General features: G+C 40.9%; 14 protein-coding genes across 21 annotated transcripts; 9 read left to right on the top strand and 5 right to left on the bottom strand.

Annotated features, from left to right (window-relative positions):
- The first annotated feature begins 1,746 nt into the window (after nucleotides 1-1,746).
- Nucleotides 1,747-12,298, top strand: pex5 (peroxisomal biogenesis factor 5). Of its 2 annotated transcripts, XM_070911430.1 has the most exons (16): nucleotides 1,747-1,853; nucleotides 3,889-4,045; nucleotides 4,214-4,252; nucleotides 4,461-4,578; nucleotides 4,709-4,855; nucleotides 5,075-5,159; nucleotides 5,639-5,729; nucleotides 6,040-6,162; nucleotides 7,668-7,751; nucleotides 8,071-8,190; nucleotides 8,418-8,561; nucleotides 8,749-8,819; nucleotides 9,334-9,555; nucleotides 9,690-9,855; nucleotides 9,956-10,113; nucleotides 11,111-12,298. In XM_070911430.1, the coding sequence occupies exons 2-16, from the start codon at nucleotides 3,932-3,934 to the stop codon at nucleotides 11,355-11,357; spliced, it is 1,929 nt and encodes a 642-aa protein (XP_070767531.1). In that variant the 5' UTR covers nucleotides 1,747-1,853; nucleotides 3,889-3,931; the 3' UTR covers nucleotides 11,358-12,298. The 2 variants fall into 2 exon arrangements, with proteins under 2 accessions (XP_070767531.1, XP_070767532.1); XM_070911431.1 differs by lacking the exon at nucleotides 6,040-6,162.
- Nucleotides 12,299-13,381: 1,083 nt separating this feature from the next.
- On the top strand, nucleotides 13,382-15,997 carry cdca3 (cell division cycle associated 3). Its single transcript, XM_070911439.1, has 6 exons — nucleotides 13,382-13,435; nucleotides 14,025-14,175; nucleotides 14,267-14,387; nucleotides 14,478-15,416; nucleotides 15,519-15,586; nucleotides 15,778-15,997. Exons 2-6 carry the CDS (start codon nucleotides 14,044-14,046, stop codon nucleotides 15,868-15,870), a joined length of 1,353 nt encoding a protein of 450 aa, XP_070767540.1. The 5' UTR covers nucleotides 13,382-13,435; nucleotides 14,025-14,043; the 3' UTR covers nucleotides 15,871-15,997.
- Nucleotides 15,998-17,763: 1,766 nt separating this feature from the next.
- On the bottom strand, nucleotides 17,764-20,400 carry gnb3a (guanine nucleotide binding protein (G protein), beta polypeptide 3a). 2 transcript variants are annotated; one of them, XM_070911443.1, is made up of 8 exons: nucleotides 20,344-20,400; nucleotides 19,982-20,127; nucleotides 19,635-19,698; nucleotides 18,838-19,000; nucleotides 18,651-18,717; nucleotides 18,347-18,548; nucleotides 18,032-18,248; nucleotides 17,764-17,870 (listed from the first exon to the last, which is right to left on the bottom strand). In XM_070911443.1, exons 1-8 carry the CDS (start codon nucleotides 20,398-20,400, stop codon nucleotides 17,764-17,766), a joined length of 1,023 nt encoding a protein of 340 aa, XP_070767544.1. The 2 variants fall into 2 exon arrangements, with proteins under 2 accessions (XP_070767544.1, XP_070767543.1); XM_070911442.1 differs by having other exon boundaries at nucleotides 19,635-19,708; nucleotides 19,983-20,127.
- A 5,989-nt stretch (nucleotides 20,401-26,389) lies between these two features.
- Nucleotides 26,390-32,966, bottom strand: p3h3 (prolyl 3-hydroxylase 3). Its single transcript, XM_070911436.1, has 16 exons — nucleotides 32,657-32,966; nucleotides 31,815-31,999; nucleotides 31,422-31,580; nucleotides 30,463-30,655; nucleotides 30,243-30,374; nucleotides 29,946-30,088; nucleotides 29,758-29,847; nucleotides 29,628-29,680; nucleotides 29,455-29,534; nucleotides 29,236-29,363; nucleotides 29,056-29,151; nucleotides 28,747-28,897; nucleotides 28,453-28,570; nucleotides 28,171-28,246; nucleotides 27,905-28,045; nucleotides 26,390-27,083 (listed from the first exon to the last, which is right to left on the bottom strand). The coding sequence occupies exons 1-16, from the start codon at nucleotides 32,949-32,951 to the stop codon at nucleotides 26,919-26,921; spliced, it is 2,205 nt and encodes a 734-aa protein (XP_070767537.1). The 5' UTR covers nucleotides 32,952-32,966; the 3' UTR covers nucleotides 26,390-26,918.
- A 631-nt stretch (nucleotides 32,967-33,597) lies between these two features.
- usp5 (ubiquitin specific peptidase 5 (isopeptidase T)) lies at nucleotides 33,598-46,625 on the top strand. 5 transcript variants are annotated; one of them, XM_070911425.1, is made up of 20 exons: nucleotides 33,598-33,820; nucleotides 34,406-34,534; nucleotides 34,667-34,730; nucleotides 34,838-34,965; nucleotides 35,299-35,444; nucleotides 35,831-36,015; nucleotides 36,882-36,976; nucleotides 37,967-38,160; nucleotides 38,419-38,490; nucleotides 39,365-39,452; nucleotides 39,603-39,728; nucleotides 39,807-39,960; nucleotides 40,790-40,952; nucleotides 41,048-41,136; nucleotides 42,572-42,757; nucleotides 43,154-43,297; nucleotides 43,395-43,537; nucleotides 44,626-44,776; nucleotides 45,008-45,092; nucleotides 45,725-46,625. In XM_070911425.1, the coding sequence occupies exons 1-20, from the start codon at nucleotides 33,713-33,715 to the stop codon at nucleotides 45,816-45,818; spliced, it is 2,544 nt and encodes an 847-aa protein (XP_070767526.1). In that variant the 5' UTR covers nucleotides 33,598-33,712; the 3' UTR covers nucleotides 45,819-46,625. The 5 variants fall into 5 exon arrangements, with proteins under 5 accessions (XP_070767526.1, XP_070767528.1, XP_070767527.1 ...); XM_070911427.1 differs by having other exon boundaries at nucleotides 39,807-39,983; nucleotides 40,801-40,952; nucleotides 42,572-42,700; XM_070911426.1 differs by having other exon boundaries at nucleotides 34,664-34,730; nucleotides 42,572-42,700.
- A 411-nt stretch (nucleotides 46,626-47,036) lies between these two features.
- LOC139289807 (T-cell surface glycoprotein CD4-like) lies at nucleotides 47,037-51,131 on the top strand. The gene is made up of 9 exons (XM_070911445.1): nucleotides 47,037-47,104; nucleotides 48,146-48,187; nucleotides 48,535-48,693; nucleotides 48,791-48,931; nucleotides 49,415-49,651; nucleotides 49,755-49,829; nucleotides 49,961-50,103; nucleotides 50,235-50,302; nucleotides 50,517-51,131. The coding sequence occupies exons 2-9, from the start codon at nucleotides 48,160-48,162 to the stop codon at nucleotides 50,599-50,601; spliced, it is 936 nt and encodes a 311-aa protein (XP_070767546.1). The 5' UTR covers nucleotides 47,037-47,104; nucleotides 48,146-48,159; the 3' UTR covers nucleotides 50,602-51,131.
- Nucleotides 51,132-51,897: 766 nt separating this feature from the next.
- On the top strand, nucleotides 51,898-68,031 carry cd4-1 (CD4-1 molecule). Its single transcript, XM_070911437.1, is given in 12 exon segments — nucleotides 51,898-51,938; nucleotides 60,237-60,309; nucleotides 60,311-60,351; nucleotides 64,039-64,109; nucleotides 64,205-64,378; nucleotides 64,462-64,605; nucleotides 65,134-65,364; nucleotides 65,459-65,842; nucleotides 67,118-67,375; nucleotides 67,525-67,625; nucleotides 67,748-67,791; nucleotides 68,001-68,031. Coding segments are annotated over 12 exon segments (1,593 nt in total).
- A 766-nt stretch (nucleotides 68,032-68,797) lies between these two features.
- Nucleotides 68,798-70,852, bottom strand: LOC139289813 (C-type lectin domain family 4 member E-like). Its single transcript, XM_070911450.1, has 5 exons — nucleotides 70,828-70,852; nucleotides 70,546-70,740; nucleotides 70,236-70,387; nucleotides 70,020-70,141; nucleotides 68,798-68,980 (listed from the first exon to the last, which is right to left on the bottom strand). The coding sequence occupies exons 1-5, from the start codon at nucleotides 70,850-70,852 to the stop codon at nucleotides 68,818-68,820; spliced, it is 657 nt and encodes a 218-aa protein (XP_070767551.1). The 3' UTR covers nucleotides 68,798-68,817.
- Nucleotides 70,853-72,291: 1,439 nt separating this feature from the next.
- Nucleotides 72,292-77,687, top strand: cldc1 (C-type lectin domain containing 1). Its single transcript, XM_070911449.1, has 6 exons — nucleotides 72,292-72,382; nucleotides 73,472-73,582; nucleotides 75,627-75,758; nucleotides 75,861-76,012; nucleotides 77,033-77,154; nucleotides 77,525-77,687. The coding sequence occupies exons 1-6, from the start codon at nucleotides 72,292-72,294 to the stop codon at nucleotides 77,685-77,687; spliced, it is 771 nt and encodes a 256-aa protein (XP_070767550.1).
- A 1,174-nt stretch (nucleotides 77,688-78,861) lies between these two features.
- cops7a (COP9 constitutive photomorphogenic homolog subunit 7A) lies at nucleotides 78,862-89,955 on the top strand. Its single transcript, XM_070911446.1, has 8 exons — nucleotides 78,862-78,912; nucleotides 82,941-83,063; nucleotides 84,858-84,933; nucleotides 85,707-85,795; nucleotides 86,617-86,819; nucleotides 86,920-87,025; nucleotides 87,822-87,991; nucleotides 89,333-89,955. The coding sequence occupies exons 2-8, from the start codon at nucleotides 82,941-82,943 to the stop codon at nucleotides 89,370-89,372; spliced, it is 807 nt and encodes a 268-aa protein (XP_070767547.1). The 5' UTR covers nucleotides 78,862-78,912; the 3' UTR covers nucleotides 89,373-89,955.
- Nucleotides 89,956-93,536: 3,581 nt separating this feature from the next.
- pianp (PILR alpha associated neural protein) lies at nucleotides 93,537-97,766 on the bottom strand. Its single transcript, XM_070911815.1, has 4 exons — nucleotides 97,756-97,766; nucleotides 97,153-97,556; nucleotides 96,656-96,734; nucleotides 93,537-93,687 (listed from the first exon to the last, which is right to left on the bottom strand). The coding sequence occupies exons 1-4, from the start codon at nucleotides 97,764-97,766 to the stop codon at nucleotides 93,537-93,539; spliced, it is 645 nt and encodes a 214-aa protein (XP_070767916.1).
- Nucleotides 97,767-98,901: 1,135 nt separating this feature from the next.
- LOC139289797 (uncharacterized) lies at nucleotides 98,902-105,902 on the bottom strand. Its single transcript, XM_070911435.1, has 13 exons — nucleotides 105,641-105,902; nucleotides 104,140-104,258; nucleotides 103,451-103,692; nucleotides 102,997-103,120; nucleotides 102,599-102,720; nucleotides 101,975-102,061; nucleotides 101,681-101,770; nucleotides 101,240-101,328; nucleotides 100,336-100,558; nucleotides 100,055-100,177; nucleotides 99,748-99,913; nucleotides 99,441-99,529; nucleotides 98,902-99,275 (listed from the first exon to the last, which is right to left on the bottom strand). Exons 1-13 carry the CDS (start codon nucleotides 105,728-105,730, stop codon nucleotides 99,172-99,174), a joined length of 1,668 nt encoding a protein of 555 aa, XP_070767536.1. The 5' UTR covers nucleotides 105,731-105,902; the 3' UTR covers nucleotides 98,902-99,171.
- Nucleotides 105,903-107,876: 1,974 nt separating this feature from the next.
- Nucleotides 107,877-115,750, top strand: znf384b (zinc finger protein 384 b). 2 transcript variants are annotated; one of them, XM_070911433.1, is made up of 11 exons: nucleotides 107,877-107,889; nucleotides 110,071-110,138; nucleotides 110,290-110,512; nucleotides 111,092-111,205; nucleotides 112,081-112,226; nucleotides 112,313-112,404; nucleotides 113,161-113,385; nucleotides 114,582-114,749; nucleotides 114,878-114,956; nucleotides 115,070-115,228; nucleotides 115,373-115,750. In XM_070911433.1, the coding sequence occupies exons 2-11, from the start codon at nucleotides 110,073-110,075 to the stop codon at nucleotides 115,748-115,750; spliced, it is 1,650 nt and encodes a 549-aa protein (XP_070767534.1). In that variant the 5' UTR covers nucleotides 107,877-107,889; nucleotides 110,071-110,072. The 2 variants fall into 2 exon arrangements, with proteins under 2 accessions (XP_070767534.1, XP_070767533.1); XM_070911432.1 differs by having other exon boundaries at nucleotides 115,070-115,750.
- Nucleotides 115,751-117,573: 1,823 nt separating this feature from the next.
- Nucleotides 117,574-126,090, top strand: gnl1 (guanine nucleotide binding protein-like 1). Its single transcript, XM_070912469.1, has 12 exons — nucleotides 117,574-117,661; nucleotides 118,847-118,985; nucleotides 119,658-119,794; nucleotides 119,916-120,067; nucleotides 121,416-121,487; nucleotides 122,129-122,321; nucleotides 122,538-122,636; nucleotides 122,775-122,957; nucleotides 123,415-123,593; nucleotides 123,913-124,099; nucleotides 124,990-125,130; nucleotides 125,242-126,090. The coding sequence occupies exons 1-12, from the start codon at nucleotides 117,574-117,576 to the stop codon at nucleotides 125,505-125,507; spliced, it is 1,836 nt and encodes a 611-aa protein (XP_070768570.1). The 3' UTR covers nucleotides 125,508-126,090.
- The last annotated feature ends 293 nt before the right edge of the window (nucleotides 126,091-126,383 follow it).

The following is a 126,383-nucleotide window of genomic DNA, read 5'->3' as shown; positions in this document are numbered from 1 at the left end:
TTTTTTTTTTTTTAACTCCATGCAATATCTTTGGTTCAATGAATGTACAACCGTGTGCTTCTCCTCACCCCCGCCCCCCCCCTCCCGCCCCACCTGCCTCTTTCCTTCACCTCTCCCTCTGTGTCTCTTGCTGTCTGTCTGTGTAGCCTATCAATGTGCAGTGCTAAACCTGTCAGTAAAAAAAAAGCCTGTCGTTTTTGAGTGTGATGTTAAGAAGGAATAAACATTGCATTGATTAATAACTTATATTATTACTATGTTACTATTGGAACATTACCTGTAATTATTGATACAATGATGACATGGATTATGCTGACTAATTGTTATTGAGAACTGTCAGAAATCATTACAAAATTCATAATAAAAACACTATATGACGTCTCCACGGGAGAGCTTTCTTGTTAGAGTGGGGTTCTCACTGAAATAACGCTGCAATGTTGTGAAACAGTATTTTAAAAGTGAGGTCATGTATGAAAAGCAGCCTAGAAGAAGCACTTTTTTTTTTTAAATGACATACCACATTACAACCATACTGTCTATGACAACATACACATACAGTATATGGAGTACCAAGCAACTAAGTACATTTACTCACTTACTACAGCTAAGTAAAACTTTACCTGAGTATTTCCATGTTATGCTATTTTATACATCTACTTACATTTCAGTAGTCAATAGTGTACTTTCTACTCGACTACATTTATCTGACAGCAGTTTCTTTTCATTTTAAGATACAAAACATAACATTCTTTTAAAATATATAACATATAAACTCCACCTCCAGTATAGTAGCTACAATATTATAAAAAATACTACTATAAGTAAAAACACTGCACTCACAAAATTAACTTAATTAAAAGTACAGTATTAGCAGCAGTGTGTACTTAAAGTATCAAAACTAAAATCATTCATTATGCAGAATGGTCTACAGGAACTATATATTACTACACTTAATCATTGATGCATATGCATCAAGTAAGAAGTGTTGCAGCTGGTCGAGGGGAAGCTAATTTTAACAACCTTTTATATTGTTGTTTTCATTCATGACATTGCATCACATAACAGTTGTAAGGTAAGGTAACTTAGTAAAGTACAAATACCTCAAGATTGTACTTAGGTACAGTAGTTGAATAAAAGTGTACTATAATACTGTAAATTGATAGATGCAATTACGCATGAGTAGCTGCTCCCTACATTTTATACATTCTTTTTGTACATCTTTTGTACAAAGTACATTTTTCTGATGTTACTTCCATACTTTTGTTGAGGTAAACATTTGCAGGTAAACATTTTGCATGCAGACCTTTTACTTTATACTTAATTTCTTTTCTTTTTTTTTTTTACAGCGCTGGATTGCTGCTTTTACTAAAAGTATCTGAATACTCCTTCCAAAGCATAAAGTATAGAAATTCTACATCTTAATGCGATTTGTTTTTCTTCGATAATGGTGTCTGCACCTGGCACGCTCCTGATTTGCTGGACTTTGATCACCTGCACGATATTTTTTTTTTTACGCAAAACCTCTCAACTGTAGGTGAATTCACTCTGCGTCCGTTTGACTAACTTACGTTCTATTTGTTTTCAAGCGCGGACCTCTTCTTACGTAATCCTTTGAGAATACGAAACCATCGTAACGTTACGAGACACTCCAAGCGATCGGTGAGGGGTTTTGTGGGTCATGGAGGAGGAAGGTAAATAAAAGAGGAGCGCTAATAACACACCGCGGCTGGTTTCAGACGGTTACCGGAAGGTTTGACGCTGCGGCAGCTTTTGTTCTGATACGGTTGTAAAATCAGGCGGACAGGACCGGAGAGGAGGGACTGTCGCTTCGGCTTCAGCAGCAGCTCTCGGCGGTGAGATGAACATCATGCTACCCGTCTATTGGTGCTTCTCTGGTTTCATACAACAGGAATGATCTCTGCACTGGCCCTACGGTAGCTAGCTAGTACCTTTAGCTAACGCTAGCTACACCCGCTATTGTTGAAAGCCAAACGGGTCGTAAACTCTTGAAATCTTCCTCGTTTGTCTTGCTATGTAATGAGCAGCATGTTGGCTACGTAAGAAGAGATACGTTGAGTAACGTTTACCAAGCTAATGTTGCTGTTTCTTGCTGAACCCGCAGTTATCTTCGGACATAACAGTGCTATCAGTGTGCACTCACTGCTTTGACACATGACAGCAGTTTGAAAACCTGTGGGAGAGCACCTGAATGCTGGCAGGTTAAATATTTTTCTATGACTGAAGTCATTTTCACAATAAAAGTGGAATATGTGTGACTGTGCAGGATACAAACACAACCTTCTTCCACAGTAAATGTACCCAGTAGGTTTGTGCTGTGTAACAGTTAAATGAAGTAAACAGGTGTCACAGTGGCCTGTCTGTGATAGTGTGTGTATTAATATCTTTGTCTAATCCTCTTACTTTGACCCTAATCATCATACAGCAGCTGTGTGAATCAGTAGGAATAAAATATCCTTAAATCTATTGTCTAGACCATAAGAGCGATGCTCCTGTCCACCTGTAGACTCGTGTAATATTTTTAGGTGGTGCTTTTAGGTGGTGAACACTACTTTAGTTGAATAGAGTCGAGTGGCGTAGACGGGGAATTAAATTTCTATTCCTGACAGTTCATTATGGAAATTGTAACCATTACGCATCCCTCCAGGGGGGTTAGAGAAGTTGAGTAGGCCAGCATGTACAACAGTTTGTCAGCTGTTCATCCCAGGGCCGGGATATAGGTCAGTGAGTTGAGCTGCAGAGTTTCCTCATGGACTAAATGAAGATGACAGCAGTTCAATTATTTTGCAGTATTTGCATTTAGTTACTAAATCGGTATCATAAGGATTTTTCTTTTGTTATTGTTTTGCTTTTGGAGGAGCAGGTGAGTGATCATCAGATAAGTGAGGACCAAATAGGACCTATTTCAATATAGTATTGATGCTGTGACATCTGGGTATCCTTTCAAATCTAGTCCTGACACGATACCCAGAGTGTTGTTACCGATACCAAGATGTCATTTGTTCAGGACCTTACTTGGAAATATAAACACGTTATTCTACAAAACCCTTAATTTAATTTAACAAATTAAGCCAAATTTCTCAAATGGTAAATGTTGTCTCAACAAAAGTGCTCAAGAATCTTGCCTGAATAATATTGAAATTGGCAACATTTTAATTTAAATTAGGAAATATTTCATCAAAGAATAAGTTAAGAAGATGACCAGACTTTTGATAGCAGCTTTTTGATTTTGGTGCTATGGACATATTTCGTGGGTTGTACCAAATACCCTGTATGATACTAATTATAGTCTGTGATTCTGGAAATAACAATATGGTGATATATCTTTAAATGTTGTCTTTTTTCTCGTCTTAAAAACTGCAAAGCAGTTACAAGCTAAAATCCTCTAAAACTGAACTAACCAGACCAGCTGAGTGAAATATGCAGTGAATGCCTGTGCCTGCCGGGCCATCATACCCACATTATTAATGGTTCACTCTAAGCCAGGAAATGACACGGAAAACAGCAGATGGAGCTTGAATTTGGTTACGTGACATGAGACTATCTGTGCAGTGTGGATACCCTCAAGATTTCACCTTGCTTGGCCTGTCAGCCCTTAAAGGGGTAAGAAAGAAATGTTTTTAGGGGTGTTTGAGATGAACTGCTGTCATCTTCATTTGGGAATTAAACCTAATACTGTGCAGTTTACCTTTTTGGATTTTCTTGAATTTATCACACAAGTGAGTGATCCAATGCTGTTCTTCAGTGTGAATGTGAATACTCTGATGCCTAAAAAATATGATGCCATTAACTTTCTTGAGCACTGACTGAATTTTGTGCAACTGTAGAAAACAACAAAATGAGTAATGCATCTATTTATTCTCTTCTCAGTTCTCAGGTGGTCTGATTGGGTTTGCCTCGTCCTTGTGTTGCCATGGCGATGCGGGATTTGGTGGAGGCAGAATGTGGGGGAGCCAATCCCCTCATGAAGTTGACCAGTCACATGACCAAGGAAGGGGGGGCATGGCGGCACCGCTCAACACCTACAGTGAGTAATGTGTAGATGTCCATTAGTAGTTCAAATAGCTGAATTTATCAGCTAAATAATTTCCTACAAAGTGTATGTTTTTTTTATTCTTATCATGAATGTTCTGCTTGACAACAGACGTGGCACTAGTTGTTCTGTTACCTCGTTTTTCCTTGTTTTATTTCTCAGATTCCCCCCACTGCCATTGAAATTGCAACTGAGGAAGAGGTCAGTGCTTATGTTCCTTTCCATATTCAGCATATTGTGTTGACTTTAATACTATAAAATGTTAAATAACAGCCCCTCACGCTAAAGCATTTTCAGGTGTGTAGCTTTGTGTATACAGGGTGAAATTTCTTAATGTAGTCTCTAAAAAGTAGAATAATCTTTATTAGCTGTTTACATGTTACATCACATGTTTTTATTTTTGCTCCAGCTGGTGAATGAGTTCCTTCAGGCGCCCCCACGACCCCCACACACATTTGACATGGGTCAGCTGTTGGAGGAAATGCAACAGATTGACCAGCAGAGCTACAGACAAGCTCCACAGAGAGGTACACTTCATTATTATTATTTTTTCTCATGTAATTTACATACCAGTTTCAGGTTCTTTTCTTTAGTGTTTGTTTGCCTTGGACTTAAGTCTGCGCAGAATTTTAAGCACCACATATTTCCATGTCACAGCTCCAGATGTGGCAGCGTTGGCCCTCTCTGGTGACTGGGCGGCCGAGTTCCTCTCTGGTCCTGACTCCGCCTCCGCACCGGGGCTCACTGCTCTCGGTGATGCAGCAGATGCTGATTGGACGAGAGAATTTATTGCTGAGGCTGCAGGTCGCTTGAGTTTGTTATAGTTGCTCTTTCTTTCAAAGCGTGTGTTTCACTCTGCTTGATGTGCACTTCATCTTTCTGGAGTCTTTCAGTCATATGTCATCAATTTTTACTGACATCAGAGCAAACTTGCATTGGATAAATCCTTTTATTTTTGCACAGTATGTAATTTTTACAATATGCCTACCTGCTGTGTTTTTGACTTTTCTTGCTCTGCTCCAGATCCTGGACGCTGGGCCGAGGAGTATCTGGAGCAATCGGAGGAGAAGTTGTGGCTGGGAGACCTGGGAGACAAGGAGAATGAATGGTTAGAACAAGGGATGGGGGGCATGAATGGAGAGCATTGAAAGTATGCAGATGCAAAATGGTTTATTTATGTGGCTACGTCATTCACATTGCAATAAGACACTTGTGGGGGGAGTAAGAGAGAATAGGAGCACAGGTAGAAAAACGATTGCAGATTCGAATGCATTTCTGAACCTTGATAATGTTCTCGTCTTCTCGTTGAATGGATGCGTCCGTTGAATTTAAATTTTTCAAACTTTTGTCCTTGTCGAGCCTTGTCTGACGATGTTGAGCTCGTCCAAAGAAAAGCTCTGTCAATGAGCAGCCGATGTATAGAATATCGGCACTTGTACAGTCACTTGTACAACAATGCAAAGTACTGCCTTCAGTTTGAATTGACTTGTTCCAGCCTACATATGAAGAATAAAATAGAACTAGTTCTCCTTATCGTATAACTCCTAACTCCTCCATATTAACAGTTTTTTGTTGTTAATCTGTCAGGACAAAGGAGTATCAACCAGGAGAGGAGCTGAGGCAGACAGCCAATGAGCTCGTCTCAAAGGTTGATGACCCCAAGTTACAAAACACAGAGGTGAGCCGTGACTTACTCTATACCTGACAGCAAATGGATCCTTTTTATACCATGTGTCATTCCTTTTTTTACATATCTATCACCATATCCTTTCTCTTTTTCTGTAACATTTTTCTTTAACAAGTAGTTCTTTGGGAGCATTGGTAATGTTGATGACTTAATTGTGGTTTTTCAAAGTTATTATCTTAGTTTGGAAAGAAAGTTGTTGGTTTGGAAAGAAACTAGCCATATATTAGTATAAACCTGACCAATTAGTAATGGTTATGGTAAAAATTATTTTTTGTTGTCATTTTTTTCCATTGTTGTGTAGTTCCTGCAATTCATTAGGCAGATTGGCGAGGGCAGTGTGACAGTGGAGAGCAGAACAGACAAACAGCTCACAGATAAAGCTCAGGCCGAGGAGGCTCAGAACTGGGCCTCCAACCTCAACCAGGTACGAGTCACTGCCCACTGAGGAGGGGATGTTGCAACTGGGAATACATCGGGGAAGCACATTGGTTCACATTTGCACAGTATAGGCTATGCCTTGTGACTCATCACCACAGTATCTGATGCAGAGTAATATTTTCCACAAATGTAACCAAAAGCAGCCACTACACTCCCTGTAATATGAAGCTCAAGGCTGTGCAGCATTGCTGATGGAATTTGTTCAGCAAAGAGAAGAGGACTCTTATTATCTGCATCTCCTCTTATGCATCTAGTTATATATTATTCTCATGCATTTATATATATATTTATACAATCAAGATTATTCCCATCTTGACTCAGCTTTCTTCAGTTTTTGATTTTACTGGGGTTGTAAATGATTACTTTGACTATTGAGTTCTGGCAGAAAAAGACTGATGCCAGATTTTTGGGGATTTTAACTAGATTTCCCCCTGAAATCTCGATTCTATAGAAGCCCATTTCTGCCAAGAAAAGAAAAAATAGATCAAAAGTTAGATATGAAAAAAATATGAAATACTTAGTAAATCAAAATAAAGAGATAAAAACTCAAAATGATGAGATAATAAGACGACATTGTAACTCATAATTTAAAACTATGAGATGTTACGTCAAATTTCAGTAATTTGACTTATTATTTCATAAGTTTATTTCATGGTTTTCTTACTATCTCATGATTTTGACTTACTTTCTCTACTTCATCTATTTTCTTTTTATTATCCTGGTGGCAATGGGCTCCCACATTATAATGTGCATGTGTAGCTCTCAGTCCTGTTTCTGATGAATATCTGTTCACCATGGCTCCATTGTACTTAATTGCCCTCTAACTTTGACTTGTACTTTTCCCATTTTTTTTGACCTGCCTTCGAACTCTCGGCTTGCCATTCCCTCAATTAATAACCACCATTCATCTACTCCTCCTACTACTTAAAATTACTCCTACTCTGCCCACCCCTCCAAAAACCGCTCCCTCCTTCTCAAAACATTGCCCCATTCCCCACCACCACCCCTCCTCGCCTCCTGCCATAGTTCCTGACGGAGACAGGGGGAGGGAGTCTTCCCCTGGAACCCCAAGAGAGGAATGAGAAGATTGAGAAAGTTAAAGCTAAACAAGCAGAGCAGTGGGCCAAGGTCGTCAGGCAGGTAGGACCTCTGTGGTCTTGGCAGCAATAGGCGATTTGTAGCTGCAGTTACTGCTATATTTAAGTTGTGCTGTGCTGTACAGAGTTTTGTCCTGCACATAAACACTAAGATACATTCAGCATTTAATTATTTTGCTGCTGTTGAAAAACCTGGACTTAATTAGGAAGAAATGTAAGAAAGGAGTAGGAGAAAATTAGCCTTTTCTTTGTTGTTTCTTCTTTCATCTTTTCCTCTTTTCCATTCACTTCCCTCTATATTTTTCCTGTTTTAATGTCCCCATCCTCAACTCTGATAACAACTTTCAAAGCCAGCACATGCTGACTCAAGTAAACCACTGTCATTACTCTTAAGGTGTCAGAGGAGTCGGCTGAAGCCTGGGTAGATCAGTTCACCGCATCAGGACCGGATTTCCAAGAAGCTAAAGCAGCAGTGGAGGTGAGATGAGAATCAATGAGCTAAAGCTAAAGTGCTGTATATTAATTGGGAGCGGTGATAACATAGAGGTTAAAACATGCTGTGTCCTGGAAGATTGAGGTTTTGAAAATGGAAACTGAATAGGCAGGGACACTTGCGCCCTTGATAAAGTAACTTAATCCTGTTTGAGAAAAAAAACAAACTGCTGTCTACAAAACACCATCAATACACTCTCATCTGTCCATTAAAAAAAAGTAAAGGTCAAAAATGTCTATAATACAGGATGATGTATGATGTGAGGAGACTGTGAAGTAATGATGTGTATCTGTCATTTTGTCAGAGTGATGTGGATTTCTGGGAGAAGCTGCAGCAGGAGTGGGAGGAGATGGCAAAGAGGGATGCAGAGAGCCATCCATGGCTGTCTGACTTCGATCAGCTACTCAGCAGTTCTTATGACAAGGTAGCTGTCAACCTGCTCCAAACAGGCATCTGCTGAGAAGTACTATCTTTTTACATGTTTGAGGATTTCAGCATTTTTGCACATAAATCTCTACTTGATGTCTAAAGGGACATGACATATAATATGTTACTGCTTTTCAAGTACCTGATTCTACATGGTCCTCTGTTAGAACAGGACACATATACATACCCTGAGCATCCTTCATGTTTTCCTTGTGTGTGTCCTAGGGGTATCAGTTTGAAGAGGACAACCCCTACTTATCCCACCCGGACCCTTTGTCAGAGGGAGTGAAGAGGATGGAGGCAGGGGACATTCCGGGTGCCGTACGGTTCTTTGAAAGTGCTGTACAGAGAGAACCAGACAACCAGCTGGTGAGACTCTTTCAGCTTGTGGTTTCATTTTTTCAGTCTCCCAATTCTTTGATCACCCTCTTATTAATAATTGTAAAACAGTCCAAAAAGTCTCCTTACTTGCAGTTGTACTCATGTTTGTTTCCCCACATAAAGGCAGTTGTAATGATGCTGTGCTGTGTGTCTATTTCTTTTCATTAAATTGCAGGCTTGGCAATATCTGGGAACCTGTCAGGCAGAGAATGAGCAAGAATTTGCCGCCATCAGCGCCCTCCACAGGTCAGAATTCAGAATTGCGTAATGCTAGTATAAACAGTCACTTCAGATACAAAACAGTGTATTAAAAAGTTTTAGAAAATTAAGAACAGCTCTTATATTGATAGACAAGTAGTGTCACCTGTTTTGTTTGTAAATGTACAAAGAATATCTATATTGGAATTAGTCCTGATTCACTTGTTTGTAGCTTAATAATGAGCTCAGTGACTGTAGGCTCAAGCTGCTTTTCTACTGCCTCTTTTGAGTAAACATCCATGACAAAATTCAAGTAGTTACATAAAAAGCTAAATGAGTCAATCATGGAAATGGATTCCAGTGTGTATAGTGATCTTCCAGGTCAGGTTTCCTCCTTCCATGGGTTCAGCTAAAGATCTAATACCAAAATTTAAGTGTAAAGTTTGACACCATTAATCAACATTTGCTATCTCAATTAATAGCATGTCATTTTTTTAACGACAACATAATGTTGTTCTGTTTGTCTTTTTTCCTCTTCCCATTGTCTCTCTTCTTTCACTAGATGTATAGAGCTGAAGAATGACAACCTGACTGCTCTGATGGCGTTGGCTGTCAGTTTCACTAATGAATCGCTGCACAGGCAGGCCTGTGAGACTCTTCGTGATTGGCTAAAGCACAATCCAAAATACCGTTCTGTGTGGGAGCAGAATGAACGTGAACGCCAAAAGGAAGGTGCCAGAGAAAGGGAGAAAGAGAGGGAGAGGTTCGGGTCACTGCTGCCAGAGTGAGTATCGCACACATGTAGTTTGAAACAGAACATACAGATCCAGCATCCAGTGATTCTAAAAGGTTTGTAACATCAACTTCTTCTTTTGTCTCTCTGTCTTTTTGCCCTTTTCTTTTTGTTTTCCTGCACAGATCTTTGTTTACCGATGTCCAGTCCCTGTTCCTGCATGCAGCTAACTCTGACCCCGCCCAGGTGGACCCCCAGCTGCAGTGTGGTCTGGGAGTTCTCTTCAACCTCAGCGGGGAGTACGACAAGGCAGTAGACTGTTTCAGCGCTGCTCTCTCTGTCACACCACAGGTTAGTGTAGAAGCCAGTGCTGAGATCCTAATGTCTGTCTTCACACTGCATGCTCTGTCTGTTTCTGAGCTCTCCCTTTTTTTTCTTTTGTCTCCATCAGGACTACCTGCTGTGGAATAAATTGGGTGCCACACTCGCCAATGGAAGCCGCTCAGAGGAGGCAGTGGCCGCCTACAGGAGAGCCCTGGAACTGCAGCCCGGTTTTGTCCGCAGTCGCTACAACCTGGGAATCAGCTGTGTCAACCTGGGAGCACACAGGTGAGGGAGGAAATCTTTGGTTTGTTGAGGTGTATTTTCTTTGGAGAGACAAAAGTGTCAAAAAATATTAACCACGTTTGGTTACCACATTTACGTTAACTGCTTACTGTTAAATTAGATTAGAGACATTTAGACAGACATTTCTGTAATAATTATATATTTACTGTGTGCCCCAGCAAAATAAAAAATAAATGGAAGGTTGATCCAAACATGAGCTAATATAAATCTATGTGTAAAATGGGGGAAATGAACATCAAGTATGCCCAATGCAAGTTGTCAAACTAAAGGTTTTGAAGTGGGTTTGATTGTTTGATAAAAGATGGAGTTGTTTCGATCAAGCATTTCTTTGTACAGGCTGTAAAGAAAAAATCACTATACTGTCATGTTTGTCTTGTGTTAGTTTCAAATTCAATACCAGCAAATTATCTTTGTACCTGTGTTACTTTTAATTTGACTTGATTGTGCTTTCCCAATGCAATGTAATTGCTTTTACTTCCACTAGATGGCAACAGCAGTTTTGCAAAATACACTCAGTTGCCAGTTTATTAGGAACACATAGCTAAAAGCAGTGCTGTTTAATACAAGAGCAATAAATCACAACACAATAAATGTTACCTTTTTATCAAGGTTGTAATGTTCAGTAATGGTAATTTTAGGGGCTACAGTTTGTGGTGTACTTGAATTGTGTTGCATTATACTTGGTGGTGTTATAATAGCTGTGGTGTTTCTAATATTTTGTCCACCCCATTTATACAGAAACTAGATTTTTTTTTAAAAAGACATCGGCTCTGTGAGCGAAATATTTTAATACATTTTTTGTATTTATTGCATATTATATTACTGCAAGTATTATCTTATTGGGGTCAAAGTAATTAGGAAAATCTGTGTTCATTTATTTTGATTAATATCAGAAACTCATATAAATGTAGTCACGGTTAATCTAGTTAAAATGACCTCTTGTTCATCCTGCCCTGCTTTATTTCTCCTTTATCCTCAGAGAGGCAGTGGAGCACTTCCTCGAAGCTCTATCTCTACAGCGCCAGGCCGCCGGGGACGGAGCAAGAGCTGCAAGGGGGCCTGGAGGTGCTGCAGCCACCATGATGTCTGACAACATCTGGTCCACACTGCGCATGGCTCTCAGCATGATGGGAGAGAGCTCCCTGTACGCTGCTGCTGACCGCCGGGACTTGGATGTGTTGCTGGCTCACTTCTGCCAGAGAGAGGTGGACGGTGGGACTGAATGAAGACCAGCCGGAGAGGGGCTTATTGAGTGTGAGTGTGTTTTGCTGGGAGGTAAATGTTTGGGTGACTGAATGAAGCGGAGAAGAATCGGAGTGGTAACGGTTTCAGAGAGATGGAGGAGGAAGACACTGTGAACTGTCCACCATCCCAGAGACATCATTGTGGTCATATGCGCTTAAATGACTTCTATCAGACATTGCAGTATTAGTCTATACCTGGAAGACGCAGCCAGCAGTAATACAGTCACGTCACTGTATTTTACATGTTTGATGGTCCTCACATTCCCTCCTACTCTGTTGATCTGGAGAACTGGGTTTAATGAAATGTTTGTTGATTTTAAATTAGTTCTCAATGAAGAAAGTAAGTGATGAAGAATGAGTGAATCCTTTCTGTATTCATTAAGCAGCATTGTTGACGGATGTGTTTATCATGACACTCAATGCTCTCACAGTCTTTCTTTCTCTTGTAGGTTGAACTGTCTACTCACTACGGTTATGTTGATTAAAAGGTACAATGTTGCTGTGGCATTGAAAAGAGTTCTGCTTTTTATCAAAAGAGAAGGATTAGGCCGGTCCAGAGTACAAACACTAACCGGAAGTGCTACAGCGGCTTGTTTTTCTTTTTTTCTTTTTTTACTTAATTGATTACTAAAAAATTAAATTATCAGCCAGGATAATGAACTGACAACCAGCGGGACTGTTACTGTTATGATAAGGTGTGTGTATAGTGTGTGTGTGTGTGTTTTGGGTTGGGTGGGGGCTATTAATCGTGCATCAGATAATTGTAATATCATTGAGAATGATTTCTCTGGGCTCCTCCCTGTCTTGCTCTTTTTCATATCGCTCTTGTAAAACAATTTGCTTCATTGTAAAATTATGCTATATGCCATATTGTGTATTGTAACATAATTGTTGCACTATAATTGTTTTCAGGCTAGTTAAATCCTGACTGCAATGTTTAATATAATATTCAGCAATAAAGCTTTGATTCCAAACATCTGTTGGTGATTTGTTTTTTCTGAATCAGTGAACAAAATGGCTTGGCTGCAGTGAAAGTATGCAGAGCTGAAAAGACAGTTATTTAACAAATCTGATAACAAATAACAGATGGCGGTATGAATTTCCCAGTTGGAAACGTTTGCACTAAGAATGTAAATCAAAATTATTTTCTGCTATGAATAATGAAAAGTGTAATGAAAAAGTAATATTGGAGTTCTAATTACAGCTGTTTTACAGAGTTTTGACTTAAAAATAAAGAGAATAAACCTGTTTAATTAAATTCTTTTTAGTCAGTATGGTAATTGAAATACGGAGCATGGAGTGTGCCATCAGATCATTTGTACAAACCATCTTTAAATTTAAGTCATCATAAAATGTAAACTGTAAATCCTGGAAATAGGAAACAAATTAATTGTCAGATGAAATACAATACATAAGTAAACAGTAAAGCAAAAAACAGTAAACGCATTTTTAAAAATAATTGCATTTTAAAATTCTGTTATTCTATCCTTTAAAAACAATTATTAATTGGCCATTTTAATCAGCTTTTTTGTACCTACTTTATTATTGCATCACTTTATGCAAATGTAATTAATTAAAATATTTTATGATTATAACTAAACATTGTGCAGTGAAAGCCTATAATTACTGGGTAGAATTAAAATTAAAATTATGCATTTCCACAGATAATGTAGCATTTAATGATATATTCCTGTGCTTGTGATGTCTCTGATATTAGTCAGTTTGATTCGGGAGAGTCATGTTTCAGGGGGATTGCTCCAATGTAACAGTTCATTTTTCTCACCCGACGTGAAAAACAAAGCATGCATTTATTTCAACTTTCAAATGTACTATCAGCAGAATACCACGCCCAGTTCTAGAACGCCGTGCTTTAAGCCAATCAGCGCCGAGGAGACGTGCAGGACGCGCAATCTGATTGGTTCATTTAAAAATAACATGCACGCAACCCCGCCATTTAAATGTTTTAAAAGTCGTGTGCTTCCCCTGTTTATTTCAAGTGTGGAATAAGTGAAGAGAGGTTTAGCTGCAGGCCTGATCGACTGTCTTCGTCTCGTTATAAGGTAAGCCTGTGAAATTATTTGAAACTGCACACTAACGTTAACTTAAAGTAGTCTGCACCTTGTCGACCTAATTTCGGTCAACGTTTACTGTCACAATGCTATACGATACACAACGATATTGCCTGATTCAAAGAATGAAATGGGGAAACTTCACGCTAACTGACCTTGCCGTAGCTAAGCTAGCTTGTTGTTAACTTGCTAGCCAGTATTTTCATTTTCAGCTGTATAAACTGTGTTTTCTTTTCTTTATCGTTATATAGAGGTAGTAAAGCAAGTATGTAAACAAGCTGCGTTAACTTGAACTCGTGTTATGTACTAATGTTATACGAGGTTAAATTAATTTGAATGTTAGTTCTGTACCATAATGGTACTCATTTAGCTAGGTAACTTAACGTTAGATAATTCAAAAATGAGATGGAAATCTTGCTTTTGTTTTAACTTGTTTATACGTTACTGCATACATTGTGTGATAGTAACTCTAGTGTTTTGTTACCATATTTGTTCTATATTTTTGGGGTTCTTGTGTTACTTATTATTTTGCTCTGGTAGAAAACTGTATTCTATTCTGTTCTATTTACCTGTGAGCCAGTTAAACTTAAGTAAGCATCATGGGATCCAGTGAGAGCAAGATGGGTGTGTCTGCACCAATAAAACCAGAACCAGCCATCAAAAACAGTCGAGTCAGTCATCTGATCGATCCACGCTCTCCTTCAACCGGAATCGACCGAACACCCATTCAGGTAGGTTACCTGGCTGACTTACTACCAGATACACTGTAAGCAGGCAGGGGCTACATTTAAAAACAAATTAACCATACTATATGTTTCCTAGGTCGGTGGACTTGTGTCCAAATTTGTTGCTGAGGTGAAAAGTGAGTGTCCACTGGCATTCACTGATCCCCGCTCACCTTCTGTCGGCGTTAATCGCACCCCCGCCAGAGAAGTCATGAGAGGTAACTATTTGGTAAAGAATAACTTTCAGCTTGGGTTTTCTCACCTGCAAAATGCCCTGTTAGACAATGTTCTTCCATTTGCTCCTACAGCGACAGTTGGGTCCTTTGCTCGTCGCCTGGGCATGCTTTTCCACAATGAGATTGAAGGCAAAGTCCCTGAAGCCCCTCAGAAACTTTTCAGTGATGCCGTGGAGGAGGAGGCCTTTAAGACTGAAGAGCTGGCTTCCACTGAGCCCCTACTGAGTACGCAGACCTCCCATGACTTCGGCTCCCTGGCTGAGCACGCCAACCTCTTGGCCACCCCTGTTCTACCCCCTCTCCAAAGTCTGGGTGAATCTAGCCCCTTTGTGCTTCTTGAGAAGCCGCAAGTGGAGGTGGAGATAGAAACTGAGGCAGACTTCAGCCTGGAGGAGGCTGAAGAAGCAAGAGAGTCTCCTCTTCACAAGAGACTGAGCATGAGTCTGATAACTTGTCATGAGGGAGCAACCTCGTCACAGATCTTTGCTGAGGTGCACCGTGACCGTACTTCAGCCCCAGTCCCTAATGTGGAAGTGGAGCCTCTTAAGGATGGTGTGGATCACTCTTATGCCCTTCCTTCTATCACTGTTGAACCAGAGTCTTCTGTTGAGCCCTCCCTACCCACTGATTCAGATGATTCCCCAGCTCAGGTGTCCCCTGCACAGCCAGAGGAAGCGGAACAAATGTTATCTTCTGAGGAAACAAAGGAGCTTGTGAAAGAATCATCTTTGTCTCCTGCATCCGCTTCACCAGAGCCACCGGTTGTCCCCACCCCAGAGCAGCCACAGCTCTGCACTGGCATCCGCTGTCCCACCTTTGACTCAAAGAGCCCCAGTCAGGTGGTGTTCAAGCCGCAGTGGTTGGGTAAAGGTTTTGGTGCAACTGGGCTAAGAGCTAAAGGAGTGCAGGGGCACGGGGGAAAAGGAGGCTCCTCTCCTCTTGCTGTTCGTGTGGCCGTGAAGAAAGTAACCAATGAAAACAAGGGACAGTCTGGAAAACTGAAGCAGAAAGGTATGTGTGTGTGTTTTGTTTTTTTTCCCCCGCCTTGTTATCTATGATACTTGTTGTGATGATGACAACATGTTGTTGCATGATGTTTCCTTTCTTTTCAAGGTACTGAAGGACGCTCCCCGCTGCAGATCCTTAAGGAAACCAACTCACCCAGGGACCAACGTCCTCAGGTATGGTATACACGCATGCACTCACTGCTAGTGACACTTACTCTCCTTATTTAGTGAAACTTAATTTGAACCTATAATTGAGTTGTTGTTGTTGTTGAGTTTTTTTTAAAAGGTGATGTTGAGTAATTGAGTGAGTTCCACCTCAGAAAGTAAATCAACTGCTGATCTAATGTGTCCTCCTCACTTCCCAGATGAAGCTGAAGGTGTCCACCCCAGATAAGCAGAGGCTTGGACAGATGGACCGCAGAGTGCTGGCAGTGTCTCTGGATAAGGAGAACCGATGATTCACTGCAGCAACGTGTACAGAATCCTGCCACTTTTATCTCTTAAAACCAGCTTTTATGTGTACAGCTTTCTTAAACTGATTTTTGTCCTGTGTATATTATTTTAACTGCCGCTTCATGCAGTTTTCTATCCTGTTTTGTTCTCTTGTAAATATAAATAAAATTATTTGCATTCATACCTCAGCTTTAAATATTTGTATTGGTTGTAAACTAGTTTTGCTATTGTTTCTTTGTTGTTTTTTTCCCCGAAACTTTCTTTTTAACTTAATTTCCCCCAACACCTAAATTGTAAAATTTCTAGTCTTTTTGTCTGTACAAACAGAATAAAAACTCAGCACTAAATATTTTTTCATTTTGTTAAAAAAAAAACAAAAAAAAAAACGTATTTCCTGCAACTGCCATTTGAATCTCACCACTGGCTTTGACACTATTGTTTCTGCCTCTTGTTCCCCATTTTTAGTTGACAACTTGTAATGAAGTTCCAGTAGTAAACACTAGAGGGAGCCTGTAAATGAACCATGATAATTTAGATGTATCCATAGAAAGACATCATGTTTGTATGATTTTACCCAAACCGCTACATTCCTTCATGGACTAAAAGTACTGAAGATTTTTTCACAGTGAAAATAAATTTGAGTTGTAAACTGCTCCATAAATAAAAGTAGTGCTTGAGCAATGTTAATGATATACTTTATGCCTCACTTCATATTCAGTATTTCTAAACAAAATTATAGCTATAGTCAGCATGTCAGAAATGAACACTAAAGACTTGTTACGTGTAATGCAGAATCCCGTATTTATTAGACAGTCTTAAGAAAGGTAGTATTGCTTTACTTTGCACGGTGTGTATCCAGTGTTGGAAAAGAGGCAGTCCAAATTCTAGTCAGAATTTAGAGATTTTTTTTTCTGTATGTACATAAACTGTCCTTCAAGTTTATCATGTACCATGCAGAGGAAAAGGTAAGCGGTCATATACAGATTAAGATGTATTGCTCATATGCACACGATAGACGTTATCATCCATATAACACTCATACAAAAGGTCCTCCTGTCCTGAGACAAATGGGTCATCTTTTTTTGTAAGCGCTTAGTGAACCATGAAAACCATTTTATTATCCCATCTGTCAGTTAAACAGTTTAACCAAAGCACTTTTCAGGTCTAGCTACCCAGGGGGGTTAGGCCAAATGATGAGACCCCAAATCCTGGTATAAATTGTCCATCAATCACATACAAAACAACTCAAACACTAATGTAGACATCTGCAAACTATAACTCCATTTTAATTAAAATAAGAAAATGAAAAGAAAGTAAAAGTAAGCATCTAGGGAATCTACCAAAACTAAGAACAAACGACAGTCTGAAACAAAAAACTCAAATGCTCATTATTCATATGACATAACTTGTGCTTTGATATAAAACACAGCATGTTAGTATAGCTAGTGTGAGCCTACACAGGCTGTAACTTGACACGTATTCAATTCTATCCCATCCAGTGTGCTACCATTTCCATTTGGCAACTGTTCTCATTGGGTGATCTCTCAATTGCTGCGATAAATGTGCATAAGTTATCGATTTGAACCGCAATATAATGAACTATTATAAGAGGAATGATCTTTTCTGAGACCCCCACCCCTTGTCCCACCCTAAATCCCCCCATAACGTGAGAAGAAATGTGAGAGCGCGATGTGACTGAGAGAGGAGAAAATCTTCACATTACAATCCCTCTCCGACATTAGATAGGACTTGGCACAATTGAAATACCCTCTTCTCACCCTATGCGGCTCCTCGTCCCACATCCCTCCCTCAAAATCCAATTTCTTTTTTTTATCTTCTTCACTTTCTCCCAGGCAGATGTTAACTGCTCTCTTTCTGCTCGCTGGTGAGGAACAGCCTCAGTTCCATATCTTGAGGAAGCTGTCCCAGGATCCTGTGCAGCATGCCATCCCATCTGAGGACACTCCGATACAGCTCACTCTGTTGTCATGACCAGCCAGCACTCCTGGACCACGGCACGGAAGAAAAAACATGAGGTAAGCTGACCAAGTATCATTAAAATTACTCCATCCCATATTAGGAGTTAAACACTGGAGGTTTTAGATGCTTTAAAGTCAGTTGCTAAATTCACTTTATCATCTCATCTCATTTTCCACCTGTACTCACCCACTCTCTCAGATTTAAGTGCGTCCCAGATGTTGACGTTGAAGTCGTCGTAGCCAGCCAGTAACAGGCGTCCAGACAGGGACGGGGCCAGGGAGGTCACCCCGCACATGATGCTGGAGTCCTGGTAAGTGATGAGCTCCTGGTCGGCTCGCAGGTCGTACAGCTTACAGGTGGCATCATCCGACCCTGTTATCACTGCGTTACCATTGGGGAAGAACTGAAAGAAAGAGAAGGGATTAGAACCTAGGCCTTCTTTGAGCAAAAAAAGTCAGAGCTCTGATGCAGAAGTGGGGTGGAAATCCTCCTCATTCTCACCCCAATTGCGTTGATGTCACTCTCATGGCCTCCGAAGGTCTGTCTGCAGGCAGCCTCCCTGATGTCCCACAGCTTGGCTGTGAAGTCACAAGCCCCTGAGATGAAAAACTTGAAGTCTGGGGACACAGCCAGGGACATGCAGTCTCCCTGGTGTCCAGCAAAGACGGTCTTTTGGGTCCCTGTCTCAATGTCCCATAGTACGCTAGACGGAGACGGACCAAAGACAATATTTATTTCTGTTTTAACTACAGAGAGGAAAACATAAACATACTTTGTAGTTCAGTATATCATACTATATCATTACCAAGTGCAGTCTCCAGAGCTGGTGATGATCTCAGTGTCACTGAGGAAACGACAGCAGGACAGGTAACCTAGGCAACCGAGGAAATACCATATGAGGAACCTCAAGACATAGTGTAAGTGAATAAAAGAAAATCCAAGGAGGACTCAGTGACTTCAAGAGATTACATTTCCAAGCTGTGTCGTCGTACCTGTGTGTGCCGCCAGCTCACGCATGACCTTGACGTTCCCGTCCTTGCCCTTGAGGTTGTAGATGGAGCACATGTTGTCCAGACCGCCACAAGCCACTAGGTTCCCCGATGGTGCGTAGGCACAAGTCATCACCCAGGATGACTTGAGAGGGATGGCATTCACCTGGTGACACACAGAAGACAGGTGAAACTCTTGTCTTCAACCACTATTTTCCGTCAAAGTTAGAAAAATGTTGGTTATATAACATTAGAGATTTCTGTTTTTCAGTTTTTTCTCCGTGTGGGTGGGACCATGGATGTATATGGAGAACTGGATACACTATTTATTCCCATGAAAGCTGCTCAGTGATGCATGAAGCCAAGACTTCCAGGTATAAAATTATGTTATTAATGTACCTTAAAAAAAAAAGATCTGCTGTTTTACAGGTATCTCTTTCACAATTCAAGTCTATGGGAAATAATTATTTGTGGGTTGTTTGGTCCCTGTCAATCAAATCAACACCCACACAGTCCTGAAGAAGCAGATTAATATAATTTGAGCGTTAAATTCTAAATAAATAATACTTAAAGATGTCTTTTTAAACTTTAGTTCTTTATTGTTTAGTGATTAATATTTCATTCTTAAGATCTGACTTTTTTTAGGGGCTTTAAGAAGTGAGGTGACGTGTACATGTGTATTTTTGTGTATTTTTCAGTTCTAGCTGTAAAAGCCAATTCATGGCTTCATATGGTGTACATTTGCCCTCATCTACCATTACTGTAATCATGATACACCTCTTCTTTGCTCTCTCTCTTACCTTGTTGGTTGTAATGCTGTCCCACACTATGAGCTTTCCATCTTGTGAGGCACTGACACACAGCCTGGTGGTGTAACAATGATAGTGATTAAAAAACAAAGAATGAGACAGAGAAAGAAGGAGACATGTAAGCTGTAAGTGTCAGCTGAAACATTACATGTTCCTATTAATTCATCCAGTTAGAAGTCAAGTCTACAAATCTAATTTACCAATCAGAATCCCCTCTTGCATTTATTGGCTCTCCTCTCTAATTCTGTGCTAAATTGAATAGAAACCTATCAGATCTTGGCTGTGAAATACAACAGCAGGTGTTCTTTCAATTTGTGTACAATATACTGTGCATTTACGTGGAGTCAGCGCCCCAGTGCATAGCGTAGATCTTGGCAAGGTGACCCCTTAGTGTTTTCCTGGTCTTCAACTGGACACGACCCACCACGGTGATCCCAGCTGCTGCGTCTTGCAGTGTGGTGTCCTGCACCGCCTTACGAGCTGCCTGGGGAGCAGACACAAACACAGGTAGTCAGGTTACTGAGTACAAGCCGGTATCCATTTAAGATGTGGTTTTGAATCATAACAGATATTTGGGGAGGGGGAACACATTTACGATGTCTTCAGGTCATAGTGAAAAAGCCAAAGTAAAGCCACATAATTTCAAATACAGCTATTGTTTTCTTAGTTTATCAAAGATGATATGGATGGATCTACTGACAGTGATCTGGTCTTTGAGATTGTCCGCCTCCTTTCGCAATTCCTCCATTTCACCCATGGCGATGGTTGTTCGGCACTGTCACCAATGGAGACAGGGAGAGATGGCAGGAAAGCTGATAATCCTGAAATGAAGAAGAAGAAGAAGAAGAAGAAGAAGAAGAAGAAGAAGAAGAAGGGAAGAGAAGTGGGGAGACAACAAAAACAGAATTTAGTTACCAAGACATAATTCAAGAAAATAGATGTCATTCGTACATTTATTCTCCAGTAACAGCGATCCCTGCACAAATACTTCATCCTGGAATTTTACCTGCACCTACCTGAGCGATTTCTAATCCTCCCTAGCTCCAGTTTCCAAGTACGTGCTATTTTGCAAGTCAAACTGGCCCTCGTCTACTTTGCAAACTTTCATAAACTCGCAGGAGAAACCCACAGAACACACCTTTGCAAGCATTCATATACGCGTGCACACACACACACACACACACACACACACACAAACATGCAGACTGTATGAATATTCATACATGACATGTATTTGTTCTTCAGAAGATGTGACACTTGTTGAGAGCACACATCCTCACCCTGAATGTACACACAAACCAGTATGTCCTGTAATAATGTCATCAGTGTATCAGCTCTCACTCCTCAACAAATTCACAACAGTCTTGTGCCATTTAACACTCCAGTGAGCTCTCACCTAATGTTGATGGCTATTGAATTTGGTAATGTCGTGATTAAATGAGCAATGTTTAGCAGTGAATCAATCACCTAATGGACAAACTCATACAGTGTGATAAATGTAATCAAGGCACAAGTGAAAAGGCAGAGTCACGATCTCGAGCTGATTTCACAGAAACAGAGCAGTTCAAAGAGACACGACACATGACCCTAACTTCATAGTAAAGCAGCACAATATAACCAACAACAACAGCAACACCCTTCTCCTTCTGCTGTACATGTGCAGATACTACAAATTACTTTTCTTTCTTGCGAAGAACCAATTGTCATGATGCTATTTCCTTTATCTTACCTTGAAAACTGACAGGAGGGAATACTTTCGTTGATCTTATCGTATGCGTCCCTGCAGCAATCTCTCTCTCGCTCTCTCTTTCACTATTTGAATGAGTGTCCCTGTCAAAACACATGACCAAGTGTGGATTTGCCTCTAATTTGTTTGAAGTGCAAAGGAGAGGAAGGGAGTGAAGGAGGGAGTGACTCTGTAAAAGAAAGAGATTTGCTTTAATTGGTCTCTATCCTTTATCCATCTACAATGCTTAAAGTGAATGGAAGATGGCCTGAAACGTGTTAAAATGATATTAGAGTGCTGATCTATGGCCTTGATAGTAGTGCAGCGCTCCAAACACCTCAGTGGCTACAGTATGGGTGTCGTGCCTTAAATTGCTGATGACTACATTGTCCCTGAAGTTGGTAACAGGGGATTTTAGGCATTTGTTCCAGATGGAAAATTGCTTTGATAATGAGTGTTGTCATGAATGCTTGAGTGTTTTAGTCGTGCTATTACCCTTTTGCCATTCTGTTCCTGTGACCCTGCCATTGTTCCATGTGATTAAATGACTGCTAGGGGTTGCTGGGTGGTGAAGTGCATTAACACAGCCAGAGAGAAGAGGGGGCGGGGGGGATGGAGGATAAGAGGCGAGGCAGGAGAGTGAGTTTTAAATCCTACTGGCTGAGATTTTAAGGGAAGCCTTTTGAATCAAATCTGCTCTCATCCGATTACTGACTGCTCTTTGCATCTGGATAAGAGATGGAGAAAGGGATGGGGGGGGGGGGGGGGCAGATAGTGGGATGAGAATGAGGGAGGGGGCAGATGGAGGAGGTGGAACGGGACGCAGAGAGAGTTGTGAGAATGGGAGCCTGTGAACGGTGGAGGGTTTTCGGTGGGACTGGGCCTGTGAACTTGAGTCTGACCAGTGACTGTGGTGCTCTGCAGTTTGCACCTTTACCTCAGCGGAGAGCTCCTGACCGGTTACAACTGTCTTGCATTCGTGGTCCAACTTTTGTATTGTAGCTCCTTCTGTTTCCTGTATTCCTCAAAGCCATTTAACACTAAACTACAGCAACATACTGTGTCTGTACTAGAGAGGGCAATATGACGATATAAACTGTGAAACGTAATACATTTCTAAATACATTTATACTGCGATAGCTAACCGTTTTGTATCTCTGGGTGGATAAGGCTGTTGTGGGCAATGTTATAAATCAACGACCAGAACTGATTTATGGTAATATTGGATTTTTATGTGATTTTTGCATTCAATTTGATAATCTACGTTTTTGTCAGCTATTTAAATCACTGGATTAGCCAGAAACAGACATACCTGTCTTGTTATTTTAACCATCATCAGTTTCTCAATAGAGAACCCTCTATTTTCACATATATTTTATGTCAATATAAAATTACATATACTGTAATAGAGGATTTTGGCCCAAGCGTAGTCTAAACTAACAAGCCCATTTCTCTCTTCTGTCAACATAAAACGTTACCACTTTGAATCAACCACGCATGATACATCCACATAAACACCTTAACAGTTTTATCATGCAGATTACATCTGACTGTATTAAGAATCAGACTGCAAAAGGAATTTGTTTTTTATCAGATTATCAGTCCACACGACGAAACCAGCATTGTATGCTGATCCCATGTAAATCCCTCAGTAGTGTGTGCCATAAACACAAGATAAAACAATGTAAGTGCATTAAATGTGTGACAATATCAAGTTGAATGGTGTGATTTTGATACGTAGATATTTCTTCGTACATACTGTAAGATCACAATAAGATGCTGTAAGCGTGCTGCACCTTTTAACTCAGGAACGAACATCTTTTTGTATTTAAGGATATATCGTCATGACAGTCAGTCAAAAAAATCCTTCAAGCTTCAGGATTTTGGCAAATAATTGTCGATGTTTGTGATAAATGTTTTCTCAGCCTTTAACTCATTTTTTTTATCAGACTCATTGAGTCTGAGCAGCTTGACACAACTTCACAACTACCAAGAACAAAATATGTAAACAGCAACATATGACCATCCACTCACCAATTAGGAGACTCCTCTCAAGGTGTTTTGGTAGATCTAGAATCAGTCTTCCTCCAGCGGTCTCCCTCTGGTCGTTGTCATAAGTTCAGCCCGCCTGTTACCACACTTCCGCTCATTCACTTTTGGTATCACACACAGTGAGATATTCCTCCGTCACTCACTCTCTCCACTGCTCCTATGAGGAACAGATGAGGATTGGAGGGATGAAGGGAGATCAGTGATGAGGGGATAAACCCTGGGATGGACAGAAAGAGGGGTGGGGGGGTGGGGGGTGAGACAGAAAGGGAGAGGAGACAGTGGGGGAAACCAAACAAGGTGCAGAGCGTGGTTATGGGGTCATAAGACATGAGCTGGGGTGAGTCCGAATCAAAAACTAAGAGATGGAAATCATGGAGGGGAGGGGAAAGAAATAGAGGACCTGGGAACATGGCTTTTTATGGTGCTGGGGTAGTCTTTTAAAGATCTATGACTGGCAGGAGGGTTTGTGTTTTGTAAACCCGAGGTGAAGCTAATATTAGTCAGTTTATGGACAGAGAGGGAGAATGGCAGAGCAGAGATCAGACAGGGTACAGTGGTGATAAGGAGAATAACTGCAGGGTCCAGGAGAGAGGTCTTTCTGGTTCATTTTTACTATGCAAACAGTACCTCCAGGCATGGACATGTACTTACAGTGTACAGGCTAGGTGCTACTTTAACTGTCTATTGCACTACAGTCTCTGTCCTTTTTGTTCTGAGTGTCAAAACTATTTTCTTTGACATTTTCGACCTAATGTCACTCCCTGTTTGGCCCTAATTCCCTTACAGGACCTTAGTACAAAACAAACCCCTAAACTCCGAGGTCCCTCTTTCAATTTTCACCCTTGCCCGTTAGGGAGTGTGCACCTCACTGCTGTTGCACATTATCTAACAGTAAATCACCTGTATTAGCTATGAAAGAGCACAGCTTACACTCCCTATCATGAGATAGCACTGTCAGGCCAAAGGGAGTACAGTGACTACATTTCACCCAAAAGGCCTGGGATAAAGCTCCTTGAATCAGCTGCTGCAGTGGCCTTTAGTAAGATTCTGAAAGCCCTTCTTCACTGGTAAGTTTGACTTGCCTTTCATGGAATCCCGACTGCTTTAATAAAGGATGTGCCCATCCACTTCTCCCTAAAGCTTTTACATTGGTCCTTTGACAGTCAGGAGAGTGAGTCAGCAGCTATATTATCTTATTGTATAATGTCTAGAATACGTAGTAGTTTAGTAAGTAATGGAAAGTTTCATACAAGGATCAAGTATCACATTATTATTTTTTGTGAAAACCCTTTAGGCATCTTTGTGACTCTTTACACAGAGTGGACTTCTGTTTATGTGTTTGCTCACTTACATACACACACACACACACACACACACACACTACAATAGGCTTGTGTTGTGTGGGTGTTGCCTACCTGGGTTTATTCTATGTTTCAGTTCTATAGTTTAAAAGTGTTGACCTTTGCTCACTCAAGCTCGGTGACGACAGAAGCAGACTGACTGAGCTGGCTGAGCTGACCCTGGATTTGGTAAAAATGGAGTTGGGGCACTGCGAGCTGTGAGATGGAGCGTAAAAACTGAGAGAAAACCAAAACGAGGAAAAAAGGGATTTGTTTGCAGCCGCACAGACACAGGCCAGGATAAAGACAGAGAGAGAGTGTTATTTTGGGTTACTATTTAAAGACCAATGATGTCTTGATCTTGCATTATCCCTATCATAACAGCTTTTATTTTACTATTTGTAGCTTAGATTCTAACTAGCATTGCTTTAGTTCCTCTGGCATATGAAGTTCGTACCAACATTAACTCACTGTCAGGAGAGTAGATTTTGTTTTTCAGTCTATAAAGCCCAGCAAGGGTCACTGAACCTTTAACCTTGTTTTGAATAAATGGGCTAAGTGGGTGGAGTGGGGAGGGGCGACTGGATTAAATGACATATCAGTCAGTCACAAACAACTATTGTGACATGAAAGTAGGATAGATTCATGAATTTTGATTCTACTGAATCTCATGTTGTGATTAAATCTAAAAGTGATGCAAAGCATCATACAGGAAGGCCAGAAATCATCAGCAGACACCCGATGAGTTGTTTGGGCCACTTGGGAAGTGCAACATAAGGGGTAAGCGATCATGTCAGCTACTCACTACACACAGCACTCAGTTATAATGACAACAGGATGCTGTGATTTCAGTTTTATAACTACGCTGTTAGGCCTTACATAATGTCTGCTAATCATATAAAATGTGGAAAGATGACATCACACTGCTGTAAATTTCATGCTTTTCTGCCAAGTGTGTAATTAGAACAGTAGACAGCCAGGGTGCTTAGTGTGAGGATATCTAAGATGTGTTATAGAGACATAACACCTACTTAAGAGAAGATTAATGCAGACTTTTAGGGTACTGAATGGTTTCAGCGTGTGAGGGAGGGAAAAGGTTAAAACCAAGGCTCCATTAAACAGGCCTGCCGACCCAATTCTTCGGCGGCGGGGGATTATAACACAGGGGGGAGTGAGAGTGTTAATATGGGCCATAAACAGTACTTGACTCAGTACCTAATGCACTGGACGAAAGCAGAGGAGGGGGCTGAAAGGAGGCACTGGGTGTAATGGGAAGGATAACTTGGAAGTGGTCGAGTGTCACTCGGCTGGTCGTGAATGATTAAATCATCTCTCGCTGGATTACTATTCCATATTCTAAATGGGAGATTTTTTAAGCTTCATAAACAAATGCACTCATTTATGAGGGATTAACAGTAATCTCTCTATTTCTATCCTTTTTTCCCCCTGTGCACCTCTCTCTCTGTGTCCCTCTTCTCCCTCTTACTGCCTCGAACTGTAGTTTCTGATGTGCTGCGCTAATGTAACTACTTTCACAGTTTCCTACTGCTGTCTAATCACATATCTTATCACATGCTTCTACTCTTAACAGACTGGAACAGACTGAGTAAAGTATTAACTCTCTAGTTTTTATTTTTAATCAGCAGGCAGCCACAGAGGGTGTGAGATAATCACTTAATAGATTACACAGCCTTGCTTTAACTTTTCTCCCCCTTTTTGTCCTCTCTTTGTCTCTAATGCTCTTATAGTCCTTCACTTGTGTGGATCTGGTATGTAGCACTCATGCGACATTGGTAAAGACATGTATTTCTTATTTTAATCTCTTCATTTTTAAAGGGAGTGATATCGGCCATTAAAGCTGCTACAACAAAAGTACAGATTGACATTAGAGAGAGAAAATGACAGTGTTTCCCTCACTTACCTTCATCACACACAGTATAAATACAGTATATACAAACATGCAAGCAGCTTTACATAAAAAGGCAGCAAGATGAGAGTGAATGTGTGGGTAAACAAAATCATACTGTGGCAGACTGAGAAGACATAAAAACAGAGAAGTGTTCATGGTTGGTGTAATGCTCTTGTTATGGGGTGGTGGACACAGATGAAAATGTATTCCAGTTAGGGGGGTTCAGTCTGTCGGGTTTGTTCTGGCTCTCACAGCTCATCTCTGCCCCCCGTCACCCTGCCTCTCCCTCTGCTCCTCTCCTTCGGTGCTTGGCTCCGAGCGTTGCGAGCAGCGCTGCCCTCCGTCTCCTCCTCGTCCTTTTTCACCACACTCTGTCCATCTGCAGCCCACATGGCCTCCGCCTCCTCTCGCTCCTGAGGGAGAGAAGTGTAGTGTAGATATTGATTTCCAGAGGCCATTATGACAAAAAGCAAGTTTGGAAGTGACGGATTACATTTGTTCCTGTTATTTTAATTTATATCCTTGTATTTCTGGATAAATATTCTGAAACCAGTTATTTCCATTTTCTTTTTCCTTCTGTGGTAAGTGGTATTAGTGAGGAGCAAAAAGTAGTTATCCTCTATTCAGCTTTTGCTAAACAGTAGCCATTGGGGCCACCTGTGACAACTGCAGGGTAATGGTACAAGTAGACTAACAAAGTGAGCAAACTTACTCAGTAATGTCAGTTACATAGGAATATCTACCTAAACTTAGCTAACATTAGCCACCATAAGCTACTGATCATACCAGCAAAATATCTACTGAACTAAGCACGGGTGTGTTTTATTGCTTGTGAATTACACATTTCATTTTTAAGAAGAAGAATGTGAGACTACGGCTCTTCTTCCACCGCAGGCTGAGGAGGCTCAACATGGACTCCGGGATACGCTGAATTTCATTGCCAACGACTATAACTAACTTCACTACAATTATTGTGCATATGACAAATAAAGAACTTGAACTTGAATGATTCATCTTTCTCCAAACGGATATATAATAAACCTAAAGGAAACTGGCATGGTATGATCTCAGGCATTGTGAATGCCAAAACATTAAGGCAGCCACCAGATTTGCATTGTACTCCAGCTGGTCTTATTATCCAACACCGGTGTCACGACATCAGAAACCACATGACTGCGGGAGGCAGGTCTGCCCTGAGGAGGAAGTCAGCGCTGTGTGTCGTCACAATGCTCACCATGTCCCTGTAGAGCTTCTCCTTTGTGAACCAGAGGGCCAGCGCGCACCGCCGGCCACTGGTCACTGCAGTAACACCATGTGGATTTACTGGACCCGACGAGAAACCCACCAGTCGACCGCAGCTGGGTTTTACTTGAGCCTGGAGACGTGGAAAAGGACGGAAAAGGTCACCAGGTCTAACAAATATTCTGAAGCAGGTTTAAAAAATCACTAAATGAAGTGACCTGAGATAGTACCTGGGACAAAGGTTAAAAAGTGACTTACTGTTACTGTCTTGGCATCCCTGTTAGTGAAGAACAACTCTCCACCATCAAAGTTGTCATTCAGGTAGAGAATGGCACTGTGAGAGAAATAGGTCATTCAGTAATGAAAATAACCTGAATTAAATCAAATTCTCAATATTTCTAAACATATTTTTTGACTTGATCTTAAAATATGTATAATATAATTCCATTTTGTTGATATACTGTAGTTTTACATGGTTTTACTAATACAATTTCTCTTTTGGGCTGCTGTGTTTTCCTGATTAAGATGATTTTTGTGTACCTGAGGTCTCTGTGTATGAATGCTGGCGGTTCCCTCCAACAGTGCTTGGTCTCTGGCTCAAGGAGACAGTTGTCAACATGGACAGGGTGAGACAGGTCCAGCCTGCCCTCCTGGTCGCCTAAGGGCAGAGAAAATCAAACAATCTTACTTACCAAAAGAACACATTTAAGTTCACAGTATAAAAGTCAGAACTCAGAAAGACTGCAGATGTAGTTCCACATGGCCAGCCCTTTTCCATTTCATTCAGCAAGTAATAATCTCCCTCAAGAGAGAAACGGATAATGTTGGTATTACCTGCGATAGCACTGCGGCAGACCAGGTGTGTGAAAGAGACGAAGAGTCCTGAGGGGCTCCTGAAGTAGGAGTGCAGCAGGACTCTCACTCTCTCCCCCAGCTCATGTAACAGCCTGGCATCTGATTGGTTCACCAGGCCATCCTGAGCCAACTGCGAAGGTAGTTAAAAAACAAACTGTGTTCAAGCACGAGATCACCAAAATAACATGATGCTTGGTTCTTTAATTAATTCACATTTTGAGAGCAGGTTATTCTGGTTCACTCAAAAACACGTCATGTTTCTGCTTCCATTGTCTCCTGTTCGCCCACCTTTACAGCCCTGAGGACAGTCAGGCCCTCAAACGTCTCATGAGGCGTGTGCGGAGACCGTCTTCCCCGGTATCCATCTCCAGCAGATGCTGCAGCCTGTCAGAGACGACATGAGACGGTTGGTGAGAGTGTTGCTGTTTCTATCTGAGAATACCTGACTCTTTAACAAGCTGGACTTACTGCTGCTAACTGCAGCACTCTGTCACACTCCTTCTCAGTCATGACTCCGTCGAGTACTACGCGATTGGTCCCGTTCAGAACCACATCATCCATGGTGATGGTCACACCCACCTGAGGGACGGAACCACCTGGAGAGAGGACAAATAAGAAAGGATGAGAGAGGAAACTGGTAAATTCTAAACTGCTACAGACTGAAACAAGAGGCTGAACTGATCTTACCTGCAAAAAATCCACTGTCATCCACTTCCTCCCACTGCTCTCCCTCTTTCATTTTCTCATTAATTTTCTCTTTTTCAGCTCTGAAAGTGAAACACAAAAAATACTGAGTTGACTTCACATGAACGTTTACTAAAGCTCTTGGCCCCGAATGGATTTCCTTCAGTCTTTCTCACCTCCAGGTATTCCTCAGTGATTCGGGTACAACATCTTCTGGAGTCCAAAAATCCTAAATGGAAAGCAATCATTACATTTGTGGATGTAATTTTGTAGATCAAAATATCGTATATTTGCCTCAGTACTTACTGGGTCGATGAAACTGAAGTCAAGGTTCTCCATACCAAAATACAGAAGCTTCTTCTCCTGCAAAGAGCGACTGATGTATCTGACAATCTCCTGTATGACAAATACACACAAACATGTAGTCAGCATGCTCAGAAATTTGTCTGTGATTGAAATCTGAACTTGGATGATTACCATCATAGTAGTGATACCTGAGCAGGCTGTGTGCCCTGTGACTCTGTGTCTCCTCCTAGTGTCTCATAGTAGAGCTGCAGGTTGTCTAAGGAGTCCTTGTCAGAGGGATAAAACAGGAGAAGAGAGCGAAGTGTTTGCACTGCTCCACTAATATCACCAGCTGTGGGGAAGCAGGGTTACAAAATAAGAAACTAAGTGGCACTTAAGGGTTTAAAGTGGGTGTGGTATGATACTGAGGTAAAAAAAATTCAGAGGATGGTATCATAACATTGAATGATCTTGAATAATCTTTAGTTTGACCTCCGACCCCTGACCTTTAAACTGTGCAATATGGAAATGCTCCAGCTGTGAGGGCAGGAAGTCCTCCTGAGCAGAAATCCTTCCAGGTCTTGTGGCTATCTCAGTCACACAGGACTGCCGGCACGAGAGGAGGGAGAGGGAAAGAGCTGGACGGAAAAGAAAAACAGTGACAATGGGTACTTTCTGTTCTCTTTCTGTAGAGAAGTCAAGCTTCAGAGTTGTTTTTTTTCTTACCCGCAGCCTTCTCGTACACGCCGTCAACACTGTCCACTCCCCTGTCCTGGGGCAGCCGCTGGGAGGCCACCTCACACTGCACCCTGCACTCCTCTGTCTGCCGCAGTGTTTCATTCACACACGCTTTCCATTTCTCTGCTGCTTGCATCCAGTCAGAGGAGGCCTCACACTGAAGTGCAGAATCATACAGCACCTGGGTATGATGGCACATAGAGAGAGAATAATATAGTTAGATTAAAGAAGAGGATGCTGTTAGACTGGCCTCTCTTATAAGAAAATAAAAGTACAAACATGTTCTGTTCATTTAAAAAAAAAAAGGGGTGGGCAAATTTTGAGACATGAACGCATTCCATTGCATGGGCCATTTGAGGCTATTTCAAACAAGCTTAATCATGTTATAACAAGTGTGTCTGAATAGGCAAAATAAGTTGCTCAGGCAGAGGTCTTCAATAAGTACCACCACGTTTGGATTACATGGTCGGATAAGAGAAAGTGAAGATGAGAGAGAGGAATTTAGCCCCTTAGGCATTGGCTGTCTTTCCACACTCACATCTCCATTTCACATTTCTCTCTTGTGTGCTTATATAAACTGTATTATATATCGGGCCACCAACAGAGAAGACTGTCCCATCTCTCCTATTAATGTTGAACTCATTGATCAGCCCTGTTTATCCAAATAAGTGGCTAAAACTCTGAGCCCATAGAAAGTGATGAATTGAAACATAAAATTTTAATTTAAATACCAGTGAACAAATAGTATGTCTATGGAAAGCTGGACTCTTTACCATGATGTACTCTGTCAACCCTTTAGCATTATTTTGCATATGAACAGACGCACCAGTGCAGTTTATGGACATTACACTACATTATTTCTGGGTATGGAAATTTAATCGTTGCAATTACCCACTGCGACTCCAATCCCCCTTTCCTTTACAAAGACATCATCCCTCCCTTCTCACCCAGTGTTTCTCATGCTCAATCTCCCTGTCCTGGAAGGCCTCCTCCGTCACTCCTTCCATCCGTCTGTACTTCTCAATGTTGTTCCTCATTTCCAGGTGACTGGGGTTGGCCACAAAGTACGTATGAGCTGCTGATGCCGCCTTCTGCAACTTTTCCAACTAACGTGCAGGAAGAGGAGAGTGTGAATGAAGTTTGTAATAGACAGGAGTGTTGTTTTAAAATACAGTTGTGACCTGAATCATAATTAGGGTTAGAGAATCACAGCATAGACGTTTGCCTCTAAATGCCACTCTGAAATAATATAATATATACATCTATCATTAGTAATGAGAAATTAACAATTAACAATTATTATGTCATAGACCTTCATGGCTGCCTGAAGAATAGCTTACCTTATAGTATGTGACCTGCAGAAAGTTGTAAGGGTTGCGACTGCTGAATTCATACTCTATGTCGGTAGAAACAGGAAGCTGCCCTGCAGGTGTGACAGAGCGTCCAATACAGAACCTCAAACATTCAGCTCTCTGCTGCACCCAGTCCAGGACCCAGAGGTCCCACAGACTCCCCTCCTCAGAGTCTAATAATACAGAAAACATTAATAATTTTTGAGAGCGAAATATACCATCAAACATTTTCCATCATTCATGCAAAAGATAATAACGTCTATATAGTAAACATTGTTTATGCATCTTCACCATTTGGAGTATATGGAGCCTCTTGTGTTTGAAATCTACATACTATACATTGAGAGTAAGAGTTTAGTAAAAACTTTATAAAGGAATCAACCTAATTCCTAAGTCATACTCATATTTGAGCCGCAAATATGTCTTTAGGCCTTCAAATGAAACACTCTGAGAAGGAAAACAAAATCCATAATATAAGGAGTCACAGGTAAACATGACTTCACTGAAGGGGTCACAAGGCAAAAAGGCTGGGAACCAGAGGCACAGGGTATGGCAAGGTAAAAGTGAAGTATTATATTTAACATGTTAACACGTTATGTTTAACTCTGTGTGAGAGCTGCTGTTGTACCATTCAGATGTGCATTTAATTAATTTATTGTTCATATAGTTTAAGGAATTACCAATAAATAACTACTGAACAAGACCCTAACAATACATCTGGAACACCACTGACTCCATGGAAGACCACCCAATCACTACACTCTATCTCCGTCTCTCTCTCTACACACACACACACACACACACACAATATTTGACAAATCATAACTTACCCAGTTTACTGAGTGGCTCTCTCCCTGCTGCCACACAGTCATCATGACACTGCCTGCGGACTCTGACCAGTGATTCCTTGGTCACGACGGATTTCTCCAGCAGCTCTGCAGCCTTCCCCCAGTCCCCACCAAAATATGCGCGTACTCCACTGTAGTACAAAAAATCATACGGCTGCAGAAGTGACAAAGCATTGGAGCTGCCGCTACCCGGGCTTGCTAAGGTAACATTAAGTAATGATATGATAACAAAATGAAACGCCACGTATACAGTGAAATGATCAGACTGCAGCGCCATGGTCCGAGGAACAAACGCAGTGGAGGAGACGGAGTTGGGAGAAGAGGAGGGACTATGGTAATATTTGGGGAACGAAGGAGAGTGGAATCCAGAAACTTTCCTCACGTTTGAGGAAAGTTGGGTCCTTCATTTCATATGATGTATTCACTACTGATACTCGTTAACGTTTCCGACTGGTAATTTCGTTTGTTAAAATCAAGCTAAATGTAACTTATTGACTTGTTTTGAGCTAATTACTGCTAGACTGTGTGTTTAACGGATTATTTCCCAGCAAGTTAAGTTGCAATACTTCGATGTAGCCGCGAGAGGAAGCCGTTGGTTGAGTTCAACGGACGTTACCGTATATATACAAATACAAGAGTTTGAGCTGACATTAACCATTATCCTTTGTCTTGTGAATACGTTAATCACTAATCTGTCAATTAATTGATTCCCCACGTGTAGACATACTTTTAAGCAGTGACGTAGCTTTGGTAAATGCGACGCGAATGTAAATCTAGTTACTCCATTACAAAATCACGCCGGGTGCCAATATCCTATAGATTACGGTAACGAGCCTCAGCCCGTCGGCGTGCGGGCAACTGAGTTCGTTCGGCCTTCCCTCAACACAAGGCAGCATCTCATGATTCATTCAGCCAAACACAGACAGCAGAAGACGGGCTAGACAACGGACACTCTGCCGATCTGGGGAATTAAGAGGCTGGGGGTCCAAACTCAAAAGAGCAAGTGTCCCACTGAAAGGCGTAACTAGCAAGCTTGTCATGGCGGATGTTAGTGAGGTTTTGATGTCGGTTTTGTCCACAATTCGGGTTCCGAAGCCCGGGGACCGTGTCCACAAAGACGAATGCGCCTTGTCATTTTCCTCGCCGGTGAGCCATCTTTCCTTTTACAAATCAAAACGTCAGCCAACAAACAGTGTTGTTTAATCCATCCCCTTCTACTCTCTATTGTGCTTGTCTAATGTAACGTTTTGTCATTGCTGTCTTACTTTGACGCATTGGTTTCCTAGATTTTCCTGTTTCAACTAACTAGCAAGCTAGCGTCTAGCTAAGCTAATAATGCACTGTAATGGAAACTTAGCTAGCTTCTCTAGCTTGTTAGCTAGCTATGTTAGTGTAATTGGGTATGCTGTCAAACTAGCTTGCAAGCTAACCTAGTCGTTTTCTGGTCACAACTGTGGCAGGACTTTTTTATCGTAACTTAGCCCATAATATCTCAATGTTGACGTTGAAGTTTCTTGTGGACTTGGAAGACATTAAACCAGCGTTGAGCTGAATTCAAAGCGTTAGCAGGTTGACTGGAGAGCTAACGTTAGTTGACTAGAACAGAGTAACTGGTAATGTGACATTAAGACCCCCACTTTTCCTCCAATTTTAACATCCCAGTGTTGTGTCACGATGAAACGAGATAAGGACAGGTTATAACATTTAACATTGCCTGTGTCTTCTTTACAGGAAAGTGATGGAGGCCTGTATGTGTGCATGAACAGTTTCCTGGGTTTTGGGAGTCAGTATGTGGACAGGCACCATGCCCGGACTGGCCAGAGGGCTTACTTTCACATCACTCGCGCTCGCAAGACTAAGGTGGATACATTATGATTTTTTCTCCCCTTAAGACAGTGGGCAGTCCAACATGGACACACACACACACATATATATAGATATATAGATATATAGATATAAGTGAACTGATATCCTGTGTTGTTCTCCCAGAAGGAAGACGACAATAACTCTGGATCTGGACACCCGCCTAAGAAAAAGCCCACCAGATTGGCTATAGGTGAGTGCATGAGAGAATATTTGTAAAAACAGAAACACAGATTATACAGGTATCCTCTTCTGAGACTGACCTGTCTCTACCTCCCCTCTTGTTTCTGGTCTGTCCAGGGATTGAAGGAGGTTTTGATGTGGAGCAAGAGCAGTATGAGGAGGATGTAAAGGTGGTCATTTTACCTGACAGACAGGAAGTGACATCAGAGGACCTTGTTACCATGCCTGATGTCGTGAGAGAGCGGGTGAGATATCTTGTGTGTTTCCTGGTAAGAGTGATGTTATCATCAATAGGGTTCTGTCAGTGTTGTCACAATGGCAACATCCTGCCCTACTATATTACAATTGACACAGGTACAATTTCACAGTACCAATCACATTGTCATGATATAAAAAACAGTTAAAAAAATGTAGTTCTAATTAATACAACAACATTTGGGCACATGCACATAGGGACACACAGATACATATGGATAATACATTTGGTTACCTTCAGTCATCAAGTAATTAAGAAGTTTCAGCATGAGCTGTTAGTCAGGTGTAATTTGTTCCTGTCGATTAATTTGCCGTTCCTCAAGGTGTCCCTGTCAATGGCGGGTATCATGGCAGCCGACTCAGTGTCTCATACCTTACAAGTTCAACAGTGGGATGGAGAGGTGAGACAGGAGTCAAGACATGCTGCTGACCTTAAACAGCTTGACAACGGAGTCAAGATCCCTCCCAGGTGAGACATTAGGTCACAGCTGTCCCTTATAAACCTACCATGCAGTTCATCATAGATTAGTAACTAATAAACAAAGCTTCTCTAAATTTATGAATGGGAATGTGCAATCTGCAAGCACATATAGCTGTCTCTACATACTACAAACCTCTCTCAGTTGCAGAGGTGGAATCATTTCAGTGTATAACCAGGCAATAATTCCTTTGCATTTAGGATCCATTAATCCATTATTGCATTAGTCCATTAATGCTGTTCTGTCTCCAATAATACAATTTAGAATAGAGATAGCTGTTAAGTTGCATTAGTCAAAGCCTACAAGATCTTCAAGGGCAGTGCAAGAGTCAAACACGTGTATTGAGTTCATGTTACTTATCTTTTTTACATCCTAGTGGCTGGCGATGTGATGTGTGTGACCTCCAGGAGAATATTTGGATGAACCTGACGGACGGCAAAGTGCTGTGTGGTCGTAGGTATTTTGATGGCTCCGGGGGCAACAACCATGCCCTTCTCCACTTCCAGGAGACCGGATACCCACTTGCTGTCAAACTTGGTACCATCACTCCTGATGGAGCAGGTAAGCAGATGGCACAATGATTTTATTTTTTTTTTGTGGTAAAAATGTTGAAATTGAATTGCTTTTTTTTTTTTGACTACATAGACAGACATACAGCCAATCAAATTGCATCATTTTAAATCATGTTTGGACAAAGCAGTATTGTCATAGGGTAACACTGACTAACAGTCAGGCAGCAGCCTGCTACACAACACTAGAGCCACAGACTTTGAACAACAACCCACATTAGCTTTCATGCTAGAGTCTCCTTGTCTAATTTACAAACATGAACACGTGTCGTCCTGCACCTTAGCTTTTTCATCAACCCACCAATAAAACATTTACTGGGGAAAAATGCCCTGCTAATATCTGTTTGCAGGCTAAATATTAGCTGGTCAGCTGCAGCACATTAAACAGCATGTAAGCGTATGTGCACATATCACTTTTCAGTCCATTTGAATGCCGGTGTGGGCCTTACTCTTCAGTACCATTGTCAACAACACTGTCTGCTCATGCCTTGTAAGCCACAGAGCAAGTTTGTTTACTTTGTCTCTCCTTCCCTGCTGGCCTTCAACTGGCTCGCTGCTGTCAGTCAAATGCAAACACTGGCACGCCCCTCCAGCCGGGGCAAAATGAGCATTTCTGATATTTCCCCATAGACCTTTTTTCTAACTTTTTATTATAATAATAACACGTTGACATTATGTTTGTCTGCTAAAAGACAAAACTTAATGGGATTTGGGTTGAACTTTAAATATCGAGAGGATAATATGTGGGCCATGGTTCATCTTCTAGTTAAAACTGTTGGGCTGTATACAGTATGTGTGTTTGTCTGAAAGCTTAGTGCTTCATTGCCCTTAATTGCCACCACTGTTTTGTACGTCCAGATGTGTATTCCTACGATGAGGATGACATGGTGCTGGATTCCAAGTTACCAGAACACCTAGCTCACTTTGGCATTGACATGATGACCATGGAGAAGGCAAGTTCTGTGTTTCTGCTGTTTTTAGTGGAAGCAGACTATTTTTATTTGTTTTATTTTTCTCTCGTTAACATTTGAAATAATAGATCTTCATATTTTTCCCACTGGTTTACTATGTTCAATATCGGATCAAGTCCTTATAGACAGAAGTATTGCTCGGCCCTCTGCTTTGTGATTGAAGTGTGACAAAATTAGTCAGAGATATTGGATTTTTCTTCTAGTTGGCAGATATCCAGGCAGTTAGAGAGCAGCCATTGATTACATGGTGTTACTAGAAGTGTCTAAAATTTAGCTGGAGTGTTGATGAGCCAGTAGCACCAATTCTACAGAAAATTCATATTATTGAATAATTCGCCAACTTTTCTGTTTGGTTCTCCCTCTTGTTACCCCCCCCCCCCCCCCTTACCTGTTACTTATGTATATCTTTATATGACATATTATTAAAGGATTATAATAGTGTTATTACTGATGGACTATAATAACGCGGACATATTTCTCCTTGTGTGCTTTTACCTTCACGGCATACCCATTATCATATCAGCCTACTTTCCCAGGTTTCCCCCCCCCCCACACCTGTTTTGTCTGATTCCCTGCTGCCATTAATTTCGTTGCCACCTGCTCTCCTCTCATGCAGAGTGTAGATTACACAGTTGTCGTAGTCTAAGACCTCTGTACCTCTCACTGTGTACTGTAATGTTGTTTCTTGTCTTGCTAATGTATTGCTGCACGCACATAATGATGTTGCACAGACAGGGTGTGGAGGAATTGGGCTACATTGGCGCAGAAGGCAAAGTGCAGCACTTAGTGCTGTGATGATGTGTTTCGTAGTTTCTCCCTTGTCTGCCTGCTGTTATTGCTACTTTGTATTGGCAAAATTTGCTCGTCATTCTCAAAACTTGCCTCAACATATGAAGGCTGCCGCATAGAATTTCATTTGCTTGTACCCTGCGTCTTTCATTCTCTTATCCCTTTTGACTTTTTTTCTGTCAGACTGAGCGGACGATGACGGAGCTGGAGATTGCTGTGAACCAGCGTGTGGGGGAGTGGGAGGTGATCCAGGAATCTGGGACCACCTTACGGCCCCTGTTTGGCCCTGGCTTGACTGGCATGAAGAACCTGGGCAACAGCTGCTACCTCAACTCTGTCATGCAAGTGCTCTTCACTGTTCCTGACTTCCAGAGCAAGTCAGTACCCTCTTTTACTCACAGCCCCCATCCTCCTGTTCCTCCCAGCTATTATGTTGACCATGTCGCTTCCTGTGATAAAATACAATATTAATTATTATGGCAGACTGCAATGAAAATATTGCTGTCAGGTTGATTATTACTGCAGTAGATGTGAAATATTTCTGAAAAGTCACACTTATCACACTGCCCAGCATTAATGGTATTGATACTGAATGTAAAGAATTAGTTACATATCCTTCTATTCATGCCTTCCAGGTACGTGTCTAACATCGACAAGATCATTGATGAAGCCCCAAGCGACCCCACCCAGGACTTCAAAACCCAAGTGTGAGTATCCTCTCCCAATGTGTGGTTATTTTCTATGACAAACTCTTGTATTACCATTAGATGCCCAAAAATCCCCCCTTAGCGGTACGGCAGGAAAGCAAGGGCGGTGTTTGATAAAATATTACAAATTCCAAAGTGCATTCTCTTACATACCTCTTCTCCTATAGCACAGTTTCCACACACATGCATTCAAACACACATCCTGCCCTCTTTCCCATTTTGTCTTGAAAATGTTGCCATCACAGTAGATGAAATAAATCATCCACATAAATACTCACAAGCACACTCATCATGTGCCAGCTGTCCGCCACAAAGCCGATTACAGACTCCTTTCCAGGCAGCTCTGTGTTTAAATGTGATTTTTGTTTTTAATGTGGGATATCTTCCTGAATCGAAATGCTCTATTGATATCAGCAGGGTTTAGACAGACCTATTTTGACTGTTGGCCTCGATGCCATTGCAGGAAAAAAGAGATTTGCCTCTACTGTGTCTCAACTAAACAGACAGCCTCTCATTGTGAAAACAAAAGAGAAACCTTAGTCTGGTATAATCTACATTGCAGCATGTCCTATGCAGTAACTCTTTCACTCTTTCAGTGCAGTAATTTATTTTACACTATAATCTTATGTTTCCACTTAAGATTGAAATCTGCCAGATTTGATGTGTATCTGGCCTAATTTTAAACAATCTCTACTTTTGTTGCTTTACAAAAACTTTTTTATTCCCACCAGAGATAAGAAAATCTTCTCTGTGATTAGATTCTATCATGTTATTTGAATGCCAAAAATAAATCTAGACCTATCCAAATCCTCCTCCTGTGTGAGACTGATATTGTTGGATGTGCAGTGATGTCAGCTTTGTTTGTGTATCACAGAGCCAAGCTCGGCTACGGTCTGTTGTCAGGAGAGTATTCCAAACCAGCACCAGACCCTGGAGATGAAAATGGTGCATCTGAACCCAGGGTAAGAAAAAACAATCCATCACAGTGGAGTGAGATAGGTTTAGCAGATATCCATGGCACATATGGAATTTACTCTCAGAAATAGGTGAGAATGTGGTCTACATAATATCAGCCCTCACTGTTGACAAATAACACTGTTAATGCTTTGCAGGGAGACCAAATCGGCATAGCACCACGAATGTTCAAAGCACTGGTTGGGCGGGGCCACCCAGAGTTCTCCACCAATCGGCAACAGGATGCTCAGGAGTTTCTATTGCACTTCATAAACATGGTGGAGGTAAAGTAACACTCTCATTCTGATTCTCTATTTGATCCCCAGCTTTTCTCTTATATTATTATTTCTTTTCACCCACAGAGGAACTGTCGCTCTGGGTCCAACCCATCTGAAGCCTTCAGGTTCCTGGTGGAGGAGAGGATTGTGTGTCAGCAATCACAGAAAGCCAAGTACACACAGCGGGTGGATTACATCGTCCAGCTGCCTGTGCCGATGGACCAGGCTACTAACACAGGTGAAGGGCTGATGGGATACAATGTCCAACTCAATCTGCAATTCTACACATGGTCAGCGGTACGAGCTGTGCTCATTGTGGGGTGCAGAGGCCACAGTGTAGCATAGGTTTAAGTCACCAACGTGCGGCAAGTAGCAAGAAAGTGCTATAAATAGTTACATATTCCAGTTTAATACAAAAAAGGCACTGGCAGTTATCAACCAACAGTCAAGAAATGTTTGGGTGCATGAAACGTTTCCTTCTTTCTTTCATGTTCTTCATCAAGGGACGCTTTTAAGATGCATTACAAACAGTTGTACCATTGGTTGCACATTGAAAGGTTACGACAAATAAGGTCCAAGCCGAAACAGACAACTTTGAAAGATGCATCGATGTGTAAAACAGTGGCACATGCCAGCGCAAAGCGATTCTGTCGCTAATCAGCTGAGAATCTCTGTTCCATTTGGTAATCCGCTTAAATAGGAATGATTGTGACTATTTGCCTTCTATTCAAAAGGTAATGACATGATGAGAGTTATTTTCTTTAACTTGCTTTAGAAAGCTCTCCAGAGCCACAGAAGACATACAATGTTTTTTTTACAGGCTGTGTAGTACTCCCCATGACAAATAATCTTCATGTGTAAAATCGGCAAAGTACTGCTTTAAGGTAGTTAGATGGGGGCTCTGTACAGGTCAGACAAGATCTTTTTTATGTTTTTATTAAATCATTAAAAGGTGTTTCCTACATCTATAGGCATATATGCATATGCTTTATATCCTCGTATTAATATTTGTGACACAGTGGTGTACAAGTTGTTGTTTCTCAACCATGTATGTATTTCACCAACAGAAGAGCTTCAGGAGGCAGAGCGCCGGCGTGAGGAGGGGGACTCATCAGCCCCTACAGTGCGTGCACAAATCCCCTTCACAGCCTGCATGGCAGCCCTCAGCGAACCAGAGATCCTCACAGACTTCTGGAGCTCAGCTGTGCAGACCAAGACTACTGCTACCAAGTATGAAGAGAGACTGCCACACATACTGAAAGTGATTAACTGAAACAAATCTTAAGATGTATTTTATTAATATTGGCTTCTGTTTCATTTGTCAGAACGACCCGCTTTGCCTCGTTCCCTGACCACCTGGTCATCCAGATTAAGAAGTTCACCTTTGGCCTTGACTGGGTTCCCAAGAAACTGGGTGAGCAAAGATGTTATTAAATTTTTGTGTTGAAAAATAGAGTTGGAAATCTGCTCACTCGGACACACTAGACCATAGTATATTCTAAAGTATTTTGTGTTAAAACCACTGCTACAAATACAGCAATTCCTGTTGTCGAGGCTCACTGTTATCTTTAACATTGTGGCCACAGGCAAAATACTTGTTCCTGATTGATTGGTCAGTGTCTGATTAACTGCAAGAGTATAGATGCTTAACGCTACTGTTAAACTTCAAGTGCTCAAAAATTAGCCTAAAAGGATTTTTTTTGATAAGTGGGAACGGTTTTACCCCCAGTTGATACATGGGCTCTAAGTGGCAAGCTCTCTCTTGCCTCTCATAAGCCTAAAGCTTGTGAGTAGTGTTGAGACAGTAATTTACACCGATTTCCTCCCATTGTCACTACACTGACGCACGACAAATGAGTTCATTTCCTGAGCAAGATGTTAACACACTTTCTTATTCAAGTCCCTGTAGCTCGTTAAAGTTAAATTGCATTTGGGAAGCCGTTGATGGCGGCAATCAGCTTTTCCTCCATTTTGTTTGAAGTACTTTTATGTTGTTTGGAGTAGAGAACAACTCTGTGTTTCCGTTTCATGGGGGAATCAAAACGAATATGATTGTTTGCCTCCAGGTTGTTGCTTCTGCATGTGATACGACTCCTAAATTAGTCTTGGGGAGAAGGGAGAATCGTAGATTAGACTAGAGGAAGAATATGAGGAGTCAATTTGTTCAGTTGTCAAACTTTTATTGACAGATATAAAAGCTTAACTTTAATTGGCCCTCACCACAATAATTAACCAACTAGCCCTTAGTAGAAATAAAACCACAATACTAAATATACTACCCAAAAAGAAAAATCCTAAACCTAACTCCCTATCAACATAAAAAAAAGAAAAGAAAATGGAGTTCGTTAAGATACAGAAACAAAAATTCACTGATTAACTGAAGTTTGACAGTCGAATCACTACCTTTCTGACATTAACCTGACAACAACATACATTACAACTGAACAACAACATACAAAAGAGCTTAAGCCCTGACAAAATAGCTCACAGTGCGCACACACTCTGCGTGTGAACAGGCAGTTAGTGGCCAAGCGGCCAAGTGTAGCTCCTCAGCCCTTACATACCCCCGATGGACTGTGATTAGGTGCAGGTCCCCAGATTCTCCAGCCAATAGCAAGAGGGAGTAGGAGGACCCTTCTGACCAGCATGTCAGATAGTGGCCTGATACAGGAAAACAATGAACTTGGTATAGCAAACACCACTTCTCTTATATTGGGACACTTTGTCATAATTTATCATTTGAAGAATACTGTCAACAATTTTAATATAATGTGAAGAAATCAAGGTGTGGAAAACAAACATTTGGACTACAGTGGGTTTTGAACACTGTATGATTTTCTGCTGTGCAGACGTGAGCATCGACGTTCCTGATTCTCTGGACTTAAGCGCGCTGCGTGCAACTGGCCAGCAGCCAGGGGAGGAGCTTCTACCAGAGGTGGCCCCACCCCCACTCATGACCCCAGATGTGGAGGTTAAAGGTATCCTGGGTTCCCATGGCAACGAGGAGGACGACTCACTCTACTCCCCACTGCTGTGTTAGTCTGTCTGTCATTTCTGCTCTTTTCCTCCTTCCTCTGTGACGCTCTTATTTGTCCACCCTTGTTTCCACCTTTTCTTCTTTTCTGCCTTTTCTGTTTTCTTGCGTCCTTCCGTTGCCTTATTATTTGTTTACTTTTGCATAATGTGAAGAGTTTTCAGTTACATTTCAAATTAAATAAGCAATATCTTAATGGTTTTTGGAGTATGAGTTGATGTTTCTGTATATTATTTTCATTATTTTGCCTTTTGTAAATTTTTTGTGAAGTTTCTATTAATATTAAGGAAGTGCTCAGGGCACAAAAACAAAACAACAATGTTTTCCCTTTTGTAAATAAATCAGTGTTTCCAAGTACATCTAAGTAATTAAACTTTTTTACTCTCAACACACTCAGCTCCAGTCCTTGATGACTCCACTGTGTCCCAGTTATGTGAAATGGGATTCCCACTGGAGGCCTGCAGGAAAGCGGTGTACTACACTGGGAACACTGGAATCGATGCTGCCATGAATTGGATCATGAGCCATATGGATGACCCAGGTGCACAGAGCAGTGGGAATTTACAAGAAAGCAAATCATCAAACAATCTGACCGCTCCCCTCAATCTTAATTTTCTCCTGTTTCTGATTGGCTGCAGACTTCGCGGCCCCCCTGGTGTTGCCAGGTTGCAGCTCTGGCCCCGGGACTACACCCACAGAGAGCCTCTCTGAGGAGCATCTGGCAACCATCGTCTCCATGGGCTTCAGCCGAGACCAGGCAACCAAAGCACTTCGAGCCACGGTTAGAATCAGACTCCATCCAGTTAGAGATGAGGATTCAACTAATTTCACATGTCACTAGTCTAAAAGTAGAACTGTGCCAATACAGACACAGCTGCTCCCTTTTTATTCAAACACTAATGTAGCCAAGGTTTTGTCACTCTTGGAGACTCTTAACCAGTTGTTGGCCTTAACACGTCAACAAAAATGAGTTACAGGATTTTACTTAAAGTTGCATCAAGCTAAGCAGTCTCATAAGCACGATATGAGAGATGTCTTGGATTGTAGTTTATATTAGCTGTCATGTAAGATTTTGCCTACACGTCCAAATGAAACGGCCAGAAATTAGTTTAAAAAAAGTACAGTACAGTATGTCACAGGACAAAAAGAAGCAGACAAAACACAGAAAACATCTGCTAACTAACTCAAAATTATTTCTATATGATTCTTACTGCAGCAGCTATAGAAACATTTTAGATGCAGTAATGTGTGGAAGCTTAATTTAGGTTAGTTCTTTTTCCAAAGTATGCGCGGTTTAAGATCTAAATTTAGATAATGTTCATGGACATAACTTGGGCCAAGAGCTGCAGGTACCAGTTTGGGTGACCCTCAAAGCTCCACCCCACATGATCAATGTAAGCAAAGCTTTTTGTCTGTGCTGTTGTCCAGTCATTAGCTACAGTACCAGTCTTAAGTCCGAGAAAACACTTTTGCAGCATGGCTCTGCTCTTTCTCTTCTTTTATTATGCTCAGAAACTACCCTGTTGACTACTGCTGTTGACTGTTCTATTATTATGATGTTATCAAACACCTGGCTCCTTTATAGAAGTGAGCTTTAACAGTATGTTAAAAACTTTATTAAAGTATCACAAACCAACCGATTAAAAATAAATGCAGTTACCACATAATGCTGTGTAAAAAAAAAAAAAAAAAAGGTACCATCCATCTAATTTATTTAGCAATGTTTCTATAATCTGATGGCCAGCCTCTGAAGAAATCGCAACAAAATCAAAATCAAAACAGACTCCTCAAAAAGCTTTTATTCAATCAAAAGCTCCATTTGTTGATATTCTCTAATAATGTCTCTTTTAACTGGTGTTCGTTTCACAGAGTAATGTCCTGGATCGGGCAGTGGACTGGATCTTCTCCCACCTGGATGACCTGGAGTCCATGGATGTGTCTGAAGGCGGCCGCTCAGCCGCAGAGAGCGAGGGTGGCAGGGATCCTCCGCCTGGGCCTCGCGTCAGAGACGGACCAGGAAGTGAGTCCAAAGGAGAAGGATGAGAGAGGAAGCCGCTTTCAAAATGATCATTACCTCAGAATGTCTCCTCACAAATGAATCGAAGAGGTGTATTCAGAAACATGAAATCTAGATTGCAGCAACATTGTCATCCTCTATTTAAAGTCTAATGTTCTTTTCATCATCATATAATTTCATATTTTCTAGTATATATCATATATATTTTCTAATTGGTTTCTCTCCTTTATCCAGAGTATGAGCTGTTTGCGTTCATCAGTCACATGGGGACGAGCACCATGTGCGGCCACTATGTCTGCCACATCAAGAAGGATCAGCAGTAAGTGTTTATTTGCACTGTTTCAAAGCCTCAACATGTCATTTAAAAGGAAGAACCAACTGTTCAAAAAATATAATTGCAAGTCTCAGATCCTGAAAGAAAATGGATTTCATGCATTTTCTGAAAGGGTTCCAGTCTCGTAATTTGTGTACTTTCTGTTCTCTAATCAGTTGTTCATTTATTCATTAAATGTCTTTAAAAATCATATTCTGTTGCACTGAAGTAGCTGGTTTAACGGTGCCTCAGCAGGGGGCACCATACTCCAGGTCTGGTCTGAACAATAATAGATGTTGATGTGAACACAGTGCAAAGTATTAAACTATCATAGAACTGAGGGGTTTGTATCCACTTAAACCCTTAACTGATTTATTTTATATTTTAGATATATAGAAATGATCCCATCTTTACTAGTGGATACTTCATGACTTAAATGACTGCTCAAAATAACTCAACTATTTTGGTCATCTGGGAAAAGCAGGTTTTACTTTACCCAAGTGTTGGATATTTTGTTTTCAAATGAGGCCTGTTAATTTAAAAAGCCACTCTGTGTGTATGTGTACACATAATCAAATCAATAACCTGTCTGTTATCAAGTCGCTCTTTGTGAACTGAGTGATCCTTCTGTTTCACAGGTGGGTCATCTTCAACGATCAGAAGGTGTGTGCTTCAGAGAAACCTCCCAAAGACCTGGGATACCTCTACTTCTACCGGAGAGTGGCTGAATGAGACGAAGGAACGTTACACGTGGGGTGAACACACAAGACAACATACATAGTTGCGCCTCACCAAGCTCTTACGAATGCCCTGGCACGCTCCATAACTGACAAAAGTGTAAATAAATCTCTCAGATTGCATATATACACAGTTAAATAAATTGGTGCAGATGTACAGATAAGGTGTTGGGAGATTTTTCTTTTGATCCATTGATTGCAAACCAAGGGCCTGTTCAGAGAAGCAGATTCAGTTAGTTACCTGGACAACTATGCTGAGTAAAACCAGTCCCAGGTTTTAATCAGCAAATGTATCCAGAGAATTCAGAAGACCTGCTTCATGGAACAGGCCCAGACATTAGAGGGACTTTAGTTGCTAAGTCCATTCACTCCTTATTAATAAGTATGCTTAAATATCACTGTTAATCTGTGTCCTGACTATTGATTTCCACTGCCATCAGTAGTCACTGCCCCTCCCCATAAAATTTTGTTGCTTCCAGCCCCCTCTTTCTTTATTGGACGATTGCAGCTTGGTGTCACCAGTTTAGCCCGGCGCCAACTCCTCCTCTACCCGTTTCAGTGAGGAAGTAAAAACAGTTCAACATCCACGATGAGAGGAAATGTCAGTAAATCAAACGAATAAATAGCTCCAATGTGTGTTACAAAAAGGTAATAAAAAAAGTCAAAACACAAAATCAACTTGTTTTTTCTTAGAAGTTTGGTGAGGGTGATATCTGGGTGATTTTGGTTTATTTTGTTTTTATTTTGCAAACAAATCCTTTGTTACTTCTGCTGTGACAAATAAAGAATTGTCTTTCTGTCATTCTGCCTTTTTTCTTCTTGAATAGTTAATCATGGAGTTGGCTTTCATCTCACTATCACTTCTCTACTTGTTTTTTCTATCTTATGATTTCGACATCATGATTCAAAATTAGTGATGAGTTGACGCAATCCTACAACATGTCGGTTTAACATATCATGGTTAATGCTGTGTCCTTTTTAAATAAGTGTTTTTAAGCCACAGTACATAACCTTCCTCAGCTTCATGGAAAAACTATGTACAAAATCCCAGGCCTAGTTTGCGACAAAGCGCAGGCATGAAACTCAAACCCACAAAGAGCTGGGGTTAGCATTGGCCTACAACTTTCCAAAGTGCAGGTTTCTTTTTAGATGTCTTCCGCCTTCTACGGTTTTTGCATGCTTGTGCTCTTGTGTTCGATGAAGCGAAGCACAGAGAGGATGAGGAAAGATTTTGGCCTTCAATAACGGCACAAAAAGACACACCACTGGCTCAAAATTGAGGTAAGATCTGAAACTATATTATGAAATCAAGTTTTATATATTGAAAGTAAATTATTGGATTTAATGTGACCATTCTGAAACCATTTTTTTTTTCGTAATGTAGTTCAAAACCTAATGACTGATGAACCAATTTTAACAACAAATATAAAACATTTTGTAGGTTGTTATTGTCTGTCTTCCTATATCTCTGTAATCATAACATTGTTTTAGAAAGTGTTAAGTGTAGAAAAGAAAATTTGAACAAAAAAATGTGCTCAACTATGTCTCCAAGCCTGAAGTGTGTATAAAAAAAAAATATTGTAAAGGTTCAAGATTCTTAATGATCTCAAGTTATATATACTATTCTTCAGTGATATTAAAAATCTTGATAACGTGAAATAAGACTTTTAAATTAATTTTAATGTTCATGTATTAATTGTCTGATGAGACTGTAATTGTTCTGCCAAACCAAAATAACTAAAGTTCAAAGATATCAATTGTTCAAATAAATGGAAGTGCTGAAGTTAATTATTAAACCTTTCAAAATCATGAAATATATCAAAGAACATAGAGTGAGACAAAGTGATGAATGGCTTGTCAGAATTCTTATGAGAATTTCTTTGATTCAGTTGCCTTATTATAGGAACAAAACTGCGCAACAAAATTATATCTTTTTTTCTTAAACGTTATGTTTCTGATGTACAATTGGATACATTTGGAACAGGTCTAAAGCATCTTAACATGCATTATTGAGCATGTTGATTAGATACAGAAGAGCCGAAACATATGTTTGAATATTCCCAGTGAAATTTGTTTCAGGTTTTTTTATGTAACAAGTTTTTAATTTTTGACACAAGATAGAGAGAGGAAGGAAGTAGAGAGCTGGCTTGGTGGTTAGGGATCACATGTTTCTTGGTGAAGTGCTCGTCTCAAACAGAAGCTGCGTGCTAACCTGGAAATGCTCGCTTTCACACCATAAACTACTGCATTCAATTTCTTTTTCTTAAATCATTTTTGTCTTGACAGAAATGTACATTTGTGTCTGTTACATTTTCCCCTCAGATCCAACGATAAAAATGAAGACCATCATGTGGTTTGGGTTTGGTAAGTGAATACTACAAAAATCTGTGTAAATAATCCTTTAAGATAAAAGGTCAATGAGTTGCCAGTAACATAGATCCAAATATGTCCCTTTATGTTCACAAGACTTTTTAAATCTACCTGGGAAAATAGCCGCAGTTGTGTTATACTCATCCCATATGCCTACAAACTCCCTAAATTCAACCTGATAAATTGCCCTTTAACTTTAAATTCACTATATGAGCCTCCAATCCAAAGTAATGAGAACATATTGCAATAACATTAGTTTGTCCTTGTCTTAATACAGAGTTTGTGGTATTCTCCTGTGAATATATATAATGACCTCCATTAATGTGATTCTCTCTCTTCAGTGCTGGGTGCTCTCTCTGCTGCAGGCAAAGTGATCCTCAGCAAACCAGGGGGGAAGGCCAGTTTCGAGTGTGGGGTCGGCAGCTTCAGCAACCTGGTGTGGAATCGTGGAAATAACCTAATAACTAACCTCAATGGGAAGACCGGCTTCAACCGCAAAGGTATAAACAGACAGACTTTAGATGTTACATAGAGCACAATGTAGTGTTTTGAAAGCTTCACTGTTGCTAATTTCACTGCATGTATTTTCTGCATTAGGCAAAGGTGACATTGTGGGAAGGTCAAGTGTGAAGAACGACAGGACTCTGGAGATCTCGAGAGTGAAGGAAGAAGATGCTGGAAAGTTCACTTGTGTGGTAGATGGGAAAACTCAAGAATTTACTCTTCTTGTGGTCTCAGGTAAGCAGAAGACCCACGAAAAATTGCAATTTTCCCATAATACAACTCGATAATATCTTTCACTAGACCCTCCCTGCCTGGTAGACTTCCACATCTTTAAAAACCCTGTTCCCCAGATCCTAAAATAGGGGCCTCCCGTACACAATTTGTAGTCTCCAAGCCAAGGCTTATTTTTTCAAACTTCAGAAACCTCCCTGTTTTACAACTATTTTCACAAGCTGAGCAGCACTTCTCGTTGTGATTAAGCTGACCTTCATGTGTAAAATCAATGGAGTGGCCCTTTTAATTTCATGATTTAATATCCCTAAAATTCAGATTTTCCAGTCTGTTAAACCAACCAAAGTACCATGATATATTTTCATTTTTGCTCTTCCTATCATGTCCTAAGAGTTCCTAATGATCTGGATTGTTCAGCATGGCCTCCCCTTTCTCTTTGTTATTCTCACTGTCGTCGCTTCTGTCTGTTATCCTTCTCTGTGTCAGTCTCAGCCAGCCCCTCTGGTGATCTCCACGTGGGCAGTGAGGCTACGCTCCAGTGTCGGGTAAAAGGTCTGGACCAAGGCTCCACAGTGCAGTGGAAGAAGCCAGATGGAAGTCCACACGCCGGGTCACACACAGTTGAGCTCAAATCACTGGCCCGCTCAGATGCAGGGTTCTGGCAGTGTACGTTCTCCCATGGTGGGGAGATGTTCAATATGAGCTTAGGCATCAAAGTTATTGGTAGGACACTGGCCTCTACCTAAGTCTTTGCATATGGTTTATAGCACAACAAAATGTGTGGCCACAGGCAAAAGCAAGATGTGCTTTGTTTTTTGTTTTTCAGAGTCTGCTCTTAAAACACCTGCACCATTTCCTTCCCAAGGGTCAAAGGGCGTCCATAAGCCAGGCTGCACCAACTGTACGTACTGCTTGTGTTTGTGTAAGCCTTCTGACTATGAGCACATATTGCCGTAAGTGATTCTTCACCGGATGTGTCATTGATTCATTATCTCTGCTTTCTGCCATGATCTGTTTTCATGGCTCAACCAGGTGTTACTAGCCCTCCACCCAATGCTGCTCTGCTGCCGGCGCTCCACTGGTGGGTGTGGGTTGCAGTTGGCATCGGCTGTCTGGTTGTGGTTCTCCTGATGGTCTTTGTCATTGTCTTGTGCAAGAGGATCAGAAGAAGGAAGGTATGTAAAGACAATCACCCAGGGAATCTACACATGCTGCTTTGTAGATTGAAATTGTTAGGCGGGATGAAGGAGGATGGGTTACTGAAGCAAACCAAAAAATGATAATGTGATTTTATGTTCTGCTATAGAGAAAATTGCAGAAGATGAAGTATGACCGCCAGCTACTGAAGTCCAAGCAGTACTGCCAGTGTAACCGGTAAATGTTCTTAACTTACTTTTATCTAGTAAAAAAAATACTTTATCCCCTCTCCAGTAATCTCTGTTCACTTTACAGATGCTTTCTAATAGACTCTATTCACTTTATATTAATGACAGTTCGACCTTCATTTTCACTGTGCCTTTTACCAAGTACTTCATTATTGTGCCGTAATTAGTGTGAAAACTTCTCCTCTTTCCTCTCTTTATCACAGCCCAGCAGCTGCAGCAAAACCGCAGCAAGGACGCCGGAGAGAGAAGCCATCAGCCCTCCCTCTGCAACCCCAGCTAATGGAGTGACATGAAAGACAGATCGAAGAAAAGAGAGATAGACAAAAAGAAAGAAAGAAAGAGAGAGACAGGGAGGGCGACAGAGGAGGGGAAAGAGAGGAATAGATAGAGATAAAGAGAAAAGAGAGAGCGAGTGAAAGAGAACCCCAGTGTGAATATGGCATGAATGTAAATGGGCTTTTGAATGCTCTTGATGAAAATAAAAATCAAATGTAATGATGTGGGCACTTTGAGCTTTTTCAGCAAATATAACCAGTGAACTGAATGCAAATAGGCTCTCCCACTGCTACAGTCTGTACTTAAGTTTTAGATTTATGCAGCATATTAACATGTTAAGCCTGTCCTTACATGCAGGATTGTCAACTTCTAATGTACTTCCTTCCATCTTAAAGTTGATTCTACTGATTTAGATATGTTTTCTTTCTTGTGTTTATGTGTATTTTATGGATGTTTTTGTATACTTTATGTCTTTAGGTTATAAATGAAAACTTTAGAATACTGTATTGAAATGTAATGTCTTTTTTTTTTTTTAGCAGTCAATAAACCATTAAGATACCCAACTGCAAAATTTGTGAAATTATTTCTATCCTCCTATGACAAAACAGGGGGGCTTCTATCAGTGAGATGAAATCATAAACAGTAAAGCTGAATGTGCATAGTTTTCTGTGAATCCCCTGTGCGTTTAGGTAATTGTAAGACTCCAATAACAATAAAAACTACTTTATAGAGAGGTAATTACTGACTGGATATACATTGAATATCTATTTCAAGAAGAAATGCCAACCATAAGGAGTATTTAAAAAGGGTTTACAGCAATAAAATGTTGAGGATTATAAATTCTACCTTGTTCAACTCAATAGCAAACATTGTCTTTTTTATGCCATAATATGCTTTAAACGGTGCCTGCATTGGTTCAGAAGTTCTGTAATTCCCCACAACTGGTGCATCCCAATGCAGGTGTTGACACCAGTGCAGCGCTACATGTAATGAAACACACAGTAAACACCTGTTTCACATAGTAACACAAGACCACCAATGATATACATACAAACACACACACATACATACTAATTTGTGAGAAAGAAAATTGTTGTTTTTTCTTATATGAGTTCAAAAAATCTTGACAACAAAACAACTTTACAAAACTTCTATGTGTGTGTGAGTGACTGTAACCCTAATATATATAATCCATTTAGTGCATAACAGAAAGGATGGGATCATAGTGGTGTCTGACTTCCTGTGTGTGTGTGTGTGTGTGTGTGTGTGTGTGAGTATGAAAGAGACACCTACAGTGCAGCCTACCAAATGTCAGAGCTGAACTCATCGCTGCACTGAGAACTTCACATGTGAGTACTCCTAAACATACTGTACATATATACTCAGTATTCTTCTTGTTAGTAGCTGATTTAAGGGATATTCTTACAGAGGGAAGATACAGTCAGGATAGGAATATGTCTGTCTATGAGGGCACAAATAGTTTCTACAAATACTGACAAATCTCCCAGACGCTGCCTGAGATCTGCTCTCGTAGACAGACGCTAAGGGGCACCAAGGGACAAGGCTGTAATACTCAAAACTGGTCTCACTCGAGGCCACATTTTTAAAACTCTTGTACTGATTGATTTGCCGTGTCCTTGGTCTGGTTTCGTCTGTCTTGTTCGCATTTTGCCTCAAAAGCTGTCACAAATGATCTCAAATAATTACAAGAAAATGATGAGCCAGAATATCTCCAATGTTTAGGCTGAGTGCCTTTGTGACATTTAGCTGATAAAAACACAGATGAATTGGATCAAGCAAAACAATGCTGAATTATTTCGTGTTTGTTTTATCACTAGCCTTAAATAATAATAATAATGCATCAGTCTCGATCTATGGATTTGACCCTCCATGGAGCTTGTTTCAGATTTTACTAGTCTTTGTGTTGTGCTGCTCTTGATGACAACCCTGAGAAGGATTTCTAAATCTCAAATCAGAAATACCTAAAATAGAATCCTCAGCTTCTTGAAGTGTAAAGATCAAAACTTATGCAATAACGGCAGCAGCATTGAGTTGATTTTGCAATCGTTAGCATTGATGGGGTGCTGTGTACAATTAGCACACAAACTAATTCTTATGGAACAAATCTCTGGAAATACAAAAGACATTAAACCCAGAAGATTGTTTAATCTATATCTCGTTCCTGTTAACTGTTGGTGCCAGCTATTGCTTAGGGCAGCTCTGTGGCCTACAAACTTTTAATCACCAATGATTTAAAATAAATATTTAAAATAATTCACTGTTGTTCAGAAGAACTTGAAAATAACTGTTACTGACATACTATGTTTTTCTACTTGGAAGAATAACACTGTATTTACGTTGTTATTATTTAGTTATATGTTGAAAATAACGTGTTGTTTTGAAGTAATCAGAGTAATCGTTTTAATTTTCACATAATGGCTGCTTATTTCTAACTTTAAACAGCCTTAAAGAGAAACAATCATGATAACTTGTTTTGTTTATGTATTTTGGGGCACTAATATTGTCTGTAAAATATGAATATAATAATTGTGTCAAATGAATGAGATCTACTCTGTGCCCGAACTGACCCTTTACAGGTTTATGGTATTGCTCGTTATTTGTTGAGTGTATCAGCAGTGTGCCGTCTGAACAAATAGCTTTCAAAAATACCTTAAGAACTGTGATACAGTCTGTACCATAACGTAGTCCACATGCTTTATGTTAGCATACAGCAATATATAAACGTAACTCAAAAATTCAACAGGACGCACATCGAATTGTAAACAGTGGGAGCTCAACGCAGGTGTCTTCATCAATTGTTACATAAAACACTAACAGTACAGAAACATGAAGTACAACTAAAGCTTTAGAGTCCATGTTTGGTTGACGTTTACTGTGACATATTGCCAAATGCTGTCATGTCTGGTTTGTCAAGTAATCTGAAATAAAACAAATGAATTATTAGGCATTATGAAATGTATTTTAAACACACTACTAAGTCATTCACTCACAGGAAATGATAAAAATAATACCAACGTAAACATTATTCAGGTCGTACCAAAATGGCTGATCTAAGTCCACATTATACTTCTGCTGTATAAGTTGCTGACACGGGGATACACCTGCCTGTATAATACAGCCAGAAACTGTAAGACTTGAGAACAGACTCAAGAGGTGGTCCGTTTTCCTTGTGTATAGATTGACACATTTGACACATTTTGGCATAATGTTCCTTTGTGGTGTTGGCTAGCCACGGATTGGCCACCGCCATTGACCTAACTGTGTATTCAAACCTTTTTATTACGTTAACATATTTTGTATTTTTGGATTGTTTTTATGTGTGACAATGAATTGTTTGTATGTATTTGTGTTTGTAAACACGCTTTCCTGGAATTGCTGAGGGACATTTAAAGTATTTTGAATTGAACTGAATATAGTTACGCTGTAGACTTTTTACACAGGTGCATTGATGCTAATTGTTTTACAGCATTAATGGCCACAGGAGAGATCAGCTAACCTCTTGCGTGTTAGTCCCTGCTCAGTTTAGAAGAAGTCACCAAAGAAGGCCTACATTATGTAATATTGTGCTGTCAATACGGAACACATCTTGTTTGTGACTATTTTGTTTTGTCTACACATTTAAATTTGTACCAGTTTGTTTCAGAGAACCTTGTTCAAGGTCTCTTGCGAACCGACGGTGTAGTCAGAATAGTAGGACGGGATATATTGTGTTGTGTTGGCTCGTTATTCCGACACATTTGATTTGAAATCAAACAATGAGATTCAAAAGATGACGCTCTGCTTTAATGTTGGGAGTGTTCACTGTGTTCATCAACTGTACTATATATAGAAAAGTAATATATCGAACACAATTTTGACCTGAAATGTATTTGTATATTACATTTTAAAATACAACCTTAATAGTTATTAATAGTCATATTCAATATTTGGTTGGATATTTGTAGTTAATGACTGAAGTCTGCGACCAACGGATATCAGCAGGCCTGGCGACGCTCTGCCAGACCTGTACTGCAGCGATCTCCATGCCTTGCTTGTTTTGGGGGCTTTTACCATCAGCTTTATGGTCTTCAGTAAACTGATGTGCAGCTGTATTGACCCCAAGTGACTGACTTGGCTGATGTTACCATAAAATTCAGGGGACTTTGTAAAACAAAGGGCTATGAGTTGTACACAGTTCGTCCAATAACATCTTGAGACACAGATGAAGCTGGAAGTCAGCACTTTAGTCTCTTTAGTCTCAGGAACTGTTTTATTTCAAATCTAGTGTGCTGGAGTACAGAGATGAAATAATGAAAAATGAAAAAACATCATGTATTCCTTTCTCCCTCTCAGAGAGGTGAGGAGCATGTCGACATTCATATTTAGAGGCTCAATGTGTATTTTTTTGTCTTTTCTGTAGGCGATTACCAAGCTGTGTTTCCCTCTACTCTGTTATGAAAATATAATATCTATGTTGCTCTGGGGGTGTTTTCATATGAGACAATAGGATTCCCTTTTCATGGCTATTACTCAGTTCTCTTTTTCATAGTCTGCCTTACACAAATGATCATACACACTCACAATCATTCAAAGTGAAACTGAAATTTCTGAAGCAGTGTGTGTCCCTCCCTCTTGTATTTCCATCTGGGTTATCAATCCATCAGTGCAAAACATCAGGAGCCAAAGTCAAGTTAGAGAATGTAATTTTCAGTAAGTTCACTTATTGGGAACACCTAACAGTAGTTAAACAAGACCATGTAAACACCTGGAACAGACTTGTAACAACAGCAGCATTTGCTGGCTGCAAAAGAGGTGCGGCGATCAGCATGTTGATTTGTGAGTTTTCAGAGCAACAGGAGACAGCTAACAGAGCTCCAACAGTCATCTGTGCTCCAGCTGCAGGTGCAAGCTGCATATTTGTTTTTTGTTGTTGCTTTTTAAACAATCCTTTCAAATTTTAAATGATCACCTGATGGGTGATTTCCCATTCTGTGAACTCCCCTCATGTGCAGCTTCAGTTCCACGCTGGTTTCACTTGTCAGTACAGGTTCTGATGAGTGGAGTCCGTGTTTAAACAACTGCACTGGGATGGATCACTGACCAGCCTCAGACTGAAATGGTGCATTTTCAAGTTTGTTTCATTTGTAAAAAACAAAAAAAAAAAAGACAACTGAGCGACGCACCGCCAGTGTTGCTAATGTGTGTAAGCCTTGCAGCTTTAAAGTTAAACTGCTAAATAAGGTGAGGGTTCCCAATAGGCCAAAGGTAATGTGGGCTGAACCAGGAAATGAAACATAATGGTTAAACTGTTTTAAAGCTGTGGATGTGTGCACCTGTTTATGATGGACACTAAACGTTAAGCTACTGAATGAGATACACTGCAACTGTGTGTGTTTGTGACATTGTTGCTGTGTATCTGTGAATAATAATGTCTTTTTCCAATTTATGAGCCACAGAGTATGCCTGTAATGTCAGACAAGTGTCGGGGAAATTTAATCTAATTCCTGATCTATGATTGTTGAAGCTACTGGATTGATTACATACAGTTACGTACGGCAAGCAAACTATTGTCTCTAATAGGCTGCTGGCAGACGGCTAACATTGCCAGTACGTAGCATAACAGAAGAGCAGTCGTCTATTTCAAACTGAAAATAGTTTTGACAACCGCTGAACTGTAAATGTTCTACTTTTTTACTTTAAGTGAAGGAGTGACACAAATATTACTCTGATTATTATTTACAGGAATGTAGTCACATCAACGACAGAAGCAGTTATTGCTGCATACATGTATGTTGGCGCTGTGGGGCTGTGCTGCCGTTTTTCCATCGTATAACCAACGTCATCATTAATCCGCTTTATGTTAATGACAGCTTTACAGAAACAATGTGCTTAAACGTGAACTGTGCCATGTCTCTTGCTGAACCATGATGCAGTTTTCCTACGATAGAAATAATTCTGCTTTGTTTGCATTTCTTAGGAATAATACAGACACATGACTTGACATTTACAATCTATTCCGACGTGACTGTCCTGCTAAGAATCTCTTTTTCCATTCTGAGGAAGTGATTATGCATCAGCCTACAACCAATACAGTAACGCACAAAAATAACTTAACCGTCGATGTGTACGAATGGTGGAGGTGAAGTGGTGAGTGGGAGAGACAGAGAAGAACTTTTCTTCATCTACTGTTTCACAACTCTTGAGGTTTCAAAGAAGCTTGAATGAAGTTCCCCTCATAACAGACAAACAGTCTTCAGTCATTGAGCAGAATGTCACTTGTTTCTGATTCTCAACCTCTTTTCCACTGACATTTTGTTTATTTCTGAAACATCAGAACAGTCACAGACACTAACACATACTGTACAAACCCGGTACCTTCCCGTCTTCGCAGAGCTTCAGACATCCTCAAGTGTTTTGGCTACCTGTCTCGGTTAAATCTCACATCACTCATCTAACTCGAAATGGTTATAAAACACACACACACGCGAAAAAGAGGCTTCAGAGAGATAGAGATGGCATGGTGAGGGAAACCCTCTGTAGGAGAGGATGGAGGATGATAAAACAAGAGATATATGTGAAATAAGTGAATCACCCTTGATTCTTGCTTGTGGCCCACACTTTTTGCCTTTTTCTCTTTCAGTAATGACACGATGTGGTACACACGCCCTCGTTAGGTGTGTGACTAATGAGGGAGTCCTCACTTTCAGGTGTTTTCCATCAAAATCACACCTCAAAACCAGAAAGTATACATGTAGAAAGCCAAATTTGCATCAGATCCATATTCAGATGGTCTTTAAGAGAATATTCATTTACGCTAGGCCTAGAAGTAAATGCGCCTGTGTGGTAGCCATAGCTTGAAGGGTTTGTTCTGAGCAGCAAACAAAAGGCTTGTTTCATTTCGAGCTCAGAGGTAACAGAAGCAGGTGTGAGCCCTTCATGAAGGCAGTACAGAGGCAGGCAGACAAACCTCAGAGAGACACATGAGACATGTGCGAGATGTTTGTTTTGTCCTTGTTGTGGTTCATGTCTCTAAACCACCTCGGCAGTGTGTTTCTGCAGTTCTAGTCCCTTAGCTGATCACTGTAGCTGTCATTAGTTTAGACACTTAGACACATCGCCTCATTATTGTATGAAGAAGAATTTCTATTTTCTCATGATGCCTAAAAACTAATGTTTCAATGTGGTACAAGAATAAAATACACTCAAATGAACCTTAAACCTTGTACCTTCAGGGTATCTGTATTTTAAATACTTAGTTCTCTCTACTTCTGACCCACTGAAGCCTGAGATTCAACAAAAAGCCAAAACTTTCTGTCATGGTTTTGAGTATTAATGAAGAGATTTTTAAGAGGTTATCGGGTTTCGCTGAAAAGAAACAAAGACAAACTCATGCCACCTGTGGCTGCCATTCCAGTTTCATTTAACTTTTAAGAAACTGTCCAACCTTGTGATTGGTTTGAAATGTGTACATTTTTATCAGAGGATTTTTCTTCTCAGTATTTAACTCCCGTAATAATACCACATCAGTGCAGTTGTAAGGCGATATTGTAACAGTTACAATCTTTACAGTTGCGTGTGTTACTTCAGTAAGGATCACAATAAGCTGTTAGACAGCAGACAAAGAGCCACAGATGTTATTTTACTGTTGTATTGAGTGCAGACGACACTCTACAGCCGGTGAGGAGTGCGGATAAGCACAAGCAGATGTTTGGCTCCCGCACAGGTGTACATTTACCCAATAAGTATTACAAGAATTACTATGCAGAGTGTGATCTGAATTTTACACTGCAAGACTGACAATTGATTTTCTTCATGCCAACAAAACACTCAATATGAAATGAAACACTGATTTTACTTTGAACAAGACCGTAGGCCTGCATAGCTACTTATGTAAAATCAACCATCTAGCGCTACAAAACGCTAATCTTTGTTACAAAAAACATATACAAAGAAATATGAATTCCTTAATGTGGTCCACCAAAAGCAGCACCATAAGACACAGTGAGTGCAGGACTATATTTAGTTAGTATTTATTTATGGACAAATGTTCACAGAGACGAAACCTGCACCTTCCATTCACCGGTTTGTTGCTGCTCTCATCCGCTTAGTTAATCCTGATCATCTTATATATTATCATTGAACACTAATTCATCATTAACAGGAAACAACAATCAGATTAGATGAAAACATTCAATGAAAACTGTTCATCTCCTCCACCTGCACGGACCGTTTGGTGTGTTCACAAACTTGCGCAGACGAGAATTTGTTCAAACCCCTCCAGACTTTTATTTGAATTCCACTCAAATTCTTCTCAATACTGAAGATTTAAACATGGCGTGCTAAATTACTGGAAAATGTGTCTAAAATGATTACGTTTGCTACGGCCAAAAAACAGTGTCTTGGATTTGAATGTCTGACTCAGTACCAGTGTGATATATCATTGATGGAGCGTGGTAACAAGCAGATACAGATTATACATGTCAGGTTATCAAACAGTGAAGGAAAAAGGGAATTATATCACTTTAAAGGTTTTCGAGGGGGAATTCAAAAACAATATTGTGGACATTTCTGTTGGTATTTGTGTTTCGTAGGTTGATATTCAGTGTCTTTACATTTAGACAGCAGTTAGACTCAACTATTTTAACTATATATAACGATTTTTAGATCATGTTTCTTGGCCAATGAAGTATTTTTGTTTGTCGGACAAGAAACAACTTGCGCCTTTAATATCAAATTATCTTGTTGTGAACTTTAAGACTACAAAGTACAATGATGTGCGTCGCTCCCAGTGTTCACACAACAGCATTTGTCCGCTTCCTAGAAGATCTCTAAAGACTTCATCGTTGTTAACATGACTGAGTAAAGACAATTTTCATGAAAAAGAAGGCTAGAGTGATAACCAGGGTGTTGTAACAAGGTGATCTTATAGAGGAGATGATGAAATGCGTTCACGGTTGTATTTTTAAGATTTGATCTGATATGTTTATTTCACCATATCTATATTAATGATCACATTTCTTTGTACAGCCGTCCCCTGAACAATTTCTTTTTCCCCTTTTCCACTTTTTTAGGAAATGTTACATTTTTAATTTGCATTTATCAACTGCTTTTGTGACGATTGGTCCAGCAGTTCATGGCTTGAATTCTGATACACTAATTATGTCTCTAAATCAGTGCAATTATATGACCAGGGGAAAATCAACTGAGCAATTATAATAAATTAGGCCATAAGCCGCCCGTGTGCTATTTGGAATGTGCTAAAGATAGATAATGAGCCCAGTGAGCCCCCTTGCAAATTTTGGGACTTCCGTTATCAGGCAGCAACTCAAATAACAATTTTAGCCAATTATGTTGTTCTTGGACAGATTAAAAAGTAAAAAGGAACAAAGAAAAAAAATAGTACATAAGAATTTACTGATTAAAATATGGCACCATTACACCCAAATGACCCAAAATGCTTTTTTTTTTTTATCTAATGTTTTAATGCAGCATTTACATTTGTGTCCCAAACAACACTTTAGGTGATTAGTTTAATGTAGTAAAAAAGAACATGAGGATGAGATCTTGCCCTCCTCCTCTGTTACAACCAATCAAAGGTCATTATTCTGATTTTGGGTTTGATCAACGACTCTGTGCTTTCTTCCCAGACCAATCGCTGGCGAGGGAGGTGCAACGGCACTTAAAAAGAGTGTTTGTTTGACAAATATTCAACATTTCCACCCGACTCCAGATCACTGAACACCAAAAGACTCAACAACAGTTGTAAGTATAACATCCTTTTTTTTTAATTAGCCAAATATACATATACTTTAAAACATCCTGTGTACACTAAATATCAGTGTGCAAACTTTTCTCAAACCCGATACTAATTTTAATCATAAACCTGTAAGACATCAGCGAGGCCAAAATGTTGAGTTTTATATTATCAACAACAAACATCATAAAATAGATTTTTATAAAAGTTTTTGGTTGTAGTTGTTGTATATCTCCTTCATGCTTTGTTGAAATTCAGAAGTAGTATAGCACTGAGCAGGTGACAAGTACAAAATTTACACGCAATTTACAAATTATAAAAGGTAAAATTTATAAGTACTTATATTAGTGCATTTATTTATTTATTTATTTATTTACGTGGCCCTTTAAACATAATGTGACCATCTGAGCAAAGCATGTTGAGATACCATTAACATTGTGTACCGTTGATTTCTCAGTGGTAGATATATCAGGAACAATCAACACTTTGCAAAATAACTGTAATAGTAACAACTAATAATAACTCTAATTCTGGTTTTCTGTGAAGTGTAAAAGTGATCTAACAATTTTGTTTCCTGCTTGAAGTGCGTAACAATATCTGTGTGTTCTTCCTTAAAGAGTAACATTACAACAGGAAGAAGATGTTAAATTCAGTGCAGCCCAAAACAAGAATTTAAATAGTGAAAACCAGACACACTTGAGTCAATAAATCAAACTGTAGTCCTGTCTGTGCTGTGTTTTCCCATTTCTTTTTCTACTTGCTCTCCTCCCCTCCTTCACCTCACTGTGTTTGACCCCCCCACTCTGTCTCCGCTTGTTGACGCTCCATCCTGACTACAGATACGATCGTCTTGGTTTCTGGGTTATAGCTCCACAGGTGTGAAGACTTAGAACTTCTGTTTATCGTCGATTTCACTCTCTCTCCGGTCTCCTCTTTTACTTACTTCCTTACAAACTCTGATCTCAGTTATAATAAATAATGCTATGTTATTTATTTTCTATCAAATCTCAACTGACAGTTTGAAATACATAGCACATTCACATCTTTACAGTCCTTGATCTTTTATAGATACATTGGAATACATTTTACAATTGGATACATTTTAACGTTGCTTTTCTTGAGGTAACTGCCTGGTCTGTCAGTGTGAGCAATGACTTATGTAGCAAACCAAAAACTATTTGTTTTTTGATGATTTTTCCTGTACTTGTGAATCAGGTACCTAAACCTTCTTATACTTTAAGTCTGAGGCCCCAGATGGATGATTATAACATTTTAAAGCCATAATCAGAATTGTATCAATGTGTTGGGATTAGTGTTGGTATAAGTACAATAAAAAGGACTTTGTGACCTTAATAAATCTGAAATATTTATCCTGATACTGGAGGGCTATAACTCATTTTCACAGGACATTACATATAGTTTGTGAACAGATTTTGCCTCTAATGATAAGACAAAGAGAATTTAATGCATTTACTGGACAGCTGAAAGTAGAGAGATGCCAGGAAACCTGGGAAGAGAGATGAGGAATGATATGAAACAAAATTCCACGGCCAGACGCAAACCAGGGACATTGCGTTCATTGTTGGGGCCTTGACCCTTAGACCACGAGGGCATTTAAACTATCAACTAACTACTACTACTTAACTAACTAACCTAACTATATTTTTATACATCAAAACTATTTGTCAAAACCTAGTACAGGCCTTTATGGCTATGCATTGTTGCAAAGTGTTGCTGTAATAGGTTAAGAGGTAATTAGTACAACAGATTATCTAAATATCTTGCAAATGTGACTCATGTTGGACTCAACCTATTATTTCCATATTTTTCTATTAGCTTATATATTGCTTTGTTAGTTCTTGTAATTTTAAGGCGAGTACAAATACTCCAAAACCAGAACCAGATGCTCATCGTATCTACTCACCTATTTATGCAGTGTAATGCATTTAATCAAAACACCTAATAAGCATTAATAAACAGTGTTCTGCATTGATTTTGTCGTATGATTTCATTTGATATCAATGTCAAATAAAACCTTGACAATTAATTCACCGATTTTGGTCTCTTGTGCTCGCTTTTGGCCTTAAGCGCCACTCAAAGTTAGAAGAACCAAAAGCTTTATCTTTATCATGGGAAATTGTCTGGTCTGTGCGGCTACATTCACAGTTCTTCAATCAAATTCCAAATTGTATTTATTTATTTTTATCATTATATGTTGATCTTAGGGGTTTAATTCAGAAAATTACTTTTCAGTCTATATCCTTTCTTTTAAAGAGTCAAATAAATATTAAAGCAACAGCAAAAGTCTTTGAAAATATCTTTTGTGCACAATCATGACATACTATATTTACTGTAGAGAAAACAAAGTGGAGGGGGAGAAAGAGAGAGAGAGATAAGGGGGAGAGAAGAGAGAAACATCTACCTTAAACCACAGTATAGGTGTGCTGCTGGTGCTGTGGTGTCTCTTTTTTCTCACTTTTTAAGCGTGGAGATCCGTCTTTCGTGGAACAGGGGAGGAAGAGAGGCGGTGTGAGAGGCAGAGGGGGAGGACTGGGATAAGAATCTGCACCTTAACTAAATCAAGGCCCACCACAGCGCAGCATACGCTCTGTGTCTCTTCCCTCCGACATTTGTCTGTTTCTTCTCATTCAAAACCCACCACAGGCCGCCTACTCTCAACTCTCTCAACTCTTTGTCTTTTATCTTCTCAAATCTTTCCAAATCTGAGACCACCACAAAGCCCCCATTGCATCCTGCTGAATGGTTTCTCTTTGCAGCAAAATTTGATATACATACAAGTATGTACATACTTTAGGACTGCACTAGTGAGTTTCCTCCCTAAGAAAAACAATATTGATTTATATACTATGAATATTTTTAGGCCTCTTTTTTAATCTATCCTTCATCAGCAAAATAGAGAGAGCAGTGTATGTACAGTTGTCGTCAAGTTCACATCACAGTTAAATAGCTTGCTGTAATGTAATAATAACATTTATGACAAATATTAATCGGACTTCTAGAATGGTCATAGCACAGAAAGTGCATTAGTACAAGTATTTAATTACCTCAGCAATTGTGCTGATGGTGTTCCACTGGGCTCTATACTTGGTCCACTCCTTTTCTCAGTGTACATGTGTGAAATGTCATAGCTATGCGGAAGACACACCACTATGTTTATTTCCAGTGGCCATGACATCTTGGATGACAATTATTTTATATTAAATGAGACAAAACAGAAATTATAGTTATTGGGGCTGGTTAAAAAAAAGATCTTAAATCACTTGCAAAATGTGTTCAATGTGAGACAAAAAGCTTGAGTGTCATTATAGATTATAACCACCTTAGAAATACAGCAAAAGGCTATATCAAACAAGTTCCAATGCAAAGAAATTGATTCATGCTTTGGTCTTCTCGTCTTGACTATTGCAATGCTCTCTTAACCAGACTGCCCAAGAGATCAGTGAAAAGTCTTCAGCTTGTATAAAATGCAGCTGCCAGAATCTTAATCAAAACAAGTAAAAAGTAGCTTTTACAATAAATTTTAGCATATTATCACTAATTCTATTACATTTTTGTGACGTAAATTTAAGAACTTTGAGCTGCATTATATGTATGAAGGTTGCTATACAAATAAAGTTCATCATTATTATCATACAGAATTTACATAAATATGTTATCTGTATTTTGCATTTCAGACGTGTGACTGAGATGAAGAACTTAATTCAATCCATCCTCATTCTCATCGCTGTGCTCATGTCAACAACAGGTGAGATGCACTGATTGCTGATGATTAATATATTTTGACTTGGGGACAGTTTGGTTTTGCACACCAACACATTAACATCCTTCTCAATCTCTTAGGGGCAGAAGAGGTGGTATATGCTCAGGTGGGAGAGAAGGCTACCCTTAAGCCTCCAGGGAATCATTTACAAAAATATTATCTGTACTGGTTGTTTGGTAACGAGGATGGCCTTCAACTTGCCTGGCGCAATCCCCATGGCGGAAAGGGGACCATTGCCTCAACCGATAAAAAAGGTCTAAATTATAAATGATCTAAAGTATAAATTGCAAATAAAGATAATTTTGACAATAACAACCATTGAATTATTGCCTTGCAGATGAACACTGGAAAAAGTTGTCCTTGTCTGACGACGCACTGGTCATCACAGGCATCCAACAAGAACACTTTGGGACTTTTGTCTGTAAACTGACTTTGGGTCGTGACTTAATCATCACCACATATAAACTATTCAAACTCAACGGTAAGAGTAAAAATAAGGTTGACCTGATCAGTTCAATCATACCATCCAGATACATTTTCATTTCATATTTTCATTATACTTTTACTACTTTATGCACTTTATGTAGTTGTCAACATAATCTACGGACAAATATATTTTGGTAAAAATCTAGCGCATGCTTTTATGCAGCGTGATGTTAAAAATAAATGTAATTTTAATATTCTTTTAATGTTTTAACGTAAGGGCTGTGGGTTTAACTTGTTGAGCTCTGCAAACTTTTGGCTTTTCAAAACCAAATGAACCCAAGAAACTCAGACAACATGGTAGTCAAGCTAAACAACAAGGCAATTTTCTTACTTACTAAAAAGACGACATTTTGGGAGTTTTTTACCTGACTGCAGCAGTATTTATATTTGTTGAAGTATGTTTACTTTATGGAAATGTCCAGCCAAATAGACGCCCAAATACTGAATTATCTACATGATGAAGAAAACAATACTTTTCATAATTTCATTCTGTTTCCTTTATCCTGCTCAATGTCTGTTCTAGTGGCTATGAACCCACCCTCTCCTCTGCTGCCTGGGGAATATCTGTCTCCGGTCTGCAACGCAGAGTCTCCTCACAGTTACAAGCCAGAGATACACTGGCTGAATCCCCAGAGAGAGAAAATGAACCCTGACTTTGCCGTGAGAGTCACAGGCCGACACAATGGCCTGTGGACATGTGTTGTGACAAATGATGAAAAAGAAAACACGGCCACAGTATCTGTTACGGTTGTGGGTGAGTTACTGTGTATGCGCATGTATGCATTCGTTTTACAGTAGTGTACCCTCATCCTGAAGATACCATTATTTCCCTTTTCCTCCTTATTTAGACCTCTCCCCAGCTCCTCTACTTCCTCAGTATACGTCTATATCCTCGCCTCTCACCGTCCCCTGTTCCATTCCTGCTTACATCTCCTGGGAACAAATCAAAGCTAAGGGCATCCATAGAGTTCACTGGCACTTCTTCCCTGAGCCAGGATCGAGACTCATTTCTGATCATCCGCAGACGCTCTTCTCCCTCTCTCTGGAGGATACACTGACCTGGAAGGCAGACCAAGACAGAGGACTGACTCCTGCACCAGACCTTCAAAAAGGAATTCTGTCTTTGGCCAGAAATAGAGGGAGAGAAGACGATGCAGGAGACTACGTGTGCGCCCTGGAATTCACAAATGGTGTAATTCTGAACAGGACTGTACGCGTAAATGTGATGCAAAGTAAGTAAAAACAAATTGCTTTGTACAAGCCCGGCTCTGTGTTGCACTCACATCTGTCATATGAAATTTAGTTTGCTTCTTTAGCTATCGCGGTGTCCTCATTTATCTTTTTGTGTCCTCATTTATCTTTTTGATGTCCAGTTCCTTTGCTCCGTCGTAATTGTCATTCATAACAAGTTGGAGACAGCCGTTTCTTTGCCACCTCTCTGCTTATGCTCTGTTGTACCGTGCAAGTGTTTTCATGTCTCAGCAGCAGAGTTTATTTGGAAGTGTCCCTGGTGTGACATGTGTCTAATTCAGTGGCTAATACACATGTCTAGCTCCACTTGTTTTAATAGAGTATAACGAGCTTTCCCTCTGCCAGAAGAGTCTGATAACACAATGAATTTTAATTGGACTCTGTGTTCTGAGGATTTATGGTGTAAAACTAAGATTTCTCATTATTATCTGAACTATTATTTAACCAGGAACATTGAAAAGAAGTCCACCAAACTAATGGATTAATTCAAGGCAGGGGTGCTCTAGCAAATCTGGGTCCCCTGATTTGCCTAGTTTTAACAAATCCCACTGGAGTCCTACTACAGTTTTTGTGCTTCTCTCCAACTTTGCCCCCACCTCCTTCCACAAAACAAAATTGAATTTGGTGTACTTAAAAGTCTGTTTATTAGATATGGTGCTGCAGTTGAATCCTTGTGTGCTTTTAGCAACTCAGGGTTAGTTTGTTTAGTGATGTTCCTGCCAGCTAGATGAAATCAAGTCAAAATCACCCAGAACCATTGCCTTTTAAGTTTTAGACCACAGTTTAAGGTTATATGTTACTGATAGTTAGGTAAAGATATGAGGTAACAAATAATTGTGTTTAGTTAGTGTTGCAGGCCCTGGTGTATTAAGTGTCAGAGATTGAGGTTTACAAAAAGTTTGGTTATTCAAATTTTATTTATATTATTTATTTTATGATACCTGACAACCAATCCTCGTTCATCTATTGAACTAAATTAAATTCATTAATTAATCATCCAGTTGGATACCACATCACAAAACTAAATCAAATGAAATGTATTGATGTCTGGATTGTGCCTGTATAACCTTTTTTAGGAATGTAGCTTACAATGGTTTTCATTATAAATAAATGTAGAGGAAAGTGGAGCTTTTCTTAGTTACCGCACAAGATTTTCTCAGCCGTCAAAGATGGCAAATGTTCTCATGCATTTCATATTCATAGTGATGCATATTTTTTGTTTCTCTCTTTCTGCCCTTCTTCTACTCTCTCTCCAGTCATCTCCTCCCCAGGAACAGAGTTAATCTCTGGCCAGCAGGTCAACCTGACTTGTAGCCTTGGCCAGCCGCTGCCCTCTGGCCTGCGGCTGAAATGGTTCCCACCTGAACAATCATCCCTGCCATTTCTGAGATCTGACCATCACCCCGCCCATCTCACCATCCCGGAAGTGGGGAAAAAAGATGGCGGAAAGTGGAGGTGTGAGCTGTGGCAGAGCAGCACACGGCTGACGTCGGCTGTGATAACGCTGAAGATCGGTGAGCGCAGGAAGTGAGAGGGGAGCAGGAAATATGACTTGGGCATGACCTCGTGGCCACAATCTTTTTTACAACAGAAACTTGGTTTTACATGATGTGTTCTCTGTACTGTATAGTGTTTGATGACTGTCTGTTTCTATTGCATATAGAACCCAAGCTGAGAATGTGGATGCTGGTGATCATATGCAGTGTCACAGTCATCGTAATCCTCCTCCTCATCCTCGTTTTCATCCTCTACCGACGCAGACAAGTACAGTTAAATCATTCCTATTCCACTGTGTTAGATCTCACTGGGTTATTAATATAGCATTAAGACTTATCTCTCTCTCTCTCTCTCTCTCTCTCTCGCTCTCTCTCTGTGGTTGACATTAGCGGAGGATGAGACACCTCAGGCATCGACTCTGCCAATGCAAAAAGTACGTAACAACCATTTCCTGGACTGATGAAATGGCTCCAAACACACATTCACACTCATCAGCACTGAAACCTGAATGATACTTTTAGCCACAAGGTTTTCTTTTATGATGATACAAAAAAATAAAATAAGACAAACCTGCATTTTGCTTTTTGTAGCTCTGCGTCTCTTTCCATAACTCAAACAGAAACCTGTGACTTTCTGTTTCAGCCCAAAGCCCAAAGGATTCTACAGAACATAGTATCTCCCACAAAGACATTTTGCAAGAAGACGTCGCAACCAATTGAATTTCTGTCCAGATAAGATGGATTTTTCTGTCGTATCTACTAAACTGTGAACCTCGGTTAGGTGGGTGATGCGGGTCCGAAAGTCATTGTTGAAATGTCAGAAGAGACTGTGTTATCACAAAAATGTATTTTACAGTTGTACATATCATCCACTATGGATTTTATATTTGTAATGTAACATGTAATCGACTTCTTAGGGGCAGAATTTCTCTATGAAACTGATGTTCCATTTAATCATAATTTTATTATTGTTTGTGATTATTAATGTTAATTGTTTATGTAATACTCTCTTTCACGTTGTTTTCAGATTTTTCTTGCTATGTAATGTATTTCTTATGATGCTCTGACATTTCTCCATACATGAATGCATGTGTTTAGCTCCTGTTTGTGCATGAGTTCATTTCAGGCCTGTTTGTGTGTGAGTATTTACAGTGTATATATATATAAAACATAAAAAAATGAATTTCCCTTCGGGATTAATAAAGTATACATTATTCTTAATACTGCATTGATAGGCTTGGTTACTTTTTTACAAATCGATTCTTTTTTTAAATGAGTAAATATTGATACTAAATTCTCAAATTAGTACTTTATTGAATCAAAATATGACCTTTTTTGGCAGAGAATTGTTTATTTTGTAGATCAAAACAAACTGTTAAAACTTCAGTCAAAGAAGTTTTTGAATAAAGTATCAACATCTTTCATAATTGAGTGGTGGTCCTGCAGTGGTGTGGTGGGGCTCACGGGAGCGGGATGGCATCCATCTGACAGATTCGGGGGTACAAGAAGGAGCAGGGAACATCATACCAGGTCTGAGTGTAGCTGTCCACCACCACACAGTCCTCCCCTTCCGGCCCACCAGACAGGTTGTTGTCTGGCTCTGATATCGCCACGTTCCAAAATCTACACAGTGGACAGACAGACCAAACCAGTGAGTGAAGTTAGACTCTTAATATCCCACTGAAATGGCACTTAATCGCCTATCTTGAGCGTTTGCTTTTATATGTGCAAAATAAAAAGTCATTATATTTTGATAGTGATCTCTTTAGGGGGCATGTGAATTAATTAGCAAAGTTAGCAGGGTATGTGTGACTGATTCATGAAAGGGACTCTCTGCTCTTTATAGATATTCTAACTTGACTATTGACGATGATCCTTAAATAAAATGTTACTGTAATTACTTACAAGCACAACCAAATACTCATGGCACTTTTCTTTCAGAAAATGAACTTATTGTAGTTACAAGCTCAGCAGTGTTCAATTAGAAGTTGTATTATATTATTTAGGAATAGGCCCTATTTTTCTAGGCACCAAATTTGTCTGCACACGTTTCCACACCCCCAAAGCCAGCCAAATTTTAGCCACGCTGACAGCAGCATGCAGCCTCACAGAGCCCTTGGCGTGGCTCAGTCTTGTTAAGAGTAATACTGACAAGCAGCAGGGGTGTTGACAGTGGCCAGTCACTGTTAGAAACATCTGAGGTGTGTATGAGTAAACACACATTGACAAGAATAAGCTCAACAGACATCTCTGCTTTACAATACATGACAAGGTCGACTCACACATTCATTAAGGCCTTGCCAAACTCAGTGAAACTGTCTCAATTGCTGGTACCGATTTTGATCCTCATGTCTGGCTGGTTTTCAGATGTTTCCAAAATAGCAGCCTATTGTAATGCTATCGTCGAAAATGCACAAAATAAATCTTGTGTAGGTGTGACGCTGTAGGCCATCTTTACTGTATGTGTACAACTATGAAACATGGCTTTAACACCAAGGCCTTCATTGTCTGTTAATCCTTCTGCAGCTGCAGAGTCTCTACAATATTGATCTCTCTTATGTGTGTGCTTTTGTGTTCATGTATGGCCAGTATTTATAGTACATACAGTATATTCTTATTATGAGTTGTGTTATGTTTTTTTGTTTGAGTGTTTCGTACTTACGGGTTTTCAAGTGTTGAGCCGTTCACCCATTTCCACTCTCCTTCACCCTCAATGTCAGACAGTCCGATCCAGTAGTTTGTGTACAACCCTCCAATCCTTCTGCCTTCTTTTTCAACAGCTTCCTGAAAATGTATTGCATCCAAATGTATTGACCTGTTAATTAACAAATATATTAGAATACAGAAAAAAAACACAACCATACACAGAAACACTTACATGCTGTTCTCTGGTGGTCAAGATGGCAAGATGGCCGCCTATCTCTGCACACTTATCTGTACTATTTGACCAGGTTTGTTTGTCAGTGCTGAGGAAGAAGCAGTGGTCCCCTACATGAAGCCACCTGTCAGGACACTCGGTGCAATTGATCACTGTGGGAGATTGAACAAAAGCCTGGTTAACTAAGGAAAAGTTTACAGACGGTTTACAGAAACAGCAGAACACATGCGGGATTGCAGAATAATGTATACAAACACATGATCAATTATGGTCCATCTGCTAGAGTCCTGGAAGAGTAACGGCACAGTACCTGGAGCCAAGCAGGTGGGTGCCAGGTTGGAGTAGAGATTGCACAGGTGTCTGTAGCGATTCTTCAAAAGGCTCAGTTTCAGCTTCAGAGAGGACAGCTCTTCTTCCGGACTGTCCGCAGCCTGAGACCTGGCTTCAGAAGCCAACAGGCTGATGAGAACATAGAGGATGATGTGGCCTCTGATTCCCAGGGTGCCTGAAGACACGGATAGCAGATACAACATTATGGTGCATGCAAACAGACCCACGTACACAGACATCACTCTGTATGAGGCGGTCTTACCTTTACTTTTGATGAGGTTCATCATGTTTGTCAGCTAAAAGAATATCACAAGCTTTGGGTACCTCTCTCTGCGCTCTGCGGTGTTTTATAGAGCAGTTTGTGTACTAAAGAGTCAGGGACAGAAAGTACAGATTGCACAAATCTACCAGAACAGATTGGAGTGTTCATGGTCATCAAAGCATGTCATCTCAGATGGTGCAATATCTCGTTGCCAAACCATTGATGACTTGCCATATTGGATTAGAAAAACAAACATTTGATGATGGAGCTCTGATGTGCAGGTTGGGTATTATTTACCGTTACATGAGCAAAGGTCCCTCCCTGTATCCTCTTTTTTTTTATATTGGCAAAGATGGAGGCCTAAAAAGTATGACTCAGCATTTATCAGCACAGTGTGTGTGTGTGTGTGTGTGTGTGTGTGTGTGTGTGTGTGTGTGTGGGTGTGTGTTGAGAGTTATTTGTATTCTCTTCATTAGTAGAGCAGCTGCAACAATATCACCTCTACACCACACACACTCACACTCACACACCAGATGCCCCCTCTGTTGCTCCAACAGACTGTCAACTTTTTTTCTTTGTTTGGTATATGTCCCATTTATTATTTTTTTCTTGGCACCTTATTCCCACAACCATTGTCAGCTCTTCTTCTTCACGAGGATTTGTTATTCAAACCAAACTAATTAAAGCAGAGGAGGGGCGTTTATCTCTGTGTCAATTTCAGCGACTACTGAGCTAAAATATGTGGTGGAACATCACCACAAATGTCTATCGTCTGAAGCTGTGTACTTGATTCAGAGCTTGGCCCTTCTTTCTTAACAACACACACACACACACACACACACACACACACACAGGTACCAGCTGCTTACCTGTCGCAACCCTGTCGCGGTTCCAATTTTGGTTTTATCTAATTAATGTCAGGAGGTTGAAGGTACTCGCTGTTTTTCCACCTATTTTGAAAAACTGTTTTTTACTGTTCTGACTCACACGCCCACATAATGTGCTGTGTCATCTATCACACATCTGTTACATCCAGAATCAGCGCTTCTCTCCAAACAGAACTTGAGATTGAAGAAAATACTGGGGTTGTGCAATACAGGGCAAGTGGGACACCACAGCAACAAGCAGAAATACACCATGCAGAGCCAACAAACTGAGGGAAGAACCTCCCAGTTTGGATTAAACAGAGTCCCCTCATTTTCAGAAAAACACTTAACAAAAAGCTGAAATTCCTTAGTTGTAGGTGCAGCATAGTTTAACTACACAGTACTTCTCTGTGCACATTTGTTATAGCACTGCAGCAGTGTTGTAGGCAGGGGGACATGCCTCGATAAATCAACCAGCAGAGACAAATTCAATTTTCAAGGAGAAATATTGCTGCTTGGGAGAGGAGATACCAAAGCCTCTAGGGACCGGAGGAGGTTCGGTGCAAAGAGAGACAGTGTTAACAAGGGCACCACAGCCATGGAGGAAAGAGAAAGCTACACCAGCCTGCAGGATTTCACAGAGCAGCCGACACCTGGGGGTAACAGGCCCATTCTCCAACACAGCTACGGTATTTTGTGTGTAAATGTGACGAAGATGTTGAGAGATTTCATGTGTGTGAGAGCCAGTGGTGGAACACATCTAAGTACGATTACTGAAGTACTGCATTCCACTATATCAGTGGTGAAAGAAGAATTCAGATTCTTTACTTGAATACCACTATGTAAAAGTGCAGAAACTGCATTCAAATTTTTACTTAAGTTCATGTACAGAGGTATTATCAGCCAAATGTACTTTACCTCTATCGGTGCTGCATTATTATATATTATACTACTGAATTATTATCACTAATCCATGAGCATATCTATGCATATCTATCTATTTTATGTTCTGTTGGATGGTTTAAAAAATGCAAATTCCCTCTGAACTGTGGTGGACTGATAGTATAAAGTCGTATAAAAAGTACAGGAGGGAAGGGAGGGAAATATTGCACTTTTTACTTCACAACATTTATCTTAGTTACGAGTTACTTTACTGACTAAGATTTTACATGCAAAACACGTTCACATCAGCTCATAACATATGAAGCATTGTTGCAAACTAAACTACCAAAACTAAAAAAGTATAAAGTAGTTCAAATCAGCTCTATCTGAACCAGCTATAACATTGAACGTCTGCTCACAGGTTAATACATCTGTCATAATGAAACAGTAATATAAAATATAAGGATAAAATGCTGACCAGGACAATCCTGCAGCCTAATGAGTAATTTTACTTATGATAGCTAACGTACATTTTGCTGATCATATCTGAATGCAGGACTTTTACTGCTGGTGGGGTGTTTTTACAGTGTGGGATTGCTACTTTTACCTAAGTAAAGGATCTGAAAACTTTGCCACTGATTAATCTGTCTCAATGCATATGTATGTATTTGTGTGTTTGTGTGCTTATGCAACAGCAAGAGACACAAATAAACCACTTGACCTAACTTTCAGCAGACATACAGGATTAACTTTTGGGAATAGTAAATGTTAGGAAGCTAAATTCTGGTCAAATGACTATCTCCTTTTACTCAAAGTCTGCACTCTGTGCTCCACCAGAGGATTAAAAATGGTGAATTGACAGCTACCATGCTGTGGACTGTTTTGTATCTAATCAGGCTCCCAGGGACTGAAGCGGGGTGTTGAGTGTTTGAAGAGTCAGACTGTTCTGCTGATGGTTATTGGCTTTTTGGCCTCCATCTGCGCCAACATCGTACTCACCGTACTCTGTAAGTATAAACACTGTCTCACAATCTCCTGTGTTTCCTGCCCTCCAGCCTGAGCATGTACAGTATATCTGTCTGTCTGTAAGAGTCTCACTCTGTTCCTCACTCTCACAGATTATTCTCTCTTTTTATTTCAGCTCAGTGTGTTTTTGGACACCTATAATTGGCAATAAAAAAGACAAAGCGCTCTCTCTAGTCCAGCGAGGGTCATGTAATAGAAAAAGCAGAAAAGTCCATAATTGTGAAATATTTCTCCCGCAGGGCCAACAGTCTCTGGCAGCTCAGCCTGATAATGTGCTTGTGAGGACACTCACTCATTTAAAACAAACACCACCGGGGCTGTACGTGCTTGATCACACACACACATTCATAGATACACACACCGAAGCTATTGAGTGCAATTTTAGCATCTGAAAATGATGACTTACAACAAGAGAAGGAAGTAAAAAGAAACATCTAACACTCTCTATGACAACTGGATCTGTAACATGTTGTAAGGCTCTCGACAGAGAAAAAATAGATTTAATTCTACTTCATGAATATGACATAGTAGCACACTTTATGTACTGTATCACAATAAATTTGCCAATATTCCTAGCAGCAATATGTTTTCACTTTACTTAGGTAGACTGCTCTTTATTTGCTTTATTATAGTACATTAGCTGCACAGTAAACCACATCTGCCATATGAAAAATGGAGCGCATTTTAACATTTAACTTCACAAATATCTATAAGCATAATTTTAAAATACCACAGTGGTACATCATGTTGGTTTTGTGAAATCTATGTCTTTTATGTCTAAACCTTTTATAACACACTAACCACAGCAAAGCTTGCAACTTACAGTTAATCAAGGTAAAACACTATAAATATCACGTTGAATGAACTGACGGACAGTAAGTGGCTTGGCTCCCAATTCCTCTGAACCTAACCAATGACAATACTTTATCAAGTTTCAAACTCATCCTGAGATGTTTGTGTCTATGATGGTAATGAAAGCCACATACATATATATCCATTATCTTTATTTGTGATTTATATTACAGCAATTGCTCTTCTTAGAAAACATTATTTCCTGAAGCATTAACACATTAAGAAATATGTTTTAATAGGCAATGGGGAAATGTCAGCATAAACAGAGGAAACACAAATGTGGAAAAATATCTGGCAATGAAACCAGAGAAAGTTCATATTGTAAATGATAATTCTTTCACAGCCACAAGGGAGATCATATAAACTCAATTATTCCCGCAACAGCAGCAATAAAATCTTACAGAGATTCACCGACTGTACAGAGGAGCATCGTATGCCTGAAGAGGGAGAAGTTAGTGTTGGGTGAGAAAACACAACAGTATGAAATTTACATCAGTTTTTAGTCACCCTTTTGTGAGTGGCAATGTCGCTCCACCACTTCAGTCCAGACTGAAATTTCTCAACATCCACTGGATGGATAGCCTAGAACTTATATTCGTGGTCCTCAGAGGATGAATCCTACGGATGTAATCCTCTGACTTCCTCTCTAGCGCCACCGTGAGTTTGTCATTTGTAGCTTTGAGTGAAATGTCTTGAATGGATGGCCAGGACATTTTGTACAGATATTCGTGTTCTCCTCAGGATGAATTGTAGTAACTTTGGTGATCCCTTACCTCTTTATCTAGCGCCATCATCGGGTCATACATGTCTAATGCTTTAGTTTATGACCAAATACCTGCAAAAAAAGACTTTACCATCTGCTCTGCATTATTTAGTGCTAATTAGCAAATGTTAGCATGCTGACATGCTAAGCTAAGATGGTGAACAAGATAAACATTACACCTGCTAAACATCGATATGTTAGCATTGTCATCATGAGCATGATAGCATTTAGCTCACAGATTCACTCTGTCTATCTATCCCCTTATTATCATAAAAGCGCTTCTAGAGACGGGTGTTGCAAATTAGCATCTGCTATAAACACTATGATACTTGCATCGGATGGCTGTTTTCAGTTTGTCCATGTACACTGTATCTGTCAAATAAACCATGAATAAAAATCTATCTTCCCAGTGATTGGCAGGCCGGTGCCAGGTGCCCCCTTGGACTCTGCACCTCTGAATTTGAAACTAACTTTGGTGCAGAGACGTTACATCCAACTGTGTGAGGACTACACCGCCTTGGGACAGAGCTGCTCAAAGACAGGTGGCAGGATGTAGATCAAACACATACACGATCTTCATTTCCTGCTGTCTTTGATTTGCCGTTCCCCTCGTCCTTTTATCTTGCCCTCTCTCTCATTAACAGTTAAGCAGTGCAGGGAGTGTCCTGAAGGATGGCTTCATGTCGGGGATCAGTGTTACCACTTCAGCAGTGACAAACTGGACTGGCTGAGGAGCAGAGACAGCTGTGCAGAGATGGGCAGCCATCTTACCATATTGCACACCATTGAACAGCATGTGAGTGTGTTTCTGTGCGTGTGTGTGTAGAGTGTGTATGGGGCTGAACTGAACACCACTTATCAACAAACTTCAGAGACAGAAATGTGAACTTTGTCTGCAGAGCCCTGCTGACCAGCACAGGTGTTCCTCATTCCCCTTAATTGGGTCGGTTACTGTGTGCTGTCCGCAAGAGAAGAGAATTTAAGACATGAGGGTGTGTGTGTGTGTGTGTGTGTGTGTGTGTGTGTGTGTGTGTGTGTGTGTGTTTGTTTGTGTGTGCCTGTGTGTGCCTGTGTGTAAAGATGGGAAACATAAAGACATCTTTGCAAGACAAGGTCACTTTACCTAATCTTTACTTTTGAGGCATAGTTTAAGATTAGAAGTTAGATTTAAGTTAAGGACATTTTGACTTTTAACATTAATGATGGCTCCGTTCTGTTCAAGTGTCCCAGTAAGCCATAACAGCATGACAGTGAGACAGCGTTCACAATACCAGGGCCCTGAAACTGAAGCAGCTAAATGAAATTCAGCCATCATTGATTATTATTGCAGTTATTATTTGCAGCTGTGCTTTTCATTCTTTGACGTGTCAAAATGTCTTCCTTGAAAAAGGCTTATCCATGATCTAAATGTTAAAAAGAGAGCATCCAAGCTACAAGCAAACAAGCAAGTACATAATCAAAACTCTCAACTTTTCAAGTCTCAGTAATCTGTAAGACCTCTGTGATCTAACATGACAGCAATACCCGCTTGAATTTTAAAGGACACCTATGATCCACCCACACAGATGATTTTACTTTATTCATCTGATTAAAGTTTGGCTCAGGATTATGTGGGTGTGTACAGACCGCAGTGGGTCTTTAAAGAGTTAAGGTTGGGTTTACTGTGACAACCGAACATGACTAAGACCCTTTTTCTGTCAGACTTGGTATTAGAGTTAAGATCAAAACCAGGTTTGGGTTAAGGATTTAGGGTTTGGATGTGGGCAATGCATTATTATTATCAATGATGTATAAACACGTGTGCCTTTAACTTCAGGACGCTCTGGAAAAAGAAGCCAAGAGAATTGGTGGATTTGATTACCACTTCTGGATCGGCCTGTCTGATATAGAGAAGGAAGGAGACTGGAGATGGGTGGACAACACAACATTGCAACACAAGTACCATCTCATTTTAATATTTAATGCATTGAATCATTTTTTTTTGTTCATGCTTTATATTAAAGTTGCTATCCTGCATTCATTTTATTTTATTTCATGTCCAAGAAGAACCTAAAATAAGCAATCTGTTTTACCAGGCCTATAGATATGAAAATTATAAATATAACATTTGCAGCATCGAAAGAAATGTAAAATGTGTTTTCAGAAGACACACAACAATATACATTCTTGTATCAAAATCTCAGATAAAGAGTTCAAATGTTTCATCAATTAATCAAAGGCTTGGGCGAGGTGAACATTTATCAGAAATGTTCACAGTTGTTATTTATAGCTTACTCCGTCTATTCCCTTTTCCTCATCTCTCTCTCAGATATTGGGATCAGTGGAGCTCAGAGCCAGATAACCACCAGTCAGGCGGGGAACATGGAGAGGACTGTGCCACCTTAGACAGCCACTCAAAGGCATGGTTTGATGTTCCTTGTGATCACATTTATAAACGGATCTGCCAGATGGATGCCATTCAGCTCAACTGAATCCTCACACAACTGTAAATACTACAGAACTGGAAACTACACAGGGTGGTGACAGAAAAACCCCCTGAAATTAATGGTTAGGTTTTGGATTACCGAAAATAAAACTCATGTTTACACACCAAAAGTACATTTCTGTGACATACAACATGTACACGGGAGACATTGTTTTTGTTTTTTTACGTAAGGTTTAGTTGCTGAAAATCTGTGCATTGTGTTGAGACATCGCTTATTGGAGGATATAAGTAAGGAGTACTTTCAGGAAGTTCGATGATGTAGGAACTGTACTGCTGCACACCTGCTTTTAAGTAACTCATCTAAAAGGAAAAACATTACATTAAGAGAATATACATTATAGTATTGCTCTAATTTTATACAAGGATTCCAATTAATGAATTAGCCTATTATTGAAATTAGGTTGAGATGTTTCATCCAGATGACTTTTATTTGAATGTTAGAAAAATAATTCATATTGCAACGTTGAATTCCATGAACTGTGTTTTAAAAGTTATTGTCTGACTCTGCTGTTCATCTTTGGGAGAGATTTCGGCAAATTCACAATTTAAAACTGAGCAGCAATTTATTTCAGAGATAACATTGTAGGTTTTATTTTCGGATTGTTTTCCCTTTAAGATTAACCTTGTTGCTTCCCTGTACTACTTCAATGTATGCAAATAAAACGTTTTTTTATATAGTCTAGTTTTTTGTTTTTTACACTCTATGACACACAAACTTCCGCACAGCCTACTGACACATTAACCAGTTGATGTCTGGTCATTAATGTAACTGTAGCCTAATATACTGAAAGAAACATTGGTTCCCAACATTTGTTTCTTCTAACAACCTCAGTGTAGACATGAGTTGTGAGAGTTCAACCTAAAAGTGATTTTGGATTGTTTAATCTGAAGGATTAAAGAGATAAAAGTCCTCCCTTTAATCGTTTTGTGACCTCCTCAGATTTAACTGGGCACTCCTGACCTCCAGTTATTTCTGAAGAACATATTGATCTGGACTGTTCCCGGTGGTATAAATAAGATCCTCGCTAGATGACGCTGTTCTCTCCAATCGCCTGATACAGATGCTGATCGACAGCTACACTTGACCCGCCCACTTCACTTTACTATCCAATCAAAGATTACGTTGCTTCTGTTGTCGTACGTGTTCTGGTTCTGACAGCGGAACTGAACAATCGAGAGAGAGGCTGTCTGCTAGAAACCAACACAACAAGGTAAATGTGAACACACACAGCCTTATTTTAACACTTTTGCGTAAACATCTACGTGCATGTCTTATTTCTCGGTGATTTCCGCAGTATAGCGGTATGATTTAAATCAACAGAAAGGCTTAAAATGAGCTGAGGCCTAGCGTCAACGGTTAAGCGAAGCCCTGCGGTTGGTTAGCCGCGAGCAACCGAGCTAGCATGACACATTGAGCTTGAATAATATCGAACACACGTTTTAAAGGCAACTGCAAATCTAAAAACAACCTCGTACCTGAAACGATGTACATGTTTTGTACGTTAAGCACTTCATCTGTAATTTGCTTTAATGTCTGTTGACTGATAAGGTCATTAGCTTTAATGTTAGCCAGGTGATTTAACTGCTAGTTGTACAGTTAACGTTAATACAGAGGCAGGAAGTTTGGCTGAGCAAGCCTAACTACTTAACGTTAGCTACCTTATTCCTTGATCGCCACCTCACATGACCAGTGACGTATCTTAAAACAACACTTTGGGTTTTGGTTGAATTCTGATCATTTTAATATGTAGCTAGGTGAGCGCTTGCAACAGGAGAGAGTGTCTGACAGTGGCATGTAACGCTACCAACACAAGTCTCTGTCTGAGTATCACTGCAAGGGTAGAAGTGGAGTTACTGTACGTTACTGAAATGTGTGTGCATTTGTAGACTTTAGTGTATTTTTCACTTTCAGCAAGTTTACTTGGCTCAGGCAGTATTTTTCGGGAGAAGTAGTGCATTTCACGACATTTGCAGTCACGACTATTACAAAGTGAAAATGTTGTTTACTCCCCATTGTGAGCAGCAGAAATCTGATCCTACATTGTTTGTGTATCTTATTGTGTAATATCCATTAGTGCTGAAATGATTAGTGGATTAATTGAACTGTCGATGGACAGAGAAGTTACAACAGTTCTGTTGATAAATGTATTGTTTAAATCATTTATAATGCTAAAATGTCAAACAATTCCTGATTATCTGAGGGAGTGCTGCTTTTCTCTGCTTTATGTAATTTTTAATTTCATTTATTTGGGGTTTAAATTGTTGATTGGACCACACAAATAATTTGAAGACGTCATTTTGACCTCTGGGAAATTGCAATGGCATTTTTCACAGTTTTCTGACTGACTACTTATGTACTGAATTATTTATCAAATAATTGCAAAGAAAATCGACAGATTCATCAAAAATGAAAGTAATGTCTATCCATTCTTAATACTTAGAATAATATAATTTGAACTTACATCCTTTTGTGTCATAGCACACACACACACACACTTTATATCACATAGTCATGTTCTAATTATTAGGGAGAAAAGTGACTTATACTCTTAGCACATTTTCCAGGAGCTTTACTTTTTCTCCCATACGTTTTTAAGCTTTTATATCTTTAAAGTAACAGTGCTTTCACTTGACTGGGGCATTACAATAATATTATCACCACTGCCCACATGCTGTTAAACCCTTGTTTTCCCTTAAGTAGCGCTAAGGTTATTAAAGTCATCTTATCCCAAACTGTTTGACAGGAACATGTACTGTATTTTCTGTATCAGCGTGTTTAAACTCTTCATTGAAGCTATATGATGTTTACACTGGGTAAAACATTCAAACTCAAGACACCATGTTGTTGTGCATCATTTTCTATTCATTTCCCCAAAGTTCAGCCTGACATTTTTGGTGTTTTTTGAAAATTTGAGATCTTTAATAGAATTTTAATAATGTTTTTTTGGGTACGAACAATGTTTGGCTGTACTCCATGAGTTTAAATCAGGTTGAATCAGGATTTTCTCTCTCTTTTGTATAGAGAGAATTTTATTAAGGGTCCAACCATCTGAAGTTGACTTGCTCATCAGCAAAATGGCTCATATCTGTCCGCATATCTGTTAACACTTAATTTAAAAAAAAAAAAAAAAAAAATCACAAGTCTTAGAAGTGGTTTGCAGTGATCTTAAGATCCATTTTGATTGAAGAAAGGATTATGGGAAAGATAGATGAACCACTTATTATAAGAGTTGAGAGTCTATTGAAGTGAGTGCTCCTTTAGTGAGTTTGGGGTATGATACACAACAGTGGAAGCTTGCAGCTGCCAAATCCAATTTTAAATTGTTTTCCTCGTTCTTTTTTATTATTTTATGAAATCTTTTATTCAGTTTGATTCTCTAACTCTAAACTGAATCTGAAGCTCGCCGTAACAGTGCAAATAACAGTAAAGCAATAATAGCAAAACAAATGTAAAATGTTTTGAATTGGGTTTGTGGTGCCTGTTGTCCCTTTTACAAAAGAGAACAGAAGGTACTGGCACAAGAATAGCATTCTTTATACGAATGATTTTTGTTGACATTATGCCTGCATGATTCACAATTAAACATAATGACAATAATAGGCTAAATTAATTGAGAATAGCAACAACAATGTAGTGATTATCTAAGGTCATTACTGCATGACAAAACAATTTATCACAATAAGTGACTATGAGTCCCTTTGCGCTTTGGGATCCTTTGAATTATTATTAGTTATTTTCAGTATTATATTATTAATGCTAGTATTTTTTTTTCTCTTTTTTGCATATATTTTTATGTCTCAGTGGTCAGCAAGGTACTCTGTATCTGAACAGCTGCATCTCGCATACTGAGCAGGTCCACATATTCCTCCAGCCATCTCTCACTGATATGCAGCCAGTTCTGTCCTCCTTTTAAATTTAATAGAAATAAACAGATGAATCCAATCCAGCCCTCACATTCAGAGCTTGATTTGACTTTAAAAAATTCCTGAAATTAAAAGAGGTGCTGTTTCTGAAACAGTGTAGGTTAATTTGTTTGGCTACAACACATGCCAGCTCATCTGTTCAGCTTGCCTGAGAATATGCTCTTTAGATGCCCTTGATGGTGGTCCAGTGGGACAACATATGGTGCATGTGTGTATCTAAATGTATAAGATTTAGGATGATACAACACTGAGATGAATAAGATGAATAAGAACCAGTCAGACTAGTCTTAGCTCAGCAGTGGGTATCCAGACTCTCTGTTGCATTAATTTAAGGAAACAGCCTCAGGTAATAAAACCAGCCTGATGCAACTACAATAATTTTTTCATGTATCTTTAAGTCTAAACTTTTCTTGTGTCCTACGATGTGTCTTCTGGGATTAAGATCTTAAAATATCCCATCAAAGTCTAGGGGACATCTCCTCACATTGGGATGTTTGTCAGTGAAGACACTTTTGAATTGGAAGGAACACACAAGTAGAATCAGACTGACATCCTGTCCGTGCTATTTTTTACATGTGGGTAATTTTTACTATAAAGCTTGTGGATTACAAAGCCAGATCAGGCCAAAGTACAGAAAACAAAGTACAGAAAACAAAGTACAGAAAACGTTGACATGAGGTTTTGCATCAGGGAATGCTTTTTTTTAATTGTTTTATTTTCTGGATTCACTTCCTGAAGACTAAATATCTGCTGGAGGCACAGGCAGATTCCTGTCACTGCTTGGGTAATTATTGTGGTATTGCCCTCAGCCCAAAGTGCATTTGCATCGTCTCTCTATGTAGGGAATGGGCTTTGATGAATATGCATGCCCTGCTTCGCATTCATTACACTTGTTCCCGCGTTGGTTCTACCTAGTGCAGCTACTCATTCTCTATCTGAGTAGCTCTCCAGGTAATTTGAGGGTTAAGTGCTTTGGTCAATAGTGCTTGGCTGTTGTATGTTAAATGAAAAGGGATTATTGTTCATTCAATTCTGTGTCCTTTGACAGGGCACAAGTGGCTAGACTATGTTGTGAGGGACATGACTAAGAAACCTACATGCTATGGAGTCCGAGTGTTCATTAATAGACTTTTCTGGAAGATTGTGACACGGTGGCCACCATAATAAAATGGCGGAATCAGGGTGGTAGCAGATGTTATTTCCTTGATTTGTGCCATACTTGTATTTTCTACATAACACTGCTGCTCTCATGTGTCACTCTGTAGTACTTTGGTCTAACCTGCTCTCTCTGTGACCTGTGTTCCCCTGGTATCAGATGGAGGTGGAGCAGCTCCTGTCTCTGTCAGGCTCAGCACTGGCCCAGGCTGTCAGCTCTCTTCTGGAGACCCCAGGCCTCTACGTCTTCTCTGACATCCTGGAGCTGCCTAATGTCAGAGAGGTAATCGCACTCTCTCACACTTCATCTTCCTCACCCTTTTGTGTCCTGTGGGACCTTTTCAGACATGGTTTGAAAAAAAAACATCTTAATCACGAGTGTTAATGTATCCCAGACACATGGAGAATCTGATCAACCAAACCACATACTGACACTCTGTATGTGGTTTGGTTGATTGTTTGTCACTGTTTGTGTAGCATCAACACAAGTGTATTTCCTAAGCTGATTGGACCACGTTTATCGATGGAAGTGGAAATGTGTACACATTTCTGCACCAGTGATGTAATCAAAGTCACAACTCACCTCCCAATCAACACATCTATATATACAGTTCCTGGGCGTGATGCTGCTATCATTTAAAAAAGTACATTACCGACATATTGCATATGTTGTACGTTAAACTTGTATGAGAATACGCAGTTAACACCCTATTTTGGAGGTGAAATGCTGCTCTTACAGTAGTAAGAGAGGATGATTGTGCAGCAACATTGTTCCATTATTTAAGGAAAACCCTGGAAACTATTTACTAAGGCTTTGTGTCCCTTTTTATGCCCCAAACAGTCGGCTTGCATTTTTCCTCATTTACTAAAAGACCACACAGATTTTGCGCAGATAAAATGGAAGACAAGCAGCACTGCCGAAGAACGCGTACAGAGGACGTTGCGAAATTTAGCGTCTGAGAAAAGTAGGTGTAAAATCAGCAGCACTGTTTTATTGGATAAACACAGAGGGAGAGAGACTCGCCAGGTCGAAACAGTGAGTGAGAGAGACATACAGAGAAACGGCTATGACAATGAAAATACTTCACCTTGACTTGACCGCAGTGAATAATATTACAGCAAATTAAAAAGATGCGTTATGATCTTGTAGACAAAAGAGCAACAATGCCACAGCCTGTTATTATAACACAAAGCTGTAAACTCTCTGCTTCCCTCACTGGTTTTCTGCTTTAATATGTGTTTTCCTGACTTTTAATGACTCATAGCAGGTCCAGTCCAGTGGAATATGAATGAAACAGCCAGTAATACAAGTAGGCCTGTTATATTATTTTTATCTGTGTACAGCAGTGATCTTGTCAGAGGAGTTTTAAAGTTTTTTCAAAAGTCTCCCACAACATTGGGCTATTTGTAATATTCCCTCACATAGAGAGTCTTCTTGGGGGATTAATAAACGTTAATATTTCCAAGTATCTTCTTTTCAAACAATATTTGTGGCTCAACTGCAGATAACTTTTTCTTGTTCTCTTCACTGCTTTCCATACGTGCGCAACATTCATCAAATCAGCGCGGCATTAATAGAAACCAGATGATCTGTTGGGCTCATTTACATCTAAATGGAAAATTTACAGTGACGCAAACCTTTGCACCCATACTTGTAATTTTGCTAAACTTAGTAGGTATCCCCCCCAGGTGTTTACTGTAACAGGTAAAGCAGTTTGACACATTATAAGAGTCCATATGGTAGAACAGTTACATTACAATATAAAATTTTGCAAAATTTCAGCTGACAGCTTCGAGTCAGCCATAAGGAAACACTGTGGAAGTGATTCACTCTGAGTATTGATCAGCGATGAAGTCTGACCAGAAAGGAGACCGATTTTGATGCCAGGTGTGAATGCAACCGTTCTCAGATTAATCCAGTCCGAAAATAAGTAGTCAGGTCTTCATGTGGTCTCCCTCTTTGTTGCATGTGCATAGATAAAATGCAGTCGCACAGGTTTTAATGTAGAGAGTCTCATTACTTCTGTGTTCTGCCACATCATTTTCTCTTTCCCCTCATCTTCCCTCTGAACCACAGCTGGAGAATGGCCCTCATGCACCGGTGTACCAGCTCCTGAACCTCTTTGCCTATGGAACCTACTGCGACTACAAAGGTATTGCAGTGGCAGCACAGTGTAAATAAGTAATAGGGCAGCCCTGCAACTCTTTTATTATGAGCTGTATTTCTTTGCTGCAAGGCAGGCACCTTGACACAGAGGCTGAAACACCCTCACCTGAGACGCTGCAGGCAGGTTATTCACAGATAAAATTACTGGAGTGCTTTTTATCAGTTTGGGCAACTTTTCATCAAGTGTTCTGATTGGCTGATGATTGTCTGTGTCGCAGCAGTACTGGCACAAATGGACAATAAACTAATCTTTTGTGACTTAATTTGCTGTCTGTGTAATGCAGTGGGAAGCTTCAACAAGAAGTGGAATGTTAATTATGTCTAATTTTATGCTGAATATCAACCAATAGCCTGGAAAAAGAATCTAGCCTACTTTATTTTTTCCCTTCCCTTTTGAGTCACGCCGACAGGGAGCACATTTACTTTCATAGAGCTGTGTAGTGGAGCCCTCAGAGGAGCTGTCAGGGCTGCTGTCTCAGAGGGTGTGAGTCCCGTCACCAGGGGAGCATGACAGCAGGAGACACAGTCGCTGTAGACCAACTTCCTCCCGACTTCCTCCCGACTCGGTTCTCTGACTGCTTAAACAGCTCCACACTCACCTACGTGTCTTTGTGTAACATTATACTTCAAAGTAATAAGTAGTGCCTCGATTATGTGTGGCTGTTTGACCCTCAGCAGAGTGACACTTACACACTGCTCTGGTATATTCTTCCCATTGTGTCTCTTTTTTTAACTTGATGTTCTTGTCTGCGGCTGTAGAGAGAGCAGCCTCTCTTCCAGAGTTGACTCCCGCACAGAGAAACAAACTCCGCCATCTGTCCATCATCAGCCTGGCATCCAACCTCAAGGTACGGGTTCATTCTCTTCTCTTATGCAGATGAACTGTAATGTTGTATTTGTCTCAAAAATAGAACCTAAAATCTAATTTCCGCAGCCATCGTATTGCTGTAGGATTCATAAAGTGAGATATTAATGATGTATTAACAACGCTTTTAAAGATGGCTTTGCTATTTTGTGCAGACACATTTTCCAAATGTTTCAAAAAGCTCATTTGAGGTTGGCTGATATATAAGCTTGTGGTTGTTTTTATATCATCTAAATTAGAATTACAGCAACAGACAGGCCTTTCAGTCTCAAGAAAAAGTTACCAGCACCACTCGTGTCATTTCAGACTTATTACCCCTCTCTCCATGATAAAGTATTAAATGTTCTTTTTTTTAACGGCATCTTTCATTTGCACCTTGAAACCATGCTGCACCTGTCCTTATGCCCTTTTCTTTCTCTGCTCCTGATAAATAATTGATTCATTATTCTCACCAGCTCTGTCCTTCTTTCTTTCTTTCTTTTTCTTTTTACATAATCTCCCCTTACCATTGCTCCTTTCACTCCTGCCCCTGTTTGTCTCTTTAATATGTCACTGCTTTCCCCGCATGTAGGCTTGAACTCTCTAATTGCCCAGTGGAGGACTGTTAAATTGTCCAAACTTTCCTTTCATCTTCCTCTGGCAGTGACATTTAGACAAATGGGCAATTTCACTGTAACATTTTTTTTTTTGTCATTTTCCATCAAACCGTTAAAAGTGGAATCAAATTATCGGCCTGTATACTTTGGTTAAAAAAAAAGAGAATATGAGGATTAAAGTCTCGCCATGTCTTTTTTCCCCCCTCAGTGCCTGCCATACTCGCTGCTCCTGCAGCAGCTCGAGCTGAAGAATGTGAGGGAGCTGGAGGACCTGCTGATCGATGCCGTTTACTGTGACATCATCCAGGGCAAACTGGACCAGAGGAACCAGCAGGTGGAGGTGGACTGCAGCGTGGGTCGTGACCTTGGCCCCAACGAGCTCCCAAACATAATCAACACGCTGCAGGAGTGGTCGGTTTCACCTCTTTGTGTCTGTGCACACGCTTGAGATTTATGTCTCAATTATGTGTTTTCCTAACTCACAACTCCATACCTGTCTTCTCTCTCTCAGGTGTACAGGGTGTGAGGCGGTGCTGTGTGGTATTGAAGAGCAGGTTTCGAGGGCAAACCAGTACAGAGAGAGCCAGTTAAAGGTCAAAGTCCAAGTGGAAACAGAGGTCAGTCCCTCATCACTTCTGCCTACAGTTCTCAGTTCTCTTTCGCCCCAGAAAATCCAGTAAATGTGACTCTCTTCTGTATTTCTGATTCAATGCTTCCAGCTACTTGTGGTATTTTAGTTTCCCCCTGACTGCATATTTCCATTTTTTGCATCTTGTTTGGGGGTAAACCCATACAGCAGCATGTTCATACCACTAACTTTTAAAGGATAGGATCACCATTAGGTGCCAATATGCCAACATTGAAACAGGTTTTGCTTGCTGCAAAATCAGCCCTCCTGTTCATATTGGCTGTGAAGAGATCCCTTTCTAAAGTGCTTCTCATGTAAGTGATACGAGACAAAATTCATAGTCCTCGTTCTGTGCAAAAATACATTCAAGGTTACAGTCCTCTTAGTAAGAAACTCAGTCTCTGTGTTACTGTCCTTCAAATGCAGCAAGGAAACATTATCTGTGGAAACACAAAGAGGGAAATTTGTACTAAATGGACTGTAACCTTAGGAGATACCCACTTTCTTTGACTAACTCAGACTGCTGAAGCCTCAAATTAGCTTCAATACATTTTTACACAGAACAGAGAAACTGTGGATTTTGTCCACCATCACTTACAATGAAATCGCATTACGAAGGGATCTCTGAATGGCCAGTGGGAAGAATTACAGCAAACAAAACCTGTTTCAATGGTCATGTGGGGACCTGACTATTATTTTGAGACAGATTTGAACAATTGCAAGCCCATCCTTTGACTCATCCCTTCTCTTTAATCTTTAATTCTTAATCTCTACTTTTCCCTCAGGTGTCAAACCTACAGAAAACGTTAAAGGCCAGCGCCGCCTCTCCGTCGTCAGGCCCCGCCCCTGCTGGAGCCGCCTCCAATCAGGACGCAGACCAGCCTGCAGAGCCACGAGACCCCGCCTCCTCTCAGGAACCACGACAGCCAGGCAAAAAAAGTTCAAAGGTGAAAGGGTGAGTATTGTGGCATCGCCTTTTGTATTTACTGTGGTTATATGGAGATATGTGGCTACACACAGGGAGGCAGACAAATACTGTCCACATGAATTAAGTTCTCTGAGCGTCTTGGATGTTATGGCTTTTTTTTGTTTGCATGGAAATTGCATTCATTTTTCGAAAGCATGGCCAAATATTTCATAAATTGAATACATAAAATATGTTTGGCCATGTAGAATATTTTATGGAAATTATGTTTTATTCAAAATTGTTCTCTCAAATCAAGTGTTTTCTTTCAAGCAGGAAGTGCTATACCTCACAAAATTGAAACAATGTGGAGGTTTTTTCCATTAACTTTCTTTCATTGCCGCTTCTCTTTTGTTCTGTAAAGCACTTTAACTGTGGTTTTTGAAAGGTGGTTTATAAATACGAATTTACCTAGTTATAACCGCAGCTCTATAAAGACTCTTCTTCAAACACTAAATTAAAGCCATTAGTCCAATGTTCTTGGAGAGAGCAAAGTTAATTCAACAGAGAACCGCTATGTTTCCATTTTTTCAATAAACATTAAAAAGCCAGCTGCTGGTGTAAGTGGTTTGCCTGTGTGTGAGCGTGTGCATGTGTCTGCATGAAGTAGCTTTATTATCAGATGCACATCAGTGTTTTGCAGCGGTGTTCTAACCCTGCTATCAGGGACTTTTTTTTCTCTCCCTGCTTTGCTTCCATCCGGCCCAATTACCGATGGCTAATTTCACATCTGTCCTGGATTGCAAAATGTCACTGGATATACAAATGCCCCACGTGCTCTCCTCCTGAAAGAACCGTTTCCCCCTCCAGTGATCAGACGAGGTGCTTTGCCCGTCTGCTGTTTATGTTGTTGCTGCTGAACAGAAAGCAGTGATTATTTTCTGGCTGCCTGTCACATTTTGATGAAGCATAGAGCACTATAATTTTCATCTCTCAGCACTGCACTTCATTCAAGTGAAGATCCACTTACTGTTTTGAAATCCAAATTAATGATAGCTTAACCTCAATCCTCAAATTAAAATGCGTTTTGACACATTTCTTCATAAAGCTATTTAAAGGATGGGACTGATTGTGCAGCAGTTATTATTAGAAATAGGTTCTTTGCAATAATTCTTTTTAATTTGCCGAAATAGAAAATCCACTGAGATCAATTTCAATGCAAAAATACTAAACACAGATATTAGATATTTTAATACAATGACACATTTGCACCCAGGTTGCATCAGTAATGTGCTGGTTTAGTAGTGCAAGTGGAAAGTAAACATGCATTATTTTGATAAATCCCAAACAAAGTGCCAATGCAGTGTTTCTTACTGGCTGTTTCTCACTCAGGCTGCGCGGCAGTGGGAAGATCTGGTCCAAGTCCAACTGAAGACAAGAGACTGAGATGTGGAGACGGCGGCACTGATGGACACTCTCACAGATTAACGGACACATGGATGTGTTGACGGACAAATGGATACATTAAACAATGTGACCAATGTTCACGGACACCCTTGTCACTTACACTTGCCACAGTAAAATCAGGAAGCTTCATGGGAACTTTTCTTGTCACCAAATCTCACCTTGACGGATTCAGAAACACACACTGGCTGATGGAAATGACAGGTGTGACATCCATTCTTGCAATTGTTAATAGCCTAACAGGCGGACTGTCAGTGTATATACACACACACACACACACACACACACACACACACATACACACACACACACACACACACACAGCACTCGTAACACATCGAGACAGTCTGCAGCAGGAGTCAGTTGCCTTTGAACAGAAACATGATGAGTGTATTTGACGCGTATGTGTGTATCTCTGTTGGTTTAAAAATGTTCTTTTGGTTTAGATTAATTCTATGTTGCTTTGTATTTTTTTTTCTCTCTGCAGAGTGGGGACATGTATAAAATCAGAATATAAATTGTCGGGAAATAAAACGAAGCCCTGTACTCATCCTGACTGTCTCATTAATGTCACTGTCACTTCTTTTATTAAATGCACTTCAAAGTGCATCTCTGGAGGGTGCACAGCTAAATGTTAACTCGCAGAAGGGGGCTACCCGTTAGGAGGTCAAGCCATTAATTAGGGCATGTCCCCATAGAGTCTAATGTATTATAGAGCCGAGGCTTCCCCTGTGCGCAACCAGCATGGCTACACACACATCCATACACACGCGCACACCAAGTGCATTCATATTTCATATGCGTATGTTTTGCCCAGAGCTTCTATTTCAATGTCAAAATTGCCTGTTGAAATTGCCTGCCACCCTCTCTTGTACCTCCATCACGCATTCAAAATTGCCTTCGTCATGCCCGCCCTGTCCGTCTCTCACTCTTTTGATTCTGTTCTGTCTAAATTCTCCGCTCTTCATCCTGCATGACATTAATGGTGGCAATTAGCTGACCAGCAGCAATAGTGAGAGGGAAATAGACAGGGAAATTATGATCCTGTTTCATTTAACCCTGCATCTTTCTCCACCACCCCCTCCCTCCCCCCAACATCCCTCCCACCTCTATAAATAGTTGTGTTAATTTCAGTCGGTGTGATTGAGCTTCATTGGTTCAAAGTTTTTACCAGACTGGAGCTGTGAATTCTAACAGCTGTACACCTCTCAAAGTGTTTGTCAGTGAATTAATTTGGTGGCAGGTGAGTCATGTTTGTTTTTAGTATAGGTGTGAGTATGTGAGCGAGTTCACACCTAACTTCTGCATTAGTGTTTGTAGTTTGGCCACCGTGGTCACAGAGTGCTGCAGCGTATATCTCATAACTAGACGGTCATTAAAACTTCCGAGTGGAACAAAGCCAATCAATTACTTTAATTGATCAGTAAAATGCCCAGAGGAGATGGAAACACTTGCTGTGCAGCAGACTGGTGAAGAATCGCAATACACTCGGGTGGCATTTCTCCTCTCAAGCACGCCCTGATTTTATTGACATTTGTTTGAAAAACTGTACACAGAGGAAATTCTTGCTTAGCATCCTGTTAATCTTTCTGAAGCGAGAGGAATCCATATGAGGTGAGGAGATAAGGAAAAGCTTCACACACAAGCAGCCGCCTTATTCTTCCTTTTTAGCTGTTCCTATCTGGTAAAAACATGATTGGCACATGCAGGACTTTTTTATGCAGAGCCCGCGGTTCAAAATCAATGCAAGGCGGTGGACTAAATGTTCACTTCAGGGAGAAAAAGATTAGGATACAGGGGTAGGTATTAAAATGCACGGTGTAAGCTTTGTCCTTCGCGTAAAGCATTGCAGATCGCACGGCTCCCTGGGGAATTCATTCAACATGCACAAAAATAAACAGATAGACACAAAGCTAAAACGCCAGTGTTGAGTCTTTATTATTTAACTTCCATGGTACAGAAAGACCACATTTCTACAGGAATGCTACTAAAAATCACAAGACTGGACATCTGGAGGATTGCACGAGCCACGCATGATGCCACCAGCACTATGTCTGTAGTGGAAATGTGTGTAAGTGGGGGGTTCATGTCTCAAAGCTGCTTAGAAAAGTTGCCAAACACAAACTGACATTTGGCTTTGAAAGGTTCTGTAAGATATCACTCACTGATAGATAAAATAGACATTTATAAATAATAGATTTGAAGCAACTCTCACAGGTTTTCGTACTGTATACATGCAGATTCATTGGAGAGACAGAAATGATGCTCCTTGATGTGCTACTTTACTTTGGAGCACCTAAGACAGCTGATATACAGTGGCTTGATAGTGATATGAAGGGGAATGATGGTGGTTTTGTTTTCCAGATTGAGATACTTGGCTGTCAGGTGGAAACAAATTCCTTGTTGTGGCAACATCAGTCCTTTGATCACGCGTACAGTACACAGATGCTCATTTCCATGACGACATAAATCTGTCTTTGTTGTGCACCATCCAAAACCTTTGGGGATCATTGATTTTCAACGGGAATGCCTCTTCTATCCATCCCTGTTCTGAATATTTTATCTCCACCACTCTGTGCTTAACACACCTCTGCACAGTCCAGCAGGAACAAAGGGTGCTCACAAAGGCTCAACAAAGAGGTGAACGTCAGCCAGATAATTAAGAGAACAAATCATGAGGAAAAACTGAAACAAAACTCTACATACTGCAGAGGAAAAAAGCCACACTATTTGCATTTCAGGCACCCAAAGCGGGGAATAAACAGCAGTTTTTGGAGCGTGACATGTTAAACACATTGCCTGTTGGCTACAGCCGTGCCAAACAGCTTTGTGAAATACCCCGTTCAGTGTTTGGAGATGCTGAGAATGGCTTTTTAACCATTTACAAACCAGGTACAAGCCTGCTAGACTGAACTGAATTTGTGCGTAATGTCATGAAAGAACAATCTGCTGGATTAGAATTAATACTGAACAGCTTCTCATGTGCAGCTGGATCACGGGAAACAGTTGTGGAAGCACAGGTAGGGCATTTCAGGAGTAATGGGACGTTGCACGGCTGTTAAACTGCTTGTTTGTGAATTAGTCATGGCAGGTCGAAGCGCAGAGTGGTTGGGTAGCTTGGCAGAGCTCTGGGCCATACAGGGGATGGAAAACAGGGAGCAGGTTACAGTGACGCAGAGCCACATAAAAGAAATTTGCACCGAGCACAGAGGAAGGACGGAAGGAAGGAGGGAGCAGCGGGGAGATGAGTTTGGGTTTTTTAGACCTCAGGGGAGCCGAGGAGGTTTGTGACGGCTGGGTACCTGGGATCCCTGAATTCATTTCACAGTTTCAGAGAAAATAAAACGGCGCTGCGGGCACACCCTCTGGTCGCGTTGATGTTCCTCCTCGGGCCCCCGTAGAAATGTTTACCATATGGAAAAACAGTCACCTCAGAGGTTCACAACTGGGATCCTGACACAGCAAAAGACACAGAGAAGAAGAGTGAGAGAGAAAAAAGGAGGAGGAGGAGGGGAGGGTTGTGGGAAGCTTGGGAGCCCTGATGATGGGAGGAAAGACAGAAGAAGAGAGGAGAAGTGGAGCAGAGAGGCCTGAAGCTGGAAAAGAGGTTTACACGCAAACGGAAAGCTGCATCACAGGGGACTGAGAGGGCGGCGGGGGGAAGAGACGGAAGAGAAGGAGGAAGAGGAGGAAGGTGGAGGAAAAGCTGATGGGGGGGAGGAAGTGAGAGGGAGCACTGGAGTACAGCACTATAATTATCCTGATTGAGATTAACTTTAAATACCCTCAAATAAAAGCGTTATTTCATGGACGGCGGCTGGGCGCCTTTTCACAGGCCCATGATGACTCATCTGGAGAGGGAGTTTAAAACACTGATACATCTTACAGCAGCAGCACCAACACTCCAGCCCTGAATACTCCACAGAGAATAGCACTACTGTCCAATTATACTCCATGTACATCCTTACAATGCACGCACAAGAGGAAATCAGGCTGCTTCACACACTCACACACACACACAAAGAAGCAAAGTTGAATCCAGAGGTGCATGGAGACTCACGCATGCACATCAGACTCATAGACTTAGACACACACACACACTCAGACTGTGCAGAGCTGGTGAGGCGACTCATTACCTCTCCCTGTCGGTGAAGGAGGAGGAGGTGCTGTGCAACGTCTGCCGGCTGTCCTCCGAAGCGAGGGAACGAGGGAGCGCGAGGGAGAGGGGGGGAGCCACGCCACGGGAAAGCGGGGGCGGATGCTGGGAACAGCTGTGATCGTAACTGGGAGAGAAGGATAGTGGCACAAATAGATGGAGAGAGAGAGAGAGAGAGAGAGAGAGAGAGAGAGAGAGAGAAAGAGGGGGAGATGTGTGGAAAGACAGGAAGAAAGAAAAGACAAAAAGGGGGTTGGTGGAAGGGGAAACAGCCGAGGAAAAAGAAAGATGCAGACGGAGAAAGATAAAGATGGGAATTAAGGAAAAAAAGAGACAAAGAAGAAGACAGGACAGGAATAGAAACAGAGATGAAAGGACACAAAGAAAGTTGGAGTTTCAGAGATAACAGTAAAAGAAGGTTAGAGAGACAGACAGAGAACAGGAAGTGGTTGAGGGTGAGATTGAAATTAAGAGAGATAGACAGAGAAACAGATATGGAAAAACAGCAGAGTGAACAGAAGAGAAAAGACAGAGGGGGGAGAGACAGAGAAACAAAGTCAGAGAGCATCAAGAACAGCCGAGCCATTTAGCATCAGCGAACACATTACACTGCCACTGTGAGAGAGAATTAGTGCACTCATCGGACTCATTAAAACGCTGTCAGAGGGGAGAGGGAGGCAGAGCGAGAAATGGGGAAGGAGACAGGCACTGTGGGATGACTGAGGGAGGGAGGCAGAAAGGGGGTGAGGTGGGAAGGAATGGACAGAGGGGTGACACATCACTGAGGTGGCGTGCCATTACCTCCGTAAAGGAGAGTGAGTTGGGGTGAAGGCGCAGTCGAGAGTCACAGGTACAGGCTCTTAAGAATACTTAGACGCACAACAAAGCTGTTCTTGCAGCCATAAAAGCCATCCTGCACCCTCATCTTGCCTCAGTAACACCTGTCCTCTTCTGGCTGACTACCCTCTCCCTCTATACGCACACACACACACACACACACACACACACACACACACTTACACACAAACACCGTCACACTTGATGACATTAGCCACACTGACGATTTTAGGGCTGGGAAAATCACTGAGCACATATGCCGCTCTTCTATAATCATAATGAACTGGACGGTGGCCAATTTCCACTATAGGCTATCATTTCAGTCCATCTGTACCCCCCTCCCGTTCATTCCGCGGCACTTTCTCCATCTAACACATGGCGGTATTTACACATTTATGACACTGAAGCACGAGCCAGTCTATAGAGAGGGGCTGCTGCCATGTCTCCAGTCTGAATCCCTGCAACTCTCACTTTTGTGAGGTCACTTTGGATCCACCAGCAGCATGGGTTTTCCTCCACAACGGGGGCCGGTGAAGTAAGTTATCGAAATAACAGCGAAGGCCAGTCTCAGGAACAGAGAGAAAAAGGGGGTTTATCGTGTATCAGCTCACGGCAAGCTGGAGGATTATCTGTGGATCTACAGCCGGACCGGCGGCGCTTGGAGAGATAGGAGACTGGTGAGGGAGATAAGAGAAGTACCAGCTGTGCAAAGACAGGCAGCGTTAGAGCAAGGCAATGACGATAACTGGAAGTAAGCGAAAAGAACCCGAAGGATGAGGGGGAACACAGGTATTCAGGGAAAGAAAAAGAAAAAATCCCTGGGAGGCAAAAGGGGAAGGAGGCCCAAGTGGGAGGAGGGAGGGTGGGTTAAAGAGTAGAGCGAGGGGAGATAATGTGGGAGTCTGGGAGCAAAACTGAGATTAAGAGAGAGTATGAAAAAGGGATGTGAAGGAGAACAAATTATACAGGTTCAGGCAATGAAATGAAAAATTGTGATACAATAGAAATGTGGGTAAGATGAGCAGATAAGAGAGCATTACAGCAAGGAGGAGGGGAGTAAACATATAAACGGGTGAGGAAAACAGGGAGATTGACATAAAGAAGAGAAGAAAAAGCAGAGGGTGAGATGCAGGAAGAGAAGCGTCCCAGTGGCCAAATAAACTAGGTGTTATTGGTTTGATCAGCAAAGCGTGGAAGTGTTCCACTACATCACACCCATTTCCAGCTAATGGCCATGTGTGCGGCGAGCACTTGCTACGAGGCCTGAAAACGTAACATATCCAGAACCCCCCACCCCTGTGTTTACATGCTCTGAGAGGTTTAATGGCCGGTGGGCTGTTGAAGCACATTGACACCAGTGAGGCCGTGTTATTGCTCAAGCCTGTCAGGCAACAGATCTGTTTTCGCTTCCCACCCCATCCTAACGGTTATAGCGAGTGTTTAATCATTACAACTCTAATGGCACTAAATGACACATGTGCCAACTGTGACTTTCAGGAACACGAGTGTTGTTCATGAAGTCATTAACAACTACGCAGCTCTCACGTTAGGGGGGGAATACGTAGACACATTACGTAATCATGTACAACAATGGGCACACAGACAAGACAGACAGACGCACATGCACATGCAAACACATCTGTAACTGTCAAGGTTCCATCTTCGCTGAAACCCACACATCTGGCCTCTTCATTAATCACAACACATCTGGCCCAATGGTTTCAGCCCCATTTTTCAAAACACAGTATACTCCAATCTCTTAACACTTATGGACAGTCCTGACTCATTTCTAAGTCAGTGGTTCCCAACATATTTTACCACTTAAAACTTTGCTATGTCTACCGGTGACTCTTCTTCACTTTCATTTTTCTTAAAGAAAACAAACAAAAATTTCAGAACAAATGTAATCCAGGAGGCCTACAAAAGGGTTTCTGATCAAGTGCCTCATTTGACCTTCTCAGTCTTAAAGGGCCCAATTTAGAAATCCAAAACGCCACCATATTAAGGGAGGCATCTTGTATTGACGCTCACACCGGCCTGCACCTCGCTGTGTGTTCTTAAAATGAGAAACTGTCTAATCCACAACCTTTACTTAATCAGGGGAACCAGTATTGCTCTCCTGCTGTGAGACAGGTGTCCAGCTCATACAGATTGTAAGAAAGTTTGCTGATCATTAACTCTTATTCAGCCCACTTTATATTTGTGTGGCCACACACACAGACACAAACAAGATTTTGGAGGTCAGTTTGGGTTCCTACCAGAGTTTGGCTGTAACGATGACTGCCATCAGGATGAGGAGCGAGGAGATGGTCACGGTGACGTAGAACTGAGGGTCCACTGTAACACACACAAACACACACACACGCGCACACACACACACATACTCATGCAGTTACTAATCTCAGACCATGACCATGTATAATTGTATCCAGAACAAAAGAAGAAATCAATGAAGCCAGCTGAAACATGAAATTGGATGTGCAAGACGCTGGCCTCCGACTACAACACTAATCCGATGACGTCTTCTCTGTATCTTGCAGTTTGACAGCGGCCAATTCCTCCCTGTGAGTGATGAGAACTTTATTAGGCATTCCCCGCCACAGACACAGCCGGCTGCACACAGCGCGGTGTCAGCCTTCACCCTGGTGACAGCTAATTCCCTGGAGGACCTGTGGCATGTGTGTGTGTTCACATGGACTGCGGCTCGTGGCCACCTTTATTTAGAAATCCTTCATGTGCATCTCCGGATGCCCACCTTCCTCAGGCTCCGTCTCCTCCGCCTCCGTCCCTCCGTCCTCCACTCCCTCCTTGCCCCTAGATTCCCTAGATGCCTCCTCTTGGGGCTGCATGCTTGCGTCAGGATGAGGCCAGTCCTTGGACGTGGCGGTGCTGGCCTCCGGCTGGTTCCCATGCTTGTGCAGGGGGTCAGTTTCCTGGCTGGAGATGAAGTGGTAGGTCTCATCCTCCAGAGGCTGCGTGGGACCCCAGACCACCGCCCACAGAGGGGTGGGTGTGACCTGGGCGGTGACGGACAGCTGGACCGACAGGGCGTCCACCTGCTCCTCGCCCTCACTGTCGTCACGGTTACAGGTGGAGGGCTGTGTCACCAGGAGGAGGGAAATGAGGCAGCGAAGGGTAGTCAGTCGTGCGACAGGAGAGCTGGAAGAGAAGTGGAGGAGAAAGCATGAGAGGTGGTGGAGTGACAGAGAAGTTATCTGAGAAATGTATTGTCTACCGGCGCCCTGCTCGACCTCATCATCTCAGACATTGATTCCCACGCCAGCCATCACTCAGAATGACATTTTATGCATCTGCACCCCATACATCCCTCCTTCACCTCAGATACTATCCATCTTACCATCTCTCCATCGCTTCGCTGTGTTCACTGAGACTCCGCTCCTCCGCTCATCTCTCTCTGTAAGACAGGACAGAGGGGCAAGAGAGGGATAGAGAGAGGGAGAGAAAGGGGGAGGGTCCAGCTTTTTCTTCTTCTTTCATGTTGCCAGATAAAGAAAACATGTTAACATAGAAAGCAGCAAGAGGATTGGCAGAAAGCCAACTCTGTCACTTTTAAAAAAAAGAAAACATACACAGACTCCCCCGGGCTTTTAAATTTAACGCTCAATTATGCGCCACATGTTCATACAGAATCCACATCTGCATTCAAAAACACCAAGAAGTACACACTCATTGTGTGTTCTGCTCTGTCACACACGTTTACAGCACTCACACCTGAGCACAGCTCATTAATCATCATTAGAGGCGTCATGCACGGAGCCAATACTCTATATGGCACTTTGAGCACAGAGAGGTAACTTCCCATCCAACAACTGCTGCCTAAATGCCACAGAAATGTCACTTAGAGACACACGAGCACACCGAGAGACGGACACACACACACACACACACACACGACACATATCAGTTATCATGCCTACCTCTGGCAGTGGAGAGAGGGAATGAGCGAGGGAGACGGAGAGAAAGGGGTGAGATACAGAGAGCAAGAGAGAGGGAAAAAAAAGCATCGGTTGCCGTAGCGACTGAGACATGTAGAGTCTGGTAGAGTAAGAGAGGGGAGAGAGAGAGAGCGATGTAGGGAGGGCAAGAGACTGTAGGAAAGAGATTTAAATGCTAATTATGTGTTTTTTTTAAAACGGGTTCAATTAAATGGACGCGGAGGAAAAGAAATGAATTTGACGAGGCAAACAGAAATGATACTGAGGACATTAATAAGCTCATTTTAGAGGCGGGAGGTTTAAAAAAAACCCAAAAAACTATCTTCAATTATGTTTACAAAAGCAGCAAGGACACCCCAGAGAGAAAGAGACAGAAATACAGACAGCAAAGAGGAGGAGGAGGAGGAGGAGGAAGGAACGAGGGGAATAAAGATGGAATAATATTTCATTGACATTCATTTACACAGGCAGAGCAGGGCGATGAACTGGTGTTTCAAGAAGAGGCAGGGTCAGATCTACATCTAAAAAAAGACAACAAGAGATGCAAATTTGGAGGTGAGAGTCACAGTGTGACAGCTTTATTGTATGTGGAGATAATATTTACATAGAAAACAATCTGCCTGCCACTCACACACACACACACACACACACACACACACACACTATCTCCATCCATATGCTCCCCCTCCAACACTGACACTCAGTCTTGTCACACTTCACTCCCCTGCACCCTCCTTTGCTGTCACTACGCTCCCTCCCTCTCATTTCCTCCTCATGGCTGCAGGCCGTGGTGTCCTCGGCGTGAGAAACCGGCACGCTCACTGGAGAACGCAGCGCCACCAGGAGCCGGGAGCGCCATCCTCCGCTCCTTCAGACTGGCCGTCTTTTCCTTCACCGTTGTCATCATCATCGTCCTCGTAATCTAAATTTGACAAGGAGGTCATAAGGATTCGTCATGACGTGCATCATCTAAAATTAACATGATAGTGAAATCTGCAATTCCATGGTAACTCATCAAGCGTGTGCGTCAGTAAATGAAGACATGAAAAGGTGTGAAATTGCAGTGTGTGTGTGTGTGTGTCTGTACCATCAGTGTCCTCATCATCTTCTGTGTCCCCCTCTGACTCCAGCAAACAGGACTCCAATCGAGTGTCTCTCTTTGCTGTGATGTCACCCCTGTAACATTTACACCCGCAATGAATTAAACACTTAATATCAATAGAACTGTGTGTCAAAGTCAGTTAAATCCGTTCGCACATTTTAAATCCCAGTATAGCTTTAGAATTAGCAATGCAGTTGACCGTGGAAGGGATAATGAATATGCAAATAAGAAATATAATCAAGCAGTTTAGACTAAACTTTAACTGAGTAGTGTTGACATGTATTGCACCCACCTCTGCTTTCCAGAACTGGGGAGCTGCTCCCATACGATGAGGTTGCGACCTCCAGTGACCCACCGGTGGTCTCCGCTCCCTGTGGTCCACGCCGCAAAGCAGAGGATTCTGGGAGCATCGGGCCAGGTCAGAGAGGCCAGGTACCGACACTGAGGCTGAGAGAATACTTGAGGGAGATGAAGGAAAAGGGGGGTCAACAGAGGAAAACAAAGTGGTTTCGATTTTGTCTTAAGTCCTTAAAGTGCTTTCACCCTCTCAGAGTGGAGCGAGTAACTTCTGGTTGCACATGGTATACTCTGCAACTCACAATTTAGAGAGCTCTCTCCATTCGCCAGGTCATAGCAGGAGCCAATTAGGAGGCCTCCTGTCTGGTGAACACAATCTGTTACCCCGGTGATGCTGCTGTGATTGGTCAGTCTGGACATCGTTCCTATGATAATTGGACAGATGTTAGGTGGAGGGATTATGCAAATGTTCCTACATCTACCTTCCTTATTCAATCTTTCTCTCTCTATCTGACACACACACACACACACACACACACACACACACACACACACACTGCCCATTGCCCATCCCAGAGCTCACCGGTCCTCCAGTACAGGATCTTGAGCCAGGCTCGACCGTAAGCCAGGAACACTCGGTCTCCCCGCGGGCTGAGGGTGAGACGCCCGCCAGGCCCCCCTCCGCAGGCCGTCACCTGGCCGCTCCAGTTGTGCAGCAGCCTCAGGGGGTCTCGATCCGAACACCGGTTCTCCCACACAGAGACCCCTCCCTCAGCCGAGCCGCTGAACACCAGCGGACCCTGAGACTGTGGAGGGCACAGGAGACACGGTTGTCATGGTGATCTGAGTCTTTACCCAGTGTGTGTCTGTGTGTGTGTGTGTGTGTGTGTGTGACAGACAGAGAGATAGATAGATACACAGAAAAAGGGGGAGAGAGTGCATGTATGTAAATGGAAAAGAAGTGTGTTAACAGTTTCAAAATGTACATCTCTGTGCCGCTCTTGGTTATAAATGGATTGTGCGCTTTGCATGATAAACAACAAAGAGTACGACAATGATGCGCCACGCTTTAATGCTTTAGGCATATTTTGATGATTGCAAATTGAAAAAATGTGCACATGCAGCTCTGGATTTCAATATCCATAAAAAGCCTTTTTGCTCAAAATATGTACAGTATTCTCTCTAAAATTGGCAGAGCTCCACAGCTTACATCTCAACAAATATCTTTGATTTCCATTTGAAAACAATAAACAAGGAAAGCTTGTGTGAGGATAAGAGTGTAGAAATATAGCTGTTTGATTTCCTGAGGAGAGGCTTTTTCACAAATTAATAATTAAGACTTCTAAAACTACTTGAGACGGCATCTACAGAGCGAGAAACGTTGGCATGTTTTTGTGTTCTTAAAAATAGGCTGAACATGAAAAAACAGCTTGAGCATCCTCAGCGTGGACAGCATATCATGGCTAGTAGGTGAGTGACCCACCCACCTGGATCGAAGTGACTGCTTCCTGGTGAGCGTTGATTGATTGGCAGTTTTCAAAAGTGTGCCAGCTCCAGGCTTGAACTTTCCCCCCGTCTGAGGGGTGACAGAGTGTGAGGTTAACATGTGCTGACAGGCGGCTGGCAGTCATTATTGTTGGTCACGGTCGACCCACCTGAGCCTGACTGCCAAAACCAAGCGCCTCCATCTCTCTGATTCAGCCCGATAGCCCTGCGCTACACTCACTAACTCACTGCCAGATGATGCCACTGGACGTACACACGCACTGGCATTCATACAAACACGCATGTACATGTCTGCTCCAAAACACATACACATACATACAAATACGATGTGATACGACAACATCTAAGTCCAATTATTCTGTTCACTGAGTCACTAGCTTTTCGTTTTTCCACACGCACCTGCTCTCCACACAAAAACACACCTGATCCAGTGATGATGTAGCCGTCTTCCTCTGGCACGAAGCAGAGCGCAGTCACAGCGTTGAACGTGTAAATAGACTTAACACATTGCCCTGGAGGTAACGGGAAAATACTCATTTAATTGACGGGACACAGACCACCAGTCACACAGACATACATTGATTACGATGCACAAGCGTTTTCCAGACAGAGCCCAGAGGCTCCGTCTACCTTAATATATACATGTATATATGTGTGTGTGTGTGTGTGTGTGTGTGTGTGTGTGTGTGTGTGTGTATTTGTGTGGTTAAGCGTACCAATGCTCAGGGCCCAGATCTTCACATAGCAGTCAGCCGAGCCACTCAAAATAAACCTCTCCTTGTCGGACAAAGACAGGGACCAGGCTGGCGAGAGGGCAAACACAGACAAAGGAGCGGGAGGGGACAGAGGATGAGGAGGAGGAGGAGGAGGACGACGAAGGAACAGGGATCAGAAGAAGAGAAAGAGAAGAGGACAAAAAGATTAAGCTGAGAGGAAGCTGTAAATAAGTGATGATGTACAAAATGAAAAAAATAGACAGATTGTAAGAAGGAGGCAAAGAGAGAATAGACCTGATTTAAAAAAAGAAAAATAATTAGATGATGAACACTGTTACTTTAGTTAGATTGAGCTGCATCATTTATGCTCTGTAACTCTCGACTTGGTATTTTAAGTTGGGGAACCAGGTGGGGAGGGAGTGTAGGAGGAGAGCCGGAGAGGGCGTTGGAGTTCAAGTGATGGAAGGCTGCCTGCTTCAGACAGACAGTGAACTCTCTAAAGTGTCTGCTGAGGTTATCTCTCACTGGGGTTGATCTGATGAACTGCTCCTATAATTACCAGACTGCAGGACACAGGCATTACTCAGCTGCAGTGGGTGTGTGTGTGTGTGTGTGTGTCCTCACCCAGCCTCTTGCAGTACTCAGGGGGAGGTGCAGACAGACAGGTGACCCCACTAGTGTGACCCCCCAGGTTCTTGTGCTCTGTTGCCGTGGGAACGTGCCACACCTTCACTGTCGTATCTCGGCTTCGAGGAGAGAGACGGACAGAGAGAGAAAGAGAGGATGCAGGGAGATAAAAGAGGAGTTACAGTGAGTGTGAGAAGGCGGCGAAAACAAGCAAAGTTAAAAGGCGTTCAACATGAATCGCAAGAGATTTGCACCGAGTGGTCGGGGTAGTGGAAGAAAAACAAATGCGTATCAGACAGCGAGGGAGAGAGCGGGAGCATATTAAGTGATAAATTAGGTGAAATGTTCACTTTGCACATCCATTATGCAAATCAGGGCTTCCTTCCTGCCTTTACCTTCCAGAAACGACCAGGTTGTCAACGGCAACCACACAGGTGACGATGTCATTGTGACCCGCCAACAGCCTCAAGCGAAACTTTGCCTTCTCCCACGACGATTTGAGGGATGTAAATGCAGCTTCTGTAAAAGAAATGATGTTTGCAATTAGCCATGTTGCCTCATCAGCACCCCTGCTTGTTAATCTACACAGTTCTTCAATATGGATTAGTCTGCCAATGCGAAGCGCGGGGCTAATTTAGCTCCAAGGATGCAAAACGCGGGTCCTGTCTTCAGGGAAGCAAAGGCAGCCGGTTTGTTTTAATACTGGCATCCACATGAGCTTGTTAGAGACTCCTCAGGGCATACAAGTATAATCTGATTTTAGATGTTAATCGCAAATTAGGGCACTGCATTGTACTTTAGCTGCCTGCGATAAACTGTAATAACAATCTCTTCAGCACATCATCCCACCTTGCTGTCGAAGTTGCTGCTCATTGTCAAAATCAGGAGAGCCCGCTGACACGTCTCGGCAGTGATCTGACACCTTGGCCGGCTCCGTCCTTTCCTGCTGTCTGTCTATCTCTGCTCCCCCTCCTGTCTCCCTCTGCCTGGCAGCCGGTGCTGGCGTTGCTTGAGCTTTGGACTCCTCTTCTCCCTTAAGGATCTTGGAGGCTGGAGGCGTTTGTGATGGAAGGGCCTCGGGGGCATCCTCCCTGTGCCAGTGCAGAAAGCAAGAGCTGAATGATTAATCAAGACGCAAACTGCACTCAGCATCCTTTGTGACAGGGAGCATACCTGTAGAGGATCTCCAAGTCCCACACAAACAAAAACAGTACTTCCTAATGAGCTCCTAGTCTGTGTATTAGAAAGAATACGTGCGTTCATCCAGTTTGATGTTAATACCCGCACATGGTGATATCAGTGATCTGCCCCGAGGGGGTTTACATTGAGGATAACATCCCTGAATGATGTTTACATGACACATAATGAACAGCAGAAAGTTCCCATTTTCTTGAAGCGTGACAGTATTTGACCTCTAGTGTGTTTGGATAGACATACAAAAATGATCAAAGTCTTCAAAGTGAATGTTGTTGCTTTTGAAGAATTACGCTTCTCTCCATCTGCCCCCCCTTGCTGGTACCTCTCCCTCACTTCCTTACACTTGTCTTTTCATCTTCTCCTTTTTTCCGTCTCCCACAATCCCCAGAGTTTGCTGCGGGCCAGAAAGCTGCAGCTGAAGCTCAGCCAATCTGGAACGCAGCTCCGCCTTCCTGGAGATCTGAGGGGGAAGAAGGCACGAGATTGGTTGTAGACCAAGCTACTAAATCCACAAGTTGTTTATATGCACAACCAACACACTCAGCATGTCTTGATTTATTAGACCGCAACTGGCGACATACGCCATACTCCTGTCTGATTGTGGCTTATGAAACATGCATGAATGAGTGAATCTGGCTTGTCAACTCGATATTAAGTGGCTGTTTGTGTGTTAAAGGAGCACTGCGCCAGCTTTACACATAAAGGTCTGCTACTTTAATTGAGAAAAGACTTTTATGATGCATTTTGTCGCTCTGGTGGAGCTTTGTTAAATCTTATGATGTAATAGCCAACAAAGATAGGAATGAGTTGCACTGTGGGAAATGTAGGATGCAGTGTTTAGGGGGGTTTCACCCTTACTGGAGACTAGCAGTCAGATCTGCTACTTCAATTTAGTAAAAGTAATACCTCAATGTAAAAATAATCCTTTGATGGTAAAAGTTCTGGATTTAAAACATGGATGTGTGTGTGTGTACTTAATAAGAAGATAATCCATTGTAAATAATGTGTAATATTACTTTATAGGGAATTCAATTGTTATTTTTGTTTTACAATCATTTTATGGTTAGTTCTAGGCAATTTCACCATACACTATAAGTTCAGACAAAGGAAATGCAACGTATTCACAGAAATTAATCATGGCTACTATACCAGTAACCTTCACCATCACTACCAAATGATCTTCAGCTGTGGATGTGTGGAAAACCACTGTATGCATCTATTTTCCTGTGTCCGATTAGGGGATTTAAGGGTAGCTCAGAAAATTAAAAAAACACTGCTGTAGAGTATGGCCATAACTTACAGAATTCAGATTCTGGCCTTTAACATACTGAGGCTCTCCTGAAGTTCATGATAATTATTTTTTCTGATGCACTCTGCTCAAAGTGTATGCGTCTGATCTCCCAGATTCCTTGGGCAAAAGCTGTCAAATTATTCATTCCACTATTATTATTAATTCATGTCAATCACATGTTTCTTTTTTATGATATCAACACTATCACTCCTCATATGAAGCCTTACTTCATAATTTTTGTAGCATTCCAACACCATTAGAATATCATCTATATTTAACCATATGAGCTTGGCCAATATGTGCCGAATTTGATATATACTTTATTGGACTGTATTAATATGCAACACTACTCTACTGAAGGTTAGTGAAGATGGATATTTGTTGTAATGTTTTTCATTCTGACTAAATCTGTCTACGGTGGAGTAAAGTCTGAGTTGCAGTCATAACCTGTTGTTACACCAGAGGGAAATCTATTCAGGATTTGCCGAAGTCACACAGATAACACACAGATCACACTGGGAGAAAAAAAGGCTGATGAAGTGTTTCTGTACCTTAAATCTCTCTTCTGGGGTAAGACTGATTTTTATTTCCAGATTTTCAATCTGCCTTAACTTCTTCTGCAGCTTCCTCACCTCCCCCATTTGAAGCTCTGTGCTTGTTTAAAGCGCCGCGGGGTTAACTACACTTCAAACTGCCCGACTGACTCTCAGTTTGTCAGAAAGTGTCGAAGACACAACATTGCCTTTTAATGAAATGTCTGGAGAGGTTTAAATAAATAAAGATGCAGCAAACGGCTCGGCATTGTGCTGGGGAGACGTGTCGCCGGATGTTGACGTGACAGTAGACGTGTATAACTGTCCTTACAGCGACATCACGTGGACCGTTAAAGCACTGCCTTGAAAAACGGTTAACTATAAACATAACTGTACAGTACATTTACAGTTTCCATCCGAATTCATTTAAGCAGACGTGATTGTGTCCGTTTTTACACGATACATGCAGTTAATTAACATAATAAAAGTCTAACTAACTAAAAGTCACTTTGTCAACTGGAGGACAGTAACACTGCGCTGCCTTCAGGTACCATTCCATTAGCTCGTATTTTCTAATCTCCACGTCTTAAATGAGATCACAAATGAAACAAACAAACAAACAAACAAAAAACAATAGTGGCCGTTTTATTTTGGAAATTAAGAGCTAGAAAGTCCATTTGCACCTCCGCAGCAAGGTGAAGAGGAGAAAACGTGTCACAGGAAAGACATTCATACATCAATGTTTTATTTGATAAAAACTGATGTCGTATGCTTGACAACTAAACATCACCAAGTGTTAGCAGGCATACACATATAAATCTGATTAGTTTTACAGACGAGGGAAAATGACATATAGTACATATAATAAATTGCATATTTTTATGATCAGCTGTTGAAAGGGCAACGTCCAAACATCATTTTTTTTCCCAAAAAAACAGTGCAGTAGAAAATTGGGGATTTTCTAAATCACACACCAGTGATGGACGTATTGTATTGTAGTGGACTGTATTACACTGTATGGTACTACTTTACTGTGCAAAACTGAACTATGCTGCGTCCTCAAAGTGTCTTTTTATTGTCCAAAATATAAAATTTATCCCAATGTAGGACAAGGAAAACCAACAAATTGTCACATTTGAGTGGCTGAAACCATTAAATGTTTGGCATTTTCGCTTGAAAATGGCTTAAACGATTAATTAATTATTAAAATAGATGTCGATTTTCTGACAATCAACTAAATAATGAGTCTATTAACCATTGCAGCTTTAGTCACAAATGGGCATTGCTTGGCTATAAACTGTCACAAGCCAAAAAAGTTTGAAACTAGCCTCACTTGCTCTGTGTAAGGGCCCCCTGATCCTGCAGACCCAAAGATGGATTACCAATGGGGCAACTGCCCTGGGGCTCCAGATTCTCAGAGACCAAAGACCCCAAAATGGTCTGGGAGAGCTGGGCGCCCCTGGCAGGTAAATTTAGCCCTTGTTGGACCCCAGGGCCTGTGTTGGCTTCTTAGGTAATCCTTCAATGGTGTGAGGAGGACAAGGAAGATTTAAGGTTGATAATTATTCAATTAGAGTGAACGAATTTAGCAGTTTTAAGGCATAAATTAGTAATTTCAGGGCACACATCATTAACTCCAAGGAAGTACTTAAGTACTTTGAGGGTATAAATTACTAACCTGAGTGGAAATATATTAAGCGCACAATTTAGTGATATGAAGGAATAAAAAAAAGACTGCTCATTAGAGAGAACAAATTATATTCGGCGGAACTATATATCAAAAGTTTCTCATGACCCTGACACCTACCGGACTCTCTTACTTCCCGACAGCACTTGAATACAGCATACTGGCTGCCTCCCCTCACAACTTGAAGCTCAAATCTAACAAAGTAAACCCAAACAATCGGGTACGGAAGTGGTTAATATCCGTATATATTCCCCATTTAACTGCCGCTGTAAGGATACCATCCACCTGACCGAGGAACACCTGACATTTTAGATATTCATAAATTAACTGTCCCTCAGTTACAGGAAGTGACATCACCACACACACTTCTTTTGTCTGACGACCTTATCCGGAGGAAGTGAAGCTTAGACGAGGCAGCGGCTTCACCGGAGAGAAAAAAAAACCTTAGAAAAAAAAAAAAAGCAAAGAGGGGGAAAAAAACTTCACTGGTTTGCAGGAATTTGGACAGATTTTGGAAACTGTGACCAAATTGTCCCGACCCACGAGAGTTCCGGGGAGGGAGACGGAGTCGTCGTTACCGGTAAACGCCACTATTCTCCATGCAGTCGGTAGTATTTGTTGGTAGATTTGCATGACTCTGCTGCCGCCCCTCCACCCGTCTCCACAGCCGGAAGTCTGTGAGGATGGTCTATTGGTTTTTTTCTCTTCGCTTCAGTTTTTTTTATCCTTTGGTTTTTTTTGCTTTGCTTGTTATTTTTTTCCCAAGCAGGAGGGCACCACAGACACACTGTACCGTCTGCTAGCTAACTGCATGTTAATCAGCTCGTAAGGCCTGATTAACTACAAGATGCAAGGAGCCGAAATGGAGTCCTTGTGTTGAGCTACGGCTTTATATAAACATTACATATATCTGTAATGGTGTGGCATTTCATAAAAGTTAGCGATGTTTGGTGTTTTCTAGCTCATTCAGCGCGATTGGGGTCTGTCGAGCCAACTTATAGCTAAGAAGTTGAATCTGTTGTAAATACCACAAAATTGAGGTCAGTTACTGTGTGTTGGTGCTCAAAACCATTAAACCTTACAGTTGAAGTCCAGTAAAGAAAGTTGAATATTGATTTACATAATCGATGTCATTAACATTCCTGGAGTATAATCTTTGATGTACACTTTAAACTGCGTTGAGCCAAACACCATCTTAATCTCAGACACCAACATCTTATTTTTGTTTTTTAAACCCTATTCATGGTCTTTGGCTGTCTTCTCAGTATCTCTCTTCCATTCTGTTAGTTATTAAACCTTTTATAATTCCTCCTATCAGTCAGATTATCTCTTTTTTTAAATTGGACCTCTGCCAGTAGGATCCCACAAGGCTGGGCCGCATTACCAACCGGGCAAAGTGAGCTACTGCCCGAGAGCCCCATACCGCCAGAGGCCCTCAAAAACCCCAGCTTCACTGTGTGGCAATTAGTTTGTCACAGCAGATATGTTGACTTGTCATAGTAGGAAAAACACACGTGTGACAAACGGCATGAACGATGGCTCTTTTTTGTTCAAGTGTCCCAGTACACCATGACAAGTGTGACAGTGAGCCAGCATGCACAACACCAGGACCCTGAAACTGAAGCAGCTAAATGGAATTCAGCCATCATTAATTTTATTGTAATTTGGCCGATGGTAATGTTTTCTTGGAATATGCACCACCAAAGCACAATATTAGTTGACCCGCCCTAAGGTGTGTCGAAATTGGGTTTTAAAGGTGAACTCCACTGATTTTACACATCACAGTCTTTTTACAGTTGGTGGGGAGTACTACTGGAAATGTAAAAAAAGTTTGATAAATTGCCTCAAGTGATTGGGGCTGAAGACTACAAGTTTGGAAATCTGGGGGTGTGGAGTTATCAGACCTCTGTAGCCCGCTCCTAATCGCTGCTTGATGCTCAATGTTTCATAAGCCGCCACTAGCATGGCACACCCAAATCTCAGATCGAATGTAGAGTTGCATTGTGGGTAATGTAGGGCCGTGGTTTGACAGGGGCTAAAAAAGACAAATGTCTCAGTTCTGCTGCGTCGGTTCTGATTTGTCCATCTTGAATCTGACAATGTTATAGAAGTGCAATGCTAAATGGGTGAAGTGCTCTTTTAAGCTCTACAATATTTTATCTGCTGTTTGCTTAAAAGCATATTACTAAATGAAATTGTGAATTACCACAAATGAAATTGCCACACAGCAAACCTGGGGTTTAATGGGAGATTAATAGGAGCGCAGCAGCTATCATGATGTGATCGATTGAATATGAAGAACCAATCTGTGATGTCGACTAAACAAAATTACAGCTACTTAATTAATTTATTCTTGAAGAGATCCACTTGAACAATGAAACAATGAGATATATCCACTTCTATGTTTGTCAACTAATCATTATTGGAAATGTAGGCCTGTAGTACAGATATATATACTGTCAATAACCATCTAGCGTTGGTTCTTGTGTTAAAAGACCTGTCAATCAAGTTGGGAGTTATAACCGGTTACACTTCTTTGTCATTTTTATGAATATTTGCATCTCAAAATGTGATATTTCACTTTTGTTTAAATAGGGATAATTTGAGTGAAATTGGATTGTGCCTTTAACTGCTATGGTCTGTGCACTGATGGTTATGTCTATAGAACTGGTACGTCATATTTATTACTGTAAAGTAACCAGTGGTAGTACTGACTAGGTCATTGCAGTAATTCACTGTTGCTGCTTTTGTGTCATTGCAGAAATGATGGAAGATTCTCATTTTAATTCATCGTATTTCTGGTCTCCCATCCCCACTGTGCCAGGACAGGTAAGTCTGATCAAGAAATCGAGAATATGCAGTTCCTTTGGGATTGATGTGAAGAAGAGGCTCCTTTTGAGGAGTGTTTTGTGACTAAAAGAAAACGATTGAGGGAGTCCAGTATGGTTAATCAAATGAAGAATCTCCTCTCTGCTGACAGATTGAGAATGCCATGTTCCTGAACAAGGTGAAAGAGCAACAGGAAAAGAATGCTACCTTCTCTCCTTCATCTGCATCCCACTACCAAACAGCTCTTCTCACCATCCCCACTCCTGGGACAAAGACAGATGGAGGAGGGCAGGCTGGTAGCGTGGCACACCTCCACCCTCCTCACAGCACCCAGAACATGCTGCCTGTCCCCTCCACAGGCATCATGACAGCAGGTGAGTCGGTCTCTGCACGGAGAGGCCCCTGGGTCTTCCTCCGTTTGAGTCTCTACTTGTTTACTCCACGATACATGTGACATCATATCTAATGATCAAAGTACAATTTCAAATCAGAGGAAGAGCAAAGGTTGTGGCTGGATTAAGATCCCATGAGTTTAGTTCTGAACCATAAAATAACAGTGATGCATTAGATAATTTAGTTGATGAGAGCAAATTGAAATTCCAGTTACTTGGGGCCTCCAGGCTGCACTATGGGCTAAGAGCACACAATGACAGTAAAATGAACACCTGTGTGTCTCAATTTATGCTACAACCTCAGGGGTTTCTTCAGATATTGGAACAGCAGCACTGTGCTATCTTACTACTTCCAGGTTTAGCATATAATACACAAAATGTGCTGGTAATAAATGTTTGAAACTGAATTATGGAGAAATCCCTGAACTTCGAGGACACTGTTCATAATCATGGGAAGAACACTGTCCACAATTGTAGACTTTTGAATTCCTCTTCGCCTTTGTAATGTGTGATTTTTTTTTTCTGTCTCTCTTGATTTCTGTCTGTCACTTTTCGGTGAAGCGGGTCTGGTCATCACAACTCCTCAGGGAACACTAGTCTCTCCCACCTCCTCTCAATCGTTTGTCTCTGGTCATCCAGCTACGACCATGATTGTTTCAGCACTCCATTCTCAAGGTAAAACACACATACCATACTGTAAGATATGTCTTGTGTATGTTTCTGAAATGTAATGCCGTAATATAAGTAAGTAATAAAAGACTGGCCTTTCATGCACACAAGTTCTCATTGCAATTTATAATTTCACAGACGTCAGTGCTAACCTTTGAGGCTACGAGAATCAGAAGAAACAAATTGTATTTTAAGTCAAGACTCAGGAGACCAATAAAATCAAATGATGCACTATTTAATGTTGCGTTAATGATTTTGTACATGATCAGACCTGCTGGCTTTTGTAAGTGTCCTTTTCACTGTTCCCAGGCTGTGAGAGAGAAAATAAAATTAGGTTTTGTTCATTTTGCTTGTAATGATATCTCTGAGTTATGAACCCAATTGAGCACTTCCCTTCAAAGCACAGATTGTTCTCAGGAGTTACACAGCAACAAGAACAAGGAACCAGAAAATGAGAAGCTAATTAATGATATAATTGCTTATCCAGGCCGTGCTAGTAACTTCTGATTCCACGCCTTCAAGTTAATCAGTTTTTCTAAAAAATATCTTCCACATTTTATTTATTAAATGTTTTGAAGGAAGCAATATTTAGAGTTTTATAATCATTTCAACTTGTTTTTTAAACAGATTTTTCAATAAGAAATAGCCACAGAGATTATATATCCTCACTCGTTCAAATGTCAATTACACCTGAAAGAATAAGCACAGTTAAAAATACAAGACTTTCATTTTCAGTTTGATGTCAATAGACCTACAGGCCAACATGTAGAGAGCAGTTGATATACAGAAGGGCTCATTAGAAACTTTAACAACTGTTCCTGATGCTGGTCGGTTCAAGACTATTCTCTCCTCTTAACCTGCTGCTGTTGATCCTGTTGTAGACAAAAAAGAAGGGGATGGAGCGTCCCATTTGGTGGTGATGCCAGCGCCCTCCAAACGAGGCAGAAAGAAGAAGACAACACTGTCCAGGGTTGGTCCCGCAGGAAATGAAACACTAATACTGGCTCATCTGACAGCCGGCGGCCAGGTAAGAAAACACAGATGTAGGAATGGAAATCTGAGATTAAAAAAAGATCAGATGACTTATATTATTATTAATATTATTTTTCACAGCTGGCATCTCTGCAGCATCATACTGGAGACCCATATGACCTGTCAAATGAAGAGGAAGACCATGGCCCAAAAGACAGCACAAAGACTTACAGGTACAGTGTCAAAACAACACCTGCTGTGCACCCCCCCCCCCCCCCCCCCCCCCCGCTCAGTTTCTCCTCGCTCTAGCTGTGGAATGCACGCACACCTGTTCCTCTGTGTCCTGTCGAAATCAGCATAGAGATGTTCAGCTTTTATAGATGAACTAGGCGCTGCTGAATATGAGCATTTGCACACACAGACACCGCTCCTAAACACACTTCACTGCATGTTGTGGCAGAACATGCCTACTTTGTAGTGGACAGTTGATTCTTTCTCTTAATGTATTTGAGATACAAATGCTTCATAGACGCTCTCTCTCCACCTCTGCACACACTGGACATGAATTGCTACCTGGCCTCTGCTGTCCTCTTTGTGTTTTATATAGCATGCTCTTTGAGTTGTAAACTCTCAAGCACTCTTGTGTCCTGCTCTTTCACTTTTTATAGTGTCTACGTACCTTTCCCTGTCAGTTTTTCACTGATTTCTCCCTTGACATCTCTCACTGTGTTTACGTGTCTACATTTGATTTAACCCAACTCCCCCATCTTAATTTATCTTATATTCATTTTCCTTTTTATTGTAAGTTTCATTTTCTATCCTATCTTATTTCCTTAATTCCCCTGTCTCCTTCCTACAACCTTCATCTCCTTTTTTTGTTTTCCTTTTCCATCATCCTCTCTTGTGTCTCCTTGTCTGTATATGTATCCCTCTCCTTCCTTCTTGTTCTTCCATCCCGCCCTCCCATTTCTGTGTCTCTCCGCCTGTAGGTGCCGGATGTGTGCGGCGACCTTCCTCAGTAAGTCTGACATGCAGATCCACTCCAAGTCGCACACAGAGGCCAAACCTCACAAGTGTCCTCACTGCGCCAAGTCATTCGCCAACTCCAGCTACCTGGCCCAGCACATCCGCATCCACAGCGGGGCCAAGCCTTACACCTGCTCCTACTGCCAGAAATCTTTCAGGCAACTCAGTCATTTACAGCAGCACACACGGTACTGCAGACCCCCCCACCCCCTCTCTCTCCGTTACCAACCCCGTACCATATTCCCCTGTCCTGTTAACTTGTCCTGCCAAGTGCCTTTTAGAAGCCCAGACTCCAGTCTTCTTCTTCCTCCTGAGGAAGAGATTGGAGGGGTGTGCAGATGCATATTTCACTGCCATGTAGTTGGCTCGCATGCTATCAGGTCCTTCCAGAAATGACCTTTTCAGAAAATTAGAATTCAAATTACACCTTTTTTTTTTTAAGTTAGGCTTAGTCCATAAGCAGATTTTTCATAATTTATACAAAAATTAGAATGGCCATTTTAAATGCATGGAGCTCTGTTATATTAATTGATATGATTAGAATATTTTACCCTTTCTTTTTTCATTTCCGTGTGTGTGCCCAATACTTGCTTCTCTCCGTACTGTTTGCCTTGCATTTTCATCGCATTTTCCTGCTTTACACGTGTCTTTTGCCTGCATGTTCTGTCATTTCTTCTGCCAGTGCTTCTTCAACAGAAACCCACACATACACATTTAGAAATACATGTTGAAATGAAGGTTTACTCAGACTTAGTTCCATTTTGCTTCCCCATGTAACCCGTTGTGTTATTGTTTGGTATACTTCCTTATCAATGCTTTTTCTCACGTTCTCCATTGAATGGTGATGTGCGATCCTTTGCTGCCATGCTCTGCTTTACTGTTCTCTGCACTCATTTCAATTTACAGTCATTTCTGGAGGCATGTTGATCTAAATGGATGCATTTGTAAAACCTTTAAGTTACATTTATTACATTTAATTTTTGTTTTTCAGTTTTGTTCTTCTATTTATTATTTACACCCAAATCATCTAGGGCAGAAGGATATGTGTAAAAAGTCAAAATAATTCACTCTTTTACTTTGTTATTCTGTGATTGTGTGTCACTTTTGGGTGTTTATATCGACACATGAAATTTAAAGGAACATACATTACAACTGGCACTGTGTAGAGCAGTAAATGTGTAAAATGATACTGTTCAATACAATTTCCAAAAATTTTAGTGCTCCATCTTCTCTTTACTTGACTGGAATGGCCTTCCTGAGGTTTTGATAAACTGAGACAATCACTTTGAAGTGTGTGTCAAGCATAGTATCATGTGTTTTTTCTCAGTCTATCTTTTCAATCCTGTTTCCTTTTCTCTTTCACCCTCCTGTCTGCCCTCATCAGGAACCACACAGAGTCAAAGCCTCACAAGTGTCCCCATTGTACCAAGTCATTTGCCAACTCTAGCTACCTGGCCCAACATGTCCGCATCCACACAGGAGTGAAACCCTACTCCTGCTCCTTCTGCCAAAAGAGCTTCAGACAGCTCAGTCACCTTCAGCAGCACAACAGGTAAGTGAGTCACTGGTCTTGGGTTTCTCATCTGCCTCAGTGTCTTTCTGCGGTCAGGTTAGATCACCATGAAAGTGATAGGAGTCCTTGTATGTACATGTATGTGTTTGTTTGTGTTTTTTATTCAGGATTCACACTGGAGATCGGCCATACAAGTGTTCCCATCCAGGCTGTGAGAAATCCTTCACGCAACTCTCAAATTTACAGGTGTGAAAGACTGTACTTTTCTTCTCATAGAGTGGGTGCATGTAATGTGTTTATTATTACCTCACAGAGCACGTCGCTGTACTGTAAAACTTAAATAACCATTTTTTCCCCAGTCCCATCGGCGTCAACACAACAAGGACAAGCCCTACAAGTGCACCAACTGCAATAAAGGTTACATCGATGCAGCAAGCCTGGAGGTGCACATGTCCACACACACGGTCAAACACGCGAGGATCTACTCGTGTGGTCTCTGCAACCGCACTTATACCTCAGTAAGACAAATGTACTTTTCTGATGACCATTTCTACATGAAACACTCTGAATTGCCTCTCTGGTATCAGAGAACTGGCAGCTACTTTACATCTTGTAGTCATGTGTCCACTGTTTTCCCTCTGCCTATTCTCCTCTCATCTCAGGAGACATATCTGGTGAAACACATGGAGAAACACAACCCAGACCAGTTAACTGCACCAGCAGTCGTAGCAGCACAGTCGGCACAACAGCATAACCAAAGCCAGGGCCAGGCTGGAGCTCAGAGACAGGTAGAGAGCGCAGATGGAGGATCGAGCCGGGCTGGGAGCGGAGGAGCGGGTGGCGGCCAGCAGGGACAGAGCCAGAGCAACTACCCCCACACAGACACCATCTCCTGTCCATTCGACTTGCACCAGTATAAGACAGTTTCTGCCAGTGACATCCAGTACAAACCAGTCAGTGTAGCTGACCTTACTTCCCACAAGGACCTCTGTCTCACTGTGTCAGCATCCACCATTCAAGTGGAGCACCTCAACTCTTAGAGGTGATGAAAGAAGGGAGTTTGGGGGGGGTGGGAGAGGTAAAATTAATTTAAGAAATGGAGGATGGACAATCGAAGGATTAAAGCAATACTAAGATGATACAAGAACTTTGGAACACATGACTGTGCCTGAACAATGGTTTGAGGCAGACAGGACAACCTATATGGTGACACAGTATACTGAAGACTATAATTTTGTTTTATTTTTTTAGTTTGTCTCTTTTTTTCTTTCTGCCTTGTTTAATTTGTTTTCCTGTTGCTTAGCTGTCCTGTCTGAGTAGAAAGTGCATGTAAAGGCTGCAATAAAGTATGTTTCAGTCCATCACAGTGATGGTTTTATGATAGGGAGAGTCAAAGAGAGTTCTTCTCTTTATTGTTTTATCACCTGCCGTTCCCTACAAATACAGCTTTGGCCATTGCGATTAATGGTCTTTCTGTTGATGGAATTGGTAGTTGACTGTGAAGGTAAATTTTTATACTTTCGTACAGAGACTTTCAGTTTTTACATCAGTGTTCATACCTCTACTATGTTGTAAAATATATGCCCACAATTAATTCTTTTTAACTTTAAAAGGGACATAGAGGTTATTTCCTTTTCAGGAAAGAAAAAATATCAATCAAGTATATATAGATATATACTACCACTTTATAAAGTATGATTGTGTGTTTAAAGGATGTGGTAATCCATATAACCTACTTAGGCCCATTCGCAGGCCTTCACATGACCTTCTGGGAAGTGATGAGCCGGTTCACGTTTCATGTAATATTATTGTACTGCTTTGTGTGTATGTCCTAAAAGTAATGTTATCAAAATATGTTCTTGCTATTATACTTCCACAATAATAATGTTTATAATACTTCTTTACAGACACACTGACACATCTGAAATTTGTGTTTTTTTTCAGCTCATAATACAATAAACCCTCTGAAATGTTTCTCACTGGTGTTTTTTTTTCTGTTTCAGTCTAATGCCAAATTAATTATTTCCTTATGTGCCATAGTGGGCTTATGAAGGGACATTCATTTAGGGCTGTTAATAAAAACGTGTAATCTGCTGATTATTCAATGAATTCATCAATCGTTTGCTATAAAATGTCAGAAAATAATGAAATGCCATAATAGAAATTTCCCAAAGCTCAAGTTGACCTTTCAGATGGCAGTCCAAAACCCAAAGATTGGCTTAGAAAAAGAAAAGAACCAATGATCAAAATACTTTGATTTATTTTCTGTCGATTTAGTATTTGATTAATTGACCAATCGTTTCAGCTCTGCATTCATTACATGTAAATACCTTTTAATTTGGTCAAGAAAACTATTACCAGGGTATTTGAGATTTACCTGAAAAAGAGAAGCAAATACTGTTCTGCTCGTGTTATACATCATGGTCTTAATGATGCTACTGTGCATCCAGGTATATTTATTGTTTTAGGCATGTCTGCTCTGCTGGAATGTGCTAATGTGTGAGGTGTTTACAAAAGTGGACTGTACCAATAAAGAGGAAGGGGGTTTACTGTCAGTTTAGCCAACATTTTCTTGGTACGTGCATGTAATGATACTTCAAGTAAAGCCGTTTACTCGGCGTAAAGCTAATTCTAAATAAAATAATCTAAATAAAGCCAAAATGATCTAAATTCGGACAGTTTGCGAACACTGAAATGTGGTCTCGTCCACCATTCTCTGCAGTCTGCAGTGGATATGGCGTCACTGAAAAGTGTAGGAGTCGAGAAACTTCATCCATGTAAATAGCGTCAATAAGAAAGCTGTGTGACAAGCTGTAGGCAGCAATACACAGTACTTTATTTATTTACCAGTTTATTTTTAAGTATGCCTCGGAAAAAGCCATTCAGCAACAAACAGAAGAAGAAACAGCTACAAGTCAAACGGGAGAGAAAGAGAGGTGACTACATTTGCCGTTAGCGTTACCATGCTAGCGTTAGCAGTTAGCTAACGGTTTGCGCTTCACAGCTAAATGTGAGAAGCACGAACAGTTGTGTGTCTGTGTAGTGTTAGGTTAAGCAAGATGTTCAAGTAGAGACCAGACCACTTATTTAGCCTGCATAATAAACCACTATGTTTTCTGTCAGCTAGCTGTAACAACAAGCAGTGTGATATAACTTGCCTTCGAATGAGTATAAATAGTACAACATAATAGCACAGGCTTGCGGGTTTTATACAGAAACGTTAAACATTGCGTATCCATTTGATTTCTAGCCTTCAACAATACATGATAGAGTTCCAAATTAGCAGAGGTCGTGGGGTAGAGTAATGTCAATAATAATGTAATTTCAAAACACCACTTAACAATGATTACATGTTGGCTTAAAGATGTCCATGTGCTTGACATATATTTAAGTACTAGCACAGGACAAAGCCATTAGATATAATTTTATTTCCAAAACATGTGTTTGTGCGACTGTTAAAGTTGTTTACTTGCCACCAAATTTAGAAATGTTATTTATTCCTTCACATTTCAAAAATGTAGACTTCATACCTCACTTAAGTCTCACTAACGCTATTCAAAAACCTTTTAAGATCTGAGTTCAGTTATACCCTGACTTAAAAATATTATTCATTTTCATATCAAGGCCAGGCCCCATCTTCTGTTCACTGTTAACCCCAAACAAGCAATGTCCTCTAGCACATTTCTCAACACAAATTTCTTTAGAGATCAATTTATGTAAGATTTTTTTAAATCAGTTTGGACTTTTGTAACTTTATTTACGCAAGTATAAACAACCTGTTATTAACCAAGGTTAAATAATATGGTGGTTAATAGCTCCATCAGTGGTGGAGCCCATTGTAGAGGCAGAGTAGACTTCTCATCAATTTAGTAAGATAATTTAACAATTAGAAACAAGCTTGTTATTTTGTTATATTGTTTGTAAAATTTTATATTGAAAGTTGTCAGCATTTATTCTTGTGAAGATGCCACACTTCCTCCTGGATTGGGACTTGGCTGAAGACACCTGATGAGAAGCATATCGATATCTGTAACAGCCAATATGAGGGGGAAAAGTAGATCTTGGTATTGGATTCAAGAAAGCTGATTAGTATGTGATGTATGCCTTTGTTTGACTGTGACTTCCAGGTGACACAGGTTCTGGGCCAAGCAGCCGCAATGCCAGTGTGGAGCGTGGAGGAGAGCGTCAGTCGGACACCTCAGACAGTGAGACCACTGATGTTAGGAGAATAAATCAGCAGCCCTTCAGCAGAGAAGGTAGATATGACCCTAACAGGTGAGTTGTCAATGTCATTACTCATACTCACATTGATTCATTTTCATTAAAAGAATGGTATTGTGAAAGATTTAAGATTCTGCTGAGATAAATACACATTGTGCACTAGGTGTGTTTCAGGATTCAGACATTCAGGGTTACATAAAATGCATTGCCCGGACCAACACTGGTGTCCGTGTTTTCAAACATTGACATAAGCCCCTTTCACACCAGCAGTCTTTGCCTGAAATGTTCAGGAACACTTGATGTGTGAATGTGAGAAAGGATAGATATTCAGGGAAATCTGTACCGCTAATTTCTAACCTCAAGACCTATTAACATTTCTGGGAATGAAAGCAGTAACATTGCAGGGCCAATCACGTCAAGGGTTACTTCCTTCTGACGAAGGGCGCTTTCACATGAAGCAAGCGAACCAATGACAAGACTCCATTGATGATGTAATTGAATCTGCGACTTGTTTACGGTTGCCTTGCAAAGCTTTTGCGGGTGATTTGTTGAATATTAAATGCATTACAAGAACAGCTCTTCGCCCGCCATGTTCCTAAAAACAATAAGAGAGGTCTTCCACCGAGTGGATCACGTTTTAAATTTGCATGTTCTGAAAATTATTTAAATCATCAATTTTTTGTGATAGTAGCCTTATTGACATCCCCCTTGCACTCCTTTCTTCAGGTTCCGACTGCACTTTGAGAAGGAGAGTAAAGAGGACGTGGAAAAGAGGAAGAAGTTAGCCAGGGAGAAGGTGCTGCAGCCGGTCTCAGACAAAGAACTTGAGATCGACATCAATGACATCTACCCCTCAGAGAAAGGTCTGGCTGTTCTTTAATGCTTCCCACATGACAATCTCAAAATGAGCCAAACAGATGAGCAGAGTAGGTTAATGGAGTGGGTCACGGTTTGACACTCTGAAACTTGATTATTCACTGCCAGGTCTTGGTCTCCCTCGACGGCCGTCCTGGAATTATGAGATGACACGAGAGAACCTGCTGAGGAAAGAGGAGAAGTCGTACAGAGACTACCTGGATGACCTACACTCCAGAAACCCGCCTGGCTCTCTCAGCCATTTTGAGCACAATCTGGAGGTATGTTATTAATTGATGCACTCCGTTGATAAACTCCATTGGTGCACCAGAAACTTTTCTTTTATTCCTATTTATTTAATTTTGTTTTGAAATCAAACAATTAGACCAGATGTGGGGCATAACAATGCCATGGTGAATGACGCAGCTTAATTTTTGTTTTACAAGATTCAACCTTTTGTTAGCAACCTAAACTAACTCAGACAAAGATGAAAACTTACCAAGATGGTGGACTGAATTTTGCACAATGCCAGAAACATGGCAGTTACTGCTATTGCATATTAATACCCCAGTTCAGATAATTTGCCAGTCTGTGTCCTTGCAATGAACCCAGCAAGTCAAAAATTCACTCCATTCTTTGTATTAAATCACTCTGCACGTGATGCAATACAGTTCAGACCTCACCAATTTCCTGGTGAACCAGGATTAGTCCATTTATTAACCTTCTCCCATGTACACACTTGATTTCAACCCTCTCTCCCCTCAGTATTAATTGTTTTCTTCAGCTGAGAGCAGTAGGTTTAGCATTCAGTCGTTTAATTATTTTTGTTATATGAGAACCAGGTTTTAAAAGCTCAGAGTGCCAGCACCTTTTCTGAGCAAAATTAGTTTTATAAATCCTGTTGAACCCTTTGACAACAGATAACAGCATGAAGAAATCCTGCTTGTTAATGACTTTCCTGTAAACTGATAATTACCCAGCAGTTTTGCTTTGCCACTCTCGTCTTAAAGACATAACTGTTGAGGTTGTTATCCAGTGTAACACCAGGATGTACTATGAACTGAATACTTCATTGTGGTAAAGTTGGATCATGTAGGGAAGTAAGAATTGTATGACATACCTGTGTATTTTCTGATATTTTACCAAGTACCATTGCATCTTTCATGCTGTGATATTGCTCAGGCTGTGAAAATGGTAACACTATTTTTCAAATTCAAACACCCTGCAGATCATTTAATTTCAAAGCGTGGGTTGAGCTCAGGAGGCACAGTAGAAGCTGGGCTTGAGCAGCTGGTGGTGTGATAAGTGACTCTCAGTAATCTAGAGATGATGGCTTTTTAAGTGGAGCTGAGGATCAAAATGATGGAAAAAATAACATGAATAAGCTGCTTGTTTGAACAGATTGTTTTGCCTGTTAGACTGGATATTATTTTCATAGTATTTCAATTGAGCATTAAACAGAAAAATAAATATTAGCCTAAAGTAGTTTTAAAAAAATCCAAATCTTTTACCATTGTTTCCTAATGAGCTTTCATGCTGAATAAAAACAAAAATTGTGGATTAATTACTTTTTTGGTCTACAATATTAAACCTCACCTTACTTCCCCATTCCCTTTTTCTTTCTTTTAGACATGGAGGCAGCTATGGAGAGTGTTGGAGATGTCAGATGTCATTCTGCTCATCGTGGACATCAGGCATCCGGTAGGTGATGTAAGCAAAAGGTCCATATGCAAGATGGATCAGACCACTAGATGGAGACACAGTCGACATCCATCTGAACAGCTGACATGGTGTTAATTATTTATCAGTTTATTTACATGACACATTTTCAAATTTGTCATGTTTTTATTTGGCAATTTGGTCATAGACACATATATATATAATGTTGTATCTTTGGAGATAAAAGCAAAACTTAAGACCCTCAGATCAGCAGTTCAGTTTAGCAATGTCTCACGTTTGTGTGTGTCTAATTAAATCTTACATATATTGTTGTAGTTGTGTTGATAAACTCAGTGAACATGGTTGCATTTAACACTGTTCAAGATGTGTGTCAGTGTGATTTGCTTTTCATGATTTGATTCCAAGTTAAAATTAAACCCAGTTCTTTGGTTCTAATTATAAAACATCAGCTCCTGACATACTTATTCTAACTTCTAACATGCCAGATATACTTTATTTGAAGTGAATTAGGTTCCTTTATTTAGAGTTTCCAGTATTATGTAAAGTTAAAAACAGCACAACTTGTCTTGCTCCTATTAATAAGGGTGTGATCTAGTGGTTTATTTCTTGAAAAGGCCATAATTACTATTTTAACAAGGTGTATCCTCATGCAAACCACCCAGGTGCTGCAGTTCCCTCCAACCCTGTACCACTACATCACAGGAGATCTCCAGAAGCAGGTGGTCCTGGTGTTGAACAAAGCCGACCTGTGTCCTCCCCCACTGGTGATCGCCTGGAAACACTACATGACCTCCCAGTTCCCCCATCTGCAAATAGTCTGCTTCACCTCCCACCCTGGACAACCCTACAGCACAGGTGAGGGGAGGCAGAATAGGGGGAGGGTGGGAGGTAGGGAGAAACTGGTGGGATAGGAAGAGGACTGAGTGACATATAAAAGATGACATCAGTCATTGAAATTGAAATAAACTTGCCACTCAGTGAATTTATTTGAGTGCAATATCACCAGAATAACCTGACTGGCTCTTGTTGCGATAAGAATAACCATTTGTCTGTCTGTCTGCTGGCTTGTAGTTCTCCAGAAGAAGAGGATGAGGAGGAAGGCTGACTGGAATCACGCAGGAGGTCTTCTAGATATCCTCAAGGCCTGTCAGGAGATCACAGCAGGGAGAGGTGGGCGTCTGTCTACTCTTAATCTTCAATGCTCATAATAAAACCATAATAACTCAGGCATCTGTCAGCTGTCCACTCTGTGAACATCGTAGCACATGCACATGTTGATCTTCAAAGTGTTACTTCTTGTTTTCAAAGTTGACCTATCCAGCTGGGAGCAGAAAATTCAGAGAGATGCTGTTGCTGAGCGACTGGATGTGGAGCGGCCAGATGAAGGAGCAGAGTCGGTGCTGATGGAGCATCAAAGTGACAGCGCTATGGAGATGAGCAGCCCATCTCAGGAGCTCTACAAAGATGGGATTCTCACACTGGGCTGCATAGGTACACATCTGAGTTGTCACTTATAAGTCAAAGCTTATCTGGGGACTCAATTTAATGTCACTTCAGTTTGATTAAGAAAGAAAACAAGGTCCACCCTATCCCTTATTGGACCTGTTGAATGTTCTTCTCTGTTGATAATTTGATAATCTGATATTCAAAATGTAAAAACTACAGTAAACCAACAGGTTAATGTCTTAACACATTGACACACGTGTCCACATGAAGTAAATCATACTGTATTGCAACTGCTGCACAACAAATTCCCTTGGGATGAATAAAGTTCCATCTAATCTTATCTTAAAATATACTGTAGTTAAAGGCTTCAGTATGAAAATGTATGAAGAATACAGTTGAACTTGACCACTGGACAACTTCAGGCTAGCATCAGCAAACTGAATTAGGAACATAATTTGTAAATATTAAAGACTGATCTTAAACCTATCCTTTTCCCCCCCAGGCTTTCCGAATGTTGGCAAGTCATCTGTTATAAACAGCCTTGTGGGTAGGAAAGTGGTTAGCGTGTCTCGAACCCCAGGCCACACCAAATACTTCCAGACCTACTACCTCACCCCGACAGTCAAACTCTGTGACTGCCCTGGACTGGTTTTCCCCTCCCGTGTCAATAAACAGTTACAGGTACAAGCTCACTTGAGAGCAGATGTGACTTTGAGTTTACTCGCCTGTTTATGCTCAATAGAAATTTAATTGTGTTGAACAACACAGTTGCACATCTCTGGGAAGATGGGCTATTGATTTTATATATTCCCACTTATCTTTCAAAGGCTGTTGATGAATTCCAGGGTTGTTTTTGTGATAGCTGCTCAACTTTTCAAACATTTTTGTAATACTGTTTTGCCAATTTCAAAATTGATTTTGATCTTTTTGTTTTTTCTTATTGAACTTTTTCTTTCTTCCTCTTGTCTTTTATCTCTGCCTTTTCTTTTATTTTCTCTAGATTCTGGCAGGCATTTACCCGGTGTCTCAGCTGCAGGAGCCCTACAGCTCAGTTGGTTATCTGTGCGAAAGGACCCCTTTCCTCTCTGTCCTGAAGCTCAACCATCCCAGTTTGCTGGAGAACAAAGCCCACCAAAGAACCCAGGGTTCTGAAGAGCTCAGCTGGACTGCCTGGGATGTGTGTGAGGGTAAGCCGATTCTCAGTGGCACCAATCATGTGCACAGTTACTCACCACTTTTCCACCACCTCAGTACACCAACATACTGAGAGGCGAATGGCCAACTTAAACCCTAAATAGGCACCAAAGTCATGACCCATGACCCCCAGTTTCTTAAAATTTGGCGCAAACATCCGCTTGGACACAAAGCTGAACTGATTAAAGTGGTGTTGGCCATAACTCAAGAATTGATGACCATATTTCACAGCTGGTCGGGCACTGAATTGGTGACAGTTTTGATTCAAAGGTCACTGTGACCTCAAAATGACCTTGACAAACACATTTTTGGCCATAACTCAAGAATTGATGCAGTAATTAAGACAAAGACAAAATTTCACAGAAGTTTAATGAGATACAACGATGAAGTGATTACATTTTTTTACCCAAAAGGTCAAAGGTTAAGGTTCACTGTGACAATATAATGTCCCGAAAAAACACTCTTTTGGCCATTATTCAACTACATAACTCTGGGACAGAAGGGGAGATTGTGACCATATTTCACAATATGGTCACATATTTTGGTCGGACTTGCCATTGTGACCTCAAAATAGGTTTTTAGCCATTCATCATACATATGTATCATCAATATAGTGATAACATCCATTTAGCCAAAATAAGATACACGTTATACCTTTTATTCAATTCATTACATATATGAATCTGGGCAGATATGGATTTAAACTGCAACGTAACTGGATGGTGGAGGCATAAAGCAACAAATTCTAGTTGTTGGCTGGAAAAAAAATAAAAAAATAAGAATATCACCAAACCTTTCCTTTGATTATGGCTAATACTATGATATGTTATACTGTCACTAACAACTGTCGTTATAATACTCCATCTCTCTTTACGTTCTTTAGCATGGGCAGACAGGAGAGGCTATAAGACGGCAAAAGCAGCTCGCAACGATGTTTACCGTGCCGCTAACAGTCTCCTGCGGTTGGCAATTGATGGCAGATTGTGCCTCTGCCTGAGACCACCTGGCTACAGCTGCCTGAGAGGTAAAAGAGGCTCTTCCATGACTCATCATCTCAGCTTCAAGTGTATTTGAAAAGTTAAAACGGCAGATGGGTAGAATTAATTTATTTTTGGGGATTATTTATGGTCTGCAGAGCATTGGGAAAATCACCCAGACTTGCCAGAGATTATGGCTCTTCAAGGAAGGGCGACTGAGGAGGAAGGGACAGGAGAGAGGGATGATGACGATGACGGAGAGTCCAGCACCGAGCCAGAGGAAGAGAGAGACCGGGACGCAGACGATGATGAGGATGGAGATGATGAAGATGAGGGGTTTGGACATCCAAGACAGAAGGAGGATAAACCATCTGGCTTCACTGTCAACATGTACAATGTCCTTCGGGAAAATGAGTGCGAGTGAAAACATGGAGAAAGATGAGCAGGAAGACATAAGTTGTTCCTCTTCTCCAACTTTTCCCCATTTACCCCAACGCACTTTTCATCTCTTTTTTCCCTGCATTCCTTCTCAGTTTTTCTTGCATCTCCACTCCTCATGTCATTACCTTCTCTGTACATTGACATGATCTATTCTAATCCATTCACCCTGTTTCCTTCCTTCCTATAATATACAGAGCATATTCATGTATCCCATGCTGTGCCTCTGCTCTGCTTCTTCCTCCATGAAGCTTATTCTTTTGGTGTCGCTTCTAGGAATGGGTTTGGTTTGGTTTGATTTAATTTTTATTTTTATTTTTCTTGCATGTAGTTCTCAGAGTAACTTCCCTCAGCCTGGAATAATCAACCAACTGGTTTTCAATCTCTTTATTGATATGTGACTTCACAGCTGAGATGCCAAAGTTCAGGAAAGGATGATACAACAAATCAGGTGCACTGTCGATATGATGTCATTCATTGGAGCAGCCGTTTGGCTCTCAGAGCAGCTGGAGATTTAAGAACATGACTCTAAATCTTCTTTATGGACCACAGTTAGTCACAACTTTGGTTAAAGGGTGTGGGATGGGATATGGGAGATATTAGACCAAAAACCTGGTGGTTAGACCAGTATTACAACTCTGTCAGGGGTTCATTTATCTGAACTTGGTTTTGATTTAGATTATACTGTATCTGAGAGTGATATTTTATTTGGTGTGGTTCTACAAAGTGAGCAGGAAATTAAAAAAATGGGGGTGGGGGAGGGAAGGGTAGTTGAAATCTGTATTGCTGGACGAGGTTGTTTCAGGAATTTAACCTGTAGTGTTTTAACTACTACAAAATGATCCTTAGATGCTGATAGAGA

The sequence above is a fragment of the Enoplosus armatus genome, chromosome 9 (genome assembly GCF_043641665.1).
Source record: "Enoplosus armatus isolate fEnoArm2 chromosome 9, fEnoArm2.hap1, whole genome shotgun sequence".
NCBI lineage: Eukaryota > Metazoa > Chordata > Actinopteri > Centrarchiformes > Enoplosidae > Enoplosus > Enoplosus armatus.
Note: the sequence above shows the minus strand (reverse complement) of the source record. Positions and strands in the feature narration are given on the sequence as shown.

Excerpts from the sequence above, each read along its gene's own strand:
- pianp (XM_070911815.1), bottom strand. Across the intron at positions 96,735-97,152 it reads GGAGACGGAGCCTGAGGAAG|TGGACCCTCAGTTCTACGTC; the intron begins GTGGGCATCCGG and ends TGTGTGTTACAG. Across the intron at positions 93,688-96,655 it reads ATCGTTACAGCCAAACTCTG|TTACGATCACAGCTGTTCCC; the intron begins GTAGGAACCCAA and ends CTTCTCTCCCAG.
- LOC139289807 (XM_070911445.1), top strand. The coding sequence starts at position 48,160 with ATGAAGACCATCATGTGGTTTGGGTTTG. Across the intron at positions 48,188-48,534 it reads CATCATGTGGTTTGGGTTTG|TGCTGGGTGCTCTCTCTGCT; the intron begins GTAAGTGAATAC and ends CTCTCTCTTCAG. Across the intron at positions 48,694-48,790 it reads GACCGGCTTCAACCGCAAAG|GCAAAGGTGACATTGTGGGA; the intron begins GTATAAACAGAC and ends TTTCTGCATTAG.
- cdca3 (XM_070911439.1), top strand. The coding sequence starts at position 14,044 with ATGGGATCCAGTGAGAGCAAGATGGGTGTGTCTGCACCAATAAAACCA. Across the intron at positions 14,176-14,266 it reads TCGACCGAACACCCATTCAG|GTCGGTGGACTTGTGTCCAA; the intron begins GTAGGTTACCTG and ends TATGTTTCCTAG. Across the intron at positions 15,417-15,518 it reads TGGAAAACTGAAGCAGAAAG|GTACTGAAGGACGCTCCCCG; the intron begins GTATGTGTGTGT and ends TTTCTTTTCAAG.
- p3h3 (XM_070911436.1), bottom strand. The coding sequence starts at position 32,951 with ATGGCGCTGCAGTCTGATCATTTCACTGTATACGTGGCGTTTCATTTT. Across the intron at positions 29,535-29,627 it reads TCACTGAGGAATACCTGGAG|AGCTGAAAAAGAGAAAATTA; the intron begins GTGAGAAAGACT and ends TTTCACTTTCAG. Across the intron at positions 28,898-29,055 it reads CTGTCCTCAGGGCTGTAAAG|TTGGCTCAGGATGGCCTGGT; the intron begins GTGGGCGAACAG and ends CTACCTTCGCAG.
- LOC139289797 (XM_070911435.1), bottom strand. The coding sequence starts at position 105,730 with ATGGGGGAGGTGAGGAAGCTGCAGAAGAAGTTAAGGCAGATTGAAAAT. Across the intron at positions 104,259-105,640 it reads CCCCAGAAGAGAGATTTAAG|ATCTCCAGGAAGGCGGAGCT; the intron begins GTACAGAAACAC and ends CTTCCCCCTCAG. Across the intron at positions 103,121-103,450 it reads GCAGCAACTTCGACAGCAAG|AAGCTGCATTTACATCCCTC; the intron begins GTGGGATGATGT and ends TTTCTTTTACAG.
- znf384b (XM_070911432.1), top strand. The coding sequence starts at position 110,073 with ATGATGGAAGATTCTCATTTTAATTCATCGTATTTCTGGTCTCCCATC. Across the intron at positions 112,405-113,160 it reads GACAGCACAAAGACTTACAG|GTGCCGGATGTGTGCGGCGA; the intron begins GTACAGTGTCAA and ends CTCCGCCTGTAG. Across the intron at positions 114,750-114,877 it reads CACCTTCAGCAGCACAACAG|GATTCACACTGGAGATCGGC; the intron begins GTAAGTGAGTCA and ends TTTTTTATTCAG.
- LOC139289813 (XM_070911450.1), bottom strand. The coding sequence starts at position 70,852 with ATGATGAACCTCATCAAAAGTAAAG. Across the intron at positions 70,142-70,235 it reads TGACCACCAGAGAACAGCAT|GAAGCTGTTGAAAAAGAAGG; the intron begins GTAAGTGTTTCT and ends ATACATTTTCAG. Across the intron at positions 68,981-70,019 it reads GGCTCAACACTTGAAAACCC|ATTTTGGAACGTGGCGATAT; the intron begins GTAAGTACGAAA and ends TCCACTGTGTAG.
- gnl1 (XM_070912469.1), top strand. The coding sequence starts at position 117,574 with ATGCCTCGGAAAAAGCCATTCAGCAACAAACAGAAGAAGAAACAGCTA. Across the intron at positions 117,662-118,846 it reads GAGAGGTGACTACATTTGCC|GTTCTGGGCCAAGCAGCCGC; the intron begins GTTAGCGTTACC and ends CAGGTGACACAG. Across the intron at positions 122,958-123,414 it reads TCTCACACTGGGCTGCATAG|GCTTTCCGAATGTTGGCAAG; the intron begins GTACACATCTGA and ends TTTCCCCCCCAG.
- pex5 (XM_070911430.1), top strand. The coding sequence starts at position 3,932 with ATGGCGATGCGGGATTTGGTGGAGGCAGAATGTGGGGGAGCCAATCCC. Across the intron at positions 4,856-5,074 it reads ATTTATTGCTGAGGCTGCAG|ATCCTGGACGCTGGGCCGAG; the intron begins GTCGCTTGAGTT and ends GCTCTGCTCCAG. Across the intron at positions 8,191-8,417 it reads TCAGCAGTTCTTATGACAAG|GGGTATCAGTTTGAAGAGGA; the intron begins GTAGCTGTCAAC and ends TGTGTGTCCTAG.
- usp5 (XM_070911424.1), top strand. The coding sequence starts at position 33,713 with ATGGCGGATGTTAGTGAGGTTTTGATGTCGGTTTTGTCCACAATTCGG. Across the intron at positions 34,535-34,663 it reads CTCGCGCTCGCAAGACTAAG|AAGGAAGACGACAATAACTC; the intron begins GTGGATACATTA and ends TTGTTCTCCCAG. Across the intron at positions 42,758-43,153 it reads ACTCTACTCCCCACTGCTGT|CTCCAGTCCTTGATGACTCC; the intron begins GTTAGTCTGTCT and ends CAACACACTCAG.
- gnb3a (XM_070911442.1), bottom strand. The coding sequence starts at position 20,400 with ATGGGTGAAATGGAGGAATTGCGAAAGGAGGCGGACAATCTCAAAGAC. Across the intron at positions 18,549-18,650 it reads AGCTCTGGAGACTGCACTTG|CGTACTATGGGACATTGAGA; the intron begins GTAATGATATAG and ends GTCTCCGTCTAG. Across the intron at positions 17,871-18,031 it reads ACTTAAATCTGAGAGAGTGG|GAGTGCTGGCTGGTCATGAC; the intron begins GTGAGTACAGGT and ends GCCGTGGTCCAG.
- cops7a (XM_070911446.1), top strand. The coding sequence starts at position 82,941 with ATGGAGGTGGAGCAGCTCCTGTCTCTGTCAGGCTCAGCACTGGCCCAG. Across the intron at positions 84,934-85,706 it reads AACCTACTGCGACTACAAAG|AGAGAGCAGCCTCTCTTCCA; the intron begins GTATTGCAGTGG and ends CTGCGGCTGTAG. Across the intron at positions 86,820-86,919 it reads ATCAACACGCTGCAGGAGTG|GTGTACAGGGTGTGAGGCGG; the intron begins GTCGGTTTCACC and ends TCTCTCTCTCAG.
- cldc1 (XM_070911449.1), top strand. The coding sequence starts at position 72,292 with ATGGAGGAAAGAGAAAGCTACACCAGCCTGCAGGATTTCACAGAGCAG. Across the intron at positions 73,583-75,626 it reads CATCGTACTCACCGTACTCT|TGATTGGCAGGCCGGTGCCA; the intron begins GTAAGTATAAAC and ends CTATCTTCCCAG. Across the intron at positions 76,013-77,032 it reads TGCACACCATTGAACAGCAT|GACGCTCTGGAAAAAGAAGC; the intron begins GTGAGTGTGTTT and ends CTTTAACTTCAG.